Below are 144,179 nucleotides of genomic sequence, written 5' to 3'. Positions count from 1 at the left end.
CTGTGTTGGTAATAGTCCCCACAATGGATCTGTCCACTTCACAGGTCAATCCACTCTCACAAGGACAGAAATAATATATCCCATATATGTGCTGAAAATAGTATGACAAAAAATAGACAGTTTTAGCTGGAGACACAAATTTTGCAGTTTGTTAAAAAACACTTATTTCCACACAACTTGATTCACATTCAATATACATAACCTCTCTTAAACACCTTACTTGTAATGCAATTTTCTTATAACTACTCTAATATTTCTACATTGATTTAAGAACATATACGGCATAAGATTTAAAGATATGATACTAGGTCAAATAAAATAGCTAAAGAGAATGCAATAATAAAGTATCACTATTTCAGATTTTCTCAGATTCGCTTTCATCTGGTATGGTACCTATGAATTGGAGAAAAGCTCATTTCATTCCAATATTTAAAGGAAAGGTTAAAACTAAGTAAGCCTTATCAGAAAGGTCCACTTAAATATACCAGTAAACCCTCAGTAGTGCTGCTCTGAATCCTCTGTCAAAAGAAACACTGCATTTCTTTCCTTCTATTGTGTTCACATGGGTTTCTGTATCAGACTTCCTGCCTTCAGCTAAAACCTCCTTCCCCCGGGAGTAAGCATGCTCAGTTTGCTCCTCTTCCCCCCTCCATTTCTGCTGTAAACTGAGCCCAGCGCTATAAGTGAGCAGGTGGAGACTCAGGCAGGAAGTGATGTCACACCAAGCTAATACTGCAGCTGCTATCCTAAACAAACAGAGAGCATCTATAGCTTTTTACTCAGGTATGGTAAAACATTCTACAGAAAAAATATAGCATTCTAGCTTGCACTATTGCAGCTAATCTATTGGTAATAAAATGCCTCCATAGCTTTCCTTCTCCTTTAAAAAGGTATTGCGATCTAATCCTTACAATTATATGTCAGTAAATTTGACATTTGTGATGGGCAAATTATTTGAAGGCTTGTTAAGGGATCACATTCAAAATTTTGTCCTAGTGAATGGCATTATGAGCAGCAATCAGCATGGCTTTATGAAAGATTGCATTTTATTATAAGGTAAGTAAGATGCTGGACAGTGGGGGGGGGCAGTAGGTGTAATCTATTTGGATTTTGCCAAAGCGTTTGATACCCATGCAAACAACTGCTTTTCTGAACTAAGGTCTGTTGGGCTTAATGAAGTCGTTTGCACATGTATAGGAAACTGACGACAGGATTGGGTACAGAGGGTGGTTGTTAATGGTACATTCTCTGCTTGGAGTAAGGTTCTTATTGGGGTCCATCAGGTCTTGGTATTGGGTCCACTTTTATTTAACTTGTTCATTATTGACTTAGGGGAGGGTATTGTAAGTAATGTATCAGTGTTTGCAGATGACACAAAACTATCCAGCCCAATTAATTCCACCAAGGATGTGGCATCCTTGCAACACGATCTTGACAAACTTGCAATATGGGCAGCTAAGTGGCAAATGAAATTCAATGTTGATAAATGTAAAGTCATGCATCTGGGATGTAAAAATATCCAAGCTACGTATACCCTAAATGGGACTGCACTAGGCAAATCCATTATGGAAAAGGATCTTGGAGTCCTTGTAGATAAACTTGGCTGTAGCAAGTAATGCCAGTCAGCAGCATCCAGGGCAAATAAGGTCTTGAGCTGTATTAAAAGGGGCATAGATTCACGGGGGGTCATTCTTCTACTTTATAGAGCACTGGTAAAGCCCTATCTAGAATATGCTGTACAGTTTTGGTCTCCAGTGCTCAAACAGGACATTATTGAGTTACAGAGGGCCGAGAGGGCAACTAAGCTGGTAAAAGGTATGGAAAATCTTAGCTATGAGGAAAGACTGGCCAAATTGGGGATGTTCACGCTGGAGAAGAGGCGCTTAAGGGGTGATATGATAACTATGTATAAATATATAAGAGGATCATATAATAATCTCTCTAGAGCTTTATTTACCAGTAGGTCGTTCCAGCTGACACAAGGTCACCCATTCTGATTAGAAGAAAAGAGGTTCCTCCTAAATATTCGGAAGGGGTTCTTTACAGTGAGAGCTATGAAGATGTGGAATTCTCTCCCTGAATCAGTTGTAAAGGCTAATACATTAGAAAGCTTTAAAAAGGCTTTGGACGACTTTTTAGCAAGTGAGGGAATACAGGGTTATGGAAGATAGCTCATAGTACAAGTTGATCCAGGGACTAGTCTGATTGCCATTTTGGAGTTAGGAAGGAATTTTTTCCCACTCTGAGGCAAATTGGAGAGGCTTCAGATGTTTTTTTTTGCCTTCCTCTGGATCAACTAGCAGCAGGCCCATACTTGTGGAAAGGCCGCCCGGGCCTAGGGCGGCAGAATTTTAGGGGGCTGCATGCAGCCCAACCACACCCACATTAGATTTAGAAACCCAGTGCTCCGATAATTTAAACGAATAAAGGGGAGGGGACTGGGGTGACGAGCGACAGCAGGCCTAGGGGCCCCCGCTATGTAAATTCGGCCCTGACTAGCAGTTAGGCAGGTTAAACTTGATCGGCCTGTGTCTTTTTTAAACCTAACTTACTATGTAATATAAGTCTAAAGTTCTGTTTGGTCTGTTAGGTCTGTTAGGTATAGGCAGACCTGGAATTGTGGAAATGCCACCTAGACCCGAGCCTAGGGGGGCGGCATGCTGCCCAACCACACCCACATTGGTTCATAAACACTGGGGATGCGCTGGAGATACAATAATTTTTTGAATTTCCCATGCGCCAATCCCCAATGCTCCTGTCCCCCTGGAAGGGACAGGGGCGACGAATGGTAGTGGGCTTAGGGTCGCCCACTATGTAAATCTGGCCCTGGGTATAGAAATAAAACAGATTATGGTTTCTAGATCATTTGTGATGTGATTGCAGATTTTGCAGTTTTGAAGAGCGGGGCTTAGTTAAGGTGTCAATTGGTGTTAGGGTTAATTCCATTGGGCATTTCACAGATAGCAGCATGATCTGACCAAAAAATTGGGTTTATAATGGCTTTGGTGATTTATGAAAGCATTTAGGTTGGTTCAAAGTAATAGTCGATGTGGAAAAATACTTTGTGTGGGTGGGAATAAAAAGTGTTATTTCTGTCTGCTGGATGCAATGCTCGTCAAACTTGTACTAGGACCCAGGTGATTTCATCAAGGCCACAGGAGGTTTAAGGGTATGTAAGGGCCCATAGGGGTTAATCTGCCCCTATGGCTTTACGGCCCCATCCCTTTTCTCAGTTACCTGGCAAAATCTTATGTAGTTGAGTGTTATTGGCCAAGAGGTGTAATAATCACTTCCTGCCACACTGCACTATAGTGTGTGTAAGGAGTGGCCTCTTCCTCTTTGGATGCTGATCCAGCTGGGTATGCCCAGGGGAGCTTGGGTACAGCAAGGCCCAGAGAAGCAATTGAGCTTGAGAGAAGTCAGGGGCCAGGCAACCCCGTGAATGAGGTCAGCTATAGTAGGGCAGACTTGTAATAGTCTCTCTAGGAGAGAAAGGCAGATAGGTAAGAGAGAAAGAGCAGCTGAAGCTCCAACAAGGATTTGCAGCAGGGAGTAGCTTCCCAGAGGCTCTGTGTGAATGCCTCAAGTGTAGGGACCTCAGTTTGTTTGCACCAAAGAACCTCCTGGCGCCCAAGTTTCTCTTTTTTGTGTACAGTAACCTGTGTGGGTTGTAGTTCCACTTAGCGAAGGCCCTTAGAGAGCTTCCTTTTAGCGAAGGCCCTGACCCTGTGTGTAAGTCGATTAAGTTTTATTTTACATATTACTGTTACTATATTGTGTTTAATAGCGGAAACAATAAAAAAAAGTGAGGGCCATGATTGTTGTGATGTATGAATGGTACTTAATATTTTAATTCATATTGTTCAATGAACAGTGTCCGACTGGCCCACCGGGAAACCAGGAAAACTCCCGGTGGGCTCAGGTGTCAGGGGGCCCTCATGCTGCTAAACTTTTGGCCTATTTCATGGCCATTCCATATTTCTATGAGAACAAAGTGTGCTAAATAGATGGAATAATAGATTATAGTATGTAAAGAAAAGAGACTAGGAGAATAGAGGTTGAGTGAGAAGAGGAAGAAAATAGTACTGAGGGTGGGCCACTGGTCTCAAAACTTTTGGTGGGCCCTTGGTCTGAGGTTTTTTGTTGGGCCCCTGGTGTCCCAGTCCGACACTGTCACTGAAGATTGGTGTGAGGAGACTGAAGACATCATTTCAGCACTGGAAGGACTATGAACTATATGCAAAGTATGAACAGTATGGGAAATGTTGCTGTTCCTTTATGCACCAAATGGAAATTGAATCTCCTGAGAAGGCCTTGCGGATTACAAAAGCTAAGCTGGCAGGACAAGGACAGAATTTGGGGGACTGGTGGAATTAGAGCCATCTTTATCAAATCCTCATCTGGAAAAGAATCATCCTAAGTGTAAAGCAAGTGTTACCTCACATACAGGAAATGACTGAACTGGGACTGAGATGGGTGATTCTTATGAATTAAAATTTAAGTACGTGTGAAAAAATGCCCATATGTAGGGAGTGTGTGGAGTTTATATATTTATAATACACAAAGCTATGAATATCTTGTAAATTATATCCTTATAAACGGTGAGTTCTGATGTCATGAGTTATAAACGGTGAGTTCTGATGTCATTTCTGTCACATGACTCACTGAAATTTGTGTATTATAATAAATAAAGTACCCCAGTTGCAAAATATGAGGATATTAGTAGTTACCTACCTTCGGCCTCGTGTTTTTATATGGTCATGAAACTCCTTGGTAACTTATAATATCCATATAATTTACAAGAGGGGGTACTTTATTCACTATATATTATACCTGTATTACATTATATTTATAATATATAAAGTGGAGTAACACAAGGATTACATGACAAACAAGTTGTGCAGTTGTATGGTAAATAGCTAACTTGCATTGCCGGGGGGTGCATGCTATTGTTTATGCGTAAACAACTATTGGGGCTGTAGAAAAAAAAAAAAGGATATAGACTCAAGCAATACTTCGCTCCCTAACACCTGGCGAATTTTGCGCTATGGCGAATGGATGTAACTACGCAAATTCACTAAGATTTTACTGAACGTTACCAGACTTGCCTTCGCCACCTCAGACCAGGCGAAGTGCAATAGAGTAAATAGTTGAAAATTTTCTAGCTAGCGTCTTTTCCTTTTTCAGGGTAATAGGCTGAAAAATATCTTAATTTTTTTGGGGGGTAACCGGCTTCCCCCCCTACATTTCCTAACATATAGCACATAAACTATACACTGGGCACATGTGTAGGGCAATATAACAACTTTATTTTATTAAGGTTTCCCGGGCTTGTGTAATGTAATGTATTTGCTGCAACATATACGTCCATTGAACTTTAACTTCCCGCCGTATACAAATTAGGCAACGCTAGCGAAACTTCGCTTCGCTTGGTGCAGTAATGGTAGGGCAACTTTGCCAGTGTTCGGCGCCCTGGGCGCAACTTTGGATTTTAGTGAGTTAGCGTTGTCCTGGTGAATCTACGCCTGGGGAAGTGTTATGCTGTGAGCGAAGCTGTCGCTGGCAAATTTTCGTAGATTAGTGAATTTGCCCCCGACGTCTGGTCTTGGAGACAGTAGGATTGAGGGAGACAGTAGGATTGAAGGCATAGCAGTTAACATCTCATGCTAGTTCCCTGGGCCTGTGTTTGCTCAATTTTATTCCATTGTAATCTATGCTGTACCTTGTTCATTGAACAAAGCATTAAATATTTTTATTTTTCTACAAAAAAAGTCCGGAGATTGTTCTCATACCCCTAAACATTAGTAATTACATTATACTGCTGAATCTAAAGGCAGTAATCTGGTCCTATTCCGACAACGTGGACTGTATGCCATTTCAGAAAAGCATCTAAGTGTCTTCAACAGTTATACCTGGGAGTGCTTTCTACCGTCAATACGGGTAAAAAGAGTCTATTTAGCACACCAGCCCTGGTGAGGTAAAAGAGTCAGGATATGCCTCTCTTCATGCACCTTTTTGTTTTGTGAAGCCTTATAGATATCCGGTTTCTCCAAATGTAAAGCTGGTGGAGGAGACAAGTCATGGGGGTTGCGAACAGGGGCTGATGTCACGGCAGGCTACATGCCTCGCTGGAAGAGGATGCAGCTACACTGGGCCGCATTACTGAATCTGGTATTTTTTGTTGAATAGCTGATGTGATTTAACCACCAGTGATCAGTCAGTTCTGTAGCAGGGATGTGAGCTAACTGGTTGCAAAGGGCTTGGCGCTCTGAACAGTGTGCAGTGAGCTCAGCAGCAAGCCCCACCCCCTGATATTCACATTTTTAGAATGCTAATACAAGGCTTTTGATTCCACATGTCAGCAACCCAAGAGATAACTTAGAAACTACTTAAAGGGCAAGGAAAGCCAGAAGCACAGCCTTGTTGGGGGTAACAGTAATATTTTTTACAAAAAAAATATTGCCTTAAAAGCTTTCTTACCAACTTCAACACCAAGACTTCTGTCAAACCACAAAGGTTTTGCTTTGCAACAACATTCTTTGCTTACAAGGGGAATATAGTGACATGTATATTTATTAAGGAGCATTTTAAAGACTTTTGTTCTGTATTTAAGCATTTCCCACTTAATATGTTGCAGAGATGCCCTTAAACTGTCAAGGTTTGCACGTCTAAAATGTAGTGCTTTAGTGCTTTAGTTACTCCCTTTTAGAGTTTCTGCAACATAATCTCAAAGGATGTTATGATCACTATTCCCAAAATGCTCACCCACACTAATGCTAGAGATAAGTTCCAAATTATTAGTTGTTACCAGGTCCAAAAGATAGTTATTTCTAGTAAGTTCATGAACAACCTGAAATAAAAAGTTGTCAATAAGTATATTTACAAACCCACTAACTTTTTACTCCAGTCAATCTCTGGATAATTGAAGTCACCCATAATAATAACTTGATCTAGTTGAGAAGCAGCCTTTATTTGTAGCTGGGCTTCATTCTCGTCACTTATACAAAGTGGTTTGTAACATACAACAAATAATATACTTTGTGTAAACCAAATAATTTTCTTTGTATACTTTTGCTCAGTTGAAATCTCAACCTAAAGGGATTACAAATCCTCCCCAGTGCCATCCATGTTTATTTCTTTAGAGGACAGATTTAGTTCAAGTTTTATATAAAGACAAACTCCTCCACCCTTTTTTAATCCCTCTGTCCCTCCTAAAAAGGGTGTAGCCATTTGAACTGACAGCCCAATCACATGTTTCATCCCACCAGGTCTCAGTGATACCAATTATATCATGATTGCATGCATGCAATTAATTCTAGCTCTCCCATTTTACCTGACAAACCCCATGCATTTGCCAGCATACAGCTGAGGTTACTACTTTCCCCTTTGATAATTACATTATTTAATGTATAATTAGATTTAAAGTTACTATTTGCCAGTTTATCTTGTAACAGAGATATCTCCCTAGCTGGCAAACTGCATGCCCCCTCACTCTTTCTCTATGACCCCTTACCCCTTACTTATCCCAGTGCTCAGTCTACCCTAGCTTTCCCATAATACTCTGGCTTACCCCCCATTATCTAATATAAACACCTCTTACCCATTCTTTCCCCAGCACATTGGACCCTCTTCCATTGATGTGCAATCCATCATGACTATATATATATATATATATGTATATATATATATATATATATATATATATATATATATATATATATATATATATATATATATATATATATATATATATTGTATCCAGTGGTCGTAACTAGCTGTTACTGGGCTACTGGGCCCAACACCAAATTAATTTTAGGGCCCCCAACATATCCAGAGATTGCCCTGTTTTACCAATAAATGTTAAAATTGCTCATTATTTGAGCCTCATGGGACCCCTAAACCCCTGCAGCCACAGGGTCTGCTTCCTCTATAGTTATACCTCTGATTATAACCTAAGGCAAAATCAACCCAGTAATCTAGGAACCCAAATCCTTGCTTCCTTTGTTTTGTGAGGATGTCACATCCTGGATGGAATTAATTGGGCTGCATAGCTTTGTGTCATCTGCAAATACAAAATACATTGCTTACAATACCCTCCCAAAAATCATTAATGAACAAGTTAAATAAAAGTGGACCCAATACAGAGCCCTGAGGGACCCCACTAAGAACCTTACTTCTGGTAGAGAATGTACCAGTAACAAACACACTAAGTACCCAATCCTGTAGCCAGTTTCCTATCCATTTGTAAGTAACTTTATTAATTCCAAATAGCACTCAGTTTAGAAAGCAGTCATTTGTGAGACACTGTATCATATGCTTTGGCAAAATCCAAATGGATCACATCTACCACTGCCCTAAACTGAACTAAGATCTCTTAGTACCTGAGGATGTATTCCATCTGGCACTGGTGCCTTGTTCACATTAATTTTGAGTAAAGCTTGATGTACTATATCCTGAGTCAGCCATTGACTAATTTGAGCTGAGCCAACAGTGCAGCTATAAGGTGGGTCTGGGAACTGTTACGCCACTATTGTATACACTGAATAAATGAACTGAGATACATTTGCCTTTTCTGTATCTGTTGCAGCTGTATTTGTACCATTATTCAAAGGAACCACACTCTGAACCCTCAACTTTTTACTATTAATATACTTAACTTTTTTGGAGTTAGTCGTGGAGGCTTATTTATTGAAGGTCGGATTTTAGGTTTCTGAAACCACGACTAAACTCACAACTTCTAAAACCACAAATGTTGTTGAATTTATTATAATATCTCAATATAAAAAGTGCAAACTTAAAATGCATTGAATGATGTACTAAAAAATAAGAAAAACTTGAAAAATTCTAAAATATTTTCTTAAAAAAAAATCCACAATTAATTTTCTGGGCTAATTACAGTGAAGAGCTCCACCAATAACGCTTCAGCCTCATCAGTTTCTAACATCACCTTCTTCTGATACAGTTTTAGCTTTTAAATCCTGCCTAACCAATAGACATACTCCTCCTTTCCTATTGCTTCTGTCCCTCCAAAACAAAGTACCAGAAAAATTCACAGACTTATTGGATGTTTAGAAGCATATTCATCAAATGGTGATCTTTATCTTCTAGCCATTAATAAATACGCTTCTATAAATCCCATAGGAATGAGTAGAAAGTGGCTTTCCCTGGTCACTATGGCAGCCTTCACACTAAGGGTTTTACCCCGCCTCCTTAGCCAATAGGACAGGTTCTCTTCAAATCCCTCCAATAAAAAACAGTCCTTTAACCCTATATACCCCTCCTACTCCCTCTTAACTCTGTCTTTTTTCCTGTCCTCGCTGGTATAGGACATGGTTTTTTTGGGAAAGTTTTTTTAAGCTTTAATCATTTTTTATTTTATGGCTCACTAGGACCCATTATGGGACCATGATCCTGGGGAGTTCTATTGCCTCTCTCCCTGGAAGGGTCTAGCGTGATGCTGCCTCTCAGAGGAGCAAGCTGACCATAACCCCGTTTTTAGGCAGCAAGGGGTTAAGAGAACACATTTTGCCTATTGCAGAGGTCGATGCAAATCGTACAGCTGAGGCGTTTTCTAATGTGAGAGGGATTACCTGTGTGTTACACCAGGTTAGGGCGGCACCAGGGTCTTCTTTCCTTTCCTGCAAGTGAGTATAGCTGGTGTGTGAAGCGCATTGACGCGCACCCGTGCGCATAGTGATGACGTCACTTCAGCGCGCAGAGGATTAATACACGCAAGGAAAGCCAGCGTTTGCACCGTGTTGCAGGGAAGCTGATTATAGCGTTTCTTGGACACCAACTTGTAAGTCTGTGAGGCTTTGGTCTGAATTTATGGTGCTTATTTTAAAAGGCATTCATGGGGTTTCTTTTCTGTAATCAATTTAGATCGCTCACTATGGAGCCACAGGTGCCTAGTAGCCCAGAAATTGCTGCCCAAGGTGTTAGGAGGTGAGCCATGGTAAGGTAGGTTTGTTTTGCAAGGGTTAAAAGAGTGCATTTTTAATGGAAGTATTTTCTTTGGCAGTGTGTCTTCACCCAGAAAGAGGAGCAGCAAAGAGAAGAACAAAGTTTGCGTGGCATGTAATAATACAGCACAGAAGCATTCAAAATTTTGTGATCGCTGTTCCAGAAGGTTAGCTGGAGATGCAGCGGCAGATACAGCGGATATCCTAAAGTGGATTAAAGAGGCAGTAGCGGAAGGAGTTCAGGCAGCCACAAAAAGGCCTAGAAGGAAGTTTGAAACAGAAACTGACATACAGGTACAGCGAAATAGCAGTCAATTTTCTGTGGATGAATTGACCGATGAATCTGCAGAGGAAGATTCTGATGAGGAAGAAATTAGGTCTTCATTTAATCTGTCACTTGTGGAACCATTAATAAAGGCGGTGCGAATGCAGTTAGAATTGCCAGAGACGCAGGAGGCTCATTCCTCTTCATTTAATCCCTTTAAGTCCTTGAGGAGGGAAAGAGCTACGTTTCCCGTTCATGAGGTTATTAAGGAAATTGTATCTAAAGAATGGGAAAAGACAGAGGGGAAATATCCAATCCCAGCAAAGGTTTTTAAGAAATATCCTTTCCCGGCACAAGAGGAACAAGTGTTAAGCAAGCCTCCCAAAGTAGACGCAGCAGTGGCTCGTATATCTAGAAGGACAGCATTACCAGTGGAGGATGTAGTAGCATTTCAAAATCCAATGGATAAGAAAATGGAAACATCTCTAAGAAAATCATATGTGGCAATTGGAGCTGCTACAAAGCCATCATTAGCACTAACATCGGTGTCTAGGGCACTTCAATGTTGGGTCCAAAACATAGAAAAGGCTCTTAAGGAAGGAGTAAATAGAGCAAACGTATTAAAATCGCTTGCAGAAGTAAAGCTTGCTACAGAGTTTATAGCAGAGGCATCTGTGGATTTAGTTAAGGCATCATCAAGAGCCATGGCTTTATCGGTAGCAGCCAGGAGGGCGTTGTGGTTAAGATCATGGACAGCAGACAGAGCGTCTAAAGTAAGTCTTTGTAATTTGCCATTCGAAGGGACAATGTTATTTGGAGAGAAATTGGAGGAAATCATTAAGAAGGTCACTGGGGGGAAGAGCGTTTTTCTCCCACAAGAAAGAGTAACGATGAAAAAGGAAGATAGCCAGAGTAGGCAGTTTTTTCAGAACAGAAGATTTTCAAGAGAACAAAGATTTAATAGATCGACAAGACAAAATTTCACCTCGGAGCAGTGGAAAGGAGGTCAAAATTCTCTGTTTTCGCAACCAAGAGGAAGAGGATCTAGAGGTGGAAGTCAAAGCAAGAAATCGTTTTGAAGACGAGGCAGTCCAGCCCTCCTTTATACCCAGAAGATTACAAGATTTCGTAGAGGTCTGGACAAAGTCAATAAAAGATCAATGGGTATTACAGACGATACGAAAAGGGTATTTGCTGGAGTTCGAAAAAATACCAGAGAACAATGTTTTTGTAAGGTCCGAAGTACCACTTCAAAGAGAAAAGAGAGAAGTCATGCACAACTATGTAAAACAGTTGCTCAGAGATGGAGCCATTGTCCCAGTCCCAGAGGAGTTCAAAAGGAAAGGATTTTATTCAGCAATGTTCCTTTTAGAGAAGAAGACAGGAGATTTGAGGCCAGTGTTGGACTTGAGGCCAATAAATGCTTATTTAAGAATAAGAAAATTCAGAATGGAATCGATTCAAACCATTATTGCAGAGATTCAACCAGGGGATTGGATGCTGTCCCTGGATTTGAAAGACGCATATTTCCACATTCCAGTGGCAGTGTCACATCAAAGATTTCTTCGATTTACTGTGCAAGAAGACAAGCATTTCCAATTTACATGCCTACCATTTGGATTAGCAACATCTCCCCGCGTGTTCACAAAAGTGCTGCAAGCCTTGATAGCAGAGATCAGGAAAAGAGGAATTTTGATCTATCATTATTTAGACGACATCCTTTTGAGGGCAAAAGATCCAGACACATTGGAGACACACAGAGGTGTTGTAGTGAGAATGTTGCAAGAACATGGATGGGAGATCAATATGAAGAAGAGTCACCTCGTACCAGCACAAGATTTGATATATCTGGGGGCGAGGTTTCTGACGCAACAGAATCTGGTAACATTGCCGGAAGAGAAGAAGGCCAAGATAAAGAAGGTGATATCACATTTACTACAGACAGAAATAATGACAGCAAGGGAAATAGCCAGTATTCTGGGACTGTTAAATTCATCAGTCCCAATGGTCAAGTGGGCCAGGTGGCATGTCAGGCCGTTACAGCAAAGTTTCATTCAGCAGTGGAAGAAATCGAATCGGTCATGGAATCAGAGTTTAATGATTACAGCTCAAGTTCAGGAAGAGATGAGGTGGTGGCTAGCAGAAGAAAATCTGGCCAAAGGGAGATCTCTGAGCGAAAGACAGTGGACAATACTGACGACAGACTCCAGCCCGTGGGGTTGGGGAGCGCATGTGGATCATACATACCTCCAGGGGAGATGGAAGAGAGAGGAGCAGGATCTGTCGTCCAACATTTTGGAATTAAGAGCTGTTGGAAGAGCAATTCAACAGTTGTCACACCAAATAGAGGGAACTTCCTTGATGGTGAGAATAGACAATTTGGCGGCGGTCATGTATATAAAGAAACAAGGAGGAACTCGCAGCCAAAATTTGTTGAAAGAACTAAGTCCAATTATGAGTTGGGCGGAAACACATCTACAGGACTTGTCAGCACTATACATTCCAGGGAAGCAGAATCAAGTGGCGGACTTTTTGAGTCGCACAAGTTTCAACAAGCACGAATGGGAATTGAACCAAGAAGTATTTTTTCAGATAGTGCAAAAGTGGGGTCAGCCAGTAGTGGATCTAATGGCGACGGTGAAGAATCGGAAACTGTGTCAGTTTTATTCGAGGACGGAGTGTGGCCAAGCGGTAGCGATGGATGCTCTGTTACAGGACTGGAGTCAGGGTCTGCTGTACATTTTTCCTCCGTACCCCTTAATTTCGAGAGTGCTCAAGAAGATAAAGAGGGAAGGGGCCAATGTTATAGCAATAATTCCAGATTGGCCGAGGAGGGTCTGGTATCCGTTATTGATATCAATGATGAAGGACAAGCCATGGTCTCTTCCGTGGAGGAAGGACCTTCTAATGCAGGGGCCAATAAGGCACCCCTGCCCCCAGGAATTATCTCTGAAGGCTTGGAGATTGAAAGGGGAAGGCTAAGAAAAGAAGGACTTTCAGAAGCAGTGATTATGACAATGTTAGCGGCTAGAAAGCCGTCTACAAATAAGACTTATCAAAGAGTGTGGAAGATATTTTTACCGTGGCTACTTGAAAGAGGAGTTACTCCTGATAAAGTAGCAGTAGCTGATGTGTTGGATTTCCTACAAGCAAGGTTTGACAAGAACCTCAGTGCAAGAACTTTGAAGTTACAAACCTCAGCCATTTCAGTACTAACAGAAAAACAATGGGCAAAGGATTAAAAAATAATGAAGTTCTTGACAGGGGTGCTACATTTAAGACCACCAGTCAAGAAGTTTTCGGCTTCATGGAATTTACCTCTGGTGTTAAAGAGATTAGCTATAGAGCCGTTTGAACCGATGGAAACGATTTCAGAGATGTTATTAACAATAAAAACAACCTTCTTAATAGCGGTCACTTCAGCAAGAAGGGTGAGTGACTTGCAAGCTTTTTCGTCAGAAGAGCCATACACAGTGGTTCAGGCAGATAAGGTATTGATGAGAACAGTACCAGAATTTCTGCCAAAGGTGGTAAACGACCAGCATTTAAATAAGGATATCGTTTTACCAGCGTTCTTTCCAGAGCCAACCTCAGAGCAAGAAAGAGAGTGGCATAACTTAGACGTAGTGAGATGTCTATCGATTTATTTGGAAAGAACAAAGACTTGGAGAAAGTCTAAAAGATTGTTAATAATCCCGTCTGGAAACAGAAAGGGTCAAGGAGCTTCCACTACAACAATAAGTAGATGGATAGTGAACTGTATTAACAAAGCATACCAAGAAGCCGGAATTCGGGCTCCAAAAGGGGTAAAGGCACACTCTACCAGGGCAATCAGTGCTTCATGGGCTTTTCAGGCAGAAGTACCGATCAAAGAAGTATGCAAAGCAGCATCTTGGAGTTCTGCAAATACTTTTTTAAAACACTATCATTTAGATGTGCGGTCTACCCAAATAGCGAATGTTGCTTTAAAAATTCTAGAATCAGTATGTGAATAAAACATTTATTTCAGCAGTATAGAAGTTTGTGTTGTTATGTTGTTTTTATCCCTCCCTTACGAATAGCTCAGGTATATCACCCTTAGTGTGAAGGCTGCCATAGTGACCAGGGAAAAGAGAAAATTTAAATTCATACTTACCGGAATTTTCTTTTCCTGGTTACTATGGGCAGCATTCACACTAACCCTCCCAAAAACAAAAGGCTCGGACAAAAGACAGAGTTAAGAGGGAGTAGGAGGGGTATATAGGGTTAAAGGACTGTTTTTTATTGGAGGGATTTGAAGAGAACCTGTCCTATTGGCTAAGGAGGCGGGGTAAAACCCTTAGTGTGAATGCTGCCCATAGTAACCAGGAAAAGAAAATTCCGGTAAGTATGAATTTAAATTTTCTCTTATTTTTCTTTGTGGTTGTCACGATCGCCGCCCGGAGCAGTTCCAGGAGCTCCGGGCGGCGTGTCCTCCCCTGCCGGCGTTGCTCCCAAAATGGCGGCGCCCATGGCCGCCACGTGGGTAGCGGCGCTGGCGCGATGACGTCAGCGCGGTGACGTCGGCGCAAGGACGCCAATGACGTCACTATGGCACCAAATTCAAATATAAAAACGCTACCAAGATGCCAGAATGGCGCCCAAGTATAGGAAACATTTCCTGAGTGTATCCTGGGTTCCCTGTGAGCTGCTATTGCTGAAATCTTGTTCCTGATTATTATCCTGACCCTTTTGCCTGGACTGTAGAATTTGCTGTTTTCTGCCTGCCTGTGAACTCTTGCCTGGATCCTGACTACCTCCCTGGAGGGAGCTCCTGACTCCCTGACAGTGGTGAGCTCTAATCCAACAATTAATGCTTATGTGGTACCACTATTCAAAAAGGGAACCTGTTCTCAACCTCAAAACTACAGGCCAGTTAGTTTGACATCAGTGACTTTTGGAAGGGGCACTATGGGATAAGATACTTGACTTCATTGCAAATAATAATACTATAAGTTTGTGCCAGCATGGTTTTATGATGACGTAAGGAGTAACCTCGACTCTGGGATGGCAGTGGATGTAATCTACTTGGACTACTTGGACTTTGTTAAAGCTTTTGATACAGTCCCAAACAGAAGGCTGCTGGTTATATTAAAGAATATTGGCTCTGAACATAGTGTTTGTACTTGGATAGAGAGCAGGCCGAAGGATAGATTACATAGAGTAAATTGTAGTTAGTGAAGTACCACAGGGGTTTATCCTAAGTCATTTTCATTTTAAATTGTTTATTAATGACCTGGAGGTGGGCATTCAGTTGTGCAGAACGGTATGTTCAATGTAAGATGCTGCCACTTGTGAATTGACTAAACTGGAAAACTGGGCAGCAAACTGAAAAATGAGGTTCACTGTTGGTAAATGCAAGTTTATGCACTTTGGCAGAAATTATATAATAAATGCTACTGTGTTGGGGGTTTCCTTAACTGAGAAGGATCTGGAGATTTTGTAGATAACAAATTGTCTAATTCCAGGCAGTATCACTCTGTGGCTATCAAAGCAAATAAAGTGCTGTCTTGGATAAAAAAAACGGCATTAAAGGAGTTCACCTTTAAATTAACTTTTAGTATGATGTAGAGAGTGATATTCTGAGACAATATGCAATTGGTCTTCATTTTTTAATATTTGTGGTATTTGAGTTATTTGGCTATTTATTCAGCTCTCCAGTTTGCAAGTTCAGCAATGTGGTTGCCAGGGTCCAAATTGCCTTAGCAACCATGCACTGATTTGAATGAAGATACCTATATGAATAGGAGAAGCCTGGATAGAAAGATGAGTAATAAAAAGTAGCAATAACAATAGATGTGTAGCCTTATAGAGTATTTGTTTTTAGATGGGGTCAGTGACTCCCCGTTTGAAAGCTGGAAAGAAGGCAAATAATTAATAAACTATAAAAAATAAATAATGAAGACTAATTGAAAAGTTGCCATTCAACAATATACTAAAAGTTAACTTAAAGGAACAGTAACTTCAAAAAATAAAAGTGTTTTAAAGTAATGAAAATATAATGCAGTGTTGCCCTGCACTGGTAAAACTGATGTGTTGGCTTCAGAAACACTACTATTGTTTATATAAATATGCTGCTGTGTAGCAATGGGGGCAGCCATTCAAAGGAGAAAAGGCTCAGGTTACACAGCAGATAGCAGGTAAGCTCTGTCTGTCTAATATTGTTATCTGTTATCCATTAGTTAACCTGTGCCATATAGCTGTTTTTCAATTTCTGCCATTGCTCCACAGCAGCTTGTTTATATGAACTATAGTAGTGTTTCTGAAGCAAACAGATCAGTTTTACCAGTGCAGGGCAACACTACATGATATTTTCATTACTTTAAAACACTTAAATTTTTTGGTGTTACTGTTCCTTTAAAGGTTAACCACCCCTTTAACTCAAAGGATGAAAACATAATTATAACACTATTATAACACTATTTTGGATTCGTTCGAACCCCAGAATCCTTCGTGAAAGATTGGGCCGAATACCGAACCGAATACTAATTTGCACTAATTTCCCACCCCCAATTTACATATGCAAATTAGGATTCAGATTCAGTTCGGCCAGGTAAAAGGATTCGGCCGAATCCGAATCCTGGTGAAAAAGGCCGAATCCTGGCCGAATCCTGGATTCGGTGCATCCCTAGTTAATAGTAAGGCTGCAGCATCCCTTAATCACATATCATAATCTTCTACTCCTCTAACCAACTCTGCCACCTCCCTCAGGAATGTACTTTGGCTGTTGGCTCATGAGTATGCTCAGTTCTTCTCAGCTCATATCACTAAACACATGCTCCTAACCACCTCTCCTGAGCTCAGATTAACTATTAAAGTGCTCAACCCCAGCAGAACTTTTATCAAAGTATGTTGTACCTGTGTAAACCTGTATTCTACATTGGATGAACTTTACAGCATACATGTCCTGTTTGCAGATGTTACTGGGGGTCATATATAAAGTTTGCGTAGCACACACTCATTAGCAAATGTTTTTATTGTCCATGTTTTTTTCTGAATGCTGAAATATTGCATTGCGGTGCCCATCTCTCAATTTTATTCGAACTCGCATTGCAAATGGCTCACAAATGAAATGGGCGTTTGTGTGAGTGCAGCAACCGTGAGAGGCTGATGTGCACGAAAATAGCATTGACAGAAATTAAAATTTGCAATTTGTGAAGCTGTTATCTGCAAATATTTTCTCCACCACCAAAGTTGAGTTGTAAGCGTATACTTAGTCACATTTTGCGATTACAATTTTAAAAGCTCTTATAGATATTCACAGTGCAAAAAAAGAATTGCAATTCTGTTAGCACATTAAAACACCACTCTAATCCATCTTTATAAATATAACCATGTGCAGGGCAAATATATTCTCTGCGCAGCTAAAAGTTTATAAATAAGCCCCTACTGTGTATCTATGTCTGCTCTTATATTTGTGCATAAATGCTTATCACACACACACGCATTTTGTATGGTACATGATTTATGTCCTTTTTTATGTTTTTTCCTATGCAATCTATTAATGTTGATAAACTCACCAGTGGGGAACATTTCTGGGTCTCCGCTGCTTTGGGGGCACAACGTGCCAAACTCAACCCACTATCCCTGTAGCAGCAGCCACTCTTGCATTGCAAACTTTGTAGACAAAGCTCACCAGTGTCCTGAAATATTAGAAAAATATATACAGTTATTTGGTGCTAAATGTAAAATCGCATTACCTATACAACTAAAATTCTGCTTTTGTATTACAAGCATTGCTCTTTTTACATTAAGGGGCAGATTTTCGAAGTAAAAAAATTCGAAATTCGAAATAATTTTTTGGATACGTCGACTATCGAATAGGATACTACAACTTCGAATTTACTTTGAATTCGATTTGAAGTAAAAATCGTTCGAATATTCGACCATTCGACCATTCGACCATTCGATAATCAAAGTACTGTCTCTTTAAAAAAACTTTGACTTCAATAGTTCGCCAAATTAAACCTGCCGAAGTTCTATGTTAGCCTATGGGAACTTTCTAATGCATTTGTCTACGTTTTTTATAGTAGAAGTAAAATCGTTCGATCGATCGCTGAAATCGGTCGAATCGTTCGATTCGAACAATTTAATCGTGCAATAGAACAATTTTACTTCGACCGCAAAACGGTCAAATTCGGTAAGAACAACTTCGACTTCGATATTTGAAGTCGAAGTATAGCCATCCGATGGTCGAATTTCGAAGTATATTTCACTTCGAATTTCAACTTTTGATAAATCTGCCCCTAAAAGTATACTTAACTTATTTTGATAAATCTGCCCCTAAAAGTATACTTAACTTATTTAAGAACAAGTGTTATGAAATTTACTGCATGATTTTATTAAAAGTGATCAATCTATGACTCTACCATCACCCGCATAAATGATCAAAATGCTAATATGTAAATAGTCATAGATGACTTTCTACAGGCCTTTGGGCTCCAAGAACACAGGCAGAATTTCAAATTCATTTGAGTTTTTTTAAACTCCCTTAAAGGATAAGTAAACCTTAAAAATAAGTGAATGTTAAACTGATGAGGGGGCTATTCTAAGCAATGTTGCAATTTACATTCATTATTTATTTTCTTTTTATTCCAAGATATTAAGGGATACATGTGCTGTTAATATGAATGAATTGTGTTACAACAGCGCCACCTGCTGGTCATTTCCCCACCAGTCTGACCAGCAAGTAGTCAAGGAAGTTGTCAGGAGAAAGAAAGAGGCTGATGTTCTTCTGCTTAGGAATAAAATTAGAAACCTTTCTCGCATCTTTCCTAAGCAGAAGAACATCAGCCTCTTTCTTTCTCCTGACAACTTCCTTGACTACTTGCTGGTCAGACTGGTGGGAAACTGCCCAGCAGGTGGCGCTGTTGGAACAAAATTCATTCATATTAACAGCACATGTATCCCTTAATATCTTGGAATAAAAAGAAAATAAATAATGAATGTAAATTGCAACAGTGCTTAGAATAGCCCCCTCATCAGTTTAACATTCACTTATTTTTAAGGTTTACTTATCCTTTAAATTTGATTGAATTCAGAAATTTGGTTTGGAGGAAACATATTTAAAAAATTGAATAGTTAAAACTCGGACGAAGTTTACCAATTCGAAAACTCGAATCAAATTCGTTTTGAATTATACAAAATTCGATTTGAGTTTTTCTCCTAAAAAAACTCAAATTTCAGGAAGGCTACAAACAACACCAAATTGATCCATTCACCTCTCCCATTTAGTGGGGTTCCTCAGAGCTCAGTTTTGGGTCCACTTTTATTTAATTTGTTCATTAATGACCTAGGGGAGGGTATTGTAAGAAATGTATCAGTGTTTGCAGATGACACAAAACTATCCAGCCCAATTAATTCCATCCAGGATGTGGCAGCCTTGCATCTTGAGAAACTGCCAATCTGGGCAAGTAAGTGGCAAATGAGATTCAATGTTGATAAATGTAAAGTCATGCACCTGGGATGTAAAAATATCCAAGCCACTTATACCCTTAATAGGCAAATCCAGTATGGAAAAGGACATTGGAGTTCTTATAGATAATAAACTTGGCTGTAGCAAGCAATGCCAGTCAGCAGCATCAAGGGCATATAAGGTATTGAGCTGTATTAAAAGGGGCATTGATTCATGGGAGGAGGGGGTAATTCTTCCACTGTATAAAGCACTGGTAAGGCCCCATCTGGAATATGCCATACAGTTATAGTTTCCAGTGCTTAAACAGGACCTTATTGAATTTAGAGAGGATACAGAAAAGGGCAAATAAGCATATAAAAGTTATGGAAAATCTTAGCTATGTGAAAAGACTGGCCAAATTGGAGTTGTTCATGCTGGAGAAGAAGCGCTTGAGGGGTGATATGTCTAAATATATAAGGGGATCATATAATAATCTCTCTAATGCTTTATTTACCAGTTGGTCACCCATTCCGATTAGAAGAAAATTTGTTTCACCTAAATAATATGGAAGGAATTTTTCACAGTGAGAGCTGTGAAGATGTGTAATTCTGTAGCTGAATCAGTTGTATACATAAGAAAGAAAGAAAGAAAGAAAGAAAGAAAGAAAGAAAGAAAGAAAAAGAAAGAAAGAAAGAAAGAAAGAAAGAAAGAAAGAAAGAAAGAAAGAAAGAAAGAAAGAAAGAAAGAAAGGGTTGGATGGCTTTTTAGCAAGTGAGGGAATACAGAGTTATGGAAGATAGCTCATAGTACAAGTTGATCCAGGGACTAGTCCGATTGTCATTTTGGAGTCAGGAAGTAATTTCTCCCCCTCTGAGGCAAATTAGAGCGGCTTCAAGTGTTTTTTTTACCTTTCTCTGGATCATCTAGCAGGCAGGATACAATTGAGTTAAAAGGTTGAAAAGGTACCGTATATACTCGAGTATAAGCCGAGTTTTTCAGCAACCAAAATGTGCTGAAAAAGTCTACCTCGGCTTATACTCGGGTCAGCGGGCAGTAGCCGAGATTGCAGTCACTTTTAATCATTCCTATACCAACAGTTCACTTGGGGAGAGACTGCAATATCCCACAATGCCCTCTGTTGGTTTTATGAAAGAATAACAGTGCGCCCTCTGTTGGTTATATCAAAGAATAACAGTAACTGCAATATCACACAGCGCCATCTGTTGGTTGTATCAAAGAATAACAGTGACTGCAATATCACACAGCGCCATCTGTTGGTTGTATCAAAGAATAACAGTAACTGAAATATCACACAGCGCCATCTGTTGGTTGTATCAAAGAATAACAGTGACTGCAATATCACACAGCGCCATCTGTTGGTTGTATCAAAGAATAACAGTGACTGCAATATCACACAGCGCCATCTGTTGGTTATATCAAAGAATAACAGTAACTGCAATATCACACAGCACCATCTGTTGGTTGTATCAAAGAATAACAGTGACTGCAATATCACACAGCACCATCTGTTGGTTATATCAAAGAATAACAGTAACTGCAATATCACACAGCGCCATCTGTTGGTTGAATAAAGGATTAACAGTGATGGCAATATCACACAGCGCCATCTGTTGGTTATACGAAAGATCAGTGATGGTTTTATGACACACAGCACTCTCTGCACAATTCTCTGTCACCATCAACTTTGCAAAGAAGTCCGGTCGATCGCTGGGGGAGTCTCTTTGGCGGAAGGTGCGCTGCTGGGAGACAGGGCTGTAGTTGTGTCTAGGCTTATACTAGAGTCAATAAGTTTTCCCAGTTTTCGTAGGTAAAATTAGGTACCTCGGCTTATACTCGGATCGGCTTATACTCGAGTATATACGGTATGTCTTTTTTCAACCTAACTTACTATGTTACTATGTTACATTGACTTATATAGTAATTCTGAAGGTTTAAGGTGGTTTTAGGATTCTTAAATCTCAAAAATCAAATCAGCATTTTTAAAAAAACTCGAATCGAGTTTTTTTACCATCAAAAAATCTAAAATTCTAATTCGAATTTTCAATTTGACCCTTAATAAATCTGCCCTTTAGGTTTTTTTACTAAAATCCCCAAATTTCTCACTATTTTCTTAAAACCACTTCAACCAACCTCCCATCCACAATTTTACCTGATTTATCAATAAATTAACAAACAAATTCTGATGGGGGAAAAAACAAATTATTTGGATTATTGTATGAAACCCAGTGCAGGTCATGATATCTTTCAAACGGGACATCCGCCATTGATTTCTACATGAACTTGGCAAGTTTGAGACAGAGTCCTTTTTATTCAGACTTTTAGCAGCAATGTGAGTTTCTCACCTCTGATTTGTATTTTTTAAGTGCTTCCCTTATTGTTTCTATTAACCTGACATCTGAGTTAAGTCACATATGATGATCCACCTTCTACATTTCCTTCTTAAGGCAATACATTGAGAACATTAATGACTTAATATCATTTTAACTGACAACCATTTCTGTTCTGCGTTTTAAATTAAAAACATCATGTACCAATCTGTTGATATAATGATCCTATGGCTAATGTAATGAGTGGAATGAAATCAGTTTGCTGAAATTTGCAGCCCAAGAATCAGCGGCATTAGCTGTGTGGCTTAGACAATGGTTCCAGTAGCAAGCAAGACAGTAGGCTAATGCCCATGTAGGGGCTGATTCCTGGCCTGCAGGCAGATTTCAACCCACGTGTTAGCCTAAGATGCTAAATGTTTGTTGACTCAGCTTCTGTTTGTTTCTTACAACAAACATTAAATGGGATAATATTACATGTCATCTAGGTGTTCTAGTATTCTTTACTTTGCCATATGATCTGAATTATTACAGAGTTAGTATAGCATAATTTCTAGATCCTCAACTTCAGCTCTCCAATTTTACCAATAAAATAAGGTTCATTCATTACCATACATCTAACAACTATTAAGGTCCATTCAGGACATAAACCATACAGTGAGGTATACATTAAAAGTGATCAGTGATAGCTTATATATTGTGAAAGCTTGTAACAATGATGGGGACATGCTGGGAACATCTTACATGAAAACATGTTACTATTTAAACATTTCTTCCGCCGTGGGAATTTTCCCATTCTATCCAATCAATATCTTTATTTTTACATAACTGTTTCTGTCCATCTTAAAGGGATACTGTCATGGGAAAAATTTTTTTTTTCAAAATTAATCAGTTAATAGTGCTGCTCCAGCAGAATTCTGCACTGAAATCCATTTCTCAAAAGAGCAAACAGATTTTTTTATATTCAATTTTGAAATTTGACATGGGGGTAGACATATTGTCAATTTCCCAGCTGCCCCAAGTCATGTGACTTGTGCTCTGATAGACTTCAATCACTCTTTACTACTGTACTGCAAATTTTAGTGTTATCACCCCCCCCCCTTCCCCTCCACCAGCAGCCAAACAAAAGAACAATGGGAAGGTAAGCAGATAGCAGCTCCCTAACACAAATTAACAGCTGCCTGGTAGATCTAAGAACAGCACTTAATAGTAAAAACCCATGTCCCACTAAGACACATTCAATTACATTGAGAAGGAAAAACAGCAGCCTGCCAGAAAGCATTTCTCTCCTAAAGTGCAGGCACAAGTCATATGACCAGGGGCAGCTGGGAAATTGACAAAATGTCTAGCCCCATGTCAGATTTCAAAATTGAATATAAAAAAATCTGTTTGCTCTTTTGAGAAATGGATTTCAGTGCAGAATTCTGCTGGAGCAGCACTATTAACTGATTCATTTTGAAAAAAAAAAAAATTTTCCCATGACAGTATCCCTTTAAGGAAAAGACTGGCTCACTGTCTCAGGACAATAGACGAAAAAAGGTATCTCTGGTAAAATAGCTAATCCACAATGTTCAGAGTGGTGCTCAAAATGTTATCTGTACATCTGTGTTTCTGAGACTATTTGTAAAATCTTTAGCCCTAGCAATACTAAACACAGGAGACAACCAGAGGGGCTCCTGCTATGAGGCAAGGTAGTGGTCAGTTACAAGGGCTGGCAAAATGCCACCTCTTGTAACTTTAAGAGCTGAATTTAACCCAGAAATTTGGCTCCGTTAGTGCAGAGAGCACTATTGCACTCGATGCACTAGCAATGCTGCCCCCCTTTGACCCACTCCAACGTTAATTTTAAGCATGGAGCAGGAGAGGGGGTGGCATCTAGGCCCCAGAGTCACCCCTGGAGACAACCTCCTTGTTCTGTACAAAGATTCAAAGACTCTAGCAAATAGAGTAACCTTTAACCGTGACCAACAAATTCCAAGATAAGATTCCTCATTGGTAAATGCTTCCTAAAATACTGTTCAAAGATTAAATATACAGCCCGGACTTCCTATACGGGTGCCCCATTGTTCTAGCTCCCTCCCGCGCCCCATTTTGCACACCCCACCCCTCGCGAGCACACTTGTGCATACGCCGGGCCACTTGGGGTGCTGCATGTTTTTAGATCACATGTAAAATTGGGGTGGAGCTTTTCATCTTATTGAGGTTTTAATACACTTTATTCCTTATTCTCACTTTAAGGGCCCTGGTAGTGCAGTCAATATACTGTTCACTGCAGGCTCTAGAGGTCAGTGAATAAATCAGTTGGGATTACAATTGATATAACTTCTTATAGAAAATATTTTAACAGACACAGAGCACACAAGATATGTGAAAACCTGCACTACCACACCATCAATAAAAAAAATTCTATCAAAAGACAGCTGTAAAATAATTATCTGATGTTAATGAATAGCAATGCTTAGAAGGTGATTTATCAAGGTGTGAACTTCAGTTTTTGCAAAGATTAGAATTATTTTGCACAACAACTCACAAATTTAAATTTAGTTTTTAAAAACTTGAATGTCTGGTATTAATAAGCAAAAAAGACTCGAAAAAAAATCAGCATTTCATAAGCTGGCAAGTTCTAATAGCAGTCAAAGGGAATTGTCCTAGGTAAAATTCAAGCCTTTTTAAAAAATATTTCAGTTGTCGAGTTTTAATTTAAGTTTGTAAATTTTACAAATTTACGTTTACTGAGTCTATAAACTCGAAAAATCTAGGTATTTGAGTGTTTTTCATGATTGTATTCATCAAGTCTTTTTAAATTTTTATTTTTGTATAAATAAGCAAACATTCGAGTTTTTAAAAATTTAGTAGAAAAAACTCTAAACCTAACAAATTCAAGGTTTGATAAATAGGCCTCCCCGAGTATAGAATACAGAGAAACAACATCCACCATTCCCCATGCAGAAAAATCATACCAAGCAAATCCCTTGATGTCATTTAGCACATCAGTTGTCTCCCTAGAAATTCTCACCCAAAAGTCTTTGTTCCTTCTTAACACAATCATCCTTCTAAAGCACAACTAGGGCACTTACGTATATCCGTCTGTTTAATATTCAGTCCAACAACTTGGCTCCCCAGGCTTTCTTTTGACATTGTTAAATTACTGAAACGGCAGTCTACTTGTGGTCTCTTACACAGCCCCACCAGGGGCCATCATATCCTGACAAGTATCTACACTATTCCTACTTTGAACTGGATAAAAATCATCTAACATAACATTATTTATTGATGCTAAAGACACATCTACACATTCAAAATCCTGTTCACAGTTTTGCAACAGGAGGGAACCTAAGTAGAATCAAGTTTGTTACACAGCAAAAGAGAAATGATTTTAATCATTTAAACTATGCTGTATTGCAAACTTATTAAGTTCATTAGTCTGTAAAATTCACTTTCATATCATTTTCCTTCAGGTATTAGAAAATGTTTTTGCTGTCTAGCTTTCTCTTGAAAACTGTTAAAACACGAAAAAACATACAAGCAGGTTAAATTGTTTCTGATAAAAAAAATAGAGTGAATATAAATAGAACATTAGTTTTAACTCCACTGGAACAGGGTCTGATGTGAATGATTTATAATCTCTATAAAGCACTGTGGAATAAATTGCTGTTATACAAGTAAGAATTATAATAGTAGCTAAACATGAAAAATACTAGCCTCTCAATAACCTTATCTATATTAACATAACTGGATAGCAAACAGAAAAATGTTAATTGAAAAGAAGCTTGATGCTTGAAAATACAACTCCCACTGACATACATAAACTCACCTGTTTATAGATTTTTTCATTCAGGCTTTTGTGCTTAATATTGTATGGAAAATTCAAATTTCAGATACACTTTTGCCACAAAAAAAACTTGAACAAAAACTATTTCAAATCTGTGTCATAGGATTGACATTTCATGTGTCATATTAGTTTGAATCTCTCTGTTATTACCTTGTATTGTTTTACCTTCATTCACAATTAAATCGAGCCTGAGCCATTCCCCAAGAAGTCAACAAAATTAAAAAGCAAGTCATGCTAAATATTTCTGCATTTTAGCAAAGCTAAAACAAATCTTAATGACAGTATATTTGGTTTTATAGGTTATTGTGTGGAAGTAGGACCAAACTGTGCATGAACACTGTACTATATATACAAAATACAAGATATCATTTTATATAACCAATTAAGTTGGATTTTGCCTTATACTGTATCTCTCTTTTGTTTTAATCCAATATATTGTTAATTTAAAATGTGTGCTCTTTTGGTATCACTTTTTCCTTACCAAATTAATGATCAGCCCTTTCTCATCTGGGATAGCAACGGTTAATCCAAAAGCAAGCAGCAGTGCCACAATAGGAAGCAGGATGTTAAATGTACTCATTGTTGTTTTGGATGTTATGTCCCAAGTAAGAAAATTCTTTCCCCTATAAATATAACCAAGATGACCTAAGGAAGTTTTAGCCAATCCCGTGAAAGAGGATACATACAAGTTAAGCAGCAGATCCAGGCATACCTATGTGAAATGGACAGGTGCAACGTGAGAATATACAGATAAAAACTTCAATTCAAAACTAAAAATAGATAAATAATATCTTTATAGATATGCTTACTTTAAATTATCCTGTTGCTCCTTGAAATACTTGTTATTTTTCTACCTTTCCTTTCATAGGAATTTTCCATTATGTCACATAAATATTACGCATACGTTTATTCCATTATTATCTAATATATAACTGTATACCACTTTAATCTAAGTCTCTTTCTTAAATCATATTCTATAATATTTTAGGTCAGCATGACATTAGTAAAAAGTCCCCTAACTTCCGTCATGCTTATCATCATTAGTAAACATCCCCTAAGTCAGGGGTCCCCAACCTTTACCACCCATAAGCAACATTTAGATGTTAAAAGAGTTGGGGAGCAACACAAGCGTGAAAAATTTTCCTGAGTGGTGCCAAATAAGGGTTGTGATTGGCTATTTGGTAGTCCCTATGTGGAATGGCAGCCTACAGGAGACTCTGTTTGGCAGTACATCTGGTTTTTATACAACCAAAACTTGCCTCCAAGCCTGGAATTCAAAAATAAGCTCCTGCTTTGAGACCACTGGGAGCAACATCCAAGGGGTTGGGGAGCAACATGTTGCTCACGAGCTACTGGTTGGGGATCACTGCCCTAAGTTAATGATATCCCAATTCAGGGACAAAACCATTAGACAGAACTAGGTGAACTGTCATGTAATACTTGTTATTTCTAAAACTAAATACTCTTCTCTTATTGGTTATGGTGGGAAACCACCCTAACCTACCTTAAAGCATAATCATTAACTAATTCTGTATGTACTCGACCTATAAATAAACGGTCTGTCCACCAATATGGTAGAACAGAACAAATAGATACACTTGTGTCTTATTTTCTGGTCTCAGCAATATATTGCTTCTCTTCCTGTAGTCGACAATCCATTTTGTACCTGGCACTGACCTCGACAGTTGCTACACTTAAGAATACTAAGAAAAATATACTGGGAGGTTTGTAGCATTCATCAACAATAATTAAGGAGAATAAAGTCAAAATAATGTACTTACAAAAGGGAATAGCTTCACAAAGTGTTCATTTTGGTTTATTTCAACTATCATGACATTGGTCCAGATTCAATTCAGTGAGAAAAAGTTATCTCATTGTTTATCACATGAAAAGTCATGGACGAGCCAAACATTTGGCACCTCTCTCCAGTGATTTAAGCTTTCCTTCATCTTTAAAGGGATCCTGACATTGGAAAACATGTTTTTTTCAAAACGCATCAGTTAATAGTGCTACTCCAGCAGAATTCTGCACTGAAATCCATTTCTCAAAAGAGCAAACAGATTTTTTTATATTCAATTTTGAAATCTGACATGGGGCTAGACATTTTGTCAATTTCCCAGCTGCCCCTGGTCATGTGACTTGTGCCTGCACTTTAGGAGAGAAATACTTTCTGGCAGGCTGCTGTTTTTCCTTCTCAATGTAACGGAAGGAGTCTCAGTGGGACATTGGTTTTTACTATTGAGTGTTGTTCTTAGATCTACCAAGCAGCTGTTATCTTGTGTTAGGGAGCTGTTATCTGGTTACCTTCCCATTGTTCTTTTGTTTAGCTGCTGGGGGGAAAAGGGAGGGGGGTGATATCATTCCAACTTGCAGTACAGCAGTGAAGAGAAGTTTATCAGAGCACAAGTCACATGACTTGGGGCAGCTGGGAAATTGACAATATGTCTAGCCCCATGTCAGATTTCAAAATTGAATATAAAAAAATCTGTTTGCTCTTTTGAGAAAAGGATTTCAGTACAGAATTCTGGTGGAGCAGCACTATTAACTGATTCATTTTGAAAAAAATTTTTTCCCCATGACAGTATCCCTTTAATATCTTACCGAAAGAGGCAAACTGAGATAGGGTTTCAGCTGATGGCAAACTGGGCTACATTTATGGCAACAAAAGTTCAGAGATGTATGGTCATGTGGTCTCCTAAAACCATTTTACATGTTTTCCAACTCCAGTAGACCATCAGGAATGGTAATAATAAACGGTATGTTTCTAAACACTTTTTGGAGAGGGGCTGAGTAAACGGATCTTGGGTTTATGCTATTGAATTAGTACTACCTTTATGGTAGGGATTGGGAGTAAAGTGACAAAATGTGTGGTGGATACAATAGCTTAAGACAATGTTATGAAAATATATTAATGCTGTATTGGTAATATATGGCGTATTGCTAATATATTTGTTTAAATGCTATCGTCAAAGTACCACTCACCAAGGTGACATCAAGTATCTTTTTTTATAGGTAACGTTTTATTTATTTATAACATAATAAGAGGTAATAGGGATAGGGGTAAAGGAAGTAGAAGGAAAAGTACAGAAGCAGAAGCTGGAAAGTACATAGGGATACTTTTTAGTTGATGGTGTTTGCTTAAGATTCAATAAGGAGGTGGTATTGGGTATCACAGTGTCCACTAGGCCTAGCAAGCAGGTAATCGGTTTCAAAACTTGTGGTAGAGAGTAGGAATGCAATGAATCCAGGATTTGGTTCGGGATTCAGCCAGGAGTTGCCCTTTTACAGCAGGATTCGGCCGAATCCTTCTGCCCACCCGAACCAAATCCTAATTTGCATATGTAAATTAGGGAGGGAAATTGCATGACCTTTTGTCACAAAACAAGGAAATAAAAAATGTTTTCCCCTTCCCATCCCCAATTTGCATATGCAAATTAGGGTTCGGGTTCAGTTCGGTATTCGGACGAATCTTTCGCAATAGATTCAGCGATTCGGCCGAATCCAAAATAGTCGATTCGGAGCACACCTAGTAGAGAGTTTATCTGAGATGAATTGCATAACTTATTGCCAGAATCTCTGGATGTCCAGGCAATACTCTAGTAAGTGCATGAAGTCAGCGTCGGTCACATTGCAGCGAAGGCATTTGAACTGTTTGATTCAACCCATTGGGTGCAGTTTCTTAATATTCTTGTAACTTCATATGGCTGAATACACTACTCATGTTAGTGTGAAATGTGAAGTTGTTGGACCCCTGCTTTTGACCAGATGCCTCCATTCTCAAAGGAAGCAACTTGGCAAAGGAGGGTGTTCTGCCACAAGGGTGTGTCTGGTGATAATGAGTTATTCTTATTGGAGACAATGTACATTGTGTCCTACGTTCTTTTGGTGGCATCCGGGAGAGGAATTTTTTTTTTGTTCCCAGATAAAGTCTGCCTGTATGCAATCTATACTTTGGAGTGTAGATTTGGGGATGTAATATGGCGAATAGCTAAGGATTAGTGATGGGCAAATCTGACCTGTTTTGCTTTGCTAAAAAATAGTTAAACAGCAAAAATTCACAGAAATGCATTAAAGTCTATTGGTGACAAAATGTTTTTCTGACGCGACAAATTGTGCAACAAATTTTTGAAAATTATTCACCCATTAGGGTGTATGGGCGTCATTTTCATGGCAAAACTTGTCAAAAAATTCACTCATCACTACATATATAAGAATTTGAGAAGAAATATTGTCTTAATCATCTTAATGTTAATTCTTTCAATTTCAGTGAGGGGAAGAGCAGACCAGCCCAGCTGTGTATTTTTCAATAGTTGTATAAAAGGCTGAAGATTCAGAGGGATACATTTTACAGGGTCTTTGTATACAATGATTCCTAAGAATTTAAAGGTATCCACAATCATGACATTAATTTCGGGGATTTATTGAGTGGGAGAATTTGGCATTTGTCCTAGCTAATTTGTAGTGCATAAATTATTATTATAATTATGATTATATTAAGAGCTGTTGACAAGAAATCTGCCAGGTCTGCTAAATATACACCCTTATATAATAGACTGTGGACCTGAAGGGGTTGTCTGATTTAAAGAGCCATTGGCTCTATTGCCAGCAAACAGGAAGGGGTGGCGGCAGGAATAAATGTGCTAAGAATTTGGGAACTCACTGTGGAGTCTGTAACACTCATTTTCATATCCATCAGGCACAGGATTTACTTACTAAAATAGACATAATGGCTTCTGCAGTTTATAGTTGTGTAATCTTGTTGTCCAAGTATTTCGCCTGATCTGCAATTCCTCATTTGCGTAGTTTGCTTTGGAGGTATACAGGTCTGCATAGTATTTCCCAAATTCATTGGTCATGTTGGGTGGACATCCGTGCCTTGTGATAAAATCACCTTAGAACTGCAGTGCTATGATCTAATGTTTTGGTTAAGGAAACTAAGGGCTTCCTACTTATGTTTCGGAGTGCAAATTACCTGTCTGAGGCACACAGTGATTTTGTGGGGTTGTCAACAAATTTCCGTTCAGCTTGAGCTACATCATGGTCTAAAGCAGTTATGTAGTCTTTAATTAAGTTTCTGATTCTGGGTATGGAGACAATAAGGGCCCCTTGCAACCCAACTTTGTTGGCTTCCCAAACAGTATTTTGATCCTCAGAGCCTATATTTTCTAAACAGTATTTCTGGAGTGAGTAGATTCTTATGGCACGGTATGGTTTTTAAACCAGGTGGAGGATAATCACCATTGCTTAATTCAGCAGAGTGGTAATTGTAAAGAGAAATATATGGGCAAATGATCTCATATACTATAGAAACATAATTTCTCTTAATTTGGGGAAAAGGTCTGGAGAGGCTAAAACTAGAATGATCCTGGACAAAGTGCACTTTTAGGCATGGCATGTAAAATACCTGGTGTTAGAAAATTTCCATCGCAAGATGTCAGTAAAGTTATATGCACTAAGCCAGTCTGCAATTTTAAAGGGGGAGGCCATAGAGGGATGTAGTTTGTCCATGGTGGGATCCAGTTAAGTATAAAAATCACTCACAAAACAGAAAGGCGATTGGGTAATTGCGACAAAATATTAGAAGTGTTGTGTAAAACTGCCTCTGGAAATGGAGGCAAGTTATTTGCACCTCTTTCCAGTGATTTAACCTTTCCTTCATCTTTAATATCTTACCAAAAGAGGCAAACTGACATAGGGTTTCAGCTGATGGCAAACTGGGCTACATTTATGGCATTATGAGAGTACCCTGTGTTGAGAGTACCCTGTGTTTGAGTCCAGGTCATACTCCAGTTCTTAGTGCCAGCTATTTCTTGGTATGTGTTAACCGGTAAGGTAGCATAGACAATACAGGAGTCACCATATCCTTTGTAGGTCTTGCCTTGTCACTGTCCTCACGTTGTAGAATTTGTGGCATAATATGGTTACTCGTGGAGCAGGGTACTCTTGTAGGGTCAGCGGTTGGTGATGGGCATGGTGGCAGTCCATATATATATAATGTGTCCAGTGCAGCTGAGGTAGTAGTGTATTCAGTCTGTCACTGTGATGTTGGCTCCACATACATAAGTTGCATTGAGTTTACCTATGGAGCAAGTGTAGTGGGGTAACTGCGTAGGCAAAAATAGTTTTCTTACGTGACAGTAGCTGGTACAGTATAAGAAGTCCAAGGATATACTCTGCATAAATGTTTTAATTTACCAGTCTGTTGGGTAGTTCTCATGGTAGTAGTGGTGGTAGGAGTAAGATGTACCCCCATTGCAGGGTAAGGTGTGAATTCCAATCAATGAGAGGTTAACCCAGGTGTGAGGAGACTAACAATGCAGTTGCAAGGAGTGCGGTTAACTACAGTACTTAGACAGCCTCATTAATGTAATGTGTAAAGCCACTAAGATGCATAGTGTAATGCAGATATATTACGCTTGGGGCCCATCTGGGCCTGGTCTCTATCCACTACATGGTATCCTCAGACATGAGAAGTGAGATCTGTTAGCATAAATTACCTTGAGTTTTGTAGGATACAGCATTGCATAGGTGAGGTCCCTTTTAATGTTTGTGAAGAAAATTTGTTGTTTCTGTAATAGGTAGAGTAGTCTAGATACAGTGAAACTACCATGTCATTGATGCCTCTGTCCCTGTAGTACAGTAATCTGAATAGGAAGGGTTGTTGTGGAGCTCCAGGGTGTTGTGGCAGAGCTCCAGGGGGTCTTGCTCAGCCAGGGAACCCGGCGCAGGATAATAGATGCTGCAGGCAGTAGGAGAAGTAGCCACTTTCCTGCAAAGTGAGGCAGTGAGTCTCCCTCTGTGCCTTCTGCCAGTACCATACCCAAATGTTGACAGTTTTCATAACCATTAAGTTGGTGTTAGGAATAGTGCTGGTTTGTATGGAGCCTATGTTATGAGTAACACACCACTTACAAGAACTGCGAGTTCTAGTGATATTTACTAAAGAAAAATGAAAATGCAGGGTCAGACAAAAAAAGAAACAAAGTCCTTGAGGCATGATGAGGGTAACATTTGCAACAAATAATCAAAGTCCTTAAAAAGTGACAAAAGACAAGGGCAGGTGGCAGACAACATGAATCCATAAAATTGGCAAAAGGTTAAGTGCCGGTAGCAAACTTGCAGAGTACTGTACCAGGCCAAGGTCAAACTGGGAAATCAGATCAGTGGGAACAAGGGAAGGAGCAGGACTTACTTGACAGGTATGGGATCTCATGAGTAGGGTCACAGGAATAAGGTCGTCAGAACAGGATAAAGAACAAGATCACAGGAACACAAGGCTTGGTGTAGGCAGATTGGCCAATGAAAATCCGAAAAAATGTGCCTTTGGCCATCTCCAATTATACAACCATGTGGAAAAACAAGAGAAAATATATATAGTGTAGTATTTTGTCTAATTTTTACACCCACAGTTTTAAAAGTGTAAATGAAAAGTGTAATTAAAGCGTGCTCACAACACCAGGGGTTAGCTCAAATATATCACAATTTGTCAATATTAGATACTGCACAAGACGGGGTGACAGAATTCAGGAGAGGACACACTCCGCAGCCTTATTGTGGTCTCACAATATACTCATAGACCAATGTGATTAGATTTACTCATCATCACATTCCTCCATTTATCACGTAGACCAAGAGGTTCCCCTGGGAGTGTGTGTCTTTGTGTTGATGCGTTCTGACTACCAGAGCAATGCTTCACTCGCAAGACATATGCAATAGGGTAGAGAACATGCAGATGGACTGTGTTTGGGACTGTGGTTGTGGTGTATGAGATTTATTATTTATGACTATTTATTAATCGATTTTAATTGGCACATGCTTTGCTTTATTTTTCCCAAGCAGAAAGTGGGACCACTTGGTCTACATAATTAACTGAAGAATGTGGTGATGAGTCAATCTAATCACCACATTCTCCACGTCCGGAGCCCCTGCGTTTATGCGTGAATGCCGGCCTGCGCTGCACATGTAAGATCACCGGTGCACATTGTACATCTATGTTTTATTTTGGGGCCGGCCAGTTTAGGGAGCATGTCTGCCCCTGTATGGGGGAAGGTTTTCATGTGAATTTCTCAATGTTTAAAAGCTATTTATATTGTTATTGGTGATTTTGCACAGATAAATGTTTGAAGTGAGATACTGTGCATGTCTTTAAACTTTAAACACATAAAAAAGATAATGGTATTCTAAATAATGTTCCAGTATACAGTAATTACAGATTTTTAATGATTTTAAAGGACACAGAAATCTAAAAGTTTTACTATTCATTAGGTATACAGGACATATGCAGGCTATTTTAATAGCAATACATTCAAATAAAGTGGCAAAACTGGCTGTCAGTAAGTACCACAGGACAAATTTGTGTATATTTGTATATATTGGTATGTACATATTCCAAATCTGTCCATTTCCCACTGGTTATCTATGGCCTCAACCTCAGGGCTGCTGATGGGAATGTAACAGCCGGATCAAACTAAAAGCATACAACTCCCTTGATCTGCTATTTTGCTATCTTTTTTCTTCCCACAGTCTCTGAACTATAGTTAAGCTGTTATATACAAATACCCCTCATGGAATTGCAACAGCACTGTGTCGCTTAGTGCTCATTAACTCAGCATTTGCTTTTGCCTGTACCTTGTGCCATATTTGAAATCCGTTGTGCAGAAAATAGTGAAGAAGATCTTAGTGGTGGCAGGTGCATGACAGCCCTGTACTTACCCATAGTGAACAAAATGTGTTATTTCCAGGGATGTCCTTGTATCAGAATCTTGGCAGTTGTGCATTCCTTTAAAAATATCAGGATGCTCAAACCTTCTATCAAGCAGCCCAACCATTCTGAGGCACAAGCCCCTCAGATTCTAGATAAAAAACAAACAAAAACAAATGGCAAGTGCCAACACTATTTACCCATCTACCCCCCACTGCATTTTTACCTTCTGGTAGAGTGGTCAGTGTGAACGTATCATTCTTTTTTAGTAAATCTATTTCATCTTTCATTGCATTAAGCTATATTTGTGACTGGGGTGAATCTATGGCGTCTCTAAAAGTTTGTGGTACACCATGTGCTCTGTAACAGTAGTCAATGTCTGTCAATGTTTGTCAGTATTTGATCATTACAATCTGACTTTAGTACATATTCATCTAAATATTGAGGGGCTTTTCTGTCCCTTTTGGTATATCTTGTACAATGGCTGTCCTCTATTTGGCCATTATTATTGCCCATTGCACTCTCAACTTCAGATACTGTGACCTCCCCTGGATTTGGGTTTAATACAGGGCATACATACCTTTCCCTATATCATCAGCATCTCAAATAAATGTTCTCCAATTTCTCTCAGCAGTCCCATTTTGATGGGGTGAGTAAGGTGCAGAGGTCTCATGTCTTATGCTCTTTTTACTGAGCAGTGACTGAAAGTACTTAATTGCCTAATTTCTGTGCATTATCAGACCGTATACATTTGATAGTCCCATAAGGGGCAGTATAAGCAATGAACTTTTCTGTGGTTAATACTGTATCACTCTTATTTTTCAGAAAGTACACAAATACTGCACCGGAGTAATCATCAGTAAATGCTATGGCATATCAAGCCATCTTTTGCTATTGGCTCTATGAGGCCTGCTAAATCAACGTGTATTAGTTCAAGTGATCATCATAATTACAGTGACCAAGGATTTCATGTCAGGTTTGAATATCATAACAACCATAACAACTGTCACCAGTCTCATCAAAAGTGTTCATATAATAAAGCCGATTATATTTCTTGATGGTGTATTTGGAACCGTTCTTATGGATCAGTTCACTCTCATCTTGTTGAAATTTAACAGATGCACCATTGCTTGTCCTGTGAATATGTGGGGATATACAGTGCATTTAGTAATGTTGTCTTTACTTTGTTCCCCTTGCTGTCAGTCAGGCACACTTCTGCGTCACCTCTCCTCAGCGCTACACCAGAAGTCTTTTTACCATCCGCAGACTCCATGTAGTGGTTCTCCGGCTTGAATGTCTCATCAAATCTTTAAAACTTTTTAATGTTTGTAATTATATATGATGTTGCCCCTGTATCCACCATTAGTCCCTTTGGTGTTAAACTGTTTTACTGCCTCTCACTTATTTTGAAGGCAAATTGTAGCTCTGTGTAATCAGCTGCTTGCTTTACATTGTCCCGTCCCTTGCATCTGCAAAATGCCTCTTTATGTGTCGGGCTCTTGCAATAGTTACACCACTGTGACTTTCTTTTATTTAGTTTGCTTGGGCATGCGTTAGCTTTGCTGCCCTTTTGGTTGCAGTTGTAGTAGACAGGGTTCATTTTGCCTCTCTTCCTTACTGTTGTAACAGGGGTGCTGACCTGCATCACATTGTCAGTGTTTGGGCTGACATGGTATTTCTCAGTGTCCTCAAAACTTCTTAACTGTGTTTTAAACTCAGTAAAATTCACTTTTCCATCACCTTGTGTGATATGGATAGGAACATTTAATGATGTTTAAATGATTCAGGTAGGCCATTAAGAATCATTGCAATCAACAGTCCATCACTTGGGGGCCGATTCATCAAGCTCGAGTGAAGGATTCGAATGAAAAAACTTCGAATTTCGAGTGGTTTTTTGTGCTCCTCGACTATCGTATTGGCGTAAATTCGCCTGAGTAGAATGATTCGAATAGATCGAGCGCAAAAACTCTGCGACTATTCGCCATTCGATAGTCGAAGTACTGGATCGAGCGCAAAAACGCTGCGAATATTCGCCCTTACGATAATCGAAGTACTGTCTCTTTTAAAAATACTTCGACTGCCTACTTCGGCACCTAAAACCTACCGAATTGCTTTAAAAGCCTATGGGAAAGTCCCATAGACTTGTTTTCCAAGTTTTTGATCGAATAAAAAGGCATTCGATCGAACGAAAATCCTTCGAGCGAATATTTGATCGGGCGCCTTTTCGCCTGGCGAATATTCGCCAATTCGACTATTCGCCAGCGCGTAAATTTGCCCGAATTGCCTATTCGATTCTATTCCCCAGTCGAATTTCGAGGGATTTAACCCCTCGAAATTCGACCATTGATGAATTTGCCCCTTAGTGTCTCTCCAGCATTTCTCAGTGCTGTAGTGGCTGTTTCTGCACGTATTATATAGTCTGTGACACTTTCGTTTGCGGCTTTCTGAAGAGATGTTAACTCTGTGTATAAGCAAATTATTTGTGGCTTACCTTGCCAGCATAGTGGTTTCTCAGAATTTGTAGTGCTTTCCTTCCATTATCAGCTGCTTCTCTCATAATCAGAGAAAGACTTTTATCATCCAAAAATTTAATAAACTCAGCATAAGCCTCCTCTTTTATATTTCTGTCCTCATCCAAGCCTGTGCCCTCTGTGGGTTCATGCAGGATGGTTTCTTTAAGATTCATCAGGCGCATGTGGCCTAGAAACTTTGTCTCCCATAATTCATAGTTCTTTTCATCTCCATCAAATATCAGCCTGCTCCATTGGTTTCCTCCCTCTCTCTCGGGCCCATAACCTGTTCGCATTCTGATAAGAGATGGTATTACTGGTAGCTCTATCTCACGTGAGCCTGCAGCTTTCTTTTAGACAGAGGAGAAACTGCACACAGACACCATGCTTCTCTTACTTCAAAAAGACATAACGTTATTAACACTTCTGCATTAGCAGACAAAGATCATGTCACATGACACGGTATCGGTATCATATCAGTATGGGATCTGTATGAAAGCACACACATTAATACATATCTTAACAATCAGGCAAATAGCCCTTTCTCCAGCATACAGGTATCAAAATGTCATATTGCATGTGAACAATCCTTTGCGTACTTCTCAAATATTCGCAATAAGTCCAATTTGTATTGCCAATTTACGCTCAACTTTGTCTCTGTGTTTTCAGGTCTCCTGGCCTGGTGCATTGCTGTTCTCATCAATAACTCTTACCGACAGTGTAAGGGGGAAGGCCAGCTTGTTTTTGTTGCGGCATGCAATCCTGTTTGGCAGCTCCCTACGTGTTTTGACTCATGTGATCTGTAATCAGAAGATGTGACCTTCTATTCTCCCCTTTCTTTTAAAGGTGCTATGGCACAGATTAACCCCAAAACAATGAGAACAAAAAATATAATCAATGACCAAATAGACAGAAATAAACCCTCAACTTTGCTACTAAGTGTATTGTAACCCTAATACAGTTCTTTACTATCAACCTCTTAAAGGAGAACTAAAAATTAATATGGCTAAAGATGCCACATTTTATATACAGAACTTATTGCACCCGCCTAAAATTTTAGCTTCTCAATAGCAGTAATGATCCAGGAATTCAAACCTGTCACAGTGGGTGACCATCTTGGAAAGTGTCTGTGACACTCTCATGCTCAGTGGGGTCCGAGCAGCTGTTGAGAAGCTAAGCTTAGGGGTTGTCCAAAATTATCAAGCAGAAAATTAAGTTGGCCTGTAATATAAGCTGATGCTATAGGGCTGATTATTACATTCTGATGCTAGTTGCACTGGTTTCTGTGCTGCCGTGTAGTAATTATTTCTATTAATTACTAATCAGTCTTATACCATGACATTTATATTCTATGTGTACTGTATATTGTGAGTGGGTCCCTAAGATCAGTAAGTAACAGCAGCACAGAGCATGTGCAGTGAATCAGAAAATCACTGCTAAAGGGGGACTGTGGTTGCATTGAGCTGGTACAGAAGCACAAAACATAATGTACAACATTTATAGCTACTTGTTTAGTTAGGCTTTAGTTCTCCTTTAAATAGGTAGCAATTCGCCATCCTCCTATATTGTGGCAATAACATTATTTTTTCTTACTAACTCAATTTATTCTAGCTATTCTAAGTAAATTAAGGGGGACAGAAATGTGAAGTTGCATACATAAAAAAACACTATATAAATAAAAATACACATACATTTAAAAAAATTGTTAAACAAAATGGCTAATTAAATTACAGATGCTACAACTCAACTAAATAATATTTTCAAGGGCCATGACTGTAAAACCAAGAGCCAGATCACAATATAATTAAGGGGAGTTGAATAATATTGGTTATTCGGTTTATTTAGGGGCCGATTCACTAAGCTCGAGTGAAGGATTCGAATAAAAAAAATTCGAATTTCGAAGTATTTTTTGGGTACTTCGACCATCGAATTGGTTAAATTCGTTCGAATTCGAACGAAATCGAACGAATCGAACGAAAAATAGTTCGACTATTCGACCATTCGATAGTCGAAGTACTTTCCCTTTAAAAAAAACTTCGACCCCCTACTTCGGCAGCTAAAAGCTACCGAAGTCAATGTTAGCCTATGGGGAAGGTCCCCATAGGCTTGCTAACCTTTTTTTGATCGAAGGATTTTCCTTCGATCGTTGGATTAAAATCGTTCGAATCGTTCGATTCGAACGATTTAATCGTTCGATCGAACGAAAAAGCCTTCGATCGATCGAACGCAGGATTAGCGCTAAATCGTTCGACTTCAAAATTCGAAGTCGAACGATTTTAGTTCCCAGTCGAATATCGAGGGTTAATTAACCCTCGATATTCGACACTTGATGAATCGGCCCCTTAGTGTATTATTTTTTCCAGAATTTTGAACAATTTACAATTTTCAATTTACAACCTCCATTCTCCCTTTGGGGTAAATTTATCAAAGAGTGAAGTTCCGCCACTAGAGTGAAATTCCGCAGCTCTCAATTCATTTCTATGGGATTTTGAAAGGCGTATTTATCAATGGGTGAAAGTGAAAGTTCACCCTTTGATAAATACGCCTATAAAAATCCCATAGCAATGAATGGAGAGTGGCGGAATTTCACTCTAGTGGCGGAACTTCACTATTAACTTCACTCTTTGATAAATATACCCCTTTGTGTTTTGTTAGCAATAGTCAATTATGAATGGGGTGGGGCATGGTATCTGTACACTTATCTAGAACCAAACATGGAGTATCTTCATTTTTTCTGTCTGTTCTGTTGAAAACAGGGGTATACTGTAAATTCCTTTTAAATGATGGTGCAATATTAATTTTTCCATGATGACCTTGTACATAAAGATGAAAGTGCTCACAACTTTCCTACGTCTGTGCATATTTACCTGGTTTCATTATTATATTGAATATTCATTAAATTAGTCTCGTACTATAAAGTGGTTTACTGAACTAAAGCACAAACACTCAGGTATTGCTGATAACAGTTTTTCCACAGTGAGAAAATTTTAAGGGAGCTTGCTTGCTGTGTTCTAACTTTAGAAAGTTAAGGCTAAGGGGGTTATTTATCAAAGTCCAAATTTATGATTTTTTCCCCCAGAATTTATTAAAAGTCAGAATAGAAAAGTATTCCAACTCAGACCTGTTGAGTTCATGTAGAAGTCAATGGGAGAAGTCCCAAAGATATCCTGATCTGCGCTGGGTTTTGTGCAATAGTCCAAAGATTTCATAGTTTTTGGGTGTCAACTATGACAAATTTGTACAATTAAAATTTTCACGATTTTATCTTGGTTTTTCCCCACACAGGAAATTGTTGGAAAAATGTTTTGATAAATAAGGGGAATAAAATCAGTACGGATTTGGTTGCAGTATTTTTCATAAAATTATCAAGAATTTTTTGTATTTTGATAAATAACCCCCCCCAAGAGTCTCAATTTCTCTCCCCATCTGTGTCACTGAGTGTTCAAGTACTAAATACAGGTGCATGCTGCAGTGCTTTTTAAGTCCATTGTTAAACTGTATTATCTGTATGATTTATCTAATGCGCTGCCATTTATCTATAAAATATTAAACAAAATATTAAACAAAATAATAAAGTTACAAGAAACTTTTTTAACTTGTTTTCATTGAATATTTTTGTGAATATTTTTTTTTCCTGCATCTCAAGCCAAGGACCCCATATTGCCTAGAATTTGTCCGGACATCAAATTTATCCACGAATCATGACAACAAAGGAAATAGACTGTTAGTGGCACTGGACATTGCTAAAGCCTTTGACACAGTCAATGGGCATACTTGTGGCAGGTGATGGACAAAATGGGGATTGGTCCGAAATTCCTAGCTTTTACCCAGCTGCTATATGCGAAACCTTCGGCACTGGTAACCATCAACGGTATATCCTCTCCTCAATTTGCTCTTACACGGGGAACAAGGCAAGGCTGCCCTCTATCCCCACTCCTATTTGCTATGGCAATCGAACCACTTGCGGCCATTATAAGGAACGATCCAGAAATAGTTGGTTGGAAGCTTGGGTCCATCCAGGAGAAAATTAAACTGTACGCGGATGACTCCCTTGTCTACCTGGCGGATAGCGGTAAATCATTGGAACGACTGACGGAGGTTCTCACTACCTTCGTTAATTTTTCGGGCCTAAAGGTCAATATATCCAAATCTAGTGTGCTTCCAGTGGATTCCAGACCTGAATCTAATGCTCCCCTTACAACTGAATTGTCTGTGGTCTCAAAATTTAAGTACCTGGGGGTAGAGGTTTCACTGCCAACATCATCCTATTGGGACCTGAATGTGTCCCCGTTCCCGGGCCAGGTGGAATCCAAATTTAAGCAATGGGCCTCACTTACGCTAATCCCACAAGGTAGAATTAGTCTGATAATAATGACCATTCTCCTTAAGAACCTATACATACTGTCACACTCTCCTATAGCCATCCCATCAAGCTATTTTCAAGCTTTGGATAAACTAATGGGACCCTTTATATGGGGATGAGGGCGACCCCGATTAAGACTTGGAATCCTAAAGAGATCAGCTTTGCATGGGGGTGCGGCTTTGCCGGACTTTGAGCTTTAATTTTTAGCAGCCCAACTTGCTCATATAAAACCATGGATCACTGCAGATCCACGCTGCCTATCTGCTACTCTTTTGGGGTTGACCGGGAAACTGGGGATACCAACTATGCAAAGGTTGCTTAGGAATCAGACGGGTAGAAATGCTACGCGCCCAATCTTTGTGCCTTACCCAAACAAAGCACCCTGACACCCCTATATGGAACAATCATCTCCTCAAAGAATTCCAAAACATAGAATCCGCAGGGCCATGGTCTAGCAAAGGTATAATGACTATTAATCACATTGTCTCTGACAATTCACTCAAGCCGTTTGCGGTACTCCAACAGGAGTTCGGAATTTCAGAATCTTCCTGGTTACTGTATGAGCAGATCAAACACGCATTCCTTGCTGACCCCTTTAAGTTGGGTAAACCCCCCCTTTTGTAGAATATTAGAGCTACAAGACAATCAACACTTACTTTCCAACTTATATGACTTGCTGAGATTTTGTAAACATGATAGACTTAGTCCCAATCTACTTGCAACCTGGCAGAAAGATATTCCCACATTGACAGCCGAAGGCAGGATGCTCTAGAAGCCCCTAGATTTGTCTCGCCAAATGCTGATCATAGAATGATTCAGAGATACATAATTCATAGAGCATACTTCACACCAGTGCGGTTGAACAGAATGAATCCACAACATCCACCAACTTGCACCCGGTGCAAGGTAAATACCAGCTCTTTTATACACATGTTGTGGGAATGCCCCAACCTGAATCTTTATTGGCGTGAGGTATTACAAATTCAAATGCAGTATCGGTGGAAATATGACCCACCCCAGAACTGGCTATACTAAATGTAGGCGAAAGCTTCCAATACAACAAATATCAATTGACTACAATTAGGCAAAGTCTTTTCCAGGCTCGCAGAGATCTAACAATGGGATGGAAAAATCCGGAGGCCCCGACTCACAAAGGTTGGTTGGAACAAATGAAGCTCTACATTGATAGGATGCAATATTTGTTCACTAAAAGAGCCTCCTCTGGGAAATTTGACTTAATATGGCACATCTCTGCTGGCCCTCTTCCTAGTAGATAAGTAGACATGATAAGGCTCTTTACCCGTTAAAACCCCCACTGTGAGAGGTTACAAATCACGGACTCCCATTTTAGTTGATTGATGATGTTTTATTTTGTTGTATCTGTTTCACACGTTATATGTACATTGATATATGTATAAATCCAATATACTGCAGCACACTGCAATTTGTGTAAAATTCAAAAGTGTACTTTATTGGCTCAAATATGAGCAGACATGTGGCAACATTTCGGGCCTCGAAGGACCCTTTCTCAAGCCTGTGAAATCACATACTGTTCTGTGTTAAATAGGGTAAAATGTGGGTGGGGAAACAGTGAGGGTATTGGGCGGGAACAACAGTATTCATTGGTGATCCTTAATTGCATTACAAATATCCCAATGCGTTCCAATCCATTTAATTTGAAATAGCTGAACCAGTGTGTCAGAATCCCATCTTGATTCCTGATAGTGTTCATATTTGTGATAATGGCCAAAGAAGCTACAAAGTTTCTTTCCAATAAGTGTCCATGTGAATCTGCAACAACCTCAAGTGATCAAAAGCAAGTGCTAAAAAGGAAATTAAGTATTTCATTTAAATTAGAGGATCTGAGACGCTTTAACATTACCTTATATGCACATTGTGTTCTGTGTTTCATTCTGTGACCGCTTAATCTGTGCAGAAGGTAGTTTCAGCACTCAGAATGTTTCGATATCTAATCATTGTTCAATAACCTTGATGGATGGAACCAGAGTCACCTGTAGCATTGAAAAGTGATGCTAGGATAGGGGCAAGATGTTTTGTATATGCCTTAAACCACTCTAGTGGGATACCGTCCAGACCTGGCGATTTATTGTTTGGGAAACTGGCAATTGCCTCTGAGACCTCCTCATCCATTATTGCTCTATCAATTTGGGAAATGGAATAGAGGCCAGGTATATTCCTACCCCCACTGTTGGATCCCGTTTGGACCTGTATAATTCCCTATAGTAGTCCCCAAATGCATTCGATATTACTTGTGGGTTTTGAATTTCTTTCCCGGAGGGCAGGACCAATCTGGGTATAACTGTTATCTGCTGTGGATCTTTGGCAAGTAATGCCAACAGTTTGCCACTCTTGTCTTCCAAATTGTACCAGGCTGCCCTTCTATTAATTTCAAACTGGGAGTGTTTGTCCGTTAAAAGGAGTTCAATGGACCTCTGCAGTCCATCTGAAGGGGTTGTTCACTTTCAAATATTTCTATTTTCTATTTGTGACCACTTTTCTAATATTGCAGTATAAAGTTTCATTTTTTATCTTCTTATGTCTTTCTAAAACAGCTCAGGGGTGGGGGTGTCACCGACCCTGTAAGCTGTTCTCAATTGATACATTTAGTTGATACATATTTTTTATCTTTGTCCCTGCTGAGCAGAATATTTGAGTTTCATTAAAGGCAACTGTTAGAATGTATGCAATAGTTAATATTCCACAATGCTGATGAGAAATGTATCAACTAAAATTGTAACAGTTTAAATTCTGCACCTTAATTACTGAGCTGTCAAACTGAAACACCAAAGACAAGAATATTAGAACATTATTACAAAACGGTAATAAAAAAAAAGATGGAAAGTAATTGAAAAAAGTCTTTATTTCTAGGAAAACAATCTGAAAACAACTTGGAAGATGAACAACCATGCAGTTTAGAAAACCAATCACACATTCTTATGAATTGTGAATACAGATATTATGTTTTCAGTCTCTTTAAAAAGGGGAAAAAGAAGCACGCATACTTCGCTTCTGCCTTCAAAGCATTTTATTGCAGCAGAGATGTGGCACATCTCTGCTGCAATAAAATGCTTTGAAGGCAGAAGATGAAGCATGGTATGCTTCTTTTTCCCCTTTTTTAAAAGATTACTGCATTGGGCTTGAAGCAGCCTGGGATTGAATGCACCCTATAAATGTCAAATATGTGGTGTGCTGAAGACAAACTGTTTTATTGATATTTTCAGTATCTGTATTAACAATTTCTAAAATAAACAACATGCTTGACAAACTTGTGTCTGTGATGGTAAAAATTGTGGTCAAATGGTCTGAAGGTTTGAAATGTTTGATCGCACTTTTGTACAGACCATTAGTGACACCCGGAGGATAGCTTGTTTTGAGCAACACATTAAAGGGGAACTCCAGCTTCCAAACCAAAATTTGATAAAGACGCCCGCATAACACAGAAACCCTTAATATAACCAACACAGCTACCTGTTTCTTCAAAGAGTATGAATAAATGCCATTTTCTATGCTGAAATCCAGCTGTTTAACAGTTCTTCACTATTTGCATCTTTTGAAATCCTGGCAGGGAAGGAGGGGCTAAACACTGATGTTACAAATTGTAACAACTTCTATATAGCTTACAGACAGTATGCAGGAACTACATAACCCACAATCATTGATTGATTCCTTTCCGTATTGAAATCACATGTGCATGGAATTGTGGGGTTTGGAGGATGGAGGCTGAGGACAGTTGGCTGCTGATACAAAGTAACAATAGTCAGCCAGCTCATCAAAGTAGTCAGGAAGATCAGCAGAAGAGCAGAGGGCTAGACTTAGGGAACTGTCAGGAAACCATAAAAATCATGAAAAGTCAATTTATCAATTTATGTATATTGCAAAGTTGCCTGAAATTATGTTTACTTTTCAAAAATATTTATACAACTGTGGCACAATGCTTCCTTTCCAGGCATACTTAAACATCCACATAACTTACTTCATAATATCCAACTTCCACAGTTCTGGCAACTTGTTGTAAATATCACATCACTCCATTAAATGGAAAAAGGTGTAAAAATTATATTTTTTAAATAGTGTGACATGATGATCCCTCTGACCCAAATGTTTAGATTATTTATTACATACAATTCTTCTTATAAACAGAAAGCAGCTATTGCATTGTATATTTAATAAATAGTTTGTAATTATACTATCCTCTGTTTTTCTTTTTAATAAAAGAGAAAGTTGTACAACTACAAAGATGATACAATATTATTATAACAGAGGTTGCATAATTAGATAGTAAGATTTAAGTACCCTGCTTGAAAGAGTTTTAAAGATGTTTTTGCATTTTTAATTAAATGGAAACAGATTAATTACGGGGTTTCACAGGAGACTGAGAAGAGCTTACCAGAAAATCCTATTATTCACAAAACTGTTGACCAGTCTGTTGGTTTAAAAAATGTGTGAGCAAGAGTGGAATAGAGAGGAGCAGCTAAGAAATAAGGAGGGGGAAGTGAATATAAGATTAGCACCATAAATATTGTAAAGTCTTTGTACTGAGAGAAGGGCTGAGAGCAAAAGAGGGTGAGTGATAGAGGGAAGAAAAGAGTAACTGAAAGCTGAGTTCCTAAACATTAGTGCAACTTAATAGGAAGATAAAAAAAAATCAAGTTGGCAGAAGCATATTTTAAAGAAAAACTGCTAGAATCAAGGATCAGGACTGCTAGCACCATATTTATTTCTATTCTACTTGTTTGTGACAGCCAAATATGTCACTTAAAGTAATACTGACACCAGGGCTGGAACTAGGGGTAGGCAGAGTAGGCACGTGCCTAGGGCACAAAGCTTGGAGGGCACCAGACACGTATCTCCTCTGTCACCTACCCCAAGTCTGGTTCCCTTCTCTGCCCGACTCTATGCATTTTTCGAACTTTGTGCGCATGCGCACGCGAGCGCAAATTCGTGCATGCGCACGCGCACACTACACAGGCGCACGCGACTGCCGGGCCTGTCTAGGGCGCCTGCCCAGCATGGCCTGGCACTGACTGACACTAAAAAACTACTTTTTGAAATATGTATGTACATTAAAAGTTACCTATAGGTCATGCTGATGGTTTTTTGCTGAAAGTTCTGTTTTGGTAAGTAATTGTTAGTTGAAGTTCCTAAACCTGACTGTTTTGCCAACCTAACTGTCCCATCTCAGCCTGTCAGTTAGGGTTTCTAATGTTAGACAAACACAGGGAGTCAGAGTCAGGTTATGTAAAAACATTGGGCAAATACTTATAAGTAGCATGCAAAGTCAATATTATGATAGATGTAAAAAAGTCATAATTTCTGGTGTCAGTATCTCTTTAGCGAAAATGTCTTGCAAGAGCAGTGTCTGTCAGAAAGGTGAGTAACAGACATGTAGACTGGGAAGAGTAATTACCAAATGAACCTAGATCATGCTGCCCCCTCTCAAAAAGAACTTCTGAGGGCCGGGGCTCGGGTGCGCACTTCAAAATTACAGCTATCCCCTGTCTGCCAGCCCATTCTCCTTCCTTCATGCCCACCCACCTTTCTCCCTCTCAAATCCCCAGCTTTATTTGGCTGGTGAACAGGGATTTCTTTAAAGCTATAGAGAAAGAGGACCCCATGGTCCAGGCCTCCCTGCAGCCACAGGGTCTGCCTCCTATATAGTTATGCCACTGACATTGTTCTATATTAGAGGAAAAATCTTCCCCTTTCCCCTCTATAATATAGTTCAGACTATTTAATAAATGTGCAATGTTAAAGTCTTTGTATTAGGGTCACAAACTAGGCAGTAAGCAGGACATCAGAAAGCATTATAAAACAGTTCCACTTGGATGGAAAAATGCTTTATTTACTTTTGAAATAATAGGAAACTGAATAGCATTATTACATTTTATATAAAATAAATAAAAGGGATTGTAATCATTATAAAATGAGTGTGTATGTGCAAGAGGAAGAGTTTATAGCAAGAGCACACCAATAAATACAAAATAATGGCCTAAAGCATTTTAAAATCTTTAGTAGAAGATTACATGGTAGAGAATATGTCCAATGAAATGGCCAGCACCATATGGCTAACGGTGGAGTAAACAACAATGGAGGACATTCTGTTATGGGCAAATAGGATACTGCATGGTTGAAGCGCTCATATTATAATCCCTCCCTGGCCTCTATAAGGGTTAAAGGGTAACTTATCCCAAACATTTTCAAGACACACACAATTGATTGGTCACAAAAGGTGAATTGATTGTTTTATAACATACTAAGCTATATCCACTTTATACATTTTGTTGTTTACTCTACCATTAGCCATGTGGCCTTTTCGTTAGACATTTTATATTGATACTTAAAGAGATTGTATCTGGACCAGCAGGAGGAAAAAGACTGAAGGTTTAATCATCAATGTAAATCATTAATCATTATTTGTTTATGGTAAAGAATAGGAAAGGTGTATTAATACAATAGAAATTGTCCGATAATCTATTGTGCTGCCAGATTCATTTCTCAATACAAGGATCATAATTTGGGTTCTCTGTATTTCAGTTCTTAGGAAGATTATGATGATTTGTCAAAACAATTGTTAGATGTTAGATGATATACACGCCTGTTACCTTCTGTTTCATATTTTACGAGTAGACTACAAAACAGAACGAATTTAAAATTTTACTTTGAAAATGTTAAAGCAACTGTTCACCTTCCAAATACTTTTTCAGTTCAGGTGTTTTCAGATTGTTCACCATAAACAGAAATAACCTTTTTTTCAATTGCTTTCCATCTTTTGTTTTTTTTTTACTGTTTTACCAAAATTGAAGTTTAAAGTTTAATATTTCTGCCTCTGGTGTTTCAGTCTGGCAGCTCAGTGATCCAGGTGCATTCTGAACTGTTACAAATTGCTACAGTAGTTGATACAATTAGTTTATAGATGACGAAGCAGTATCTGTGGAATATTACCAACTATTGTATCAATGAAGCTCAGGGATTCTGCTCAGCAGGGCTAAAGATAAGAAATGAATCAACTAAATGTATCAATTTAAGACAGTTACAGAACTCCCCCCCTCCCAGAGCCGCTTCAGAAGGTGAAAAATTAAACTTTACACTTCAATATTAGAAAGACAGTCACAAATAGAAAATAGAAAGCAATTGAAAAAGTATTTATTTCTAAAACCAACTGAACTGAATTTTTTTTGAAGGTGAACAAACCCTTTAAATGCTTGCTAGAAGAATGACCCATAGCTGCACCTGTAGAATAATAATTTTATTGTAGCACTGATTTACAAATCACTATACTGGCTACAACACTTTAAAAAGACATGTACATAATGTTACTGCTAACATGTGCTTACTATTATACCCTGCATTATTTTTTCACTGTCAGTGATGTAAAGACAGATGGTTACAGAAAGATTAGTGACCCAGGATAATCCGTAATTAGCATGTTTATGTGACCAGCATCAAATAGCCATTGCTTCATTCTCTAAATGACAGTTGTATCAGGGTTTAAGGGACCTGGACATCATGTTACAAGGAGCTTCTATCTCAGTAAACCATGGCAAGCAGTAAGGTAAGTGTAGCAAACTGGTTGGGAATCTGGGAAGCTAGGGTTCTTCGGGGTTCAAAGTAACAGATCATCTATTTACAATAATTTAATGGTACAGTATTGGATATACTCTTTTTATTGTGTGTGGCTAGGAATTACTGATATAAATTAAACAGTAATTGGTGAAAGGTTTAATGCAGTAGCAAATGGAGTATAAACTTTAAGATCCTCCCACCCCCACACAAAGCTGATGCAGAAACAATATTTTAGTAATAATGCAGATGGTGCGCAAACCAGTCTCAATTATAAAACACAAGCTATTAAAAAAAGACTGTACTTTGTACCTTTCTGTTGGTGGATGCATGCTGATACAAAGTAAAGAGATAAAACTAAATATAGCATTATTATGTGTTTGATTGATAAATTGATTGATTGATTGATTGATCATTGAGCTGTCAAATTGAAACACCAGAGACAGGAACTTTCAACTTCAAATTTGGAAAAACAGTAAAAAAATTGAAAAAGCAAACCTATTGAAAGTCTTTCATTTTGGTCAAAACAACTGAACTGAATTGTTTGGAAGGTGAACTACCTCCTTAAAAGAGTTCTCTTTAACTATTGTCTATGGGCTGCATATTTCCAGCACAGTTATTATGGAGAATATTAAGGTCAATACTGTAAAGAAAAGTGGTAATTCAATATATATATATTATCAGCAGTGGAGGTACAAGTTTTTAGAAAAACAATAATATATATTATTAGTATTTCATGTTTTGAATTGAGTTTAATATTTTGTCATATATTATGTATATTATACTGATTATTTAAGCCACGCACTAGGAGTTGAAAATAAATACTATACCAATGAAACACAAACAACATCTTGCAACTACAGTTTCATAACAGTAGACCTAAGAATTACAGCTGTTACAATCTTTGATTAAATTTTTAGCAGTGAAATGTACAGCATTATGTATTGTGCAACAAATTAACATTTTTCCTTTTGTAGAACAGTTTTCGTTCTGATGTTCCACAGGCCTATAAGTGGTAATAGGCAGTAAAATGTGCATATCATTAACATAATTCAATGATGATTTAATCAAAAGCTGGCAACTTAAAAGTAATATTTAGATTAAAAACACTTAAACTAAAGCCTAACTAAAGCAGTAGGCTAGAAATGCTGTATGTACATTATGTTTTGGGCTTCTGTGCCAGCCCAATGCAACCACACCCCTTTATCTGGGAAGATATTTGCCTCCAAAGATGCCCCAGTAGCTCCCCATCTTCTTTTCTGCTGATTCACTGCACATGTTTGTGCTGCTGTCATTACTGAGCTTAGGGACTGACTCACAATATACTGTTTATTCAGAATAGAAATGTCACAATATAAGGCTGATTACAGCCTTATATTGCGATGGGATGGTACAGAATACAGAAAATTACTACATGTCAGCTAATAATGTTATCAACAACCACTAAGTTTAGCTTCTCAACAGCTGTTCAGAGCCCACTGAGCATGTGAGTGTCAAAGACACTTTCCAAGATGGTGACCCCTTGTGACAAAGTTGAAGTCCTGGATCATTGCTGTTATTGAGAAACTGAAACTTTAGGATGGTACAATAAGTTCAGTATATGAAATATGGCAATTTTAACCATATCAATTTTTAGGGGTTAGTTCTCCTTTAAGGAATTACAGATCACACACCTAAACTGAATTTAAAACTTAAAGGGTAATTTTTCTATATTAATAAAGTTTCAAGGTCAGACTGGGGGTCCCAGGGCCCACTGGGCTGCTGTCTCAGGAGCCCCCATCCCGCCCCCGGTGCAAAGTCCCCTCTGTGCCCCCAGCCCTTGCCACAACCTGCCTTCCCTTCAGCTCGTCTGCCTGCCCCTCCCCCTGTCTCCTTTGCGTGTGCACACCCGCGTGCATACCTTTTTTTCTTCGGGAGTCCAGGGCAGGAGAGGGCGGTCTGGCAGGTAGTGGGTCTGGGTCTGCAAAGAAGATTCACACTTGGCTTATAAGCTTTTTGTCCCCAGCCTTTAAAGTGACATTTAAAGGGGTTGTTCACCTTCCAAACACTTTTCTCAGTTCTTTTCAGATTGTTCACCAGAAATAAGGTGAAAAATAGGCTTGAGAAAGGGCCCTGTGAGGCCCGATACGTTGCCCCTTTTTTTGTCTACCTGCACAATTGAGCTAATAAAACCACAACGTTGAAAAAGAACTACAACTAACAGTGTGCTGCAGTTATTGGACTTTGTTCACCAGAAATAAAGACTTTTCAATTTTTTTTCATCTTTTTATTTTTTTACTGTTTTTCCAAAATTGAAGTTTAAAGTTTAATGTTCGTGTCTCTGGTCAGTCTGGCAATTCAGTAATTCAGGTGCAGATTCTGAACTGTTACAATTTGATACAATACCTTTCTCATCAGCATTTGTGGATTATTAGCAACTATTGTATCAATTCTAACAATGTAACTCAAGGATTCAGCTCAGCAGGGACAAAGATAAGAAATAAACTTTTTTTTTTAAAAAAGGGCTTAATTATTAACCCTTTAAGTGCCAGTAGATTTGACATTTTGGGGGTCTACTAAACAGTTTGACGCCCAATATGCATAGATTTAGCAAACCATGTGGCATACAGAGACCCCCAAATCCAAATAGTGTATATGAATTCTCACGTATGAGACTCTGGCTACTACAATTTAAGCACCCTGTATGTATATTATGTGCCATGAGACCCCTAACAGTATGGATACCCTATAAAACCATATATTTTCTAAAAGTACACATTCTGAAAAATCTAAAACAGGTAACTACATCTTTCTTCTGCAAACTACCAAATGGCAAAGCTATGCTAAACATAACGCTTTTTTTTAATTTATTTATTTTTTTAATTTATGAATATAGTCACAAAGCTTGCATTTTGCACCATTATATCCCCCACATTTCGTAATGCACCAGCAAAAGGCATCCTAAATATAAATGACAGGGATCTAGCGAACAGCTTGATGCTCAATATCCATAGATTTACAAAACTATGTCACACACAGGGACCCCCAAATGGATATATAGCAGACAAAATTTCCATGGGCAAAATGAAGTAACAAAGAACAGCCTAGTGTAATCAGCAGTCAGAATCAAAGTTTGAATATTTTAGCATGTCTAAATAGGTTTTTATGGACAGAAATAAGCAAACAACACCTACGCAAAGCTGAAAATGTAATAAAATGGCCAAACATGCAATAAAATGGCTAAAAATGCACCAAATCACCGAAATTGCAAAATAATCACCAAAATAATATACAAAAGGTATTGCGCAGTGCAATTAGCAAATACGCTATTCACAATGCCAATAAAACAGTTTTTCAGGCAAAAAAACAGACACAAAGGACACAAAATAGTGTAAGTGTTTATGCGTATGTACAATTGGCCAATTGCATGTTGTTTGCATTTGCAAGCATGTGTGAGTGTTGTAAATGTGTATGGCCCCCCTGAGGGGCTGGGGGATGAGAAGGAATGGAGCCAGCGGCTTTAAAAGCCACTTCTCCATTCCCAAAACCTTTAATGCTGCCGAACGTAGATTCCACGTTCTGTGGCATTCCAAGTGACTTTTTCACAGAACCTAGATTCTACGGGTTAAATGTCGGATTTTTGAAATCGCAACTAAACTCACAAACTCTAAAACCATGATTGTCAATGAATTTATTAAATAATACAAATACAATGAAAACCTCTAAAAATGTAAGTTTTTTGACAATTACTAGCAGAAATTTTTTTTTGAAAACCGAATTGATTTAAAGTGGTCAAATCAGATCAGCAGCTCCCATTGACTTCTATAGGACCTTGACCACTTTTACTTGGTGAAGTTTTTCATTACAGGTTACAGTTAATAAATCTCAAATTTTAGCGATTTTTAGAAATATAGGAAATCCAAAATTTTTTTGAGATTCGTGGAACAAAATTTAAATTTGATTATTAGTAAATGGGCTTCTAAATGCATCAATATAACAGGTACAGAGTCTGCAACCCCTCTTCCCTGAGCTGTTTGAAAAAGAAATAAGAAGGTGAAAAATGAATCTTTAGACTTCAGTATCAGAAAAACAGTAAAAAAACAGCCTGAAAACTCAACTGAAAAAAGGTTTTAAAGGTGAGCAACCCCTTTAAACACATGATATGCCCTAAAAACACTTAAAAACTAAAATATAAAAGTATGCAGAATTATATGATTTAGCGAACAGGCTGGCTATGCTACAACCTTGATAACAGTAACAATTTCTGTTACATTTAAATTTTTATTGCATTGCACAGGATTCATTAGGCTTGGGTACATTTCTACAGTATGTTTTATCGACATTTATATTATTTGTTTCATGTCACATTGTTTGTCTACCTTTAGTTGTGTCTCATATGAGTGATTGCATAATGTTGACATTCAGGTCTCTCTTTCTCATTATTTGGTAAGTGTAAACATAAGGGTTACACTAATATAACTTACACCTGTTTAACAGATTCTTTCTTAATTTTTACTGCATGCCTTCTATGTTGTGCTATGGGTAAGTCTTATTTTGATAAATAATACATACAACACTGCTTATGTATAGGTCCATGAATTTAATTTTATCTATTTTTTATTTGAAAAAAACAAGTATATGTTTATACTGATTTTACAGTGTCAAAATGTCATACATTGCTGTATAGCAAACACACACATATATATGTAATACAAAATATCATACTAAAAAACTATACTCGACACCTCAACACTCACATCAAGAAGGTTAAGAGAATGGAATATGTATTAGCCTTATACATGAACACAGTGGTTGAATCTGATTTAGTGTGGGCCAACTGGCTATATCCAGCAATTTGCCTAGGGCCTAACATCACTGTTACTATCACCGCAGAGAAGCAATCATGTGGGAGTCTGTATACTGGGTAACCTGGGGTATAGCCATAAATGGCAGAACTGAGTCCAGAAGCCATATTGGAGTGCTAAGTAATTGCAAGGTTTAATAAAGACAAAAACAAAACAGAAACAGGTGCAAGGTGAAAATAAATACATAAATATACAGGTCAGTCATAGGAGCAAACAGCAGGCAGGAATTGAGTCCAGTAATCAGGCCAAAAGGTTGGGTCAGGCAGCAGGTAAATGGAGTCCAAGAGCAAAAACCAGGGAATCAACAGAAATAGGACAAGGAGGGGACAGGAGCCCATGAACAAGGCTGGGGTCACAGACAAGGAAGGAACTCAGCAACAAAAATCAGAAAGGTACTAGGAGCTTGGAGACAGGAATTCAGGAACACGAATAGCAGGAGCTAGAACTTCAGCTGTAAGCTTAGTGACCAAGCTAGGAGCAATAGTCAGGCTTATAAACAGGGTCGGACTGGGGGGCCCCGGCCCGGGGCCGACCGGAGCTTCTGCCTCAGGGCCCTTCCTCCGGACTCTGAGGGCTGCTGCCTCACTGCCTCCCATCCTGCAACCCCCCCCGCGACTGTGTGCACTTACGCGTGCGCGTCAGTGCACGCACTATTTGTTTGCGTCAAAAAGCTTGCGCACTCGAGCCGCGTCGTGGTTGCCAGATGGGAGGCCCTGAGGCAGTTTGCCCTCAGGGTCTGGAGGGGGGCCCTGAGGCAGAAGCCCCAAGAAGAAATCCAGGTGGCTGACCACTAGAGCCCCCAGGTTTTTTCCCGGCACCCTGCTGGCCCAGTCCGACCCTGCAACTGCTGCAAAAGATCCAAGTATAGGAGAAGGAAGAGGAACTCCAGCAGTATTACTGCAAACAAGTTTTTATTCCAGGCAGTGATAAACACAACATGTTTCGGGTTCAATACCCTTTATCAAGTCAAATTCTTCCTTCTCCTATACTTGGATCAATCAGATCAGCATTCAAAATCACTAAAAACACTCCCCCCCAAAAAAAAACAACTTAACTTAAACTCAAAACACTAACAGGCATAGCTTCAACAAATAGTGTCAGGTATAAATTACAAATAACAGATAATACAACTGACATCCAATCCCTCATATCTGTTTATAATTTCACTGTTTCACTGTTTTTCACTGAATTTCTTTATTCACATTTTTAATAGCAGATAAATGCTCCCTAATGTGATCTTTTAATGTATTTATAGTGCATCCCACAAATACTGTTACAATTAAAATGCCCTTTTATATAATATTTTTATATAATATTTCCCAGCAGTAGTATGGGATATAAAATATTTATTGCTATTGACAGTTCCACAAGCACTTTTGAACTACCACATTGAAAAGTACATCCAGCCACGTGTTTCCCATCCTAGCTCGTTTACTATGCTGCCTATCTGTAATGACAAAATATTAGCCAAAATTGGGGCCTTACGCGACTCACATTTAATTTCAATGTTTTCCAAAATCCTTTTAAATTTTTGATCACCGTTCAAAATTGATAGGTATTTATACATAATTGATTTTACCTGCTTGAATTATTTGCTATATTCAGTAGAGAAATATGATTCCCCTTACAGTGTGCACTTGTCCTTTGTCTTTATGTGTTGTATATAAAAGACAATTATGATTAGATATAGTTGCCCTTTCATAGGCTTGTTGAATAGTATACTGATAATAAGATCTTTGCAGAAGTCTGTTTTTAAAACCTTAGCATGCCAATGATATCCATCAGCATTCAAACAATTTCTCCTAATACAGAGAAATTGGGAATATGGTAGAGCTTTTATTGTGTTTTTAGGGTGGTACTTCCTAGCATGTAACAAAGTGTTGCCAGATACAGGTTTTCTATAGATCTCACTCACCACCAATTTTCCATGTTCATCCATCAAGGAAATACACTCAAAAAAATCAAATTTGTAGTTACTCTGACTCATTTTAAAAGACAAATTCATATTATTAACAGGCTTCAGGAGACAAAGGACCACGTTTCCAAATTAGCAGTAGGTCATCTATATAACAACCATACCGTATCACTTGATCCCTAAAAGGGCGAGGCACCTCCTACCACCGACCTGTATAAAGCTTGGAGTATGAGGGGGCATAGGCTGCCCCCATAGCCGTCCCACACACTTGGAGGGAAAAACTCCCATCGAACATAAAAGAGTTGTGATTAAGCAAGAAATACAATAGAACATCAGAATAATCAGAGAAGTGTCACAAAGTACAGATGCTATACCCAATTTATGGGTAATGCTCGAGTCTAACGTTACCCAATTGTTTATCCCATATCACATCTTGTAACTTATTTAAGACATGTATGTAATGAAGCAATTCTAAATCCAACTTAAACCACAAATGGCTAAAGGCATTTGTTTATCCATATGGAGAGACCCTCCAAAGATGAGCCTGTACCTACCACTATGGACCTGCCCTCAAGATTTTGTGGTCGCTTGTGTACCTTTGGCAAATGGTGAAATATAGGTATCACTAGATGATCTCTAATAATGAAATCAACCTTAGCTGAAGTTAAAATATCAAGTAATACCCAAAAGGTACAAAAGCGACCTTAGGGCAGAGCTATAGCTGGAGGTAGGGTCACTATTAAATTTACAATATGTATTAACATCACGTATTTGACGATATTCCTCTTTGAGATAATAATCAGTATATAGGACTGCCACACAACCTCCTTTATCCACAATCATAATTTTATCACTCAACTCCGTAATAGCCAATCTTTCAGCATAAGTATGATAAAAAGTGGAAGAAGCTTTTAAATTTGTGATAGGGAGATAGGATGTGAAACAGAGTGGACGTGCTGTGCTGAGGATCCTGCTACATCATCTATCCTGTGCCAATTTTCAAGTGGCTTAACAGCTTCTACTAACCCGGACTGCACTGCTAAGGTGTACTACTACTACTGAGATGCCTTACAAAAGCTCTGGTAAAACGAAGGCAGATAGTTTTCAAAAACTATTCACAAAAGCGAACCCACAAGATGGCGGCGAGATGACACTAGCACTAAAGGGCCCGCGCGTCCCAGCCAGTCCAGCTCACCACAGCCGGATATCTCAGGCGAGCAACCCATTGAGACTACTCTCCACTCATTAATGCTGCCGACATCTGACTCCAAATCGTCATTAACGACTCAGATTACAGAAACTGCCACTATCATGACTTCGACAATGGAGGAGATTAAAATGGACCTCTCCCTGCTGCGTCATGGTGTGCAGAAACTTCGAGAGCGCACAATTGAAGCGGAACAGAGAATTGGAACCCTGGAGGTTGATTTTTCGCCACTTCAAAGGCAAGTGCAACAGCTCCAAACGACCAGCGTTTACTTTTTGCGCATGTCAATGATCTTAAAAATCTACAACGCAGGTCCATCTCCGTATAATTGGCTTACCGGAGGGAAGTGAAGGCGTCCATACGGATACTTTTATTGAGGCCTGGTTAAAGGACAACCTTGGCATGGACCAATTTTCACCGCAGTTTGCGGTGGAACGCGCCCACCGGGTTGCGGCGTGCCGACCTCCACCTGGCACTCATGGTACAGAAAAAATGTGGCACCTTTACAGAAGTCACCGTCAACTGAGGGCACTCAAAATCCAGTACGCGATGCTCTTTGCAGCAAAACTGCGTATTACATTGGGTGATTCTACTGTGTTTTTTGATCAACCTGAGGCTGTGATACAGTGGATAGAAACGCATCACTCGAGGAACCAGGCGCGGTGCTCTCCAGCCCGGGAAGTGAACGACCCTTAATAGTCTGCAATTGCCATCCAACAAAACACAAGGTCCAAGTCAACTTATCGTTAAAGGGCGACATGGACATTCTACAGCTGTGTAGTCGGACTTCACAAATATACGCACTGTTGCTTGATCTACCTATTTGCATCAACAGGGCGATCTTTGCTGTTGGACATGCAAGAAGGCAGATATGTAGCGGCAAATGTATACTGCTCACATTATTCAAAGTTGATATGTTTAGCTAATAGTATCACTGCCTGTTTGGGAGCCTCCTCACGTTGTGTGACTTAACCTATCTTTGCTTCTGATATTTTCAAAATTTGGTGTAAAGGCTTATTCATCATGAATAAGCAGTGGTGCGAAGGACAAGTTGTTGGGAAATGGGTGTTAATTGTTTATATTTTGCTATTTGTTTTGCACAAACCAAATGCGTTTGACAATCAGTCCAAGATAGATATTTCACTATTATTTTCTCCTGTCACAATCAATATCTGGTGGAAATGGCCACCTTAACAATTTGCTCATAGAACGTCAGGGGCCTAAACTTCAAATTTAAAAGAGCTCAACTTTTTCAATACATTAAATCCTTCACTCCCTCAATAGTGGTCCTGCAAGAAACACATTTGGTGGGACAAAAAATTCTTGCTCTTAAAAAAGCATGGGTGGCTCATCACTATCATCCCACATTTTCAACACATGCTAGAGGGGTTGCGATACTCGCCAGGAAGCATATAATGTTTGAACTTCTCAGGATCCACTTAGTTCACTATGGCAAATATATAATCATGTATTGTAAGCTAAATACTGTTCCCCTGGTGCTAGTTAACATGTATCTACCTCCCCCCATGTCAATAGATACGTTTGTTCAAGTTTTTAAGAAAGTCCTGGATCTACCTCCATAGCCTGGACCCTCAATTAGATAAATTGTCTTCTCAAGGAAAGGCACCTACTCTACTGGTTACTTGGACAGAAACGTTGGGATTAATAGATGAATGGAGATGGAAAAAGCCAAATATAAGACTATACTCATACCACTGAGCCACACACAAAACTCTGTCAAGAATTGATTTCTGAATTTTTATCCTGGGTATTGTCAGTTGAATATCTGCCACAAGCATTTTCTGACCATAACAGTGCAAGTGGGGTTAAATATATCAGACAGGGTGTGGAGACTTAGTCCCCTTTGGTTAAAAAATCCTGAGGTGCAGGAATCAGTTACCCAGGAATACACAGAATATTGGGGCTTAAATAGCAACTCTGCATCCCCTGCAGTGTGTTGGGACGCTTCCAAAGCAGTGGCCAGGGGTTCATTAGTTGCGGCTATTACTAAGGCAAGGAATAATATGAAGCAATGGGTGGAGGAGGCCAAGAAAGAGGTATGCAATGCCGAAAGGGACTTTAATGATGACCCATCAGAAGCCAACCATATCCGGCTTTGTAAAGCTCAGAGGGAATTGGAATTAGTTAACACAACCCTGACACAGGAAAAACTGCTCTACACTTCCCAGCGGTTGTTTGATCAAGTGGCAAAGACGGGTAGGACACTAGCATATTTAGCTAACGCAGTCACACCTAACACGATAATTCCCAGAAAAAAAGATTACAAGGGGGATATTGTAGAGTCCCCTTCTGCAATCATTGAAGTGTTCAGGGAATTTTACACCAACTTGTACAAATCTCAATTGACTTGCTCCCTTGAGGAAATCAAAAATCACATTACTAGTCTTTACTGCCCAAAATTGGATCACCAGCAAAGGTAATTCCTAGAAAACCCCATTACAGTGCAAGAGATAACAGATGCTTTGCATTCATTCCCCACCAACAAAACCCCTGGACCCGATGGTCTCCCGGCTGAATGGTACAGACTAGTGGCGGCTGACTTTGTTCCCAACTTCCTACAGATGCTTGAGGCCTCAAGGGAGTCAGGCAAACTTCCAGCATCCATGTACTCGGCTATAATTGTGCTGATTCATAAAGCTGGGAAGGACCCGGACCTGTGAGACTCGCATAGACCCATCTCTTTAATAAATTCCGATGCCAAGTTACTTGCCCAAATTTTAGCATCTAGGTTACTAAAAGTTATCACTTCAATTGTACACCAAGACCAATCTGGCTTTATGCCCAATAAGTCCATCTCTATTAACATTCGCAGATTGTATACTAACCTACAGATTACCCATGATAATGCTGGCTCTCGTGTCGTGGGTTCCCTCGACTGTGCCAAAGCCTTTGATACGGTGGAGTGGCCCTTCATATAGGAGACCCTTAAAGCTTTTGGAATTGGGCCTAAATTAATTTCATGGATACAGCTACTTTATGTGGAACCAGTCGCACAGGTCCGGGTTAATAACTCAACATCTAAACCCTTTAAATTACATCAGGGCACCCGTCAAGGCTGTATACTGTCCCCCCTATTGTTCACTCTGGCGATTGAACCTCTGGCCCTAGTGATTCGCAGCGCCAATAACATTTCAGGCCTCAAATATAAAACCTGTGAGGAACGTATAGCCCCTTACGCTGATGATATTTTGTTATTTTTGGCTGACCCCGGCCTATCTCTTCATACGGCACTAAGTGTCATACAGGCCTTTAGTAAATATTCAAATTTGAAGATTAACTGGGACAAATCCTTCATAATGCCCATTGACAACATTCCCCAACACTTATGTTCCGCCAACACTGCACTTATATGGGCTCCCAGAGTTAAGTACCTAGGGATTAATGTAGGCTCTAACGGGCTTGAATTCATGAATCTAAATTTAACCCCTCTGTTAGACAAATTCACCACGGTGGTTGCGTCCTGGAAACAAATGGCGCTTACTATGCGGGGGAAAATAAACCTTTTTAAAATGATTTATTTACCCAAATTCCTTTATTTTTTTAGGAACTCCCCAACTAATATACCAACCTCCTATTTTAAAAAAGTGAATTCCATCCTGATATCTTTTATTTGGTCCGGAAAACAACCTAGACTCTCCTGGAAGTTGCTAACTGCTTCAATACCAAAGGGTGGCTTGGGTCTACCATATCTGTGGGGTTACTACCTAGCAGCAGCACAGCTATCGCATATACATGCTTGGTTTAATCCTAATCCGGAAGACCCTAATATGCTCCTGCATGCGCTATTACTAAGGTCACTAGAATCACTCTCACTATGTCCCATGCACAAACTAAAAGACTCTAATCCCTTACCACCAGTGCTGAAGACTCCATACCTAGCATGGCAAGAGGCTCTGCGTATTAGCAAGATCAATCCATATCTGATTTCCTCGCACACTCCACTTTGGGGTAATTCGCACCTCTCTCACTTCAGGAATCTCCTAGACTTTATATATTGGCCCAATATGCAGATCAAGTCCCTGGGAGACCTGCTAGACCAGGGTACTTTTCCAACTTTGCCCCAGCTTCAACACAAACATCCGGATAATCCAATAGACCCCTTTAGATATATGCAATTAAAGCATGCGTTTAGGGGACAATTCAAGGGCTATAACCCTGTGTATCATAAATTTGAGGTCAGTAATGCAGTACATTTGCTGGAACCCCGGAAACTGGTCTCAGTCCTATATAAGGCCCTGTTAGAGGCTTTGCCTCTAACAGGGCTTTATATAGGACTGAGACCAGTTTCCGGGGTTCCAGCAAATGTCAGCTTTTCGTAAATGGCAAACGATTCTACCTTCAATTACGGAAGATATACAGTATGGGAAGAGGCCACTGACAGAGCATATTATTATCTGATTTATACACGGGATAGGTTGATTAGCTTTAAAATACTGCATCTGTATTATTACTCCCCTAATAGACTGTATCGAATCTTCCCTAACAAATCTCCTATGTGTCCCTAATGTCAATACCCTTCAGCTGATTTCCTCCATGTTATCTGGGTATGTCCCCAAATTTATAATTTTTGGAGAAAAGTGGTTCAATGCCTTAATGACTATTTAGATTTGCCTCAAGTTATTTCTCCCAAAGCTTGTGTTCTGGGGGTTATAGATGACTTAGATCCACATAATATACCAGAATTTTGTACAGGACACTACTGTTCTACGCCAGGAAGACCATAGTTCAACACTGGCTGCAATCCAAACCTCCCTCCTATGATCGCTGGATAAATTTGGTGAATCGTATGCTTCCAATAATTAAGATAACTTATGAAGCTCGTGGAATGCCCAACAAATTCGGTAAAATATGGGAGAAATGGCTTAATGTTTATCACCTGCAGCAAGAAGGGCAATTAACCCCGATTATTATTATTTTTGTGATGTAACAATATTAAACTGTCAAGTTATTGCATTACCATTAAGATTCTATGGTGTATTTTGGTTATATGCATTTTACTGTATTGTCAAATGTGCAATAAAAAACTCTTAAAAATGTGTTTATTCATACTTAACAATTCTAGTAGCTTCCCCAAGCAAATCTTTTAATAGCCATTAATAAAATAAAATTTTCTTTGCGGAGGTGTGGTCCATTTTCCAGTATTGTCTTGTTGATTTTACTGTGACCATCAGTCCTATACAAGCCAATGCACTAATACTAGGGTAGCAAAAGAATATGGCACAGCTAGAGAGGTCTTGTAATCTAAATGGGGTCTTTCCTCATGACAAAGTGTTCTCCAATATGTGAGCTGGACAACTGGAATGGATTGTCTGGCTTGCCTGTTCCTTTCAGAATACAAAAGCTTCCAGAGCCAAATAGCAAAATCCTTTAAACAGAGAAGACATTTTCTGTTTATCAGCACCCTTATAGCTCTCACAGCAATAAACAATATTGCTAGTTGTATTAAAAAAACAACTAAATTCTGTAAATTTGTTATGACTTTATGTTTAGATGAAAATTTGGGTTGTTCGTTATAAAGTGCTTTGTTTTTACATGGTAAGCAATGCATTTTTTAATTCCACCAGCTTCTCCATTACAGAAGATAAAGAAGAAATTAGAAGGCCAAGATCCAATTGCACAGACAGAAAAAAATAGTAAGAAATCCAAAGGAAAAAAAGGAGAGGAGACAGATTCTGAAGATCCACATCAGGGTGAGGAAAATGTAGAGGGAACTGGAGAACATCATATGAAAAAGAATCTCAGATCTTGTCATAGCATTAAATTGGTCATATATCTTTTTGTTTGTTCAAACTAAGCTGATCTGAATTAGATAAAGCAGAATCAATTTTCCAAGCCCTGGACCACATATATTGTTCGTTGTAGCCAGTGTCGGACTGGCCCACCGGGATACCAGAAAAACTCCCGATGGGCCCAGGTGTCAGTGCTGCTAAACTTTTGGTCTGTTTCATGGCCATTCCCTATTTCTATGAGAACAAAGAGACTAAATAGATGGAATAATTGATCATAGTATGTAAAGAAAACAGACTAGGAGAATAGAGGTTGATTGAGGAGATGAAGAATATTATTACTGAGAGTGGGCCCCTGGTCTAAGTTTTTATGGTGGGCCCCCTGGTCTAAGGTTTTTGGGTGGGCCCCTGGTGTCCCAGTCCAACACTGATTGTAGCCCTCAGCTGGACAGATCTTCATCCCTGCTCCATTGATATGTAAGAAATACATCATAAGTCAATTCAATGCCGAGACCAGACTCACTTCTAGTAAAACCTCATTTTCCAAGTGCAGGTTTTTTTCCTAGGAGCTGGAAATGAGTTAAAAAAACATAAAGAACTGTAAATAATGAAATAATATTCTACTACCAGAATTTTATTTCTTTACAGCCACAAAGAAACTGAAAAAGAAAAAGACAGAAACCACACAAGAAAAAGGAGGTACATCTAAATCCAAAAAGGACACTTCTAAAGCTAAAGAAGCGATATCTAAATCTAAAGACACATCTTCTAAAGAAACATCTAAGGGGAAGAAGAATTTCAGTGCAAGCAAAACTTCCAAGCAGAAACTAGGTAAGACTTTGAAAATATTAAATGCATTCATATAATTTTAGGCAAATAATAATTACATTATTGTCATTGGGCAAGTCACTTCCATTTTGCTGCTTGTTCTAAAGGTGGCAATGAGAGCTGAACCCATATGATGACCAGTCAATTGGTCCACAGGCTAAAGAGATTCATTACTATGAGGGGTTATACATGAAACCTTTCTATTTTCTGCAGCTCCTCTTCACTTCCTTATCTGCCAGATCAAATTTTAAAATCTTCACAAACTGGCAACTTTAGTACATAGACTAGTCAGGATTGTCTGGCCAACAAACATGTACAAAAAATTGTACAAAAAATTGTACAAAAATGTTATACTCTAATATTGTGATTCTGCAGGTACACTCTAAGGGGGCCCCTTTTTTCCACAAATTTAAAAAAAAATTGTGGCTTTCCTATATTTCTAAAAAGCTCTAAAAATTTTATATTTATTAAGTGTAAAAACCAAGAAAATCTTTAAGGTAAAACTTTGCCAAGTAAAAGTTGTCGAGGTGCTATAGAAGTCAATAGGAGCAGCGCAGATCCTATTGGACCATTTTACTCCAATCAGAATGTAAGAGGTTTATCCGATTTTTTTTGTCCAAAAAAAACCCTGTAATTATTAGAGGTTTTAGAAGTATTTCTATTTTTTCAGCATATTTTTTCCTTCTTACTTTTTATAATCAAAACTTTTAATAAATTCAAAGAAAATTGTGGTTTTAGAGTTTGTGAGTTTAGTTGTTGTTTCAAAAACCTCAAACATCTCTAAAATCACTAAAGATTCAAACTTTAATAAATAAGCCTCCACCTTGTGAAGAAAAACAGCAAGAACATTTTGAATGAAAATTCATATGCATTATTTTCATTATGAGATCTGCACCAGCTAGATACTGTTAAATCTATGCCTAGAAACTGCTCAGAACACCCTTGGCATTCATATTTATAATGTTTTAAATTTGTATCTAAGTAATTGAGGGAGGGAGATGCTGCACATTGGAATATTTGAAGAGATTTTCAGGTGTCTTTAGCATAGCTTTACAGTTTGGTAGTTAGGTGCAAGGGCAGGTCAAGCTGACCAGTGACCCTAGACAACCCAGCTGGCCACCTCGGGAGTACATGGGGACCAGCAGCAGGAGCAAGAGAGCCCAGGCTAGGCAGGCCTGGATTTGTGGCGAGATCAGAAAGGCCTGGGCCCAGTGCATTCACGTGCACCCTCGCTCGTGTGGGGGGTGGGGGTGGTGGGAGTCAAAGGCAGCCAGCTCTAGGATCTGGCTGCTTAGGGTAGACAAAAAAACTCTTCAAGAGATACCTGTCCAGCGCCCCCCAATCATTATGCCCTAGGCAGGTGCCTCTTCTGCCTACCCCTAGTTAGGGGTGGGAAGGGGGAATCATTTTTCTACTTGTTTTGAGGCAAAAAGTCGCACAATTTCCGCCCACCCCTAATTTGGCTCTGTATTATTTCTCACTGTACGGATCATTTGTGAATAGGGTATACTCTAAAACAGATGCGAGTGTCCTTCTTCATCAGTAGAATATCTAGAAATGGTAATTCGGCAGAGTCAATGTTGGCCGTAAACTTGATTGTCGTGGGGAGGTTGTTGAGTTCTTCTACCATCTGGGAGAATTGTTCTTTGGTACCAGTCCACAGGATCAGCAGGTCATCGATATAGCACCATAGTTTAAGTATATGTACTCCATATTGGGGCATAATGTATTTCTGTTCAAATTGGGACATGTACAGATTGGCGAAGGATGGAGCAACGTTAGAGCCTATACTGGTCCCACTGATTTGAAGATAATAGCAGAGTTAATCTCGATCAAGAATTCAGTTTTTGGGCGAGTAGGATCAGGATTGAGTATGAGTCGGACAACCTCTATGCTGTCATCAGTGGGTATTACTGTATAAAGGGAAGAAACATCCATTGTGGCAAGAAGTGTATGAGCAGGTATTGGTTGGCACTCTCTGAGTTTGTTCAGCATGATTGTTTTGGTAACATTGTACATTATTGCAGCTTTACTGACTACTCCTCAGTTTCTGTACATGCGATGTTGTTTTCTGTCACCTTTTGTGTTTGTATATTTCACACACTTTATTGTTGTTTTTACGTTTGTGTATTGCCCCACCCACATCCATACCCTTTTCCCGCCTTTGATGCTTTAAAATGGTTGTGATTGTTTGTTTCATTCACTTTGAGAAAGGCTAGGGACCTAGCCGAGACGTCAGTTTTTTTCTGTTAAAATAAAAACCTTTTTTTTCTCCATAAGTCCTGTGTGTGCTAGCTTCTTTTGAGCCATTGTAAATACTAATACATAGCTCTGCACCCAGGCACCTTATACCAGTAAAATTGGGTTCAGATTTGGCTGAATCCTTCATGAAAAATTCAGTGTATTTGGTTCATCTCTAATAATTACATATAAAAGGCTCTCATATATGTTACTGTGCAGTGAACATTTTTTCAGATATTTATAAGCCTATTTCTTCTTATAAAAGTGGGATGACACAACAATTTGTACATTTTGAAAGCTCAAGCTCAAGGAAAAACAAAACAATATATATAGTTTTACTAGGTAAACTAAAACTCTCCCCAGGAATAGCCTATGAATTGAAAGAGCACAGAATGTTTAAACAATTTAAGATTCTTCTGGCAGTGAAAGGGTTAAGATTTAAGGCACATGTGGAGATTAGTCACTCCCAATAAAACACCATACTTTCCCACTGCCAATAATGTAAATCTCCTGTGGGAAAACAGATGCATTGCTTCAGTTTGCCGAAGTAACCTGACATTACCTTTTGAGGCAAGTTGCCTTCATGGCCGACTAATCAACATGTTTGCCAGTACTGTAAAGGGAATTTCCTTTATTTTCATTAAAGTGGACCTGCGCAATCACTGTAACAATTATTTTGGAACAAAGGGTTAGAGGGTTGGTTCACCTTCCAAACACTTTTTTCAGTTTAGTCGTTTTCAGCCACAAATAAAGACTTTTTTCATCTATTTTTTTTATTGTTTTTTCCCAAAAAGTTTCTGTCTGGCGTTTCAGTCTGACAGCTGATCTCAGACTCTGAGCTGTCAATTTTGCTACATATAATGGATACATTTCTCAGCAGCATCTGTGGAATATTAGCAACTATTGTATCAGTTATAACAGCTGCCTTTAATGAAACACAGGGTTGATCCACAGCAGATAAGAGAAGAAATGTATAGTAACATAGTAAATTAGGTTGAAAAATACAAACCTCCATCAAGTTCAACCTTTTGAAGGACCAGTAACATAATTTTTTTTAAAACAAATTCGTTTATATATACTGAAAAAAAACCACCAAGACATATTTAACATTAAAATTGCAAAGTCTTTATTAAGAAATAACTTACCTATACTGCTTGTGCTCCTCTTCAGAAAAGGTGACAGGGCGACGATCCATCATGCGGCTCTGGATTACTCCTCCCTGCCTTCTATAGGAGATAGCAAGGGAGGAGAAATTGAGCGCCGCACAATGAATTGTCGCCCTGCCGCCTTTTCTGAAGAGGATCGCAAGCAGAGTATCGTAAGCTATTTCTTAATAAAGACTTTGCGAAGTTCTATAATAACCTCCGCTGTATGCTGGCAAATGCACGGAGTTTGTCAGGTAAAATGGGAGACCTAGAATTAATTGCATGCTCTAAACATTATGATATAATTGGTATCACTGAGACCTGGTGGGATGAAACATGTGACTGGATTGTGAATTTAAATGGTTACACCCTTTTTAGGAGGGATAGAGGGATTAAAAAGGGTGGAGGAGTGTGTTTGTATGTAAAGCCTGAATTAAAGCCATGCGCTAAAGAAATAAAAATAGCTGGCACTGGTGAGGGTGTAGAATCACTCTGGGTAGAGATTTCGACTGGGCAAAAGGTATCAAAAAGAATTATCATTGGTGTATGCTATAAACCACCTCGTATAAGTGTCGAGTATGAAGCCGAGCTACTCTTGCAGATACAAGCGGCTTCACAGCTGGGTCAAGTTGTTGCTATGGGTGACTTCAATTATCCAGACATTGACTGGGGTAATGGGGTTGCTAAGACAGAAAAAGCTAGTAGGTTTGTAAATATGCTGAATGACAACTTTTTATTCCAGCTCGTTCAAGAACCTACTAGGAATAACTCTCTTTTGGACCTTGTAATAACTAACAATACTGAACTCATCTCTAACATTTGTGTGGGTGAGCATTTAGGGAATAGTGATCATAACATGGTCTCCTTTGAGATTCTGTTGCAGAAGCAATTCTATAAGGGAGTAACTAAAACACTAAATTTCAGACGTGCAAACTTTGACAGTATAAGGGCATCTCTGCAACATATTAAGTGGGAAATGCTTTTCACAGGGTTAAACACAGAACAAAAATGGGAAGTCTTTAAAATGCTGCTTAATAAATATACTTGTCAGTATATTCCGCTTGTAAGCAAGGAACGTCGTTGCAAAGCAAAACCTTTTTGGTTCAATAGAAGCGTTGGTGTTGAGGTGGGTAAGAAAAGACGTGCTTTTAAGGCTTTCAAGTTAGCTGGTACAGCCGAAACATTTATAAGGTACAAGGAGGCCAATAAATCATGCAAAGAAGCTATAAGGCAAGCTAAAATTGCTATAGAAAAGGATATTGCAGCAAGCAGTAAAAAAAATCCAAAATTATTTTTTAAATATGTCAATAGTAAAAAAATGAAGCAGGAAGGGGTGGGACCCTTACTATCAGAGGGGGGTCAGCTGGTTGATGAAAACAAAATAAAAGCGCAGATTCTGAACTCGTATTTTTCATCTGTCTACACAAATGAAGAACCAGTAAGTGAAGGTTTCCTTCTTAACACTCCCAATTCTAGCAATACAACTAATGATGCATGGTTCACACATGAAGAAATTCAAAAGAGACTTGAACATGTTAAGATTAACAAAGGTCCAGGGCCAGATGGTATTCATCCCAGGGTAATTAGCGAGCTTAGCTCTGTGATTGCCAAACCTCTTTACTTAATTTTTCAGGATTCATTGAGATCTGGCATTGTGCCGATAGACTGGCGAATTGCTAATGTGGTGCCTCTATTCAAAAAAGGATCCCGTTCTCAGCCTCAAAACTATAGGCCAGTTAGTCTGACGTCAGTATTAGGAAAGCTTTTCGAAGGGTTATTAAAGGATAAGATACTGGACTTCATAGAAAATCATAATACTATGAGTTTGTGCCAGCATGGTTTTATGCGTAATAGATCTTGCCAGACTAACTTAATTTCTTTTTACGAGAATGTAAGTAGAGACCTCGATTCTGGGATGGCAGTGGATGTGATTTACTTAGACTTTGCTAAAGCATTTGATACAGTGCCACACAAAAGGTTACTGGTTAAATTAAGGAATGTTGGCCTGGAACATAGTATTTGTACCTGGATAGAGAACTGGCTAAAAGATAGACTACAAAGAGTGGTGGTAAATGGAACATTTTCTAATTGGACCAGTGTTGTTAGTGGAGTACCGCAGGGCTCTGTACTAGGTCCCTTGCTTTTCAACTTGTTTATTAATGACCTGGAGGTGGGCATTGAAAGTACTGTTTCTATTTTTGCAGATGATACTAAATTGTGCAGAACTATAGGTTCCATGCAGGATGCTGCCACTTTGCAAAGTGATCTGTCTAAACTGGAAAACTGGGCAGCAAACTGGAAAATGAGGTTCAACGTTGATAAATGCAAGGTTATGCACTTTGGCAAAAATAATATAAATGCAAGTTATACACTAAATGGCAGTGTGTTGGGAGTTTCCTTAAATGAAAAGGATCTAGGGGTCTTTGTAGATAACACGTTGTCTAATTCTGGGCAGTGTCATTCTGTGGCTACTAAAGCAAATAAAGTTCTGTCTTGCATAAAAAAGGGCATTAACTCAAGGGATGAAAACATAATTATGCCTCTTTATAGGTCCTTGGTGAGGCCTCATCTGGAGTATGCAGTTCAGTTTTGGACTCCAGTCCTTAAGAGGGATATAAATGAGCTGGAGAGAGTGCAGAGACGTGCAACTAAATTGGTTAGAGGGACGGAAGACTTAAATTATGAGGGTAGACTGTCAAGGTTGGGGTTGTTTTCTCTGGAAAAAAGGCGCTTGCGAGGGGACATGATTACACTTTACAAGTACATTAGAGGACATTATAGACAAATGGCAGGGGACCTTTTTACCCATAAAGTGGATCACCGTACCAGAGGCCACCCCTTTAGACTAGAAGAAAAGAACTTTCATTTGAAGCAACGTAGAGGGTTCTTCACAGTCAGGACAGTGAGGTTGTGGAATGCACTGCCGGGTGATGTTGTGATGGCTGATTCAGTTAATGCCTTTAAGAATGGCTTGGATGATTTTTTGGACAGACATAATATCCAAGGCTATTGTGATACTAAACTCTATAGTTAGTATAGGTATGGGTATATAGAATTTTAATTAAAAGTAGGGAGGGGTGTGTGTATGGATGATGGGTTTTCATTTGGAGGGGTTGAACTTGATGGACTTTGTCTTTTTTCAACCCAATTTAACTATGTAACTATGTAACTATGTAAGTTAAATATGTCTTGGTGTTTTTTTTTTCGTAATATACAAACAATTTTTTAAAAAAAAAAAAATTGGCGTTACTGTTCCTTTAAGTCTATATATAAACTGCTTAACTGCTAGTTTATCCATAGGAAGGCAAAGCAAAGGCAAGTCAGCTTGAAACTTCTCCAATTTGCCTCAGAGGGGAAAAAAAAATCCTTCCTGATTCCAAGATGGTAATTGGACCAGCCCCTAGATCAACTTGTATCAACTAAATCAGTTTAGAACAGTTTACAGGGTTGCCCCCACCCCCACATGAGCTCTCTCTCTCATAAGAAGGTAAACAAATTAGACTTTACTATTTAATGGTCACAAATACCTGAAAAAAACTGAACCGAAAAAAGTTTTGGAAGATGAACAACCCCTTTAAATAACCACTATTTGAAAGAAACACACGCAACACAGAGGTAAATGGGAATCTACCTGTGGAAATACCCCATAACTACTATCACCAGGCTCACACCAACAATCTCTGGATTATGGAAAATACCAGAGGGGCTGCTGTAAGATACAAGCTCTATTTATTGGACCTCTGTTGGGCAAACCATAGTTTGTGTGAATGCAATAGGGACCCCTCGATTAGGGCAGGGACATAACAAATTCACGTGAGCAGAGAACATTGCAAAAAATTTCCCCATGCACTGCTTGCGCAGCGCCCTATTTTTTCCCTAATTTGAATATGCAAATAAGGGTTCTGATTCAGTTTAGAGTCTGTCCATGAAAGAATCAACCCAATGCCAAAAAAATGGATTTGGTGCATCCTAGTGTTTTTCACCTTCCTCTGAACCAACTAGCAGTTAGGTAGGTTAAACTTGATGGATTTGTCTTTTTCTTTGAATTTGGTAGACACCATTACTATTTCTTATCACTTGAATACATGTAGTACTTACACAGAGTCCAATAAGGACTTTACTTTGAAAGCTATACAGTTTCTTTTTCTCTCATTTTCTTTTATCATTTTTAATGGCACTTTATTATTTACAAAAACGTGGGTGAGAAATAGCTGCCAAATTTGTGCAATATTTTGCCAACTTATACATAGAAAATCAGCAACTTCAAGGGCCTTCCTTGCAAACTCAAGGGTCCTCCTCCCAATGTACCCCTTTTCTCCCACCCCCATGGATTGGAGTTTGCCTTTTTGAAGACCTTTCCATTTATACTTATGCAAGGTTTATCATTTCCCTTAGTTGATGACTCAGGTTTACACTTTGACCTTACATCTGCTTTGATTAATTTCATCCCTTCCTTGGATTATTTCTTTAACTAAGGATAAGGCCACAATGGGCATTTTGGGGAGATTTGGTCGCCTGGCGACTAATCGCCTCGACTTTGCGGTGACCAATCTCCCCAAACACCTTCCCTCACTCTGTTCCAGCTAAAATGAAAAAAACGCCGGTGCTAATCACACGCGGCGGTTCGTTTTCCGAAGTCACCCAGTGTGGCCTTACCCTTAAGGAATAAAAGGATCACTATAATAAAGTTCATTCTGATTACTTAACTTTTGTTTTTAAACTAATAGGTTAGCAAAAATTTGTAAATTATGTTTTTAGTATGTTTTTGTTCAGCTGCAGTGTTAAAGGAAAACTATACCCACAAAATTAAACTTAAAGGGATGGTTCTCCTTTATGTTAACTATTGTTATGTTGTAGAATGGCCAATTCCAAGGAACTTTTCAATTGGCCTTCCTTTTTCATAGTTTTTAGTTATTTCTTATTTTCTTTTGACTCTTTCTAATTTTTAAATGAGGGTCACTGACCCCATCTAAAAGAACAAATGCTCTGATTGTTATTGCTACTTTTTATTACTCTTTCTATTCAGGCCCTCTACTATTCATATTCCAGTCTCTTATTCAAATCAATACATGGCTGCTAGGGTAATTTGAACCCAGCAACCAAATTGCTGCAACTGCAAACTGGAGAGCTGCTGAATTGAAAGCTAAATACCTCAAAAACCACAAATAATATAAAATGAAAAACAATAGTAAATTCTCTCAGAATATCACTCCCGACATCATACACAAAGTTAACTTATACATGAACAACCCCTTTCAGATAGTTTATATAATATTAAGTAGTATATTAAAGAATCTTAACAAACTGGAATATATTTTTAAGTAAATATATTTAAGTATATTTAAGTAAATATTGCCCTTTTACATCTTTTCCTTTTTCCATTTTATGATATTCTCTGTGCTACCTTAGAGATAACCTGACCAGAAGAAATGCAGCTCAAACTCTAACAGGAACTTTATCCACATCACATAACATGTGACACATAGCATATCACATAGCATGATTGTTTGTGAGCATAGCAAACAATAAAAATCTTGTTTTTTGTGCTGATAAAACATATTACATTCCCCCAATTGTCCTGTTTACTGGGGGTGAGTGAGTTCAGAAAAAAATGTCCATTAGTGCTTTAAAGTGAGGGTGACTGAGGATAATTTATATATTTTTTTACACTATTTATTGGGCTCATGTTATGTGCATATGTAGAGTTACAAAGCCCTTTCTGAAACTAGTGCTAGTTTTGAACTAGTAAATTAAACAGATATGACATAAAATATATAGAATAAAAGGTTGTTATAGAACATTTGGATTGCATCATACAAAACTGCACCTCATAGATCACTTTTACGCAGCATTTGCATCTGGGTGTCCGGGGCGAACACCAGCAGCACTATTGCCATTGGGAAAGCACCTATCCTTGCACTCCACTCTGGCTACAGGGGTGGGTGCAAAGTGTGCAAAACATGGTGGCTTGCACATGTTTATTGCGCTTTGCACTAGGTTAGACAATATATATATATATCTAGAGTCCCACAGTGCCTGCACTGGATCCAAAGGATGAAGCCAGAGGTGCACGATCCAAATATGAATAATGTATGAAAAGAAGATCAGCACTCTCTGTAGTTTGGTGAAATTGTGTTGATTTATTAATCAAAAATCACATCTTATCCAATCAGAATTTTAAAAAGGGGAGACCAGAGTTTAAGAAAATTTTCTCTAAGACCTAAATTACCATACCTAAAACCTATTGCTTCATCAATGCAGAGAGATTTAAGATAGGACAAGATGACCTTTAAATCTGGGGAAGTGTTTTGGATCCAATATAAAAAGATGGATTTACGAGTAGCGGCAATGACCAAATTAACAAAATTCTTATAATTATTCAAATTCTTAATATTTGGAGTACCGCCTTCAGAAGACAATGAAGGCGGTACAGATTCAGGAGACAATTTAAGATCAATATTCAAATCACAATCAAACTCAATATTCAAATTTCAATCAAACTCCACAGCTTAGAAATGAAAGGACATTTCCAAACATAATGATGTAAAGAAACAAACACTTTTATTGGACTAATAAGACCTGAGAGTGCTCGCTTTGGTTCTGGATATATATATATATATAAAAATAGAATGAAAGCTGTTGCACAACAGGGTCTTGCAAAAAAGTAATTATTTATTATTGCACAAATCGACGTTTCGACACTCACTGGGGCCTTTGTCATCGAAACATCGATTTGTGCAATAATAAATAATTACTTTTTTTGCAAGACCCTGTTGTGCAACAGCTTTCATTCTATTTTTATACATATATCCTGTTAGCACCAGGGCTACAAACCCAGATAAGTGAGTGCAGGAGGCATCCTACAATTTTTGTATATATATATATATATATATATATATATATATATATATATATATATATATATATATACTCCTATCAATACTGCCAAAACCAGAAGTCAGTTATTGCGGATCTGCAGAGGATATGGATAACTATTATAAGCCTGAATACAAATCCTCTGTAGAGCTGTAACAACTGATGTTTTAGCAGAAGCCAGGCGAGGATGAGATGTGGAGTTCTGAACATTGGACAGTGGAGTGACAATGTACAACCAGGAGCAGTGTTTTATCACAGTATCTTTGACAAAGCATTGAAAATAATAAATGTTGTACAGGATAGAGCTATTACTGGAAAAGGGTCCATTTTTTTTACTTAAACGTAAGTGTTACATTTTCTTTAGATAACTAAATCAAATAATTTCCTGCTTTTCAGTTGGTCTTAACAGGCCTGGATTTGCGGCAAGGCCGCATAGGCCCGGGCCTAGGGCGGCATCAATTAAGGGGCGGCATGCCGCCCAACCGCACAAGCAGTTTTTTGTCAGAACACTACCGCCGATCGTCTAGTGCTCCGAAACCAAGCTAAGAGGATGCACATGCGCGCTATCTTGAGAGAAGGAAGGGCGTAGGACACCGGCCTCTTAGTGGATGCGCATGCGCGCTATCTAGAGAGTGAGAGCGGGTGACGGAGGACGCTGTCCTCTGGGCGCCCTCAGGGCAAATCTGGCCCTGGGTCTTATTTTAAATAGTTTTTTTAATTATTTGAGTTCCTTTTATGCTCCTTTCCAGTTTTTAGATTGCCCTGTGAGAGCAGGGGGTTCCCACGTGATGTACAATACTATCCATTATCAATATATGTAAGACATTGAGACATTTTGTGCCTTAAGCTACCAGAAAATGCCTTACCTTTTAAACAACAAAGGGATTGTTTGTTCATATATTGCAATATATTTAAGCTAGCCAACATGGTTGCCCTTTTATTGGCCACCACTGGGATCACCTGACTATAGTTGGAAATGGTGGGAGCTACAACATGCTCCAGTATAAACTATAACAAACAAAGGAATATTGTGTCATCAATCATTTTTAATACCTTAAGAGGGGGGTGCAACGAGGCTGTGACCACAAAATTCATGCAGACAAATACAAGAAGTCCTCTGCACCCAACCCATAACCGCCTTACACATGGTTGTTCTTTTATTGGCCACTACTGGGATCACCTGACTATAGTTGAAAAGGGTGAGAGCTACAATATGGAGCTGGCCACTGCTGTTGTATAAACTATGACAAACAAGGGAAAATTGTGCTCACCAATGATTTTTAATACATTAAACGGGAGTGCAATGAGGTTGTGATCACAAAATTCATATATGTCCTCTGCACTGAACCAATTATCAATGTATTTAAGACATTGAGACATTTTGTGCCTTAAAGGGATTCTGTCACGAAAAAACATGTTTTTTCAAAATGTATCAGTTAATAGTGCTGCTCCAGCAGAAATCTGCACTGAAATCAGTTTTTAAAAGAGCAAACAGATTTTTTATATTTTATCTTGAAATCTGACAGGAGGCTAGACATATTGTCTGTTTCCCAGGTGCTCCCATTCATGTGACTTGTGCTCTGATAATCTTCAAACACTCTTTACAGCTGCACTGCAAGTTGGAGTGATATAACTCCCTCTCTTTCTCCCCAGCAACCAATACAATAGAACAATGGGAAGGTAACCAGATAACAGCTTTCTAATACAAAATAACAGCTCCTTGGTATATATGAGAATAGCACTCAATAGTAAAAATCCAAGTCCCACTATACCCAGTTACATTGAGTTGGAGAAACAATAGCCTGCCTGAAAGCAGCTCCATTCTGAAGTGCTGGCTCTTTCTGAAAGCACAGGATCAGGCAACATGACTTGCCTACACACCATTATTACAAGTAAAAAAAATATACTTGTTGGTTCAGGAATAAAAAGTTATGGTTGAGTGAATTATTTGCAGTATAAACAATGTAATTTAGAAATGAAAACTACACCATACAAATCATGACAATATCCCTTTAAGTTACCAAAAAATTCCCTCCTATTTGAACAACACAGGGATTGTTTGTCCATATATTATAATATATTTAAGATGGCCAACTACGTCGACCAGTCCTACACTCAACTTTGATCTGATTCATTCAAGAATTCTACTGCTTCATTATTTATTTTACACAGGGACTAAGTTTTAAATGCAACTTTCATGCTTTAAAGGTTAAAACTCGCACCGATTACTGTTATTCCACCGGGAAGACAGCAAGAAACTCTTGTGTGGAAGAGCCCTGAAAGCCACTTTGATCATATGACAGACTTTAATGTAAAATTGCACCTACTATGCCTAAAATTACTCTCTGCGTGAGTAATTTTAGGAACACTTCACAGATTTCAGGCGTTTTTCCATTCATATTGGACCACATACCTAATAATAATCATTAGTTCCTAAAGGAACTAGCTCTTAGCACTGCTGTGTTCTGAGCTACTGAAAAAGCCAGTTTTGTATACCACCCAAACCAAGCCATGTAGCATTATCCTTACCATCGCTTAGGAAATAATCCACCTAAATTAATGCTTATTTTCTGTCTGTTTAATTTACAATAGACTCAGAAGGAGAATCAGAGGAAGAAGAAGCCCCCAAGAAGGCAAAGAAGAAAGGCAGCAGTGAATCAGCATCTGAGAAGAAACAAAAAGGTTGGAATTTCTGTTTTGGCCCATTTATTATTTTTTTTTCCATCAATGCCAAAATGAAAATTGCATGCAGCAGATTAAAAATTTACAGTTTACGTATTTTAGATCTAAAATTATATCTTGTTAAACTACTTTGGTTGAATCCCTACTCCAGTGCTTTCATGGCTGTTCATTACAGCATTGACCTTTACCCTGAAAATCAAAGTGTCAATAACTGCAATAGCATCTAAACAATTTGGTGCAGATGGAATTTTGATAACATGTACCAAAACTGACAAAATCCCAACACCAAACATTTTAGCACATTGGGGGTTATTTATCAACACTGGGCAAATTTGCCCATGGGCAGTTACCTATAGCAACCAATTGGTGATTAGCTTTTTCAAGCCAGCTGCAAGTAGAACAATGAATGCAGCAATTTGATTGGTTGCCATGGGTTACTGCCCAGTGTTGATAAATGGCCCCCACTGTGTTCAATTTGTGTCGTAGTACAAGATAAGTTGTGTGTATTTTAACTAATTGGCTATAATTGCTTCAGATACAATGCTATCTCATGACCACTTGTACATTGGTGTTATAGGGAAAACACTGCATTTTGTGTAAAAAATATGGCAAAATTGCACTTTGTGCACTGTGCCTATTTTGGATGAGTCATCATGTGTTTCAGAATGCATGCTTTTGAAAGCGCTTGGATTTTTCAAATCCTCCATCCTAATTTTGTTTTGTCCATGTTTTAATGGACATCATTGAAAGCGACCCCCTTCTAGAGCTGGTGCTATCCTTTCTCAGTGGCCCTCTGGTGCCTATATGCAAATACAGCCAGAAGCAAAGGGAGACTAAACCCCTAAACACCTTTTTATGAGATTCTTACAACATAACTGTAAAATTAAAAAAAAATTGAATATCTTGCCATTAAGCTGTTTTTGGAAAATGGCCATGTATAGATTTATTGATAACATAGCATATATATTAATGTAAATACACATACATACCTGTATATAAAAATAACAGTAGATCTTGAGATTACTCTAGCCATGGATTTTATGTTGAGTGTTGTGTTGTCCAAGTATTTATCCAAGCACTGCTGCTTTATAAAAACATTATACTGCTGAATTTGTTGCTATGAAATGAATAAGTCTGTTCAAGCAATGGCTGCTAAACTGATCCGATTTGCAGGCACAATATACCACATAACCAAGCTCAGCACCCTTTAAAACGCAAGTATATGTTTTCTTACTGTAGCAATGCTTTGCTGAGAAGTTTTTCAGTACTATGATATTCATCAGATAGTAAATGACTGATTGAAGCTTAGCCTTAAACACTACTTGGAGCATGTTTTTTTTATTTTTTTTTATTTAAAACTGCTGTGTTGATCTCCTATAATATGAAATTGTGCATTCTCATTGTCCAGATAAGTAGCCTGTGATAGAAACATGTCAGATTGAAGCTCAGCACCTTTGAAAACCCCTACGTACATATTTTCTCCTTTACATGCTGCTGAGTGGATTTATGCTACAAGGGAATGGTGCAATCTGATTGGGTAGACAAAATGGGTAGATGTGATTTAAGGTAAATGGATGGGGTCATTTATAAACACTGAGCAAATTTGCACATGGGCAATAACCCATGGCAACCAATCAGCTGTTAGCTTTCACTGTTCTAGTTGCAGCTGGTTCAACACTCAACACCTTTTAATTTGGCACCTCTAGTACTTTTATTCTAGTACTCTTTTACTTAAGGGGCATTTCCTTGGGGTATACATTTGTGTTCAGAATAACAGCAGTGTGTTTAAAAAAGTGAATAAAGCTCAAAATCATTATAAAAACTTTTATTTCCATACACGCAAAGGCATTGGGAACACTGTACATTCTTTTCCAATTCAATCCAAAACATGAGAAAATAAAGAAAATAGAATATTAGGCTGTTCCCAAAAACAGCAATATCTGCATTCTTCTTTACAAACTCATTCACAGTTTAAACTGAAAAATGTTTCAAGATTTTGATTTCTTTTGAGTCACTGAACTAATATTTAGTTTCTGAGAACTGTTGCACATCTTTGTTGCATGGAGTTGACCAACTTCTGGCACCTGTTACATAGCGTTCCAGGAGGGCAAAGCACTGTACAGCAACACAATAAATTAGTAGTGACAAACAAGGGGTCATTGAAGTACAAAGTTACAATAGGTGAATTATTAGAAATACAATTTACATACATATAAAATATAATTACAATACAGATTAAGTGTTTGGTGTCAAGGAAACAAAAGGCTAGAGGACCCTACCTCTAGGGTTTACAGTCTAAATGGGAGGATAACATACAGACACAATTCTGAGGGGTATTAAGGTGCTGTAGGTTACAGTTTGTTACACTGTTATATAAGTGCAAGTTCCAATTTCAGGTGTTATCCAGGTACTCCCAGAGGTAGTCTTTGAGCTTTGTTTTAAAAACACTGAAGGGGGATTCTCTTTGCAGAGATTCAGGAATGGCATTCCAAATATAAGAGTTGCAAGAGAGAAGGGTTTGATACGTGAAACAGCAGTAGTAGTGGGGGGTACAACCAAGCGGTTGCTCTGAGAGGAACAGAGGTTTCAGCCAGGAACATATAGAGAACAAGAGATGAGATGTAGTTAGGTGCAGAGGAATGATTGGCTTTGAAGGTTATGAGGAGGAGTTTATAAGTCATTCTTTGTTTTATAGGAAGCCATGATAAGGACTTCAGCAGGGGAGGGGTCTGTACCCTTTTGGATGATAGGAGGATAATTCTGGCAGCAGTGTTTAATACAGACTCTAAGGGGGAGAGATAGGCATTAGGGAGGCCAGTTAGTAGAAGATTACAGTAATCTAGTCGGGATAGGATGAGAGCATGCATGAGCGTCTTGGCTGCAGAAGGTGAACGGATTTTGGCAATATTGTGTAAGAAAAAGTGACAGGTTGTGTGATCAGAAAAGGAGAGAGAGGAGTCAAAGATTACCCCCAGACAGCGTGCTGATTTGACAGGATTAATGAGCATGCCATCAATAGAGATAGTAAATAGGTGAGTAGGACCAGGCTTAGGTGGAAAGATGATTAGTTCAGTTTTTGTTAGGTTGAGTTTGAGGTGGCGCTGGTTCATCCAATTTGAGATAGCTAGGAGGCAGTTAGAGATTTGAGCCTCTGTTTCAGCTGTTAATGAAGGGGTGGATAAATATATTTGGGTATCATCAGCATACAGATGATAATTAAAGCCAAATGATCGGATGAGATCTCCCAAAGATAGAGTGTACAGGGAGAACAACAGCGGACCAAGTACAGAGCCTTGCGGAACTGCAGATGAGGTGTTGTTAGCATAGGAGACAGTGAATGATCGGTTAGAGAGGTAAGAAGAAAGCCAAGATGCAGCCTGGTTACGGATGCCAAGCGAATACAGAATCTGCATCAGGAGAGAGTGTTCAACTGTATCAAATGCAGATGATAGGTCAAGGAGGATAAGGATGGAGAAGTGACCTTTGGTCTTACAATTATGGTAATATAGATGGCATACAGTACATTAGTATAGGTTATTACCTATGTATGTCACACTGCGTTTCCCAAACCCTCTAAAATTTAGGTGAGCATTCCCTTGCTTCATATGTAAGTTTGATTAACCGAAGCATTTTGTTTACATGGTTTATCCATTTGGTTAGATACAGAGGAGATCCAGTGCATTATTAAATTTTGCATAGAACAACAATGATCTCACTGTCAGCCTAGTGTGGTGTGTGTGGGGATAATGTCTTCTACAATTCCCAGGAGGCAGTTTTCAGGTGTGAATAAATTCAGTAATTCTAGAGCCTCTGTTATATGTGTACAGATGTCTGCCCAATATTTTGTTATCAGCGGGCAAGCCTATATCATCTGCCTCCATCCAAATGTAAAATGCAACCATTGTGTATTTTATATTTCAGACATATGGGTTCTATCAACCCATTTTGACTAAATTGTTAGGTGTTAGATATGTGTGTAACAGAAATTTGTGCTAGATCAATTTATCTCTGGCTGATACCAAGAAGCCATACTAATGATCTGTCGCTTCTTCCCACTGGACATCATTAAGTGCTGGTAAATACAATCTCCAAGTATCATACGCTTTCTGAAATGGTGAGGGGATCGTAGACATGTAGTTAGTGTATAAGTGTGAGATTACTTTATAGGGATGCTTTAGATAAGAGTTTATTGAAAATTCTAACAAATTTGCTGTTAGATTACTGAACTATGAATTAAATATATGCCTAAACTGCAAATATCTAAACATGGGTACCGTAGGGATATCCAGGGTTTGTTCCAGCTTTGCTTTATCCATAAATAAGGAATCACATTTATGGATTCTCAAGTTTCTCAAGTTTCTCAAGTTTCCTGGGAGCCCAGAATTCTACTGGCTCTGCATTGTGAAAATGTTTCAGAATGTTTCAGATATGAATTGTTCCACAAGAAGGTAAGGGGACAAGAGAGGGGGTTTGATCCCAGCATCTTCGTGGTGGTTTGCCAGGCCTGGTAGGGTGCCATCATGCATGGTGGTAGGATTGGGTAGTCTTTTAGTTTCCGAAAGGGACAATATTTTAATCAGCAATAGGGAGTGATCGGATAAGGACCTAGTGTTGTATTCAACATTATTTTAGGTAACAGTTCTGTGGAGGTAAGTAACAGGTCAATCCGTGACATTGTCTGATGGGATAGAGAATGGCAAGAGAATACCTTAGCCTATGGATTTTTTACTTACCAGGCATCCTGCAGTCCTACTGAATCTACCCATTGTCCCAGCTGGGTCGGCCTATTGTCATTTGAGTTAAGTTTATCAATATCAGGCTGTAGGAATCCATTACAATCCCCCACCCAGCATTGAGGTAATGGTGGTAACAGGGTTACTTTACATACGATTAAATTCAGTAAATCTAGTGAAAGTGGTGGTGGGATATACACATTTTTCAATATAACTCATAAGTTAGAATAGTACAATGCATTATGGTAAATTGGCCCTAGTGATCTGTAACTATTTGGTGGAGGGTATCTGTTTTTTTTTTTTTTAAAGTTTTTATTTATCATTTTCAATACAAACAATAAAGGCAAAAGGAAAAGAAAAGATAGAAGAGAGAAAAGAAAGTGCAAGACAGCAGTATGCACCATTGTACAAGACACGCGAATTAACATACATTCCATTCCATAATACAGTGAGGGTTAGTGGTCCAACATCACTTCCACAGACCCAACGATAACTGGAGTAGAAGATGGAACTAAACCTGTAGCTGAAACAGTAGTTTAATTGCCCACATCCTCAATAGTATGAATGTCTAGCCAGGGGGACCATATCGCGTCAAACTTCCCAGAGGAAGTCATATGTAAGTCGAACAGAAGGGAGTATCTTATTAACCAGGTTGACCCAGTGGTCCACAGTCGGTACAGTATGTCCCATCGAGTTTATAACAATTATTTTCTTTGCATAGAAGAGTAAAGTTTTAGCAAGCGTTCTAGACCTGTTTAGCGGGAGAAGGTCGTCTACTAGGCCCAATAGGCATAGCTCAGGGCTACAGACATTCGGGAAGGCAATATTATCGACCAGGTAGCGTAGCACACCCTTCCAGAACTCATGGATTAAGGGGCATTCCCAGATGAGGTGGAAAAAGGAGGCATCAAGCCCTTGACATTTAGGACAGACGGAATCCAACCTCACCCCCATTCTCTGCAATTTTAATGGGGAGCAATACAACTGATGTATCAATTTAAACTGGATCATCCTGTCCCTGATCGAGATAAGATCTCGATACAAACCATCAACAGCATCATCCCACTGCTCATCACCAAGGTGGGGGATAGTTAGCAACCATTTTCGTTTGGCTCTATCAAAGGGGGGAGGGACAGAGTCCATCAAAGAGCTATAAAGACGTGACGTGAGCTTGCCCGTTTGTGGATTATGGAGCACTGTTGCGACTGATGGGGAGGCGTATTCGATGGGGAGCGAGCCAAATTGTGCATGAAAAGCATGGCGAAACTGTAAGAACCTATAAAATTGTATCCCAACCCCTCCGACTTTAGCTTGTAGTTGCTCAAAGGATGGAAACATATTGTCAACAAGGAGATCGGCTAGTGTCCGAACCCCCAATCCAGGCCAATATTGGACATCCTGTAGTGTCCTAAAGTGAGGGAGACGAGAATTACCCCAGAGCGGTGTAAATGGGGACTGAGCAAGTGAGGGGTGACCGGTTATACGACATGCGAGGGTCCATGCCCTAAACGGGGTAGTGATTGTCGATGGACAGGCTGCATAGTCACACAGTTTCCTATAAGGGAGATGTCTCAATGCCTCCCATGAGCCTAGCTGAAGGGCCAGAAGTACAGTGCCCGTATTCGTTTCATCCATGTGTATCCAGCTGTGCATATAATACATTTGGCTTGCCAGAAAATAGAGGTGTAAATTTGGAAGTGCCAGACCGCCTTTAGAAATTGGAGCGGTGAGCATTATCCATGAGAAACGCGGGACCTTATTGGCCCATAAAAAGGGTATAAGGATTGAGTTGATGCTTTGAAAGATAGATTTGGGGATCCAGATTGGGGAGTTATGAAGCTTGTACAAGAATTTAGGGAGATAGATCATCTTAAATAAATTCACTCTGCCCCACAGAGTCAAAGGCAGAGTAGCCCAAACCCCCATAGCACTCTTGAACTGGCTAAGCACAGGCTGTATATTGTCAGCGATATACATGGATGAATCAGATGTGATGAATATCCCAAGGTACTTAAATTTGGACACCCACTGAAGGCCTTGAGTAGTACTAGGTGGATCAGGAATTGTGTCCAGTGGGAGAATGACCGATTTATCATTGTTAATGACCAGACCTGAGTAGACCCCAAACTTCTGAAGTGTCAGTAAAGCTGTTAAAAGAGAGGCCTGCGGATCCGCTAGGAACAGGAGAAGGTCATCCGCGTACAAGGCCAGGAGCATCCGCGTACACCAGGAGCTCCTGGTGTCATCCGCGTACACCAGGAGCATACAACCAGAGCATAGCAATACGATACTAGTACAGACATCAAATCCTGAATCAGCAATTCTAACATTATCATGCATGTGTCTTGCAGCAAGCAAAAGAAAAAGAAAGAAAAAAAGAAAAGACCAGAGAAAAGGAAATAGTGTAAAGCAACAATACCCATGAAAACCCACCCCTGCCCAGCCTCAAAAACTTAGGAGGGCCTTGACCCCGAACCTTAGGAACTTCCTCGGGGGAGGAAAGGCAGCAGGAAACGCTCAGATGCTGGCTGGGATGGGCAGAGATATTTGTCCATGCGCGTGGCACCAGGCTTTGGCCCATATTTGCCCATGATGAGAGGCAGCTTCTAGTGAGTTTTGTAATCCGTAAATCAGCCACAAAGCCACAAAGCCCAGGATAAGTACAGGATCAATCTATCAGGCACGGAGCAGCTAACAGACACATCTGCTCAGGTCGCCATCTTGGATCCGCCCCCGAGGGTATCTGTTTTTAAATCAATATAGTTACTCCCCTTGTATGAGTGGAAAAGCTGGAGTGATAGGCATGTGCAACCCAGGCCTTTTTCGGAGCCATCACTTTTTACCCTACTAAATGTGTCTCTTGAAGGCAAACTATTGTAGGAGACCACAGTTTGAGTGAGTTAAAGAGCAAGGCTCTTATCATTAATGCCTCTTATGTTCCATGAGGCAATCGCGATAGTCATCATTTTATAACATTAGTGACATGTATATCAGTGAGGTACTGTACCATGGGGGGGGGACAAGAGAGGGGGTTTGATCCCAGCATCTTCATGGTGGTTTGCCAGGCCTGGTAGGCCATGCCATCATGCATGGTGGTAGGATTGGGTAGTCTTTTAGTTTCCGAAAGGGACAATTTTGCAATGCTTCTAGCGAGCCAACCCGATGTGCCTGCAGTATAACGTTTGGATTGTCCTGGTCCTGTGCTAGCCACCAATGTATGTATGCTAATTGTTATGCCAAATAATAGCAAAATAAATTTGGTAGTCCGAGACCCCCCCTGTCATAAGGCGACGATAATGCCTTGGAAGACACCCATGGTATTTTATTGTTTCACAGGAAGGGGGTAATCATTGATTGTATCCCTTTACAGACCTCTCTAGGTAGTGGTATTGGACTGTTATGGAATGCATAGAGATACTTGGGTAAGTATACAATTTTTATTAAATTTACCCTCCCCCACAAAGTCAGTGGTAAAGAGCACCAGATTGAAAGCACAGTTTTTAACTTCTGATTAATGGGTGTGATGTTTAATGGAATGAACTGGTCCATTTGAGGTGGATTTATATTCCCAGATATTTGAAGGAATTTACGGTTTGTAATCGATCATCTGCCACCATTCCTATTTGTGTCCCTGGTTCTATGGGGAAGATAGTGGATTTCGACCAATTAATGCGAAGTCCAGCATATGTAGTAAATAGGTCAAAGATTTTTAGGACTACCCTTAACGAAGGACCAGGATCTTAAAAATACAACAAGACATCTGCATAAAGGGATATCCTTTCTTCAATGTTACCATACTTCAGACACGTTAATAGGGGGGTATCCCGAACCATTAATGCCAGGGGTTCTATTGCCAATGCAAATAGCATTGGCGAAAGTGGGCATCCTTGGTGAGTGCCCCTTTATAACTTTAATGGTGGCGTGATCACCTCATTGACTTTAATTTGTGCAATCGGTTGCTTGTATAGTTGTTTTATCCATTTTATAAATAGTTCACCTATCTAACTTTTTAAGTACCGCCCAGAGATAAGGCCACTCAATTGAATCAAATGTTTTTTCTGAATTTAAGGCCACTATGATTTTTTTACCTGGGTTGTCATGGGGTACCTGTAAATTATAGTACAGACACCTGAGATTAACATCTGTAGCTCAGCCAGGCATGAATCCTGTTTGAGGCTAGTGGACCAACAGGGAGATTACAGATGTTAATCTATTGGCGAGCACTTTAGCTAAAATTTTTGCATCAGTGGACAATAGGATGCAAGTAGTTCAAGATCTTTGCCCTCTTTATGGAGAAGTACAATTAGTGCTGAATAAAAAGATAAAGGAAGGACCTCCTGGTCATAACATTGCGTTAGTATAGTATGTACCATTCACTCGGTAGCCCTTTGTGTCCCCGTGATTTGGAGCTGGCCATGGAATTAGTTGCATCTCGTATTTCCTGTATGTTATGTTGTGGATTATTTAGGAAATTGGCATGTGGTAATTAGACTGCCTGTTTCGTCCCTAACTCTTGAAATTACTGTTTGAGGGGAGGAAATTTTGGATAAATTTGCATAAAGTAGGTTTTTTTTGGATGATTTCTGTTAATTTACATTTTAATCTTATCTGTGCCTATACCAATTGTTCATGATTTTCTTTTGTTGGGGTTTGTATATAAATTGCCTCAGCTCCCTCTACCTGTGATTGGGCCATGGGCACTTCTTGCTTGGATCAAGATCAAGATCATTGCCCCTCTATTAACTACCTTAAAGGCATCCCATAGCACAAGTGGGGCCACTGATTCCTCATTGTCCTCTCGGTAATGAACTGTTGAGTCTCATGCCTTTTCCAGTACCTCAGTATTCTTAAGCCACATTGGGCACAGATGCCATCTTTTAGCTGAGGTATGAGGGGAGAGTAGGATTTTAATCAGCAATAGGGAGTGATCGGATAAGGACCTAGTGTTGTATTCAACATTATTTTAGGTAACAGTTCTGTGGAGGTAAGTAACAGGTCAATCCGTGACATTGTCTGATGGGATAGAGAATGGCAAGAGAATACCTTAACCTATGGATGTTTTACTTACCAGGCATCCTGCAGTCCTACTGAATCTACCCATTGTCCCAGCTGGGTCGGCCTATTGTCATTTGAATTAAGTTTATCAATATCAGGCTGTAGGAATCCATTACAATCCCCCACCCAGCATTGAGGTAATGGTGGTAACAGGGTTACTTTACATACGATTAAATTCAGTAAATCTAGTGAAAGTGGTGGTGGGATATACACATTTTTCAATATAACTCATAAGTTAGAATAGTACAATGCATTATGATAAATTGGCCCTAGTGATCTGTAACTATTTGGTGGAGGGTAAATGGGTATCTGTTTTTAAATCAATATAGTTACTCCCCTTGCATGAGTGGAAAAGCTGGAGTGATAGGCATGTGCAACCGAGGCCTTTTTCAGAGCCATCACTTTTTGCCCTACTAAATGTGGCTCTTGAAGGCAAACTATTGTAGGAGACCACTGTTTGAGTGAGTTAAATAGCAAGGCTCTTATCATTAATGCCTCTTACGTTCCATGAGGCAATCGCGATAGTCATCATTTTATAACATTAGTGACATGTATATCAGTGAGGTACTGTACCATGGGGGGGGACAAATAGGGAGAAACAATAAACAATAAAAATGTTTGCCTGTCCATCCCACCCTGCTCACCTTCCCAACCTGGGGAACATAAGGATATTGCCTATGCCTCTGCTTAGGAGCAGGGTTAAAACAACAGAGTATGAACTTTTAACTTTACCAACATTTAGTCTTTTGTAGCTCCTCTGGAATTCAGGAGAATTCTCATAGGTGTCTAGGTATAGTGATTACCCATTTTCAGGTTCAGTTCCGGTGTCCCGTTTTAGGGGAAAAGTCCCCTTAGTATAGTAAATCCTTAGAAAGTCTGATGTAGTGGTGTTAAAGACTTTCATAATACGCCTGTCTTCTAAGGTGTTATGCCTGTAATGTGTATGGGTAATCACTTGCCAGGAGGTAACTGTGCCACTTAGTGCCTCTCAATCCAGTCCATTGATTCTTGTGGGGTTGTGAAGAACCTCGTGGTGTTGCCATCTATCACATGTAGCTTGGCTGGAAAAATTGTTGAGTACAAGATGCCTTTACCCGAAGCTTGCGTTAGACTTCTGCAAATTAAGCTCATGGTTTTTGTACTTCTATGGTATAATCTTCTATGGTATAATCTAAAAAATGTTTGCATCTCCAATTTTCCGTTGAATATATCTTAAGACCTCGTCTCGGCCCAGATAGTTGAGGATTTTTCGGCGGGGTGGTCTTTTTGCAGGTATTCTATGTGTGCGGTCAGTTAGGAAACATTCAGAGAGATGATCACTTTCCACATTTGCTTTAATGAAGGTTTCCAGGAATACCTCCAGATTTGGGCCCTCAGAGCCTTCTGCAATGCCAAGCACGCGTTTATTGTTTTGCCTTTGCCCTCCAGGTCATCGGTTCGCATGTTGCAAGTGCGTAGCTGTGCTTGTAAGTCTCTTATGGTTTGTGGTATTTCTCTGGTCGAGTCCTCCAGCTCTGATATGCGACGTTCAGCTTCTGTAGTTCTTTCTTGCAGCATACTCATACTCTACCTGAGTGTCAATTTTCACTTCTACTGCCTGTCACGTGTCTCAGATAACTTGGAGTACTTTTTTAGTGAGGGCTCTGGTGTAGTCTGTTCATCTGCTGGCATCTCCGGCGGGCCTGTGGTGGAGATGAGCTCACTTTGTTAGAGCGGGCACCATCTTGGGAGTGTTGTCGGACAAATTTATCCATCTTATTCATGATTATCCATTTACATACTTTTAGGGTCAGGCGACACAGGCAGATTCGGGGAGATTAATTGCCTGGCGACAAATCTCCTCTTCTTCGGGGCGACTAATCTCCCCGAACTGCCTCCCCTGTCTTCCCGCTGGCTAAAATGTAAATTGCCAATGGGATGGCACTTGAATTATTCATTTTCCGAAGTCGCCCGAAGTTTCCTCGTGAGGCAACTCACGACATTTTGCTGCAACAACAGACATTCTCCAATGCTTTTTCCTGCTTGGGTGTTATTCTCATGTCTACCACTAGGGACTAGACCTAGGTAGTGGTAAATACAATGGGAAGGGGAGAAATAATAGCTGTCAAAGCAGTTCCATCCTGAAATGCTGGCTCCTTCTCAAAGCTCACAATGCACTGAGATGGCTGCCTCCACACCAATATTACAGCTAAAAAAATACACTTGTTGGTTCAAGAACAACATTTTAAAATCCCTTTAACAACTGACTGAAGAAGTTTTCTGCTGAAACTGACGTCAGAAAAAGCAAAGACGCTGACCTAAAATTTTGTGAACGAATGTAAGAAAGACCACATATCTGATTTGCAGGCTTGTTTGTACAGTGCCCAGGAAGTGCTCAATGCTCTCGTGGAGTAAGAGGAAACTTTAAGTGTTGCCAGCATTCCTTTCTGGTGGTAGATGAAGGCGATTAGGCTTTTGATACAGCGTGAGATAGACACTTTAGTCGCTTTATTGCCCTTGCTTCTGGGTCTTTAAAAGACGAATAGAGCCTCCGTCTTCTGAATAGGCTCTGTTCTGTGAAGATATAACTTGAGCATTCTCACAACATCCAGGTTGTGCATGCATCATTCCTTCTGGTTGGCTGGCTTAGGGCAGAAGGAAAGAAGTATGATTTCTTGATTGAGATGGAATTATGATTGCATCTTTGGTAGAAAGGATGGAATTGTATGGAGTACCACCTTGTCCTTGTGCGGTACCTGCTTTGCAAACTTTCTCTTCCTTCTCTAGAGCTTTATGTAAGTTTATAACCTTCAATTTTAATTATATACATTTGCTGCTCAAACTTCTCACAAGTTTCTCACAAATAACTGCTATCTGAAGTGTGGTTATATGAAATTATTCTAGAAAGTCTGCCTCCCAATTCAGTTGTCCTGGGACTTGAGGTGACAAGAGTTGAGCTCTGCCCATTGTAGGATGTGTGATGCCTACAGCCACGCTGCTTTACTGTGTCTAACTCCTTGATGGCTTATATACTTCACAGCAGTGTCATTGTCTGATTTAATCTTTATTGGACAACCTTTTAGGAGAGGAGACCAGTGTGTTAGCGAGAGGAAGTTTGCCCTTAGCTTCAGTACATTGATATGTAGCTGGGACTCCTCTTGTGACCACTTGCCTTGGATCTGTGTGCAAAAACTCCTCCTCATCCAGAGAGGCTGGCAACCATGGTGAAGGTCAGCCAGTGAGAGACGGAGCACAGATTGCCTCTTCCTAGGGTGGTCTCCTGGAGCCACCACTGGAGTGAGTATCTTGTGGTATTTGATAGGATGATAAAGTAGTCCAGATTGTCTTGTCTGACATTTGTTTAGGAACTCTATTGGACAGGACGCATGTGTGCCTGTGCAAATGGAAGTGAAAGATTAATGAGAGCCTCTGGGCTACATTCACAAACTCCCCTTCCTAGGCTACTAGTGGTCTGGATTCTTGCTGATCCAAGCATGTTTGCACCCAAGCTCTCTATGCTGGTTGGGTTCAGTGCATTCCAGTGACATCACTGACTTTACACGCATTCATGCACATGCCTTTCCTGCATTCTTCTCTAAGCAGGCGCACCTGACCACACACAGCAGCAAAAAGTAAAAAATAGAAATGAAAAGAAAATAGAAATAATAATTTAATAAAAGCTAGATTGGCCCCTAGGCTATGCATTAATCCTCCTCTGGCAAATGGTATCACTTTGATAGATGTTACAAGGCCTAGGAGGCGCACACATGCTCTTGCTTGGATTGACCTCTGAGGTTGCCTGGAGAATAGTTCCAAAATGTTGTTTCTTTTCTGAGGTGTCAACAGGGGCGTAACTATAGAGGAAGCAGACCCTGCGGCTGCAGGGGGGCCCAGGAGGTATAGGGGCCCCACGAGGCCCTAATTCATATACAATTTCAATAAATATTGGAGAAACAAGTCAACCTCTAAACATTTTGGGGGCCTGAAAAATAATTTGCTGTGGGGCACAGTAATATCTAGTTACGCCACTGGGTGTCAGGAAGACTTTGTGTCAGTTGAATCCATAGAAAACGATGGATTGTGCAGGGTGCAAGGTGCTCTTTATGGTGTGGACCTTCAGGCCATGTGATTCTAAAACCTGAATACAGAGGGAGATCTGGGACTCAGATGCCGCAAAATTAAAAGGAATAGATCAGCAAGTCATTCAGGTATGGCAGGACACATATGTATAGCTGTAGAATGTGAACCACTAGTGCCGCCATGACCTTTGAAGACCCAAGTTGCTGTTCCAAAGGGAAGCACTCTGAATTGAAAATGCTGCCCTCTGATTGCAAAGTGCAAATAATGTTGATGGTCCTTGTGAAAATAATTTTTGTTTATTTTGGGTGATACCAAAGAGCTTATCTAGTGTTTTCATTTCCCTTTGTCCCTCTTGTATGTCAACTGAATATAATATCTGTTAGAAGGGAGTGAATGGCCTCCAAAGGTGGCCATAAACTCAAAGATCCGCTCGTTTGGCGACATCGCCAAATGAGCGGATCTTTCCCCGATATGCCACTAACGGCATGGCTATATCGGGGGTAATTCGAACGTTCGGCCGTACGGCCGAACGATCTAATTACGATGCGCCAAGGGGCTCTGACGGGTCGGTCGGTTAAAAATCAAACCTTCCCGATCGATATCATGGCCACATATCGATCGGGAAGACCAGTCGGAAGCCCCCATACATGGGCAGATAAGCTGTCAAATCGGTCCAAACGACCGATATCGGCAGCTTTATCTGTCCATGTATGGCAACACCAACTGATTTGTGTGGGGGTAGTGTCAGGGTAGTGTGATCAAAGTCTTTCCAATCACCAACCTCCTCTTGAATGCCCCATCCTCCTCTGAGGAAGGAGGTTCCTCTTCCACACTTGTAGGAGTAGTGTGTAGGGGGATGAAGGAGCTGAATGGAGCAGCTAGAAGTTTTGATAACTGATTAATGGCAAGATTTTCTATAGCTGCTGACATTGTGAGTAATGATGCCTAAAATGTTTAAAACCAATCTGAGATTTGTGTAGTAAATGTAGAGGAGGATTCTCGTGTTTAGGACGTGTTCTAATTTTTTTAGTGGCCCTATGGGGCCTTTTTGTCTTTTGGTCTTTTTAAAGGCTTTTTGGCTTACACTGATTCTATTTCAGGGCCAGATTGTAGATCCTAAATAGTGGATTGTTCTTTATTGGGGTTTGATGTCATGTTATTCTGAATTAGTGGCTGAAGAAGCAAGGACTCACAGAGAAGTTAATAAGAGATGCAGTGTAAATAGCCCCACAGGGGGTCAGATTGTGTAATAAAGTAGCCCTTTGCAGTATAGAAAGGCCCGAGCAGAGCTGTTGGTAGGGTGGGGGAAATTATCCTCCTGGACGGAGGTAAGCTGTACCAGGGGAGTCTGAAGGTGGGTGGACTGCTTCTGGAACCATGGTTTGACCCTGGTAAAATACCCAGCAGCTGACCCTACATAAATTTGAAATTAACTGGTGGAGAGGAGCCTTGTATAGAGGTCTGTTAGTGTCCCTGCAAACAGGAGAGGAGTGGGAGGAGTGGGACTTAGGACATATAACACGTAAATTGGCGCATACTTCATAAGCACATGAGATGAAGAGTTGCATGGGATTTTGACCTCCCCAAGATGGTGGCCAGAAGTATGCATTGCTGAGTGTGAAGTTTAAACCACGGTAATGATCCCCAGGTGTGTACTCAGGCATATCTTGTAAAGAGCAGAGGCTGCAGGACCGGGATCCCCTGGGTTATTCCCCAGACAGCACTACCACATCTTATAGGGCAGAGGAGATCTGGGATGGTGCATTGGCAATGCTGGTGCAGACATATAAGTACTTTAGTAATTACAGCAATTATATTTACAAATAGTGTAATAACTGATTCACAATAACAATTGCATTTTGGTAAATGTTGCTTAGTATTTTTTTCCTTCTTTGTTTGTCAAGGAGATGAAAATGAATCTGAGACAAAGAATGCAAAAGCCAAAAACAAGAAAAAAGAATCTGGATCCAAGTTTCAAGTTAATGGGGGGAAAAAGGAAGAGAAGAAAAAGAAAGGTACAGAAGCATCTGACATGTTAAAAGGACTGTATAATAATTTACACCATGAGTTTAATGAACAGGACTTTTTTTTACTACTGTTTTATTCATGATTTTTTTAAAATGTATTAAGCTAACCAGGGTAAACATAGAAACTAAGGTTACTCCATGTTTGGCCATTGAGAGGCAAGAGACGTTCATTGTGCAGGGGGATTATCTGCCAGCACTAAACATGCAGTAGTTCAAATTTTTTTTTCAAGATTAAAGCAATAGGAAAAAGTATGTTCAGCACAAGCCATATTGATACTGCTCCTTTAAACTCACATAATAATTTCTTAATTTGACCAATCCTGAAATGTATAGTGCAATTTGTACAGGTATGGGATCTATTATCAGAAAATGCTTGGGATTTAGAGTTATTCCATAATTTGCATTAACATACCTTAATTGGAGCTCATGAGCAATATGTTGCTCTCCAAGACATTAGATGTTGCTCCCAGTGGCCTTAAAAGAACAATAATGCCAAAAAATTAAAGTGTTTTATAGGAATGACAATATGATGTACGGTTGCCTTGCACTGTTCAACTATAGTTTATATAAACAAACTTCTGTGTAGCCACATGGGACGGGCAGCCATTCAAGCACAGTAGATAGCAGCTCTGAAGAATCCCATTGTATATTACAGAGCTTATCATCTTTTTCAGCGTTCAATGGCTTCCCTTCATGGTCGCTTATTTATATGAACTATAGTTCAGTTGGCACACCACTAATAAGTGGCTAGAGCAATAGTCAGATATTAGTTTTTATATGATTTTAAATGCTTAAATAACATTGCCCTTCACGCTAAGCTAAGGATGAGCCCTACGGCTGAACAGCAAGTTGGTAAGCTATTAATAGAGTGCTGCATATACTCTAAATTGGCCATACATGGGCATATTTAATCAGCTATTCAGGCCCTTTAGAATGTTTAAATAAAGAACAATGTTTTTACGTATGGTCTGGAAACGTGCAATGTTTTGAAAAGGGCCCAGGAATGTGCTGCTTTCTACAATAGATATCACCCCCCCAACCTTATTTTTTGGAACTGTACATTGGAATCAATAATAGAACCTGAGGTAAGGTGTTGTTAATCCAAGGGATTTATCAAAGGTCAAGGTGAATTTTCGAATTAAAAAATTCGAATTTCGAGCAATTTTTTGTGTACTTCGACTAGGGAATAGTCCAAATTCGATTAGAAATGTATCATGTACTGTCTCTTTAAAGGGATACTGTCATGGGAAAAAAAAATTTTTTCAAAATGAATCAGTTAATAGTGCTGCTCCAGCAGAATTCTGCACTGAAATCCATTTCTCAAAAGAGCAAACAGATTTTTTTATATTCAATTTTGAAATTTGACATGGGGCTAGACATATTGTCAATTTCCCAGCTGCCCCAAGTCATGTGACTTGTGCTCTGATAAACTTCAATAACTCTTTACTGCTGTACTGCAAGTTGGAGTGATATCACCCCCTCCCTTTTCCCCCAGCAGCCAAATAAAAGAACAATGGGAAGGTAACCAGATAGCAGCTCCCTAACACAACATAACAGCTGCCTGGTAGATCTAAGAACAGCACTCAATAGTAAAAACCCATGTCCCACTGAGACACATTCAGTTACATTGAGAAGGAAAAACAACAGCCTGCCAAAAAGCATTTCTCTCCTAAAGTGCAGGCACAAGTCACATGACCAGGGGCAGCTGGGAAATTGACAAAATGTCTAGCACCATGTCAGATTTCAAAATTGAATAAAAAAAATCTGTTTGCTCTTTTGAGAAATGGGTTTCAGTGCAGAATTCTGCTGGAGTAGCACTATTAATTGATTCATTTTGAAAAAAAATTTTTTCCCCATGACAGTATTCCTTTAAGAATTCGAATTCGACCATTCAACATCTAAAACTTGCCGAATTGATGTTTTAGCCTATGGGGGACCTCCTAGATCCTATTAGGAGTCAATTGGTGGACTTTAAAAAATGTACGTTTTTTTTTTGGGAAAAACTTTGAATAGAATTCGATGGAATGCGCTATTCATTCAATTCTTATGATTCGAATTTGGCTGAATACGGACCTATTCGTTCGAAAACGGACCTATTCCACCAAAAAAAACCTTCAACTTAATTTCGGTTGATCCTTTTGAATTCGAATTTTGGAGTTTATTTCAATTCGAAATTCGACCCTGGATAAATGTGCCCCCAAGTGTTAAACCAGTCCATTGAAAGTGAATACAAAAATACTAAAACTACATAACGCCATAGTTCATTATTATAAAGCAGACAATGATTTTAAGATGATTTGCAAATGTTCTTAATTTTCTAAAATGTTTTCTAGCTCTCAGTGCAAATGCTAAGTGAAATTTTGAGTACAATTGGTTTTTACCCACAATGTAGCATTTCCCCCTTGATTCCAGCATAAACTGTGGAGATGCAGCTGATGCAATTGCAAACAAGGTGTGAAAATTGATGCAGTCACTATTACGTGCAATTAGACCCAATTGCACTGGAGTGATGTGCCATTTTCTTTCAGGGCAACTTTACTGTGCCTATTGCCATGGGCCTCTGTGGGAACCATAAAGCTCCTGAGGGGACAGCAGCTCCTGTGGTTCATTGTGTCAATAGCTCCAACTGCAGGAATCCAAAACAGGAGAAAAGCATGGGTGCCAAGTACAACTAGACAGAAGTGCAGAGAGCACTACTCAAGGGACTAACTGCACTTGCTATAAAAAAATGACCGCTCATATGTATACAATTTTCCACAAGACTAATAGGGAGTCTATATTTTAAGTAACCAATAAAGATGTTGGATTAATTTCCCTCCCCCAGCGTACTTAATATGGTATACTTTACTAAAAAAATCATTTGTATGAATTCTCTTACATTAAGGAGACCATTTACTGTGTGTTTTTTTCCCCACACATCTCGAAAAAATGTGTTTTCCTATATTTCTAAAAAGCTCTAAAAATTCAATATTTATTAAGTAAAAAAAAACCCACGAAAACCTTTTGTACCAAATGTCATCAAGTAAAAATTGTCTATAGAAGCCAGTGGAAGCTTTGCTGATCTTATTGGACTGCTTTTAATGAAATTGGACTTTTAGGGCCAGATTTACTAAGCTCGAATGAATAGTTGAATCAAATTTTTTTTGAATTTTGAAGTAATTTTTTGGGTACTTCGACCATCGAATTGGTCAAATTCGATCGAATCGAACTATTCGAAGTAAAAATCGTTCGACCATTCGACCATTCGATAATCGAAGTACTGTCTCTTTAAAAAAAACTTCGACTTCATACTTCGCCAAATTAAAGCTACCGAAGTCCAATGTTAGCCTATGGAGACCTTCCCCAGCACTTTTCTTAGTTTATTTTGGTCGAATAAAAATCCTTCGATCGATCGCTAAAAATCGTTCGAATCGTTCGATCAGAACGATTTCATTCGATTGTTCGATATTTATTTGATCGTTCGATCAAAGCTTTTGCGCTAAAATCCTTCGAATTCGATATTTGAATTCAAAGGATTTTACTCCGAGGGTCTGATTCGAGGGTTTTTTAACCCACGAAATTCGACCCTTGATAAATCTGCCCCTTAGAGGTTTTTTTTGGAGTTTTTGAATATTTTTTCCACTAGGATTTTTAGAGGTTTTCAAGATATTTGTATTTTTTAGAGCATCATTCAGGCTTTTTTTAAACTTTTTTTATTCAGTACTTTTAATATATTCAATGACATCATGGTTTATAGTTTGTGAGTTTAGTGGTGGTTTCCAAAACCTCTAAAACCTCTAAAATTTGACCTTTAATAAATAAGCCTCCATAATTATATAATCAGAGGTGTAACTTGATATTCACGCTTTCATGCAGAAAATAATTGTGTCCACCTCACAATGCATGTTTGCCTACAATAACCTCTTTTTGTATATTCCCCCATGGGGAATAAAAGCAGACATGGGTCTTTTTCTGAGTCAATACTTACCTCAACAGGAGAGTTTTCTCCTGATATTCATGCAGTTTTACACAAAAAAAGTTGAGGAGATAAGAAACCAAATAATAAAATGATATAGTCATCCTACGTTTTCTTATCATTCAAGGTTTAAAAAGAGTTATATTAGATTAAAATGTACCAGCATTAGACAACTAGAATCTTATGATTGGAAGCATAGATATAGTGAATAAAGTACCCCTTATTGTAAAATATAAGGATATTGTAAGTCACCTCCTAGGTGACTCCTGTTCCATGACGATATAAAAGCACGAGGCCGAGGTGAGTCATGTGACAAAAATGACATCACTACTCACCGTTTATAACTGATATAACTTACAGGATATTCATGGCTTTTGTGTATTATAATGAAATATATTCCTTAGGGTAATGGCACATGTTGCGATTTTGGGCATTTTATAGCCTAAGAAGTTTACAGCTCATGGGGTGGGTAATGAAAGATTTGGAATTCCCCTATTCCAGAGGTCAGCAACCTTTACTATCAAAAGAGACATTTTGCCTCATCTTCCGCTAAAGCCGCAAAACATAAAACACAGCTTATAAACTTTTAACCTTTTTTTTAATTTTAACTGTTACAACAACAGAATAAAACAAACAGAAGTGCAGTGTGTATGTGTAGGACTACTTTGAAATAAATGAAACACTGAATAGCCCTATTAAATGCTAGTGTTCTTTCTGTTTAATGTGACTACTGTTTCTGAAGCTCCATGCTGATCTTCCCTCTCTTGTCTTGAGTGTGTGACCACAGTAAGACCATGATGAATCATTTTGCTGCGGCTCGGTCTTGCCTGTCACTCCTGGGATGTCTATACAGCCCTCGCACCTGCTGGCGGCTTCTTGAGTGTGTGACCGCAGTAAGCTAACCGTTAGCTTAGCGTGGTCCCACGCTAAAGAAGCCTCCAGCAGGTGCGAGGGCTGTATAGACAACGTGAGGCAAAGCTGCAAAACGGAGCCGCAGCAAGCAGGATAAAGAGCCGCATGAGGCTCCAGAGCCGCAGGTTGCCTACCCCTGCCCTATTCATGTGACTACTGCTTGAAAATACATTAAGCAATGTATTCAATGAATGAATGGGGGCATTTCTTAAGCATTTTTGGGCCTGCTTGCAGAACTCAAAAAATGCTTGATCAGCAAAACCAGTGTGCTTACTAGCATAAGATTTGGAGAAAATGTCTATTTGCTCTCCTAAATGTCTAGTTTGAAGGTAATTTAAATAAAGAATTGTGGTAAATACTCATATGTTACTAGATATTAGATATCCTTCAAACCATGGCTGAATGGTATAATATAAGGGGATCCTTCAAATTGGACTTCAGTGGGTGGTTTAAAAAAAAACAGCCAAAAAAATCCTGCTCCTCATATAAGCCAAAGATCTCATGTGTAGCTGTTTACAATTTATTTTGTTGAAAAATAAATAAAAGATTAAATATAAATTGCAAATTTTGCCAAATTCAAACACTGAATATGATATAAAAACTGTGAATCTTGCATAATGCATATGCATGAATGCTGAATGGTTTGCTTAGAAGTGTTTTCCTGCTGTTTTCCATACCTTTGTATATACAGACTCAAACATAGTTCTTCTGGATCTAATACAATCTTTTAATGGAATGCAAAATTAAAATTTACACAGGACACAAACCATCATTTGCAAAAAAAAAAAATCATTATGTTTTTCTCTACCTATAGGTCAGGATGAAGCAGATAAAGATTCAGATTCCAGTTCAAAACCTCTAAAATCAACAAAGAAAAAAGCGACATCTATGTTTCAGACAAAAGGGGATGTCTCTAAAGATGCGAAGGGAAAAAAGAAAGGTTTGCAGATTGTGAAGTTTTGTATTTAGAGAATTTAGATAGTGGCTTGGTGAATGTAAGTTGCACTCACTTTGTGAATGTGCCCCCCCCCATGTTATAAATTATAGGGCTCCCAGGGAGACCAGTCTAACTGTTTTACTTTATAAATTTGTTCTTATTACATATAGGTGAATTATCAATTTAGCAATAAACAAAGACTATTAAAACCCTCTATCTGGCAGTGCTAGTTAAAAAGGTAGGGGGAAACAACCTCACAAAAGATACCCACAAATTACACAGACCTTATTCATATAAATCAGTGATCTCCAATCCATTGGCTTGTGAGCAACCAATTGCTCACCACAAACTTTGATGTTGCTCCCAGTGCCATCAAAACAGGTGCTTAGTTTTGAATTTTTGACTTTGAGGCAAGTTTGGAGGCATAAAGACAAATTTGCTTCCAAAAATGCATCTTGAAGCTGGCAGTCCACATGGTAATTTAGGGTGATGTCCATCAAATTAAACCAATTTTTATGTTAATGAAACATGTCTCCAGAGGAAGGTAAAAACCCAATTACAAGCCATCTTACTTTGCTTCTGACTTGTACTAACAGTTCAATTCAGCAACTCTAAATTATCTTGCTAAATCTTCCAAAATTCTTGAAGCTATTTAATATATATGTCAGTTAAACTGTTTCAAGGATAGAAGTACTATTAAAGAGAAAGTAGCCTCATTTATTTGAATTTAAATGGCTGATAGGATAAAATGCTACTGGTTAAAATGCTTTTGGTGATTCAAGGGGGGGGCAAGGACATCAGAACTGCAGAGCTAAACCTTTCTAGGGGACACTGTATTGCAGTTATCCTTTCTATTCGCAGGCATAACAAGGGATACATGAAAAACATATGGTATACGTATCTCAGGAGGGAGCTGGAGAAGAATAGCTAGAGGACCAATGGTCTCCATGATGATTATAAAAGGACTAATACATTTAGGATACAATTTAGTAGATGGAACCAAGAGAGTATTGTAGGGTAATTTTGACTTTATATCAGCAAAAATCTTTAAGAAAAGGAAGATTTATCTTTTGAGGTGGGTGAAACATTGTTATAGGTAGATTCTGCCCAAGGTAGAAGCTTGGTCCAGTTGTTTTTACTGATTACAAATTGTTTCAGGGCTTAGTTTACTAATTCAGCAGCTCCATTAGATTGAGAATAGAATGCATAAGAGACTTGAAAGCTAATCCCTAATGATCTGTAAAAAAATCTCCACATTTTAGAGTCAAATTGAGAGTCTCTGTCCGATACAATTCCAAGAGGCATGCTACAGAGATGGAAAATTTGTTTGATAAAAAGTTAAGACAATTCAACAGCTGATGGAAGTTTTTATAGAGGAATAAAATTTGCCATCTTGCTGAAACAATTACTGTAGTGTCTTGCCTTCAGTGTGTGGTGAATCGACAATGACGTTTCAAGTTCAAGGTTAGGAAGGGACTGGCAAAGGTTGCAAAAGACCACATGGAAAGGAGTGAGATGAATATATATATATAGAACATGATGTAATAAGTCTTTTACATTCTTCTGTATGGAGGGTCACCAGACCGTGCAACTTCAAGAGGAGTTTAAAGGTTTTATGTATTCCTTTGAAGTCCGTCTTCAAAGAACCTTGAAGGACAGGTACACATAATACATGGTGCACATAAGCCAAGCGAGAGGAAATACCTGGGGGAGCTGTACAATGAACTGCCTCTATCTTCCTTCCTATACCTTTGTGTGGCCAGCATCCTCTGTTCTTTCCTCAGAATTTTCTCCAATCCATTATCACTTTATAAGGAACAATTTGGAAAAGTCAAACCCTGGCTGAAAAACTTTTGCTGGCAGCAAATAGTATAGGACCCAAAATGTGTGGGTGGCAAATACAGATAACCTGCAGCGAGTCTGTACTTTGATCGCTGCAGCTCTTCAGCTGCTCATCAAGCTGCTGATGCAGTCTAGAGCTCACAGGCAGGAGTCAGGATGTGGACCAAGCACTGTGTAACTTGTCAGCACTATATAAATAAATGATGATGATGATTAAAGTCATGCAATCGGATCAGCGATCCCACCATTTATTTAAACTCGGGATTTTCTGGGTGGCCGACCTTTAACACTAGGCGGGCCCTAGGCAAGTGCTTAGGGTGTCTATCAGATAATCTGGCTTGAGTGAGTGAAACCATCCAACCTTTATTATCTTAAGGTGGCCATACACGGATAGATCCGCTCGTTTGGCGATGTCGCCAAACGAGCGGATCTCCCTCCGATATGCCCACCTTGAGGTGGGCAATATCGGGCTGATCCGATCGTGGGCCCTAGGGCCCAACGATCGGATCCTAGCGTTCGCCAAACGGGCGGTCGGATCGCGGGACCGCATCAACGAACAGATGCGGCCGCGATCCGACGGGATTTTTAACCCCATCCGATCGAGATCTGGCCGACTTTCGGCCAGATCTCGATCGGGGAAGCCCGTCGGGGGCCCCCATACACGGGCCAATAAGCTGCCGACTTGGTCTGTCGGCAGCTTTTATCGGCCCGTGTATGGCCACCTTTAGTCATCCTTTTGAGCATTGTAGACCACTCTAGATTGTGCCTTACCAGTACTTTGTAGCAACAAGAATCTAGGAAAAGTCAGGGTACACAGGAACAGGAAAAGCAAAATCAGAATCCAGAAACAGGAAGCACACACAGAAACAAGGCAGGAAATTAAACTACAGTATTACTGAAACAGTTGTGTTGTAGAGACATCAGCACTGCACCAAAGCTGCATGCTTACACATGCAACATCACTGGGAGGCTGCACCACATTTTACATAATTGTCTGATGTGCAGTATACATAGTCAAGGTGTATACAGCAAATATAAATTTAATTCCTTCTAAAATTCCTTATGTGTCTCTTCTATAATATTGTATTAAACTAAAACTGATTTTGCTCAAGAGACAAGAACGGTGCATAGGAACAATAAGACTGCATTTTTTTCTAATTGGTGTCTATAATATCCTTTTCAGATATATCAAAGTCAAATGAGGAGGAAGAAGAGGAAGAAGAAGAGCCAACAAAAAACACAAATAAGAAAGGGAAAAAGGGAAAAAAATCTAAGAAGGTGAAAGCATAAATAAATATTGTTTATTGCAAACAAAAGCTTGCAAAATATTATTTTTGTGATATCATGACCTACTGGCCTACAAATTCATTGTTTAGATTTGTACAACTATTATACACACAATATGTAAAGGTGGCCACCCCAATGTTAGATGCGAGCAGTTGTTTGAGGGACTAGCAAAATATGCAAATAGAATGTTATAGTTAAAGGGCTGGGGAACACAAATTCTACTCACAGTGGAGCTCATTTATGAACACTGGACACATTTGTCCATGCTGCAAGTAGAACAATTAATGCAACAATCTGACTGTTTGACATGTGTTACCATTTATCATATATAATACATATTATTTATTTTATGTAATCCATAAATAACACAAAGTACCTTAATTAGGTCAATAAAACAAACAGCCAATAATGATTGGACTGTGGGAATTCTTGTTCACTGTAGAAATAGTGAACTTATAAAAGAGAATTTGTTGCACTGAGCATTCTACATAGTATAATGAGAATACAGGAATATTCTCCTCTTGCAACCTCTCTTCTTTTTTTACTTTCTTTTCATTAAGGTTTTGTGTTTTTATACAGAAGGAAAATAAAAGTAGAATAATATCCAATAAAATTAAATAAAATAAAACAAAACATAAGGGTACAGTGCAACTTTTAATATAACTAGTAGTTGCTGTGTGTGTAGGCATTCACTATGGAATGTTTACTAAGTTTGTTATTTAGGTATACAATAATAGGACAGGAATTACATTTTAATAGCTATTTTTATTTTTTCAGAAAGAGGAACGGCCACCTTCACCAGTTATAGAAGTGGACAATCTAGAGGAGTTTGTTCTGCGTCCAGCACCACAAGGAGTAACTATTAAGTGCAAAGTAACAAGAGATAAGAAAGGAATGGATAGAGGATGGTACCCTACATACTATGTCCATCTTGACAATGACAAAAAGGTAAGGATTCTGCTTTACAAATTTTACATCTGACATAAAAAATGTAGCTTGACGCATGCATTTTTAATTCCTTTTCCATCTCAACCTTTTCCATCTCAACCAATGTGTGCAATGTATGTAAGTTTATATTGCCTTTTCTGTCACGAATAAACAGCAATAGGCAGGCATCAATCCAAAACGTCAAACAAAAGTAGATTCCAAGAGCCAAAAATTGAGTATAAAAATTATAATACTTTATTTTACATTACATCTAAAATGATAATTCGTGACGCGTTTCGTGTCGAGCAGGGACACTTAAATGCGTCAGGCATTATCCTTTTAGATGTAATGTAAAATAAAGTATTCTATTTTTTATACTCAATTTTTGGCTCTTGGAATCTACTTTTGTTGCACGTTCCAGATTGATGTCTGCCTATCTTTAAGATTTACACTACTTCTTTTATTATCAAATTAGTCAACTAAAGATAAACATCCTCTTTTTAAAGAAATTACTTCAAATACTGTCTTTACTTCAAATAGTTTGTGAAAATATTGTTGTGGCCTCACTTCTGTCACTTTTTTGCTCTGAGCTATATAGATGCTTTGAATTTTCTTATGATTGTATAGGTGTTCCTACTGGCTGGAAGGAAGAGGAAAAAAAGCAAAACATCAAATTATTTGATTTCTATTGATGCTACAGACCTCTCACGAGGTGGAGAAAATTTCATTGGAAAACTAAGGTCAGACCCTAATTCTGATGCAATATGGTAACAAAAATTGTATGTAAATTTAAAGCTTAACTAAAACTTTTATTCTCTGATGGAGACAATGTGCTTCATAACTACAAAACATTCTCAGGCTTGACACAAACTTCTACAAAAAGGAACCATGGGGACCTTAGTAGAATATATATACTGTATACTGTATAGGAACTGACAGTAAACACATCCAGGTTCAGGCAGTGAGGGCAGGCAGCAAGTAAACAGTCAGTAAAACAGGCACTAGAATGGGGCAGGCGACAGACTAGCAGAAATTTAACAAGCTGGGGTCAGAAACCAGGAAGTCAAAACCAGGAAAACAAGGGCAGGATATGAACTCCATGTAACCTGGACAATAACCTGGAACTGAGACAGCTTGGACAAAATTCAAGCTTTACATACAAACACATTCCTCTACCTTTTTTAATCCTTCTGTCCCTCCTAAAGGAACTGTATTTTCTTATGGAGCATATGCTGAATCTGTATACAGCACCCAGGTGATTCATTTTGGCATTTTGCGTGCCCACTATACTAAGGTAGAGAGAGCATATAAAGCAACAAAAAATGTGCCACACTCAACAGGCTCAGAGTAACTGATTTTAATAAACAAACAAACAAAAGAAATTCCATCATTTCATCACTGTGATCTTCCTGAAGGAAGAAAAAAAAACTTTAATGTTAGCAGTGCAAAACCAGAAAATGCAGCCAAAACAGGAATCCCATTAATTATCATAGTAAGCAGAAGTAGAAACAAAAGACAACAACCTGACCAAAAAAAATCAAATAAAAGCAACCATTAACCTTAGATACAGCAAGTTGTAAGAAGTCATTTAAAACAAGCATCTGTTGTGGGGATTAACCCTTTAAGAATTTATTGTGCCACAGAATGTAGATACTATTTTCTGCAGCACTTCCGGATAGGGGAGAGGAGGAGAAGCTTTTCAAGCCTCCTGCTCTTTTCTCACCCTAGGCAACGATAGGAGTGGAGGAAAAGTGGCCCCTGGGGCCCCATAGGCACAGCAGACACGTGTGTCTGCTACTACTTGGTGCTGCCTCCACTTCCTACTCCCTTTAGTGATGCTCCCAGACCCGGGGTTTCAAGGTGACGTCTTCCACCAGAGCCTCCAGTCCTCCCAACGTGTCAGGATTTGCTGCCTGCACCTCCAGGTAAGTGTAACACACATAATCACACAGTTTTCCCACTAATACACACTTACATTTACACTCACACACACTCATACATTTTTTGTGGATTGCGGGGCTTTCACAGCACTAAACACATACATGCACACGCGCACACACGCATAAAACATGCATACACAATTTTCAAGTTTTTTAAATGTTTTATTACCATTGCGAATAATGTTTTTGCTAACTGCACTACTCAATACCATTTTTTGATTATATTAAATTTTTATTAGTGCATTTTTAGCCGTTTTTGAATTGCATCGATTTTAGTGGTTTTATTGGATTTTAATGATTTTATTGCATTCTGCATTGTTTTTTGTTACTTGTTTTTGCCAATGGAAATTTAGTCTGCTGTATATCCATTTGCGTGCTTCTGTACACAACATAGTTTGGTAAATCTATGTATATTGAGCATCAAACTGTTCAGTAGACCCATGGCATTCTTATTTAGGATGTTTTATGCTGGTACGTTACAGAATGTGGAACATATAATGTAATAATAGTTTTCTAGGATCTTCGTACGATTAGTGGGTCTTATGGCTACTGGGTGCTTATATTACAGCAGCCAGAGTGTTAGCTGTAAAAAAATAATTTGGGGGCTCTGTGTACCACATAGTGGCAAAGTGTTCAGTAGACCTCTGGCATTCATATTTAGGATGTTCTTTCTTGGTACCTAATGATATGTGGGATAAGATGCTGGAAAGTGGAAGCTTTGAGGCAATTTCCAGGTATTTCATCATAACCAAAAAATTTTGGAAAGCATTGTGACTCAGTAGTTTGGAGTAGAAAGGCATGTTTACCCATTTTGGATTTTTCTGAATATGTACATTCCAAAAATATATAGTTTTGAGGGGTCAAATCATTTTTTTGTGTTGTTACCCTGCAAAAAAATGCAGTAAATGTGTTAATTAATCAGTAGCTGAAGACTTTGGTGTGCGCTAACTTAATTTTGGAGTCTCTAAATGCCAGATACTTTGGTAATCCTATGCACAATGGGCATCAAACTATTTATTGAACCCTGGCATTCATATTTAGGATGTTTTATCTTGGTACCTAATGCTATGTGGGATTTAAAATGCTAGAAATGGAAGCTGAGGCAATTTTTTGGTACCCCTGTCATTCTTATTTAGGATGTTTTTCCTTGTTACCTAATGGGATATAAGATGCTTAAAAGTGGAAGCTTTGAGACAATTTTCAAGAATTTCATCAAAATCAACCAATTTGGGGAAAGCATTTCAACTCAGTAGTTTGGAGTAAGAAGACATGGTTACCCATTTTAGATTTGGCTGAAAGTGTACCTTTCAAAAATATACAGTTTTGTGTTTTTATCCCACAAAAAATTCAGTGGCTAAAGTGATTTCCGGCACAATTTGTATGGGCCTAATTTCATTTTGGGGTCTCTAAGCTCCAGATACTTTGGTAAACCTATGCACAATGGGCATCAAACTGTTCAGTGGACCCCTGGCATTCATATTTAGGATGCTTTTTCTTGATACCTAATGCTATGTTGGAGATACTCACTTGCAAAATAAAATTTTTGAGGGGATTTTTCAGAATTTTCATTAATTTTTATAGAAATTACTTAGTTCAAAAAAAGCTTTGATGTTTGGTACTTTGGAGTAGAAAAACTTGGTTACCCATGTACTTTTCAAAAAAATATTGTTTCCTGGGGTGAACATACTGTTCCGGGATAATTTGGCTTTGGAATGTAAAGTATGCCACATTCTGGGTAGTGCTTTAAAAATTCTGTAATTTACTGCCTGGAGTTTTTGATCTATAGATCAAATAATGAGACTTGTTGTGAGGCTCCCCCGATGCTTGTTTTTTTTTTTTTTTTTTAAAAAAAAAAGGATTTTCGGCAATGCGCAGCGCAATGTGCATTAGCACACAGAGGGGGCGCCGTGTGCGCATGCACACTGAGGGGGCGCCGCATGGCATCTCGCAGTAGGGGGATGGGGGGGCCTGTAAGAGGGCCCTGGACTGAAGTCCCGGTGGGCCCAGGGCCCCGCAGTCCAACCCTGGGTATATCCTTATATTATACGAAATAGCAATTTTTCTTTTTTTTTTGGTATTTAGAGCTATAAATCTTGTTCTGAAAGTGAAAATACATAAAAAAGGCAGATTTAGAAAGCTTAGGTCCTCCTGAAAAAATGATGTATGGTTTTCCTAGGTAAAATAAAAATCCCACGCAGGAAATGCCCATAAAAAGAGAGAGCACAAAATGTTAAAAACATGACTGGCACTAAGGGTAAGGGCACACCTTGAGATTCATGGAGATTCAGTCGCCCGAAGACTAATCGCCTCTTCTTTGGGGCGACATATCTCCCCGAACTGCTTCCCAGTGTCTTCCGTCTGCTTCACTGGAAAAACACCTGCTCCAATGCACTCACGCCGCGGGATTTCCAAAGTCGCCCGAAGTTTACTCATGAGGAAATCGAAGTGCCGCAAGTGTATTGGCGCAGGTGTTTTTTCATTGAAGCAGACGGAAGACACGGGGAAGCAGTTCGGAGAGATTAGTCGCCCCAAAGAAGAGGCGATTAGTCGACGGGCGACTAAATCTCCCCAAATCTCCAGGTGTGCCCTTTCCCTAAGTGCAAATGAAATGTGAACGTCTGCTGGCACTTAAAGAATTAATTATAATAAAATACAATCGAAAAACACACTGGGTCCAAAATAAGCAAACAGAGTAAACATGATAGGCCAGACGGGTCTTATCGGAATCTAAAACAGAGTGCAATTTCTGAAATTGCTAAATTTCTAAAAGACACCCAGAAAAGACTGCACCACCTGAACAAAAAGTCACCGATGTATGTAAGGAACTAAAATAAGACCCCTTACCACATGTATCTGGAAACAGTGCAAGAAGTTTTCCAACACACATCAGGATCAATAAAAGCGACATCGGGGATATCCAGACTCAGGCTTAGACTTTTAATATTTTTGCAAATAGGGAACAAAGTAACATGAATGTTGGTAGCCATTAGAAGTCAGGCTTAAATATACCTCTCTGCACATTAGCATCACAAGTGAGGCATTTGCACCCACAAACATGATGTGAAGCGAAAAAAATGATTAAAAGTGAATCCTGGCCAGTCTTACCCCCCAACAATCCTGCCTAGTCATAGAAGAAATTCTTCATGATCCCAATCCAGCAAAGCTGGTGTCCCGGCTCTACCAGTAATTCCTTCTATCCGCCCCCAAACCTTTTCGATCAGCACAAGACTGGTGGAATTCCAAAATTGTAGGCCTTGAGCAAGATAACTGGGATGAAGCAACAGAACACATATACACTGGCCTGATATCGTTGAAAGACAAACTAATACAATATACAATTACGCATCATATTTACATAACTCCCACACGACTCAAACTGATGGGCCAGATCCCCTGCGACTCCTGTGTCACCAACAAGCTGCGGATTTCTTCCATCTAATCTGGGATTGCCACGACATATTGAGCTTTTGGACACACAAGTCGTAAACTATCTAGCGGATAATCTTGACTTTCTGAGAATAATTTCACCTACAGTTTGCCTTTTGGGGGTCCTAGAAGAGATAATCCCAACTAAATATACTCAAATCTCTTTTCGTATCCTACTCTTTTATGCAAAAAAAACTGTAGCCCTACACTGGATGGGTAACCTCTCACCCTCTCTCAATGCTTGGATACAACTGGTTAACAAAGCAGTACCCCTATATAAACTCACCTACGAAGTTAGGGGAATACCAACAAAATTTGATAAAATTAGGGGCTTGTGGAATGACATTGACCCAACCCCTCTATAGCACGTCTTAGCTGAATCCATCTCTTATTATGAAATCCTTCATGGTTTTTTCTCCTAGCTATCCTCGAGGGTCCCAACCTAGCCTTCAGATGTAAACTTCACCTGAGTTTGATAGTGTCCATCTCAACTGCTCAATAACTGTATTGTGTTATGCTTGGTGATAGCCTGTGCCATATTTTCTTCCTGCCTAACTTCTACAGTTTAGTCTGCGAGTGTACTTATTTGTTGTATGTATGATTGATGTGTGTGTTTAAAATAAGAAATAAAACGTACCTTTAAAAAAAAAAAAAAAGTGAATCCTGGCAGATCTTCAGACTGCTTATCAATAATGTTTAATGTAAAACAGACTCAGACAGTGCTGTGTATAGGGCCCACCAATGACGTTGGCATTTATGTGGTAACTAGGTGTCATAATCGTGTCATAATCGTGTATTTACAAAGTGTTCCAGTAATTGGGCCATTTGTCCTTTGACTGCCTCAATGTTCAATGTAAAACTGCCCTATACACAGTGCTGTCTGTGTTTGCTAATTTTATTACTACTATTATCTACTTTAATTGCTAAGCTTTACACAACCAAAAAGAAGGTACTCCATAGTCCAAAGAACTTACAATCCATGTGGGTGGGTAAATTCCAGACACACATTGGGTGAGTGCTGCAGCCTATTGTAATTGTCACTGCAAGTTGCAGAACCAAGTCAGATTTCACACAAATACTCCCAAAGGTAGTCTTTACTGGGTTTTTTTGGAAGAGACTAAGAGAAGATTTTCTTGGGAATTACATTCTAAATATTAAAAGCAGCAAGAGAGAAAGGATTATGTAGAAAAAAATGGTGGAAATGGGTGGTATGACCAGGCTGTGGCTCTAAGGAATGATGGAATTGGCCAATAATGTCTGAAGACAAGAGAAGAGATATATGAGAAGGAATTTCTAAATTAGTCTTATCATGGGAAGCTATGATAAGTATTTCAGTAGGGCAAGCCAAACCCAACTTGATTGTTTACTCCAAGTAATCAATGTACCACTGACAACCACCCTTTTTACACAATCCTTTAGCCAGTTTCCTATAAATGTGCATACGACATTACCAAGGCCAACAGACAAACATTTTACAAAGCTGTCTTTTATGTTGTAATGTAGCAAATGATTTGGCAAAATCCTAATAAAGCACATCTACTACAACCCCACAGTCCAAGTTTATACTTAATAATCAGTTCTTCAGGGCTATTTTACGAAGTTACGTGCCCCTAGACAAGCCATCACTTACCGAAATTCTGATGCTAGTTACACTGGTTTCTGTGCTGCTATGTAATAATCTGTATTCATTACTAGTTAGTCTTAGATTGTGACATTTATATTATACAGTATATATTTAGTATATTGTGCATCAGTCCCTAAACTCAGTGAAAGCAGCACAGAGCATGTGCATTGAATCAGCAGAAAAGAAGATGAGGAGCTCATGGGGGCTTCTTCAGAGGCACAAATCTTCACTGCTAGTCCTGTGGTTGCCTTGGGCTAGTACAGAATCACAAAATGTAATGTACAAAATTCTTAGCCTACTTCTTTAGTTAAGCTTTACTTCTCCTTTAACACTGGCTGTGTGGGAAAGATGAAAGTGAGCTCAAACCAAACTACCTCGAAAGATATTACCCATGCTTGACTGGGTTGTTACTCACAAATTGGGACAAATCTGTCTGATATTATTGTTTGGCTTTTGGGACAACATTCATATCACTTGTGCAGTGCTTTAGACTTGGTCCTTGGCCAACGAGAACCTTTGGCAGTATCCTGTGTCTCTAAATATGTTTAAATGTTCACAGAGAACAGTTTCTTAATATGATTGTATTATTTGTTTAAATTACAGATCAAATCTGATGGGGACAAAATTCACAGTATTTGATAATGGTGCAAGTCCAGACAAAGCCAACTCTGACTGGTCTAATGTACGACAGGAACTGGCAGCCATTGCGTATGTAAGTATCAGTTTAAGGATAAGGAGATATGGATTTAACATTAATTGTAGTATACCAACTATTTTCAGTTCACCTCCTAAGTCAACAGAAACAGAACATTATTGTGAAGGGAAATTCTACATGGAATTGTCTGAAATAGAAGCTTGATCAGTGTGAGGGGATGAGTCGCAGGCAATACTAGCAGGGGGTTGTTGCTTGGGTTAGTGTTGTGCCGGGCTCAAGGAAATTCACATATGAAGGGAGGCCCAGCTCTAAGCTATGTATTCATTACAACTTACACAATTTATGTAACTTCCATAAAAACTGCCCTCACTTGCTTAGAAACTTAAGTAACACGCACAGAAGCTTGTGCAAATAACATATCAAGCAATGGCAATGCAGAAAAGCTAAACGAGATCAGCAGGGGTAAACTACACTGACCACCAGTGAATAAAAAATTAGACATTTAATAAACTCAATAGGCAGGTTTTGATTCCAATAAGGATTTATTATATTTTAGTTTGGATCAAGTACAAGGTATTGTTTTATTATTACAGAGAAAAAGGATATAATTTTTTACAATTTTGGTTATTGTATTATAATCGAGTCTATGGGGGTAAATTTACAATCAAAAGATTCTCTAGCGTTCAATTATGCCTAGCGCAACTTCGTTAGAGGTCTTCGCTCAGGCTAATTTGCATATGGCGGGAAATTATAAATTTGTATGGACGTATATGTTGCAGCAAATACATTACATTACACAAGTCCAGGAAACCTTAATAAAGAAAATAGAGTTGTTATAATGCCCTACACATTGTCATGGCCGGCACCCGATACCAGAACAAATGCCAAGTACCCTGGTCTCGGCTCGGCTTCACCAGTAGTGTGACCACCGTTGGGCTGCGGGAGGAGCCCTCAGCTTACTTGGATGCCACCTGGACTTAACGAGGGGTGCAAGGCGAGATGTTCTGGCTGGCAAAGGGGCACGGCTGTTAGCAGAGTCTTTTTGGGCCGAAGGTCACGGTACAAAGGATTAGGCAGAATCATAGTCAGGCAGGCTGGATCGAGGCAGGCAGATAGCAAGGATCGTCAAACAGGCAAAAGGGTCAAAACCGGGTGATCAATCGAGGGGTTAAACTGAAGAGTAGTCGTAAGCAGGCAAGGTCAGGATCCAGAAATCAGAATAGTCAAAATAGCCAGGCAGGGCTCAAAACAGGAATCAGACAGGTTCAGAAGGAAGCAGACAAATAGCACAAGGCTCAGGAGCACCAGGATTACAATCCTATCACGGGCAATGACAAACTGTGGGAATGTCCCTTTAATACTTTTGAATTTGGCGCCATTGCACGCTGACGTCATTACGTCAGCGCGCATGCGCCTTTAAATCCGCAAGACTGAATTCCGGGCCGAGGCACCCCTGGGATGCTGGGTCCTAGCATCCTGCGGCTCCCTCCACTCGCGTGCACATGCGTTGAAGCGATGGGGATTGCAGAAGTACGCATCCCCAGCCTTCTGTAGGTTGCAGTTGTACCAGTGCAGGGCAACACTACATTATATTGTCATTCCTTTTTAACACTTTAATTTTTGGTGTTAGTGTTCTTTTAACTTAGGGCAAACTTGACTGAACCTCATTGAATAAAAAAACTAATTACAGCTACTTATCAGTCCCACTGGGCCCCCTGTAATTCATGCCCCCTCCCCCCAGCAGTTGCAGGGTCTGTTTCCTTTACAGTTATACCCCTGCATTTCAGTACAGTTGGTGGGTTTGTGTCATTGTAGTTTTGACTGAATAAAATACATCCTGCAAGTTCAAGCTTTTGTCCTAACAAAACCTACCTAACTGCAAGTTGATCATTTGATAAACACACACAAGGGGCATGGCCAAAAGTTTTGACACTGCATGCCTGTGTTCATGGGAGCCCCACATAAATAACTTGTACAGGCCCAAAAGTTTCATATAGAGCCCCTGTTTTTTTAATTTGGTTAACCCCCATTTTATGGATTGTCTGCTTTTTGCTGAGTTTTTGCTGTTATTTGACTATTTCTTCTGTCCATTATGACTGTTCATTCTTTTTTCTGACTTGGCTTTTCCTTTGTATTTTTCCTCTTTGTACCCCCTGTATTTGTACCCCCTGTAGTGATGTGTACATCAGCTTGCAACTTTTACAGCTACCCTGCTACATGGCTTGACCTTCTGACTTTAAAAAGTTTATCTAAGCCCAAGTCCAATAGAGCTAAAATGAAATGCAATTAGTCCAGCCCTCCTAGTTATATATTCTAGAAGAGTCTGTGATGATCTGATAATCTTAGTCTATAACTGTAGAACCTTTAAAATGCAGTTGTGTTCAGAATAATAGCAGTGTGTTAAAAAAAAAGTGAACAAAGCTCAAAATCCTTATTTTATCAATTATCAATTTACGCAAATTCACTGGGAACGCTGCACATTCTATTCTAAATCAAAACATGAAAAAAATGTCTTTGTGTTATTACTTTACAGAAAGTGAAGAAAAGGTAATATTAGGCTATAGTAATGACTGCACAAAATCAAAGATTCACTGTATAAACTGAAAAATGTTTCTTTCCTTTGAATCACTGAACTAACATTTAGTTGTATAACCACTGTTTCTGACAACTGCTGCACATCTGTGTTGAATAGAGTTGACTTCTGGCACTTGATACATGCCACAATTTTTCTGCATTTCTTGGGTTTGCCTCAGAAACAACATTTTTGATGTCGCCCCGCAAGTTTTCTATTGGATTAAGGTCCAGGAATTGGGCTGGCCACTCCATAATGTCAATCTTTTTGGTCTGGAACCAAGATGTTGCTCATTTACTGGTGTGTTTGGCTTTGTTGTCTTGTTGAAACACCAATTTCAAGGGTATTTCCTCTTCAGCAACATGACTTCTTCAAGTATTTGTATGTATTGAAACTGATCTATGATCTCTTGTATGTGATATATAGGCCCAACACCATAATATGAGAAACATCCCCATATCATTTTGCTTGCGCCACCATGCTGCATTGTCTTCACAATGTACCGTGGCTTGAATTCAGTGTTTGGGGGTCGTCTGACAAACTGTATGTGGCCAGTAGACCCAAAAAGAATCTTGCTTTTCTCAGCCCACAAAATGTTGCACCATTTCTCTTTAGGCCAGTCAATGTGTTCTTTGGCAACTTCAGCATGTCTTTTTTTCAACAATGGGATATTGCAGGGTCTTCTTGCTGATAGCATGGCTTCACATAGGCGTCTTCTAATTGTAACAGTACTCACAGATAATTTTAGATTGTATTTAATCTTCCTGGAGCTGATTGAGTATTTGCCATTTTGGCTATTCTTCCATTCTTCATTTGAATTGTAGTTGTCCATTTTCTTCCAGGTAATTTTGGCTGCCATTTTAAAGCATTTGAGATTATTTTAGCTGAGCAACCTATCATTTTCTGCATTTTTTTACATGTTTTCCCCCCTTCAATCAATTTTTTAATCAAAGTACGCTATTCTTCTGAACAATGTCTGGAACAACCCATTTTATTAAGAGAAATACATTATAACCAGCTTGCACAACTTTTACTGCCCTAACTAATTGAACACCCCACTGTTATTATTTGGAACAAGCTATTATCATTTTGAATACTGCTATTATTTTCAACAAGCCTCAATTAATGATTCAATTACAGAGACTCAGCAGCAGGCATGTCATGACTGTTGGGTCTGTTGGTTTTTCTATTACTCACTCTACTGCACCTACTAGAAAATTATTTGCCATGTAGAAATACCAAAAACAGTGATTGATCAGGTTAGTGCTATTATTCTAAACACAACTGTATATGTTTAAAGAATTACTGGGAACTGAGCCCTCTTAAATTTATATTAGATTGCAAACTAGTGGAGCAAATAAAAAAGTAGTCAATAATATTGTGAAGACCTATTGTGTTTTTTTTGCAGGAAACAAATGTTTTGGGGTTTAAAGGGCCTCGTAAAATGACAGTACTAATACCAGGGATGGATGAAGACTGCGAAAGAGTCCCCGTTCGTCCCCGAAATGTGAGTGATATAAGAAATATTTATTTTAGGTATAAATAAATTAATAATTTGAGATATAATGGGTGTTGAAATCATAATATAAGTAGGTATTTACTGTATGTCCTGTATAACTAACGTCAGTATTAATCTTAACTTCAACAAGTTAAACATATTCAGTTAATATTTCCAGTTTGCTGTCTATAGGTGAATTTCTCCTCACCCTTGTAATATTCCTAATCCCTTTCTATTTTCCTGCAGGATAATGATGGACTCCTTCAGCGATGGCAGAACAAGAACATGGAGAATCTCATTCAGTTGCACAACAAGAGTCCAGTGTGGAATGATGAAACACAGTCCTATGTGCTTAACTTCCATGGCCGTGTTACACATCCATCTGTCAAAAATTTCCAGATTGTCCACGCTGATGACCGTAAGGGAAAGGGATGGGTCTTTTGGTTGAGCAATTTAATTTATACCCAAAAACCAAACCAACACACATGTATTATTACCATGTAGCAGTATGCCAGTGTACCTTTTTCAATGACTCTTTCCAAAAAATGTTTTTTCACTTATCACATCAATGAGAGCAGGGCAAGCACAGTGCATAAAGAAAGTCAAGTTGGTTAGTATTCCCATAAAAACCAATGGGCAGTAAACAGATTTCTTATGCTGCTTTGTGAGTTGAGCATACAAAACTGAGCCTTGACAATTGTGCTTTTAGACTTAATGGATCAACAATATGAGGAATTTTTTCCTGGCTCTACTTAATACATGCTTTAAAATGTGTTACTGCAGCCCACAAATGTTGGTTATGCAAAAAATTATTAAGCAGGCTTAATTAAGGTTTTTTGGCACACAAAAAGGAGAACAGTGTGCCACAGTGTAAATACTGGGGTGCAATTGCATCCAGGCCCACACCTTTTGGCCCTTTGGAGCAATAGAACTGAAGAGATTTTCTTTTTCACTCATACTGCCAGTGAGAAAATGCATGTCTGGAGGGGGGTGGTGCCTGGTTGCACATACTGTACCTGGGTCTGGCCAAGAATACTTTACTGCCCAAGGGTACTGTGTGTGTACCTATGTGTCAGCAAAATGAAAGTAAAAAGTCCTGGGAAAAAAGTAGCTCACAATTGTTCTCAGTAAAATGGAATACACTAGATACTTGCTTCTACTTGCACTAATTCATAACTGTATCCTGTACTAGGTTGTTGGCTGAACCTATTTTAGTGAATGAGGTGCTTGGTGCAATAAGCAAATCATTTAGACTGTTTCTTTGCTGTGTTTTTAATGACTTCAGAAACATCAATGTTGAACAAACTGAACCCCCTGCAATCAGTAGCAAAGGATGCAGCGGGAGTTAATACACACTTGGAGTATGCCGGAGTCATGAAAAGGTATTATACGGGTGGCAGGGCAGGAGAGGGGAGGGCACATGGCCAGGCCATGGCTAGTGACACCACTGCAAGCAATTTAATGGCATATCAGTACATGCACACTTCCCAATTGATGCTACCCCTTATTTAGCATTCCCTTTACTAGCACAAATCTTTTGCTAGTTAACAGCAGGCTGATCCTGGACTTCCAGGCCCAAGGACCAGTGGTGTAGCTAGGGGACCACGACCTTGGTGCAAGGACTGGACTCACTGGAAGATATGGCACTCGTGCTCACCTTCAGGCTTTGGTGCACATGCGGAGTGACTCCATCAGGCCATACGGGGGTGGGGGGAGCCAGGTGCAGTCGCACCTTATACTCCCCAGGTATTTACACCACTGCTGAGGACAAAACCACCCTGACCCCTGACCTGAGGATATAACAGCCCTGACCTGCTATTTCTACTGCTGATTTTGGCAGTTCCGTTGCTGCAAACTCTGCTAATCCAGTCCTGAGACTGCTGTGGCAGTGCTCACGATTCTGCTTTCTGTAGCAGACGATCTGTAGCCAACTCTGCTGGCTGTGGAGAGGATAAAAAGGTCGGATCTGTATTTTGTTGAGATCAGTGACTTGCTGCATGCAGAGATAACTAATTTCAGTATACCTTTAATTCTATGGTGTTCAAAACTGTCTTTCAAAATATTGGAAATATTTATTTGACTGAACTTTTAATAGAGGATTGAAGAGATTAATGCCTCCCAGTCTTGTTTATATAACCGGGGAGAGCTTATAACTGTTTACCACACAAAGTAAGCTGGGTTGAAAAAAAGGCACACATCCATCAAGCTCAACCTTTTAACTTAATTTTAAACTGCCTAACTGCCAGTTGATCCAGAGGAAGGCAAAAAAAAACCCACTTGAAGCCTCTCCAATTTTCCTCAGAGGGGAAAAAAATGCTCCAAGATGGATCAGACCAGTTCCTGGATCAACTTGTACTACAAGCTATCTTCCATAACCCTGTATTTGATCACTTGCTAAAAAGTCATCCATTCCCTTCTTAAAGCTATCTAATCTATCAGCCACTACAACTGATTCAGGTAGAGAATTCCACATCTTCACAGCTCTCACTGTAAAAAAAAACCCCTTCCGTATATTTAGATGGAACCTCCTTCTAATCGGAATGGGTGACCATGTGTCAGCTGAAAGAACCTACTGGTAATAAAGCATTAGAGAGATTATTACATGATCCCCAGCTTAGTAACCCTTCTCTGCACCCTCTCTAATTCAATAATATCCTGTTGGAGACCAAAACTGTAAGCGTATTTTAGAAGTGGCCTTACCAGTGCTCTGTACAGTGAAAGAATAACCCCCTCCTCCTGCGAATCTATGCGCCTTTTTTTTTTTTTCACAAATGTTTTTTTATTAGTTTTCAAAAAGAACATGTAAAATAGTTTGTGATAGAATTGCAATAAACAAAAAAAAGAAAGATAATATAAACAGTCAGTGTCAAGTACAGATTCCCATAACAGAAAGCAGAGATAACAATAACGATCCAAGGTTATGCCAAGTGATTGTAAAAGGGAGAATTGGGTAAGCATTCCCCGAATTGCAGATATTGAAAGCTACTCACGGTTAGATAATCCGAAGACGGCAGGGTAGAGCAGTAGAGATTTATAATTACGGCAGAGTAGTAGTAAATAATTTGTTAAAATGATGACTCCTGGGGGGTCCCCTTGTGGTCGAATGTTGTAAGTTTCCCGCAGATCTGAACAGGTGGTCCGCCTCACAGACAAGATCAGTCCCCAGCAACAGCTCCCTTTCATACCACGTGGTGTTTTGAAAGGTTTGGATAGTAAGTGATTTCGTGAGTATCTATGCGCCTTTTAAAACAGCTCAAGACCTTATTTTCCAGTGATGCTGCTGGCGTTGCTTGCTACAGCCAAGTTTATTATCTACACGGACTCCAAGATCATTTTCCATTATGGATTTGCCTAGTGCATTCCCATTAAAGGTTTAAGTGGCTTGCATATTTTTACATCCCATATGCATGACTTTACATTTATAACCATTAAATCTCACCTGCCACTTAGCTGCCCAGGTTGCTGATTTGTTAAGATCCTGTTGCAATGATGCCGCATCCTGGATGAAATTAATTGGGCTGCATAGTTTTGTCACCTTTGTAAAAATTAGAATGACATAAGCTTTCCACTAATCCATAGGTACCATACCATATGAGAGCGAATCTGAGAAAATCAGAAATAGAGGCTGGTCTAAAACTGAACTAAGTTCTCTAATACCCAAGGACGTATTCCTTCTGGCCCTGGTGCCTTGTTCACATAAATTTTTAGTAAAGCTTTATAAAACATATCCTGTGTCAGCCACTGACTCGAAAAAGCTGAGCCAATAATGCAGCTATGAATTGAGTCTGGGAACTCTGACTCCTTTATTGTATACACTGAAGAAAAGAAAACTGATTTAGCACATTTGCCCTTTTCTATATCTGTTACAACCATGCTGGTACCATTATTTAAAGGAGCAACATTCTCAACCTGCATCTTTTTACTATTAATTTACCTAAAAAACTTTTTGTGGTTAGCCTCTGCCCAGTGGGCTCCTCATTTCCTATCTTTGCCTTCAGGATTGCTGTTTTACAACATATATTATAGTTTTTATATTCATTAAAAGCAGCTTCTGCCACACAGACTTTTAAATACCTTTCTCTCCTTCCCTATTAACTTCTTTACTTCTATTTCTTCTATTATGATTCTCCTCTTATAAGAAGTATATATTTTACAGACTATTTCCATTTTCATAATACATAACTGGCACTCCTACATATGTCTGTGTCAACCATTTTACTCTGCTGTGTATTATCCGTACTTAGGAAACGTGGTAAATCTTGATAAAGCTGTTTGCTAACCTTCATATATTGATACTCCTGAGGTAAAGATAGTCCATGCTAAAACTGAGAGAAGTGTTTGCTTGCATATGCTTGTGACATTACATGTTGTATAAAGTCACAGTGGAGATGACAAGGGTCTGCAATTTTTGAACAGCTAAATCTTTTGCTCGACTAACTCACATGGCAACCCAGTTGTAAAAGCTACTCTCACCACACAGCCATATATATATAAAACAACTTTTACAGTTTTTCTACTCATTTATATATTCATACATTTGAAATATAAAATCACTTCCTGTTCTGTTATGTGGATGAAGCCAGGAGCCAATTTAATTGACTAAATAAGCTTTAACTTTACATGAGGATTCTCTTGCCTTGTGAAACATAGATGATACAAAACTATCCAGCCCAATTAATTCCATTCAAGATGTAGCATTCTTGTAACAGGATCTTGACAAACTGGCAATCTGGACAGCTAAGTGGTAAATGAGATTTAATGTTCAAATCCATAATGGACAAGGACCATGCAGTCCTTGTAGATAATAATCTTGGCTGTAACAAGCAATGCCAGTCAGCAGCATCAAGGGCAAATAAGGTCTTGAGCTGTATGAAAAGGGGCATTGATTCACAGCAGGAAGGGGTAATTCTTCCACTGTATAGAGCACTGGTAAGGCCCCATTCTGCCGTACAGAAGGGGTGCCCAGGACGTCGATCACGGTCTACCAGTAGATCCCGGTAGTGTTACTGGTAGACCGCAACCTGCCAGCTGCTGGGCACATACATGGAACGCACTCCCACTTGTGTGTTCCTTCCATTTTCATCACTCCCCAGGCACTTGCGTGCTGCCTCACTGCGCTTATATCCTCAGTAGTGATGTGACGACAGTCTTGGAGTGCTGGTGCAGAGTCACATCAAGTTCATCGCAGCCATCTTCCGGTTCTTTGTGTCTTTTTCCGGCGCTTCAGCAATGTGCAGTTGTCGCAAACTGGTAAATTGCTCCAACTGCGCATGCGCCGCTTCTCCAGGCTCCATCTCATCTCACCGAAGACCCGGAAGATGGCTGTGGTGAACTCCGATGCTGTGACTCTGCAACGAGTGTTAAGTAAAAAGTTAGGGGGGAGGGGGGTCTACTTGGGGTGGGGTATAGGGGTTTTTGTTTCTCCTTTAAGAAGGGGTTGGATGGCTTTTTAACAAAGGAGGGAATACAGGGTTATGAAAGATAGCTCATAGTACAAATTGATCCAGGGACTAATTCGATTGCCATTTTGGAATCAGGAAGGAATTTTTGCCCCTCTGAGGCAAATTGGAGAGGCTTTAGATGTTTTTTTTTTTCCTAGTCTCTTTTCTTTACATACTATAACCTATTATTCCATCTATTTAGCCTCTTTATTCTCATAGAAATAGGGAATGGCCATGAAATAGGGCAAATGTTTAGAAGCAGGAGGGCCCACCGACACCTTGGCCCACCGGGAGTTTTCCTGGTATCCAGGTGGGCCAGTGCGACACTGCACATGGGACATAACTGTTTAGTGAGATTGCAATTGATTCATAGCATTTAGCTCAGATTCAAAAGCAACAGTTATGACCCATGTTGCCCCACTCAGGTCACTGATTGGTTACTGGTTACTGCTTGGTCACCAGGGTAACCAGTCAGTCAATTTTTGTATCAAAATGTATGCTGCTGAACTAGCATGTTTTGCTCCGCTAAATTCAAGCTGCTTAATTACATTGTTCATGTAACATTCTCTGTCTAATTCAATGCTATAAAGTGGATAACTTTGGTTTATGAACTGTCCTTCCTACAGACAATTTACAATCTACATCTACAATCTACATCTTTGATTTTGTTTTACAGTGGATTACATCATCATGCAGTTTGGACGAGTAGCTGATGACGCCTTTACCATGGACTATAAATATCCTATGTGTGCAGTCCAAGCTTTTGCTATTGCTTTGTCCAGTTTTGATGGGAAGCTTGCATGTGAATAACAAAACGAAAGAAGTCTTCACATCTACACATTTATGAAACAGGATAGATGTTAATCTTAATAAAATAACTAAATAACTTTTTAAAATAAGCTCAGTCATTAGCTGTTTGTGTACATATATATATATATAGAGAGAGAGAGAGAGAGAGAGAGAGAGAGAGAGAGAGAGAGAGAGAGAGAGACCTAGGGATTAATACCTGGGGAGTAAACGATAGTTAGTTCAATGTCACTTGAAGCATTTTGTCGCCCGAAGGAAATCACGTCCCCCATAAATAAAAAAATACTTTGGGCCCTGGCTTTATCATTTGAAAATACAGAAGTATGCATTTTCCTACGATTAAGCTGGATAGCTGTATGTAAAGTGTGCCAGATGCGCAAGTTCAGTTTGCGTTTGAGTGCCTATCCAATGCATCATAATGACCTTCCTATTGTAACTTAGCAGGGGCTGATATCAGTTGTGGGCAAAGTTGGTGGGAATGAGATCATCCAAAATATCCAGGAGGCAAACTAACGTGTGAAGTCTATATCACTCACCAGAATTTTTATTTAAATAAAACTTGTCTTTTGGTGGACTAGACCAAATTATACCAAAAAAGTTTGGATTTATTAGTCCACAATGGGAGCACAAATCATAAGGTTTTCTCCCCATTTCGAAGATTCTGATTGGGTAATATATATCTGAATCACTATTGCATGTGACACAGACCTATACAGTCATGACGGTTTGCACCTCAATGGAAGGGGGTCTGCGGTGCTAGGGGAAAGAATGGCTAAGAGGTTGGTGGAGTGTTTAAACTAGGCAAGGGGGGGGTGGGTGAGATAAAGAATTATGGGGAAGCTAGGGTACACGGGGCAGTGGGGTTAGTAAGGGGTCATGGGGGAGGAGTGAGGGGGGCATACAGTTTACCAGCTAAGGAGGTCCCTCTGTTACAAGGAAAACAGAATAATACTAACTTAACGTATAATTCTCCACTAAGTAATGCTAATTTCAAAAGTAAAAGTAGTAACCTACGCTGTATGCTGGCAAATGTACAGAGTTTGTCAGGTAAAATGGGAGACCTAGAATTAATTGCATGCTCTAAAAATTATGATATAATTGGTATCACTGAGACTTGGTGGGATGAAACATGTGACTGGATTGTGAATTTAAATGGTTACACCCTTTTTAGGAGGGACAGAGGGATTAAAAAGGGTGGAGGAGTGTGTTTGTATGTAAAGCCTGAATTAAAGCCATGCGCTAAAGAAATAACAATAGCTGGCACTGGTGAGGGTGTAGAATCACTCTGGGTAGAGATTTTGACTGGGCAAAAGGTAACAAAAAGAATTATCATTGGTGTATGCTATAAACCACCTCGTATAAGTGTCGAGTATGAAGCCCAGCTACTCTTGCAGATACAAGTGGCTTCACAGCTGGGTCAAGTTCTTGCTATGGGTGACTTCAATTATCCAGACATTGACTGGGGTAATGGGGTTGCTAAGAGCTTGTAGGTTTGTAAATATGCTGACTTTTTATTCCAGCTCGTTCAAGAACCTACTAGGAATAACTCTCTTTTGGACCTTGTAATAACTAACAATACTGAACTCATCTCTAACATTTGTGTGGGTGAGCATTTAGGGAATAGTGATCATAACATGGTCTCCTGTGAGATTCTGTTGCAGAAGCAATTCTATAAGGGAATAACTAAAACACTAAATTTCAGACGTGCAAACTTTGACAGTATAAGGGCATGTCTGCAACATATTAAGTGGGAAATGCTTTTCACAGGGTTAAACACAGAACAAAAATGGGAAGTCTTTAAAATGCTGCTTGATAAATATACTTGTCAGTATATTCCACTTGTAAGCAAGGAACGTCGTTGCAAAGCAAAACCTTTTTGGTTCAATAGAAACGTTGGTGTTGAGGTGGGTAAGAAGCTGGTACATCTTTTAAATTATCTTGGAGGTTACAGGTGAATGCAAAGTATCTTCTAGAGGTGTGGTAAGGAGTAAGGAGAGTGGGCAGCAGAGGACCAACATCATCACATGGATGGCATGGAAAGTTTAGGAGACTGGCAATGGATTCCGAAATCAACCAAAATCAAGCCAATTTGGATTGTATGAATCTGTGAGAAAGCACTAGGAAATAGGAAATACAACTGTGAAGCTAAGTAATACAGATAAACGTTTGGCAGTCAACGATAGCAAGGTAGATAATCAGGGTAAAACTTAGCAAATAGATGGCACTTCTGGACAGAATTTATTTTAGCAAAACTGCTGGAAAAGGCCTAATGTGTTTCAGGATCAAATCCCTTAGGGAGGGGGTGACACAGTGGTTCAGCGTGCATGCGTGCGTGCACTCATGTAGGCGTGCATGCGCGCGCTCATGTAGTGGCGTTCGGCACAGGGGTGATGTGGCTGGCTGGGTTGCCTGGGGAGCCCAGCTGGCCTGGCCCGGCCCTGGTGCAAAGTACTAAACTGTGTGTGTGTGCTTCTCTCTCACTCTGTAGTTAGGAATCCAGCTGTACATTACATAAATAAACTGTCTAACACCACATATTATAAAAAAATTGGGAGCGGACCCAACTCATAACTATACAATGGAATTAAGACAAGCTATCAGTGGTCTCTCCCCCCTCCCCGCAGACACACTTAATGGACTTGATACCTGTGAACCCCAGAATTGGTGCCTTTTACATGTTACCCAAAATACATAAAGAAGGAAACCCAGGGCGACCCATCATCTCTGGTATTGGATGATACTGAGGGCATATCTGGCTGGGTAGAAAACATCCTGAAGCCAATTGTAAGAAAAATACCCAGCTTTATACAAGACACCCGTGACCTTTTAAACAAACTGGCCAATATAGGTCCACTTCCAGATTTATACTGACACACAACTACTTCTCATTAGGGGATGCCATATACCTCCAACTGATGGGAAGTGCTATGGGAAGCAAAATGGCACCTCAGTATGCCAATCTGTTTATTGCCCAGTTAGAGGAAAATTTCCTGGCTTCCTGCAACATCAGGCCCTTAACCTATTTACAGTATATAGATGACATACTTATTATATGGACAGCATCAGAAAAAGAACTATTGGCATTCCACCAAAGATTTAACCAATTCCACCCCACCATCAACCTTACCCTTAACCACTCTTACTCAGTTTCTTGGATACAACCATCTACATCAAAAATGGAACCATACAAACATCCCTATACCAAAAACCAACAGGCCGTCCGACATTTTATGTGGGATAGTTTTCATCACATTAAAAAATCATTTGTGTTTAACCAGGCTCTGAGATACAACCAGATTTACTCAAACCTTGATGACAGAAATAAACATCTCCATTCCTTACGGAAAACTTTTGTTAATCAGGGATACCATCCGCAGGTTATTGATGATCAAATTCACAGAGCAACTCAAATACCCAGAGACACGCTCTTGGATTCCAAATAAAAGACAGAAATTAACAGGGTACCTATTGTAGTTACCTACAACCCACAACTGAACATTATTAGAAAAATAGCCAGAAACCTGCAACCCATGCTCCATACAGATACCCGACTTAAAGAAATATTCCCGGAACTACCTCTCTTGTCTTATAGACAACCACCTAATCTGAGGAAAATGATTGTCAGAAGTGCTCTTACTGAAACAACTAAAGCAGGTACATTTCCCTGCAACAGCAACAGACGTGAAACCTGCAAATACATCCTGTGCAAAGATCAAGTTGCTATACTGAATACACAAAAAGTATACACCATTCTGGACTACTATTCATGTGCTTCATCCAATGTGCTTTACATGATTACATGTACTAGGTGCTCTACAGGAGGCACCTATATCACAAACATAAAATCAACACCAAATCATGTGATACACCAGTGGGGCAACACTTCTGCAGTTAAAATCACAGTCTTCAGGACATGCAGGTCTTAATTCTAAAAGGGAACTTTAAAACTGAACTGGAAAGGAAGATTTATGAATTCAAATGTATGGAGTAATTTAACAAGACAGGGCCTTAATTTAGGGTCAGGTTTCATGTCACACTATGTGACCTGACTGAATTCAGACTCCTGGACTATTTACAACCCGCTCTAATTCATTGTATTATGTCTACAATTGTAGACATACAATGTAATTTCTCCTACCGCACACCTGTAGTTCAGCAATCCTGCAACTGGTGGTACGTTTCTTCCGTTGACCCGGCCGGGTCCCTTAGCAACACATGTGTATAGAAAACGGATCCGCATACACACTGGTTAATGCAGTCGGGGAGTATCCCCTTTTATTCAGCCACCAAACAGTCAATGTTTCGGGGGGGAACACCAACACCCACCCTTCATCAGGATGATCCTGATGAACGGGATTGATATGTAGTCTATTTACTATAGTGAGAGTTGAAACTCTGAACTCAGTGTCAGTCACTGTGCATATGCAAATTATGTCATGCAAAGACTTATGGGAGTCTGACAGCTGTTACGAAGGTCAGCTTCCTGCATATGGGATGGATTGGCTCTTGTGTGTATAACGGCTTGCTGATGCCCTCCTCCTGTGGTCACTGATGAAACTATACAATTTATCTACATGTCGCATTGTTGAATGTTGCAATATTCTCTTGTTCTGTTAATAAAGCATAAAACTCCTAATCTGTTGACTGGTCTCTGAGACTTCATGTCCCTGGCGTGACATCACACCCATAGTATCGTGTATATTGTATACCTGTAAGGGAATCTATCACAGGAAAACATGTTTTTTTCCAAAACATACCAGTTAATATTGCTGCTCCAGCAGAATTCTGCACTGAAATCCATTTTTAAAAAAGAGCAAACAGATGTCTTTATATTTAATTTTGAAATCTGACATGGGGACTGGACATGTCGTCAGTTTCACAGGTGCCCCCAGTCTTGTAACTTGTGCTCCGGTAAACTTCCGACACTCTTTAGCTTTAGTCAGGGTCGGACTGGCCTGGCGGGACACCGGGAAAAGTCTCGGTGGGCCCGACCCTCATAGGCCAGACCCCCCTCTCCCAATCCCAATCAATTTTAAAAAAAAAAGTTTCTGAAGTGCAGCGCCGTCATATTATTATTACATATTATATAGTGAGGGGAAAAAGTAGTGACACACAAAATACATTAAATACAGTGAGAGGCTGAGGATAGTGACAATTAAAATACATTAAATACAGTGAGAGCAGGAGTGAATTAATGCCTAGGCTAACCTAGGCTATAGCCTAGGGGCCCACAGTGCGGAGGGGCCCATGAGGAGGCACAAATCGCTCCGACTCACTAGTTCCCCGTCATGTTCCACTGCTGGAGCCTGCCTTCCCGGTGCTGCTCACTGCCTCCTGCCTCTTGTACTCTGTCTGCAATCTGCACGGAGGCGGGGGAGAAAGGGGTAGCCTAGGGGCCTAACATACTGTTAATCTGCCACTGAGTGAGAGTCAGTGGGAACTCTAGCCCCATTAAATACAATAAGAGGCAATGATTTCTGAAATCCCAGACCCCTTACCCTTCCAAGAAGCAGGTTTCCTGGAGTCTGGAGAAGATTTCAGCAAGGTATAAATCCAAATGAAGTCAGAAGTCATTTGCATTGCTCACCTTGCTCCCATACCCCACCTTGTGGTAGAAATAAGAATAGCACCCTAGTAGGAGAAACCCTGTATTGATATAATATGACTTCAGTTTTATTGATAGTACATTGAGTATGAGAAACAATAGTTATCTCAAATCAGTTCTATTGTGTAGTGCTGACTCCTTCTGAAAGCACAGGATCAGGCACAATGCACTGAAATTTGTTGAGTGAATTATTTGCAATATAAACAGTGTAATATAGAAATAAAAATGACACCATACAAATCATGACTGAATCGCTTTAATGTCCCTTCAAAAAGCTTTCCTACCACCGACTTTAGACAAATGGGCCTAAAGTTTTGAGGCTGAGAACGGGATCCCTTTTTGAAAAGTGTCACCACATTAGCCAGTCTCTCAGCACCATGCCAGACCTCAATGAATCCTGAAAATAAAAGAAATAAACAAAATACTAGCTCCCTAGCGCTACCTAGTGGTAGACATGAGATAAAAATAAAAAGCAGTTTTTCCTGCTTGGGTGCTATTCTCATGTGTACCACTAGGGTGCACATTTTAGCAATGTAAACAAATCTTTCAGCAGAGGTGACAGGAAGCTGCAATCTAGTTAGCTGCCCACTGTTGATAGGCTGTCTGTTTTCTCTTTTAAAATGGATTTCAGTGCAAAATTCTGCTGGAGCAGCACTATTAATTGATGCGTTTTGTAAAAAAAGATTTTCCTGCAACAGTATCCCTTTATTGATAGTGGCAACAGAATTTTAATCATTCTCGCTACAGTTTACCAAACGGAATCCACTCTCCCAACAGCCGACAACTCAACTCCATAGATAATCAATTTCTTAGCCAAAAGAACTTACCCAAACTCCCTAGACAATATGCAACCAATTGGACTCTGACATTACCCAAGAGGAAGGTTTGCCTCAGTCTAGATTCTAAGGCCTTTCTCAAATGTTTCCATATAAATGGGCACCTAGTTATATTATATTTATTAGTTTTAAATTATCAAAGAACTCCAATACCTGGGGAGAACTGAACTGTGCACAATTATATATATTTTAAAAAAAATTGAGGCTGACCTTAAAAGGTGGAGAACGAATACAATCTCTTGGACGTATAAGCGCCATCAAGATGAACATATTCCCGAGGTCGTTATATCTAGTTCTCCCTTTCAAGTACACAAACATCTGGTTATGCAAATTTCAAGCATCTATAATCAGGTTTATCTGAGTAGATAACCCCCCAGGTTAAGCAAATGAAAACTAGAGTAGCACTACCAGATTGTCACGAATATTATAAGGCAGCCATACTGAATAGAATACTAAACTGATCTCACATCTAGATATCAAACTATGGGTAGACATGGAACAATTCTCTACTTCCACATAGCTCCTTCACCTCCCCTGGATAAATAAACCAAATCAGAGGCTCCTATCCAAAAATCATTATTTACTTGTTAATACACTAGAAGTATGGGATGGACTTATGCCTACAATAACAACAAGTATTTGTTATTAACTTCTATTTTATATTAATGTTTATATTTAACTACTGTGGTTTTATTTTTTTTTTCTGTCTTGGGTGCTAAACAGCAAAGTTTGGTGTGCTAGTGTGCTTACAGCAAGTTTGTCACAACCTGCTTTACTTTGCAGTTAGTTTTCCCTCTGTTTGAGGGGGTGGGGTTTGATTAGTTGCACCTGAACAGACTGTATAAATAGAACCCCTGGGACTCCAGTGGAGCTTGCTCTAGTGTTAGCTTCTCTTAAGTGTTTGCTCTTTAAGTGGGGGATCTGTAAGTCGAGTTACAAACACCAGAGTTTAAGTGGGGGATTTAATTTTTATTCCTGTTTTGATCTGTAACTGGGATAATGAGTGCTAGCAAGATTGAAGGTCTGACTCAGTGCACAGTCTGCCATATGTATGCAGATTTGGAAGAGATCAAAAATGCTTACCTCTGTGGTGGTTGTGAGCAAATTGCCACTTTGGAGGCTCGAGTTAGAGCACTAGAGCAACAAATTGCAACACTGTGGTCGATTGACAATCTTGAAAGGAGTATTTTGCTCACTGAGCAGGACCTAGCTGGGTCAGATAGTTTGGGGGGGAACAGAACAGCAGCAGGATATTGAGGCAGCTAGCTGGGTGACAGTTAGAAAATCTAAGGTGGGCAAAAGGAAAATGGAGGCTGATCCGGAGCTTATACATCGCAACAAATTTGCCAGATTGTGTGAAGATGATGGGAGTATGAACTCTGGATTGGCAATTCTAGATGGGGCTGGGAGACCAGTTTCTCTAGTAGTGGTGGGGAGGAGAGTAGAGTCAGGCCTAAGCAGATTGTGGTTGTAGGGGACTCAATTATTAGGAAAGTGGATAGGGTTATTTGTCATCCAGATCGCTACAACCGAACAGTTTGCTGTCTACCTGGTGCCAGGGTTCGGCATGTGGTTAATCGGATAGACAAATTATTGGGTGGGGCTGGGCATGACCCAGCTGTCTTACTGCATATCGGTACTAATGACAAAATAAATGGTAGATGGAAGACCTTAAAGAGTGATTTCAGGGATCTAGGCTTTAAGATCAAGGAAAGGTCTTCCAATGTCATCTTTTCTGAAATTTTGCCCGTGCCACGTGCAAGTTTAGGAAAACAGCGGGAGTTTAGGGAGCTAAATGCGTGGCTCAAGTCTTGGTGAAGGAAGGGTTTGGGTTCCTAGGGGTACTAGGGGATTTTTCCTTGGGGTACATCCTATACAGTCGTGACGGTTTGCACCTCAATTGAAGGGGGTCCACGGTGCTAGGGGAAAGAATGGCTAAGAGGTTGGAGGAATGTTTAAACTAGGCAAGGGTGGGTGGGTGAGATAAAGAATTATGGGGAAGCTAAGGTAGACGGGGCAGTGGTAAGTAAGGGGTCATGGGTGAGGAGTGAGGGGGGCATACAGTTTACCAGTTAAGGAGGTCCCTCTGTTACAAGGAAAACAGAATAATACTAACTTAACATATAATTCTCCACTAAGTCATGCAAATTTCAAAAGTAAAAGTAGTAACCTACGCTGTATGCTGGCAAATGCATGGAGTTTGTCAGGTAAAATGGGAGACCTAGAATTAATTGCTTGCTCTAAAAATTATGATATAATTGGTATCACTGAGACCTGGTGGGATGAAACATGTGACTGGATTGTGAATTTAAATGGTTACACCCTTTTTAGGATGGACAAAGGGATTAAAAAGGGTGGAGGAGTGTGTTTGTATGTAAAGCCTGAATTAAAGCCATGCGCTAAAGAAATAACAACAGCCGACACTGGTGAGGGTGTAGAATCACTCTGGGTAGAGATTTTGACTGGGCAAAAGGTAACAAAAAGAATTATCATTGGTGTATGCTATAAACCAACTCGTATAAGTGCAGATACAAGCGGCTTCACAGCTGGGTCAAATTGTTGCTATGGGTGACTTCAATTATCCAGACATTGACTGGGGTAATGGGTCTATAGATAATATTGATGAATCAGCGCACAGCCTCCCACCACACGTAGTGAATGCATCAATCCTTTACCTATGGATGCACTGTCATCCCAAATATCATCTTATCAATGAGAAAAAGGAGAGCACTCTAATACAGATTAACTGCTTGTGATTTTCATTTATTGCAGACTGCTATAGTGTATAGCAGTTTGCAATAAATGAAAATCACAAGCAGTTAATCTGTATTAGAGTGCTCTCCTTTTTCTCATTGATAAATTGACTGGGGTAATGGGGTTGCTAAGGCAGAAAAAGCTAGTAGGTTTGTAAATATGCTGAATGACAACTTTTTATTCCAGCTCGTTCAAGAACTTACTAGCAATAACTCTCTTTTGGACCTTGTAATAACTAATAATACTGAACTCATCTCTAACATTTGTATATTCTATAAGGGAGTAACTAAAACACAAAATTTCAGACGTGCAAACCTTGACAGTATAAGGGCATGTCTGCAACATATTAAGTGGGAAATGCTTTTCACAGGGTTAAACACAGAACAAAAATGGGAAGTCTTTACAATGCTTCTTAATAAATATACTTGTCAGTATATTCCACTTGTAAGCAAGGAACGTCGTTCCGTTGAACCAATACCTTTTTGGTTCAATAGAAGCGTTGGTGTTGAGGTGGGTATGAAAAGACATAATATCGATCCTCAAAACAGCATACCAGGGAGTTGCTTACTGTTTGTCCCCACTAACATGTTCCCATTGACGCTACTACCTACAATAATTTTAATTATTTTATTCTGGACATCCTCTGTTTTGATAATAGCAATAAAAGTTAAGTTTTACCCTTTTTATAGAGAATCATGGACCACTAGGTGGGAAGGTGCAGCATTAAGGGGTCATCCTTTTCTTTCCTCCACTTATGTTCATTATTTTTGACCCTGCACACCACCTGTACTTCTCTATATGATGGCAGGTGCTCCCATACAATAATTCTTTTTTTAGCTTTATACAGGGTTATGAAAGATAGTTCATAGTACAAGTTGATCGAGGGACTGGTCTGATTGCCATGTTGGAGGGAATTTTTCCCTTTGAGGCAAATTGGAGAGACTTTAATTTGGGTTTCTTGCCTCTCTCTGGGTGAATTAGCAGTTAGGCAGTTCATATTTAGACTCAGGGTAGGACTACATGGACGTTTGTGGCGCGATCCGACGTGCTGTGACAAATCGCATGCAATGGAAATAAGGTGAGAGATAGAAATGTCGGATTAAGTTGCAGCGTTGATCCGACGCGACACGACTGTCAAATGCAAACGCAGCGTGCAGCATCTGTATCCGACAGTCGTGTCGCGTCAGATCAATGCTGTGACTTCACCCGACATTTCTATCTCTTAGCTTATGCGATTTGTCACATTTGTTTTGTCACAGTGCATCAGATTGCGCCAAAAATGTCCGCGTAGTCCTACCCTTAGAAGGTGGATATGTGTCTATTATCAACCTAACTTACTATGTATGTTACTATTGTAGCACACTCTTGAGTGAAGCTAATATGTATTTATATAGGTAACTCAACACACTCAGTGACACCTGTTTCCCCAGATTAACCACAGCAAGGTTATAGCTGTTTGAACAATATGATCCATTTTAATTAATCAAGTAAAGGAAAACGGCATGGATCTGAATAAGGTCAACAATATTAAGTAAACAGGGTATTGTAATGCTGTAATACAGTTAAACTCACAATGGGATATAGAGTATACAGTAATGATGTATAAACCTGTAATATTACACTAACTTAGTTAACTTAACTGCCCTGTCACAGTCCCAAATGGTTGGTGCACTTATTAGGTTTCTCCAACTCAGGTTTCTCCAGATCAGTAGTTAATGTTGCTGTCCCTTCAATTTAACAGCCAGAGGTTTAGCAATGGCTTCTTAGTAATATGTACTTCCTGCAGAAACACTATCCTTCCAGGTGAGGAATAATTTAGCAAAGTGGGTATAGTTCAGCAACAACAGAGTATTGTTAGAGTAATAGGTTGGCATATTACTGACAGTCTGTGCATCTAAATCTCCAGATCACTTGGAGTAGCAGATCTGAGATTATAAAGGCAGCTCTGCTCTATAGTAGTTGTACCCCCCCCCTCTCAGGGCCTCTGTGCAGCCTTTCAGCCAGGGACTCTCCTACCACACTAAGAGACAGATTCCACTTGCTCCATCCCTGGCTAGCACTGATAACAGCTTTACAGGTGCTAGTCCATAGTTGAGATAACAGGGTCAGCTTTTCTACAAGCTCTCCCTGTAGCAGGTTTTCCTTGAGTCAGGCTCTCTTCTGGTGTTTCACTCCCTGTAGCAGCTCTTTCACTCCAAAGCAGGTACACTTCAGTCAGAAATCCCCTGCTGTATCACAGCTCTCTCCTTTTATACAGTAGCAAGAGGACAGTCCCTCCACAAAAATTTTGCACCCTTTTTTAAGATTGGCAATAACAAGTCCCATGCAGGGTCCTGACATTCTGCTGCATTCTGGGAAATGTAGTTCTGTTACTGTCCATGGAAACTCCATAGAAATCCCGTCTCCTTGTTGCGGTGAGTTGCTGTTTGTATTTCTTGCTTAATTAGGGGTGCTACACTATGTCACTATGTCCTATATTTAATGGAAACAGTGCTTGCCCTAATGTATTTCTATACCCACATATTTAAACCAGGATACCCATTTCAGTGGAACTTCAAGGAGGCAGTTCTGTTGGTTGAAAGTGATTCACTAATTGTAGTAAGTCGCTAATGATTTATTGGGAAATAAAAAAAGCAATCTATCTCCAAGGCCAAAATTTTAGAGGACCCCCCACAATTAGTCCCATTCTATTAAATTGAAACCTTTTGCTGATTCAAGCGATGCTACATCCCTAGAGCTTCAAATAAGTGGATATTTGTGAATAACCTCCTGAGATTTGTTGACCATCCAGGCAAGAAGCCGGATTGATCAGGATGTCTCAAATATACAATGGTTTGTTGGAGTCTGGTGGCTAGTATTTTAAATATAATTTTTGCATCCATATTTATTATTGAGATGGGGTGGTAGGAAATGCACAAAGCAACTTTCCTTGATTTCAGGAGAATTACTATTAAGGCCTCAGAGAAGGATGGAAGAAGGGATTGAGCATCATATGCATGTTGGTAGGTGTCCAACAGTTTAGGAGCAATTTGCTGTGTGCTCAATGCTTTATACCAGTCAGGTGGAAGGCCATTAAAGCCAGGTGTTTTCCGAGAGGGTAGGGCAGAAACGGCAGCTCCTCCTGTGATATTAGCCTACCTTGATGCATTCAAATCTCTGGAGGTTACATAGTTACATAGTTAAATTGGGTTGAAAAAAAGACAAAGTCCATCAAGTTCAACCCCTCCAAATGAGAACCCAGCAACATACACACACCCTCCCTACTTTTAATTAAATTCTATATACCCATTCCTATACTAACTATAGAGCTTAGTATCACAATAGCCTTTGATTTTATGTCTGTCCAAAAAATCATCCAAGCCATTCTTAAAGGCATTAACTGAATCAGCCATCACAACATCACCCGGCAGTGCATTCCACAACCTCACTGTCCTGACTGTGAAGAACCCCCTACGTTGCTTCAAATGAAAGTTATTTTCTTCTAGTCTTAAGGGGTGGCCTCTGGTACAGTGATCCACTTTATGGGTAAAAAGATCCCCTGCTATTTGTCTATAATGTCCTCTAATGTACTTGTAAAGTGTAATCATGTCCCCTCGCAAGTGCCTTTTTTCCAGAGAAAACAACCCCAACCTTGATAGTCTACCTTCATAATTTAAGTCTTCCATCCCTCTAACCAATTTAGTTGCATGTCTCTGCACTCCCTCCAGCTCATTTATATCCCTCTTAAGGACTGGAGTCCAAAACTGCACTGCATACTCCAGATGAGGCCTTACCAGGGACCTATAAAGAGTCATAATTATGTTTTCATCCCTTGAGTTAATGCCCTTTTTTATGCAAGACAGAACTTTATTTGCTTTAGTAGCCACAGAATGACACTGCCCAGAATTAGACAACTTGTTATCTACAAAAACACCTAGATCCTTCTCATTTAAGGAAACTCCCAACACACTGCCATCTAGTGTATAACTTGCATTTATATTATTTTTAACTACAAGAGGTCCTCTGCACTCAACCCATTATCAATATATTTAAGACAGCGACATTTTGTGCATACTGCTACTAAAAAATGCCTTACCCTTTAAACAACACAGGGATTGTTTGTCCATATATTGCAATATATTTAAGCTGGCCAACTACGTCAAAGTCATCCCATATCTGGCCAGTCCTACGCTTAATTTTCATCTGATTCATTAAGAATTCAATTGCTTAATTATACATTTTCCAAAGGGACTAAGTTTTACCTGCAACTTACTAGCTGCTTTCAAAGTAAAACTCCCAAACTTGGCTGCCCTTTTATTAGACACCAGTGGGATCACCTGACTATAGCTGGGAAGGGTGGGAGCTACAACACGGAGCTGGTCACTGCTCCTGCACAACTATAACAAACAAGGGAAAGTTGTGCTCACCACTATTTTTTAAAACCATTAGGCGGGGGTGCAATGAGGGTGTGACCACAAAATACATATAGTCAACTACAAGAGGTCCTCTGCACTCAACCCATTATCAATATATTTAAGACAGCGACATTTTGTGCATACTGCTACTAAAAAATGCCTTACCCTTTAAACAACACAGGGATTGTTTGTCCATATATTGCAATATATTTAAGCTGGCCAACTACGTCAAAGTCATCCCATATCTGGCCAGTCCTACGCTTAATATTTATATTATTTTTGCCAAAGTGCATAACCTTACATTTATCAACATTGAACCTCATTTTCCAGTTTGCTGCCCAGTTTTCCAACTTAGACAAATCACTCTGCAGCATCTTGCATGGAACCTATAGTTCTGCACAATTTAGTATCATCTGCAAAAATAGAAACAGTACTTACAATGCCCACCTCCAGGTCATTAATAAACGAGTTGAAAAGCAAGGGACCTAGTACAGAGCCCTGCGGTACTCCACTAACAACACTGGTCCAATTAGAAAATGTTCCATTTACCACCACTCTTTGTAGTAATCTTTTAGCCAGTTCTCTATCCAGGTACAAATACTATGTTCCAGGCCAACATTCCTTAATTTAACCAGTAACCTTTTGTGTGGCACTGTATCAAATGCTTTAGCAAAGTCTAAGTAAATCACATCCACTGCCATCCCAGAATCGAGGTCTCTACTTACCTTCTCATAAAAAGAAATTAAGTTAGTCTGGCAAGATCTATTACACATAAAACCATGCTGGCACAAACTCATAGTATTATGATTTGCTATGAAGTCCAGTATCTTATCCTTTATTAACCCTTCAAAAAGCTTTCCTACCACTGACGTCAGACTAACTGGCCTATAGTTTTGAGGCTGAGAACGTGATCCTTTTTGAATAGAGGCACCACATTAGCAATTCGCCAGTCTCTCGGCACTATGCCAGATCTCAAAGTAAAGAGGTTTGGCAATCACAGAGCTAAGCTCGCTAAGTACCCTGGAGGTAGTTTAGGAATGTGGACAGTGGTGAAGTACTGTGCTAAGAGGGTGGCCAAATGCGTACAGTGGAGGTACAAAACCTAACATAGTAACTAACAAAAATGGCTGCAATATCCTGAGAATCTTTGAGCTCCATGCCCTTGTCTGTAAGGAATCCGGCTATAGACTTGGGACTTAGCTTTCACCCTGACGTGTGATATTGCTAATGACAGTGTCTCTTGCATGTATGCTTTCAAAGCCTCTCATAGGGTTGGTCCAATATTCTTCATAGTATCAGTGGTGTCTACAGCATATTTTTTAAACCATAGAGGGCTTATCTTGCTGGCAACTAGTAGCCAATGTAGCATCAAGAGGGGCATGATTGGACAGTGCCCGTGGGAGATATTTAACTTGGTCTAGTAATGCAAGCAGGTCAGAGGACACCAGGTGAAATTTAGATAAGTATTAATTGTGCATCAAATGACACGAAAATGATTGCAAGCTGCAAAGTTTCCATCTCCAGTTATCAGTGAATTGCATGGCTTGGGACCATTGGGCACACTTGCTAGGACACTGGGCATGGGAATTAATTCATCAAATAGTTTAATCTCCTAAAATACAGATGGGGCTAAGAAGTTTTCACATAACCAATTGGAAAATGTCCATGGACAATATTCCCTTTCTGACTAATATTAGGTTAGGTAGAATATGTAGAATGGTGGGACCAGTACACCCATGGCTTTTTAGATAGTATTTCAGTACTACCAGGTGCATCTCCGGGAGCAAGAGAATTGCCAGGGTTCACCTGTTCATTAGTTAAACATGGGGCTACAATTATATTCACCCCCTTAGAAATCATCTGTGTATAGACCAGAACTAGAAAAAGAGTGACCTTATATTACCATAATACCATCTTGGAAACTAAAGAAAAAGAAAAAACAAGCATAAACAAATAACCCAGCAGTAAAATAATCATACCAAAACCCTCCCTACCCACCCCCAAACATGAGTGGGTCTGAAACCCAAACTGAAATCAAATAAGGTGGGGGAAGGTGTGGGGCCCTTAAGAGGGATGTCATATCTCATAATAGGTAGGATGTTGGCATTACTCAAACATTACTTCATGCTGTAGTGGTGGCCTTTTGGTGATTTTGGAACACCAGGAAAAATTGGATAAAGGGATACCGTGACATCATTGTAAAGAATAGGTCCTTTGAGTATGGTTGCTTTCGGGGTGGTACCTCTGTCACCAGTGCCACACTTGAAGGGGCCCATTTACTTAGCTCGAGTGAAGGAATAGAGGAAAAAAATGTCGAATTTCGAATTTTTTTTTGGCTACTTCGACCATCGAAGTCGAAGGATTTAACTTCGACAGTCGGATATCGAGAGTTAATTAACCCTCGATATTCGACCTTAAGTAAATTTGCCCCTTAAAGTAGAAAGTGCGTGGTGTTGCCTCTTGTGTAGAAGCCCTAGTGGGGTCTTCACCAAAGAGAGAAGAGGTGTCTGGTCCCAACGTGCCTTTTTGCCATTTCTAAATAATATGTTCATGTTGCTAGCCCTCAACCCTTTCTGGCAGACTCACCGGACAGTCCTGATTTTGACAGCTCAGCCTGTAGTCCAAGATTCAAATTAAATTGCTCCGCAAATAAAGTTTCTCGAAATTAATTAGGTAAAAAGCTTTCGGTAGAGACCCCAGAATACTCAGTCTGTATTTAGATACATTTGTAACTCATAAGATAAGCACGTCTCTTGGGGGGGGGAATCTGAAAGGGCAATTTCACCTTTATTAGCAAAACTAACATATACAGTATATGTTTATATAGAACATAAAACATTACCCAAAGACCCTTTATCTGCCAAATTTTGTAAAATGGCTGTGGTATTTAGGGGGTGTGGCAACATATTGAGCAAGGTCAAAAATTTTCACCACGTGCATCAGATCTTTTTGTTCTTCTTTACATTTTTCAAATGTTGGAAGGTATGCATCCAGAGCTGTGCAGCTCAGAAATCAGCAATGTGCAGCAGAATAATAACAGAAGAGCTAGTTGGTACACAGGGTTGTTCTAGTATGCATCCAGTCTGAACACTATCTCAGGCATGGCCTCTTCATTTGTCAGTTTTAGCATAGAACTCTCATCTAGGTAACCAGTAGTCTATATGAGGATGCAGAGTTTGCAGTGGTTGTTGCCCATTAATATAACATAGTTCAGTCAGAGCTTATCCGGTCAGTTGTAATCTGCAGTCTTTTATTTTGGGGAATTCACAGCCTTGAGCATTGAGGGGGTCATCCCGTGGTCAGGGGCTCACAAAAGGAACCAGGTGGCGGTTCAGCCTCATCCATGTCCGAATGCGTTTGTACGCGGGCCTAGGGCTTGCAATCAGATCTCTACCGAGGGTGGGTCTGAAGAGGCAATTCTTGTGGTGTCTGGTAGCATACAGCTTTGGGAGCCACATGTGATTATGGCAGCAGATCACGAGAGCGCAGAGAAACCGCATCCTCTTAGCTCTGTGGTTGGCCATGTCCTGCCACACACAGTCTGGCAACTCCCACTTATTTTGCAGGAGGGCAATTTCTAGCATGATCACCTCCCACACAGCAAGAAAATGCTGGGGTGACAAAATGCTACAAATCACTATGTGTGCCCTTAACTTTATAAGTTGGCTGCCCAAAGCCAACTGTGGCAAAAACTTACCAGTCACAGAGAGCAGATAATCCTTCACAAAACCAGTAGCATTTTTTGACTTTATAGGGCAAGTCAATAATTTGCCTAAAAAAGAAAACATAACTCTAATTAATAAACATTAATTAAAAATTGTGCATTATTGTGCATTATTTGAATAAACAATTGCTATTGAAAGCAGCATTTGTTTAACTCCTGGATGTTACTTTTTAAACAATGTTGCAAAAGTCTTAGTTTCTCAGCAAAGACAGGTCTGGTAAGCTGGCCATACACGGAGAGATCCGCTCGTTTGGCGATGTCGCCAAACGAGCGGATCTCTCCCCGATATGCCCACCTTGAGGTGGGCAATATCGGGCTGATCCGATCGTGGACCCTAGGGCCCAACGATCGGATCCTAACGAATGGGAACAGATGCGGCCGCGATCCGACGGGATTTTTAGTCCCATCCGACTTTCGCCCAGATCTTGATCGGGGGGCCCCCATACACGGGCCAATAAGCTGCCGACTCGGTCTGTCGGCAGCTTTTATTGGCCCGTGTATGGCCACCTTTAATCAGCTGCCTTGTCTTACATTGTATCAAGATTCTGAACCATCAGGGCAGTTAATAGAAAGGGACAGACAAACACTGCTTTCAATTGTATTACATATACAAAAACCATAGAAAAATTGGAATGAATGTATATTCCTTTCTTAGAATTATGTTTGCTTTCATTGGGGAAAAAAACATTTTGGGGGTTGACATACCCTTTAAATCGGCATGGACCAGAACCTAAGTCTGCCAGGATTGCTACATTTTCAGCCTGCATACATAGAAGTAATCCTCCTCTTTACTCAGTATAAAGGCTTCAGTTCCCTGTTCCCTCCCACACTTGTTTCAGTCTGACCTTTTGCCCCTGCTGCCTCTAGCATTTTATTTATAGCTACACCCACAGAGGAAGACTGAAAACAACTGCTGATAGCATGTGTTTCATCCCTATTATACTTCGGGGCCTACAACAGAGAGTATTAGAAAACCGAAAATTGCCTGCTGTTTCAGTCTTTCCCAGCAGGAATCCCTGTATATTTTAAACACTGAAGTACAGTGGGTGATTTTAAAAATTCTGCAAGGAGAATGGTGCACACACAGAAAAATGATGGAGACAACAGGGTGCTCTTTGTCCCCAGTACATTTTGTGTCCAAAAGAGATATTAAATATACAAAATTATCGCCAGTACACAGAGCGAATGTCTCTCAGGGTGCATATGTAGTTGTGGCTATATACACTGGTAAAAATATACAAAATGTGCACAGAAGGATCATTATATTGCAAACTACAATGTGCACGTTTTAACATGTATTCTGTCTCATAAATGTATAACATCCATGTTAGAGAACCAGTGATGTGTAAACTTGATTGCAGAATGAATTATGTAAAAAAAAAAAACATTTGGACAAAATGTATAAGTGTATAAGTGTATGCCAAGCTAATGTTAACAGTAAAATAGATGCTTGTAACAGAATGGAAGATTTGGTAGTACAGAATTCTGTCATAATTCGGAGCTTCTGGATAACTGATCCCATACCTGTACTCTAAAGTGTTGACACACACACACACAGGATTTGATTTTAGAATTTTCTTTAACAAGGATAGGTGACAGCTTTTTGGCATCTGGGCTGCCATAGAGGTCTTCTAATGGCTGATGTGCTGCATAGCAATAAACATGAACAAATAAACATTTCCTAACAGGACTGAAATTCTTACAAAAAAGTGAGAAACATAATGCTGTACACGTACTTATGTGGCATAAAATGTATCTAATGATGTTTCTAGGGAATTTGTAGCTGAAAATAAATCAGAGAAAAAACCTAAATATGACCTTGTGGTAGTACATTTAATGGTCTCCATTACATTGAAACCTACTATCCAGAAAGATCTGAATTACGGCATGACCATTTCCCATAGACCCCATTTTATCCAAATAATCAAGATTTTTACAAATCATTTCCTTTTTCTCTGAATAAATCAGTGCCTTGTACATGGTCCAAACTAAAATATAATTATTCCTTATTGGAAGCAGAACCAGCCTATTGGGTTTATTTTATATTCAAAAAAAATAATACAATTAAATGCCACAATTTAGAAGGCCTGTAGAACGGGCCAAGTTTACTGGGATATAGCCCAGAGTTCCAAGGGCACATATATCAAAAACAAAAAGATATCCCAAAAACTCAAAAAAAGCTAGTTTTTATTTAACATTAGGTTAAAAGACTAGGCATACAGACCAACTGGTATTCCGCTTTACGTGTTTCATACCCTCTGGTACTTTATAATAGGCATTAATAATACCCAATTCCACACCATTATTTAAACCCATAGAGATCCCTCTCTTTACATTTTAAAAACAACCACAAATTGCCACATAACACTCAGATGTCAGAGCAGCATTATACATATACATTGGTAAGGTTTTTTCAGTATGCCTGTATTCAGTATATATAATAACAAACACAAATATATCAAAATACTCAAAAAGTATATAAATGAACCCTGATTAAAAAATGTAAAATGGGCAGTACCATAAAATAAAAGTATAAACCAGGGTAAATGCTCCACTAATATTACTAAAAAAATAGTCCAATCTACTCCTGCTCTTTTACTCAATATGCAGACCTAGGGGGTTATTTGCTAAACTCCCAAAACAAAAATTACGAAAAATTCATGATTTTTTTTATAAAATCAGACTTTTAAAAAAATCACAAATTTTTCTGAGTTTATTAAACCCAGAGGATGGAAAAGTCAGAATCAGAAAATCCGGCATCTCAGACCTGTGGAGGTTGCATATTTTTTGATGTGCGCTGGGTTTCGTGCAATACCCTAAAGCAGAGATCCCCAACCAGTAGCTCGTGAGCAACATGTTGCTCACCAACCCCTTGGATGTTGCTCTCGGTGGCCTCAAAGCAGGTTCTTGTTTTTGAATTCCGGGCTTGGAAGCAAGTTTAAATTGCATAAAAACTAAGTATACTACCAAGTAGAGTGTACAAAATTGGGGGGTTGTGGAAGCACTCCTAAGGCTAAATCAAAGTATATTTAAGTATAATGGAAGTGCTACTTACAATGCACTTCCCTGGGCCCCTGTCTCATAAGCAATTCAGTATAAATGCAAGTGCATGTGTTTACAAAGACAGGGGGTTTTTAGTTACAAAGTTAAGATCATAAAGTTGAAAAGCCACCATACCACGTCAAGGTAAACCCCATATGGCGGTCCCTAACTTGTTTATTCTCAGGTCATAATATAAAAAGACAATTCTCTGCATAATAGCATTACCTGTATTCAGTGTTTGCGGAACATTGGTTTCACTCTGGAGCCTAGATACTACCAAGTAGAGTCTACTGTAGGCTGCCAGTCTACATAGGGGCTACCAATTGGGCAATCACAGCCCTTATTTGGCACCACCAGGGACTTTTTCATGCTTGTGTTGCTCCCCAAATCCTTTTACATTTGAATGTGGCTCACAGGTAAAAAAAAGGTTGGGGATCCCTGCCCTAAAGTATTCAGAGCTTTCGGGTGAAAATTACGAAAAAATCGTGAAAATCGTGAAAATTGGATGAAAATTGTTTGAAAAAATCAAATTTTTTCCCGCAAAGCAAATTTTCATGAAAATGTTATAATAAATAAGTTTTAAAAACCCTAGTGGATTTGATCACAGTTTGTAGCAGAAATTATTGAGATAAATTCGGAGTTTCGGACTTTGATAAATAACCCCCCTAGTGATTAAAGTTTTTCTGAGCATATAATTAAATGTTTGTGCCTGATGTAATCCCGCTATAATTTAAGTACAACATGTCACGTCAAATTCGTAATGAAGACCAAGTTTAAAGCGAGTATGTAAAAAAAAATTCCAAAATACCTCCAATTTTGCTAAAATGCCTGCCAAGTCACCTGCTCTAACTCCTAGCCTCGCTTGTACAGAGAAAAAAAATATATTGCTTCCATTACATTGTGCAAAATGCCTAGTTATATTACTCTTCTCAACAGCTTTTGGATTCTTAATTTGACTTAAATGTTCCCTTATTCTTTCTTTTAGTGTCCTATTTGTACAGCCTACATATTGTTTTTGGCACTTCAGGCACGTCACCAAATAGATCACTGTAGGAGTGCTAAAATTTATATAATCCCTTTTGTAGATTGTATTTGTCACTGTTGACTTAAATTCAGTGTCAGAACTACCAGGGGAGCAGGGGGTGCGAGCGGGCCACCCCCTCAGGGCCCCTGGCAGTCCTTGCGCAACTAACAAATGCGGCCGTACGGAGGGGGGCGGGGGCCCGGCTGCCCGTCACGCACCAGGGCCCGCCCCCCTCTAGGATCGCTGCTGCTTAAATTCCTTTACAAAATAGAATAAAGAAGGCGCACACCCTTAAACCAAAATTGTGGGGTGCTAATCCATAGGGGACTCCCCATGAGGGTCTCCAAAAGGGATTACAAATATTACAAATAATGGATTGCACACCCAATTCCAAAAATAATGAATTTATTACAAAAAAGCAAAAACAAGAAAAAATTACAAAAATATATAAAAATTATATAAAGTGGTGAGCCCAACGCGTTTCGACCTTAAGGGTACCCTCAGGGGCACAAATAGACAAAAAAAAGTAGTAAAAAGACAGAACGAGCCTTACAGTCCCTGACGTTTTATAGTCCATGCTGAAGATTTCCTCGACGAGAATCCGCCGTCTGACGTCATTTCCACCTACTCTAGTGCCAAAGAGGAAGAGCGATGTCATCCAGCTTAACGTCAATGCCTAGCTATATAAGAAACATTCTCATTAGTGCCAGTATATTCCCAAAACATCACCCAGTCCACTCATCTATAAGTGATCAAGCTTAAATTCCTTTGACACTTTTATATGTTGACACATCTACTGCTACCACATTTATAGCTCCCCTTGACTATCAGTGGGCTCCTGTCCCCTGCCTTTCTTCCTTCCTCCCTAAACATACTTGGTGACAGCAGATCCCTCAATGTAAGGACCCATCTAGGACTTCAACAATGTATGAAAGTCGTCATCTGCAAATAAAATGGGTAAATGTCTCTTAATTATATCAAAATGGCATAAAACTGCTTACTGTATCTGGTAACAAAGGGGACCCTTTCACTCTGATTTTTTGACATTCAATAATTCACTTCTCTCTGATTTCTCAGCCCTCTGATAGGCTTTAGTAACTATTTTCCATCTATAACCTTGTCATACAGGCATTTCAGATGACAAGAAGATGCATGTAGTTATTGTAGGAGGGTATTCCCGCTACAGGGTTTTATATATATTGCCTCTTCTTTCAGGTTTCGTTCATTATGATTTAACTTATGAACAAAGGCTCCAAAATTTGCTCCATCACCCTGCCAAATACAAAGTAGGTCATCTGTATAACTTGTATACAGTTTAAGGCAATCACTCATAGCTGCAGAGATGTGGGTCTCCTCCCACCAACCCATATACAGGTTGGTGCAAATTTGCCCATATTGCTGTCCCACATCTCTGCAAGTAGAAGGTAGAGTCAAAGATAAAATATTTGTGTTCGAACAAGAATCTAATGGACGCCACCAGGAACTCTATCAAGTCCACAGAATAGTTACTATACTTTTCTAAGTAGTAATGGATTGCAGGGATACCCATTTTGTGTGGGATTGAGGAATATAGCGGTTGTCCCCAACCATATCCCTCCTCCCACCTGAATTCACTAGGTTTTTTCAACACGTTTAGTGTCTCTGATATAACTCTCCAAACACTTAACCAACGTTTACATGATTTTCTAGTAAACTTAAGGTATGAAGTTCAAATGACAGAAAGATCCATTATCCAGAAAGCCCCAGATCATGAATATTCTGGATAACAGGTCCCATACCTGTACAACTATTTCTATTGCTATCTTCCAACCTAAATCATACATTGGTAAGTATTGTATATTACTACCCCCAGGGCATCTGTAATTGGTAGTTGGGAAAATACCCTCCCCCCCTCACCAATAAACACACCCATCCAATAGCTGGTGTTAAAACGAAGACTTTTTCTAAACAGAGACAACAAAACCCTTACATGTAAATTGCTTTTCTGTTTGAATCACTCCTTGGTGGAGGTGCTGACAACTGCTGTTTCATTACACATTAGTAACATCTTCCTATGAATATTAATTTCTCTTACTATAATATCTGAGCCCTTGAATTAAAACATGCAACACATGCAGTGGAGAAACAGTAGGTGGTGTCAGTGACCCACTAATATTTTGAATCCTTTTGTGCAGCTGGATACCTATTGGTTAGGCATGCACGGCATACTGGTTCTGACGTATAGTACAGGAAGAGGATATAAAAAGGGAAAGATTAAAGTGCTCTCAGCTCACAGCTTTACTGAAAGGAATTGAAGAACAACATCAAGTATTTTGGTATGCAGAAACATTAAGCTGTTAAACTACATTTGTCAGGATTACTTTATTCTCTTCCAGATAAACGTCTGATTGCACCAAATAATGCCTGACACTGAAAAACAAAGCTAGCAAGTTCGCAAGCAAGAAGTAGTTTTGCTGATGCTGTGACAATACACTGACCACGTGTTTACATAGAAGTATGTATGCTGCTGTGTTGTCACATCATCACAATAACATATGGCTTTTTTTCTGTTAGCCTCAGGAAAGCAGAAGTACAGTGAACCAACCCACATAACCTGGGAAAAGACAAAGAGAAAAACTGCAATGAAAGCATACCTAACTGCAGCTAA

At 39.4% G+C, this 144,179-nt stretch overlaps 3 protein-coding genes across 4 annotated transcripts in view; 2 read left to right on the top strand and 1 right to left on the bottom strand.

Annotated features, from left to right (window-relative positions):
• LOC108709451 (colipase-like) overlaps nucleotides 1-26,479 on the bottom strand; it is a 26,694-nt gene extending 215 nt beyond the window's left edge. The window contains exons 1-3 of the mRNA XM_018249300.2: nucleotides 26,298-26,479; nucleotides 17,766-17,888; nucleotides 1-91 (exon numbers count right to left, since the gene is read on the bottom strand). The exon at nucleotides 1-91 is cut by the window's left edge and continues 215 nt beyond it. Coding sequence (XP_018104789.1) covers nucleotides 1-91; nucleotides 17,766-17,888; nucleotides 26,298-26,396 — 313 coding nt within the window. The 5' untranslated portion in view covers nucleotides 26,397-26,479. The remainder of the gene's footprint in view (nucleotides 92-17,765; nucleotides 17,889-26,297) is intronic.
• A 22,400-nt stretch (nucleotides 26,480-48,879) lies between these two features.
• On the top strand, nucleotides 48,880-120,243 carry tulp1.S (TUB like protein 1 S homeolog). The gene is made up of 13 exons (XM_041583842.1): nucleotides 48,880-48,963; nucleotides 62,537-62,648; nucleotides 63,333-63,515; nucleotides 76,367-76,456; nucleotides 92,208-92,318; nucleotides 98,012-98,137; nucleotides 101,160-101,254; nucleotides 102,041-102,211; nucleotides 102,818-102,930; nucleotides 109,784-109,892; nucleotides 113,816-113,914; nucleotides 114,152-114,323; nucleotides 120,023-120,243. The coding sequence occupies exons 1-13, from the start codon at nucleotides 48,949-48,951 to the stop codon at nucleotides 120,154-120,156; spliced, it is 1,530 nt and encodes a 509-aa protein (XP_041439776.1). The 5' UTR covers nucleotides 48,880-48,948; the 3' UTR covers nucleotides 120,157-120,243.
• Nucleotides 120,244-143,740: 23,497 nt separating this feature from the next.
• Nucleotides 143,741-144,179, top strand: part of LOC108709450 (sphingomyelin phosphodiesterase 2) — a 24,486-nt gene continuing 24,047 nt past the window's right edge. For both annotated transcript variants that reach the window (XM_018249298.2, XM_018249297.2), the window contains exons 1-2: nucleotides 143,741-143,847; nucleotides 144,086-144,179. The exon at nucleotides 144,086-144,179 is cut by the window's right edge and continues 36 nt beyond it. The gene's annotated coding sequence lies outside the window, so the exon portion shown is untranslated. The remainder of the gene's footprint in view (nucleotides 143,848-144,085) is intronic.

Source organism: Xenopus laevis, chromosome 2S, assembly GCF_017654675.1.
Source record: "Xenopus laevis strain J_2021 chromosome 2S, Xenopus_laevis_v10.1, whole genome shotgun sequence".
Taxonomy (NCBI): domain Eukaryota; kingdom Metazoa; phylum Chordata; class Amphibia; order Anura; family Pipidae; genus Xenopus; species Xenopus laevis.
This window is presented reverse-complemented; position numbering and strand designations above follow the sequence as displayed.

Bases quoted from the DNA above. Each gene is read 5' to 3' on its own strand.
- tulp1.S (XM_041583842.1), top strand. The intron at 63,516-76,366 runs GTAAGACTTTGA...AATTTACAATAG, and splicing joins AACTTCCAAGCAGAAACTAG to ACTCAGAAGGAGAATCAGAG. The intron at 113,915-114,151 runs GTGAGTGATATA...ATTTTCCTGCAG, and splicing joins TCCCCGTTCGTCCCCGAAAT to GATAATGATGGACTCCTTCA.